This window comes from Lolium perenne, chromosome 1 (assembly GCF_019359855.2).
Source record: "Lolium perenne isolate Kyuss_39 chromosome 1, Kyuss_2.0, whole genome shotgun sequence".
Lineage (NCBI taxonomy): Eukaryota > Viridiplantae > Streptophyta > Magnoliopsida > Poales > Poaceae > Lolium > Lolium perenne.
In genome coordinates this window covers 84,389,440-84,533,618 of record NC_067244.2, presented here as the reverse complement: position 1 = coordinate 84,533,618, position 144,179 = coordinate 84,389,440, and the positions used below count along the sequence as shown (strand labels likewise).

Genomic DNA, 144,179 nt, shown 5'->3' with positions numbered 1-144,179 from the left:
TGAACGCGCACCCAATAAGAATTGAGGACTCGAAGATTTCAGAAGATCCAGGATCACGCCCGGGGACTTGATTCTGAGTGGAGTAACATTGTCTTGCCGTCGGCAGTTAACCAGCATCGATTTATCGAGTAAAACTGGGCACGTCTACTCAAATCCCTTACGTACTGTCAATTGGCGTGACTTTATGATGACGCGTGAAGCACACGTTCGTTGGGAACCCCAAGTGGAAGGTGTGATGCGTACAGCAACAAGTTTCCCTCGGTAAGAAACCAAGGTTATCGAACCAGTAGGAGATGAAGGCCACGTGAAGGTTGTTGGTGAAGGAGTGTAGTGCGGCGCAACACCAGGGATTCCGGCGCCAACGTGGAACCTGCACAACTCAATCAAAATACTTTGCCCCAACTTAACAGTGTGGTTGTCAATCTCACCGGCTTGCAGTAAACAAAGGATTAAATGTATGGTGTGGAGAATGATGTTTGTTTGCAAAGAACAGCAGAGAACAATGATTGCAGTAGATTGTATTCAGATGTAAAAGAATGGACCGGGGTCCACAGTTCACTAGTGGTGTCTCTCCAATAAGAAATAGCATGTTGGGTGAAAAATTGCAGTTGGGCAATTGACAAATAGGGCATAACAATGCACATACATATCATGATGACTAATATGAGATTTACTTAGGGCATTACGACAAATAACATAGACCGCTATCCAGCATGCATCTATGCCTAAAAAGTCCACCTTCGGGTTAGCATCCGCACCCCTTCCAGTATTAAGTTGCAAACAACAGACAATTGCAATAAGTATGGTGTGTAATGTAATCAACACAAATATCCTTAGACAAAGCATTGATGTTTTATCCCTAGTGGCAACAGCACATCCACAACCTTAGAACTTTCTGTCACTCTCCGAGATTCAATGGAGGCATGAACCCACTATCGAGCATAAATACTCCCTCTTGGAGTTACAAGTATCAACTTGGCCAGAGCCTCTACTAGCAACGGAGAGCATGCAAGATCATAAACAACACATATATGATAGATTGATAATCAACCTGACATAGTATTCCATATTCATCGGATCCCAACAAAGACAACATGTAGCATTACAAATAGATGATCTTGATCATGATAGGTGATACGTCCCCGACGTATCCATAATTTCTGTTGTTCCATGCTTGTTTTATGACAATACTTACATGTTTTGCTTGCACTTTATGATGATTTCATGCGTTTTCCGGAACTAACCTATTAACAAGATGCCACAGTGCCAGTTCTGTTTCTGCTGTTTTGGTTCAGAAAGGCTGTTCGGGCAATATTCTCGGAATTGGACGAAATCAACGCCAAACCTCCTATTTTTCCCGGAAGGCTCCGAACACCGAAGAAGAGTCGGAGAGGGGCCGGGGCCACCAGACCATAGGGCGGCGCGGCCTGGCACGGGGCCCGCGCCACCCTATGGTGTGGCGCCCTGTGTGCCCCCTGCGCCGCCTCTTCGCCTATAAAATCCCTTTCGACCTAAAAACACCGTACCAATTGACGAAACTCCAGAAAGACTCCAGGGGCGCCGCCGCCATCGCGAAACTCCAATTCGGGGGACAGAACTCTGTTCCGGCACCCTGCCGGAACGGGGAAGTGCCCCCGGAAGCCATCTCCATCAACGCCACCGCCTCCATCATGCTCCGTGAGTAGTTCCCCCATGGACTACGGGTTCTAGCAGTAGCTATGTCGGTATACTCTCCCCCATGTACTTCAATACAATGGTCTCATGAGCTGCCTTACATGATTGAGATTCATCTGATGTAATCGGTGTTGTGTTTGTTGGGATCCGATGGATGATACATTATGATTAGTCTATCTATAAAGTTTGTGAAGTTATTGTTGCTGCAATCTTGTTATGCTTAATGCTTGTCACTAGGGCCCGAGTGGCATGATCTTAGATTTAAGCTCTATATTGTTGCTTAGATTGTATCTACAAGTTGTATGCACATGTCACTGTCCGGAACCAATGGCCCCGAAGTGACAGAAATCGGGACAACCGGAGGGGATGGTAGTGATGTGAGGATCACATGTTTTCACGGTGTGTTAATGCTTTGCTCCGGCGCTCTATTAAAAGGAGTACCTTAATATCCAGTAGTTTCCCTTGAGGCCCGGCTGCCACCGGCTGGTAGGACAAAAGATGTTGTGCAAGTTTCTCATTGCGAGCACGTACGACTATATACGGAAAACATGCCTACATAATTAATAAGCCTGATGTTCTATCTTAATGCTTTGATTCCTATCAATTGCCCAACTGTAATTTGTTCACCCAACACTTGTCACTTATTGGAGAGTTACCACTAGTGTAGATCGCTGGGAACCCCGGTCCATCTCTCATCATAATATACCTGTTCTACATGTCATTGGAAGTAGTATCAACTATCTTCTCGTGCCATCGCTCTCATATTGCTATTACTGCTGCTGTGTTACTGTTACTACTGCTCTCATATTACTGTTACTTTCACATCACCCCTGTTGCTAGTGCTTTTCCAGGTGCAGCTGAATTGACAACTTAGTTGTTAAGGCTTATAAGTATTCTTTACCTCCCCTTGTGTCGAATCAATAAATTTGGGTTATACTACCCTCGAAGACTATCGCGATCCCCTATACTTGTGGGTTATCAAGACTGTTTTACGGCGCCGTTGCCGGGAGGCATAGCTCTACTCATAAGTTCACCGGGGAGTACACTCTACCTCTCTCTCTGTTTTATTTTATTTTGTTTTGCTTAGTTTACTTTTGTCTAGTTTATTTTTGCTTAGTTTATTTCTGTCTAGTATTAGTTTGCGTAGTTTACTTTTGCTTAGTTTATTTTTGTCTTGTTTTATTTGTCTCATATACCCAAAAATCCATAAAAATTTGAAAAACCAAAAAATTAAAAACTACTGTTATGGGAGAACCAACAACCTACTTGGAGCTCATAGAATGTTATAATAATTATAGGAAATCAAGAGCTGGTGAAATAATGAGTGCTATGATAGAAAAGTGGATACAATTGCTAAAATCTTGCTTAAATGCCATGATATAAACTGTTGCTCTCAACAGGATACTAAACATCTTAAATTTCAATGTGGCTTTAGTGAGGAATTTTTAATTAAGAACTATAATCGAAATTGCTATATTCATTATGGGTTCGAAGAGGTAGAACAATTTGTCGTGTTTATGGGAGCCTCTGAGATCGAATCCTTCATGGTTGAGAATTATGAAACTTGTGTTGTTTGTAAGGACCTTAAAGATTATGTCTCTTCTATCCTTAATTGTTGCATAGAATGCTTCGGTAATAATCCTTATATCATTGATTATAAAGAGAGACACATTAATGCACAAGAATGCATTCACAATTTGCAGGAACCGGTGGAAGAAGAAATTGATGAACCTGAAAGCTCATTGGATGAAAAAGAGGAGGAAATTGATGAACCTGAAAGCTCATTGGATGAAAAAGAAGAGGAGAGCGACGAACAAAAGGGGGAAGAATGGATTAGCTACCCATGCCAACCTTCTAATGAGAGTAACTCTTTATCTCTTACACTATTTGATTGTCCTCCATGCTTACCAAAAGAGGTTGAATGTTATGTTCCTGTGGATTCTCTTGAAATAGTACCTATGAGTAAAACTTGTGAGAATAATTATGCTACTGTTATATATGATAATCCATGCTACTTTGATAAATCTTATGATAATGCTTTGTTTGTGCCTGATGTCGAAATGCATGGTACTAAAGAATTTTGCTTGGCAAATGTTTATGATAAATCTCTAGATGATGGTCCTATGTTACTTGATAATATTAATTGTGCTACTAATGAAAATGGGATTGGAGAGTTCTTGACTTATTCTATGAGTCCCATATCTCTTGAGAATGATCAACTACCTTGTTATATTATTAATAAAAGTAAGTTTGAAAGCATTAAATCCACTATTCTTGAACTTGATAAAAATTATATGTTTGTGGATCATGAAAAGTATGCTGCATGTGATAGCTATATTGTTGAGTTTGTTCATGAAGCTACTGAAAATTATTATGAGAGAGGAAAACATGGTTGTAGAAATTTGCATAGTACTAATACGCCTCTCTATATGCTTAAAATTTTGAAGTTATACTTATTCTATCTTCCTATGCTTGTTACTTTGCTTTTCATGAACTTGTTTATTTACAAGATTCCTTTGCATAGGAAGAATGTTAGGCTTAAATGTGTTTTGGATTTGCCTATTGATGCTCTCTTTTGCTTCAAATACTATTTCTTGCGAGTGCATCATTAAAACTGCTGAGCCCATCTTAATGGCTATAAAGAAAGCAACTTCTTGGGAGATAACCCATGTGTTATTTTGCTACAGTACTTTGTTTTATATTTGTGTCTTGGAAGTTGTTTACTACTGTAGCAACCTCTCCTTATCTTAGTTTTGTGTTTTGTTGTGCCAAGTGAAGCCTTTAATCGAAGGTTGATACTAGATTTGGATTTCTGCGCAGAAACAGATTTCTATCTGTCACGAATCTGGGCTGTTTTCCCTGTATAAAAATCAGAAAAATATGCCAATTTACGTGCGTGTTCCTCAGATATGTACGCAACTTTCATTAGTTTTGAGTTTTCTGATTTGAGCAACGGAAGTATTTTATTAAAATTCGTCTTTACTGGCTGTTCTGTTTTGGCAGATTCTGTCTCTGTTTTTTTGCATTGTCTCTTGCGGACTTTAAGCGAGCTTTTCTAGACGTAGAGAGCTGTAGCTAATGTTTTATTGAGTTCTTGCAATGTGCCACTACAGGACCAAGGTGGATTCAAATTTTTTGAGTACTAACCCCTCTAATGAAGTTTATGAGAAGTTTGTTGTGAAGGAAGTTTTCAAGGGTCAAGAGAGGAGGATGATATATGATCAAGAAGAGTGAAAAGTCTAAGCTTGGGGATGCCCCGTGGTTCATCCCTGCATATTTCAAGAAGACTCAAGCGTCTAAGCTTGGGGATGCCCAAGGCATCCCCTTCTTCATCAACTTATCAGGTTCCTCCCCTGAAACTATATTTTTATTCGGTCACATCATATGTGCTTTACTTGGAGCGTCTGTGTGTTTATTTTCGTTTTGTTTTGTTTGAATAAGATCGGATCCTAGCTATCCTTGTTTGGGAGAGAGACACGCTCCGCTTTTTCATATGAACACTTGTTCTTCGTTTTACTTTTAATGTTCAATGATAAAAGTTGGAAGCTACAATACTTATCTTTATTTGGTTGGAAAAGGAAAATGCCTCATATGTCTTGGATAATTTGATACTTGGCAATTGTTTTGAGCTCTCAACTAGATCATAAGTTTTTGCATGTAGTTTAAACCTATTAGTGGAGAACTACCGTAAAGCTTGTTAAAATTGGTTTGCATAATTGATCTCTCTTAAGGTCTAGATATTTTCTGGTAAAAGTGTTTGAGCAACAAGGAAGACAGGTGTAGAGTATTATAATGCTTGCGATATGTTCTTATGTAAGTTTTCTTTGTACCGGTTCATACTTGTGTTTGCTTCAAACAACCTTGCTAGCCTAAGCCTTGTATCGAGAGGGAATACTTCTCATGCATCCAAAATCCTTGAGCCAACCACTATGCCAATTGTGTCCACCATACCTACCTACTATGTGGTATTTCTGCCATTCCAAAGTAAATTGCTTGAGTGCTACCTTTAAACAATTCAAAATTTATCACCTCTGATTTGTGTCAATGTTTTATAGCTCATGAGGAAGTATGTGGTGTTTAGCTTTCAACCTTGTCATTTACTTTTGACGGACTCTCATATGGACTAGTGGCACATCCGCTTATCCAATAATTTTGCAAAAAGAGCTGGCAATGGGATTCCCAGTCCCAAATTAATCAAACTAAATAGACACTCCTCCATGGTATGTGATTGTTGGACGGCACCCGAAGGATTCGGTTAGCCATGGCTTGTGTAAGCAAAGGTTGGGAGGAGTGTCATCATAATAAAACTAAAATAAAAAGGCACTCCTTCATGGTATGAGATTGTTGGCAGGCACCCGAGGATTCGGTTAGCCATGGTTTGTGAAAGAAAGGTTGGAAGGAGTGCCACACAAAAATTAAATAAAATGGGAGCCGCTCTTGAAAGTCCGGTTGGCGAGGTAGTTAGTGTACCCATTACCATTCGTTGACAACAACAAACACCTCTCAAAATTTTACTTTTATGCTCTCTATATGTTTTCAAAACCAAAGCTCTAGCACAAATATAGCAATCGATGCTTTCCTCTTTGAAGGACCATTCTTTTACTTTTATGTTGAGTCAGTTACCTACTTCCTCCCACCTTAGAAGCAAACACTTGTGTTAACTGTGCATTGATTCTTACATACTTGCATATTTGCATTCATCATATTACTTTATGTTGACAATATCCATGAGATATGCATGTTGAAAGTTGAAAGCAACCGCTGAAACTTATATCTTCCTTTGTGTTGCTTCGATGCCTTTACTTTGAATCTATTGCTTTATGAGTTAACTCTTGTGCAATCTTTTGATGCTTGTCTTGAAAGTACTATTCATGAAAAGTTTTGCTATATGTTATCTACTTGTTAGCAACTATAGATTATTGCCTTGAGTCACTTCATTCATTTCATATGCTTTGTAATAGTATGATCAAGGTTATGTAAGTAGCATGTCACTACAGAAATTATTCTTTTTATCGTTTACTCGCTCGGACGAGCAGGAACTAAGCTTTGGGGATGCTGATACGTCCCGACGTATCCATAATTTCTGTTGTTCCATGCTTGTTTTATGACAATACTTACATGTTTTGCTTGCACTTTATGATGATTTCATGCGTTTTCCTAACTAACCTATTAACAAGATGCCACGGTGCAGTTCTGTTTCTGCTGTTTTTGGTTCCAGAAAGGCTGTTCGGGCAATATTCTCGGAATTGGACGAAATCAACGCCAAACCTCCTATTTTTCCCGGAAGGCTCGAACACCGAAGAAGAGTCGGAGAGGGGCCGTGGGGCCACCAGACCATAGGGCGGCGCGGCCTGGCCTGGGGCCCGCGCCACCCTATGGTGTGGCGCCCTGTGTGCCCCCTGCGCCGCCTCTTCGCCTATAAAATCCCTTTCGACCTAAAAACACCGTACCAATTGACGAAACTCCAGAAAGACTCCGGGCGCTGCCGCCATCGCGAAACTCCAATTCGGGGACAGAACTCTGTTCCGGCACCTGCCGGAACGGGGAAGTGCCCCGGAAGCCATCTCCATCAACGCCACCGCCTCCATCATGCTCCGTGAGTAGTTCCCCCATGGACTACGGGTTCTAGCGATAGCTATGTCGGTATACTCTCCCCCATGTACTTCAATACAATGGTCTCATGAGCTGCCTTACATGATTGAGATTCATCTGATGTAATCGGTGTTGTGTTTGTTGGGATCCGATGGATGATACATTATGATTAGTCTATCTATAAAGTTTGTGAAGTTATTGTTGCTGCAATCTTGTTATGCTTAATGCTTGTCACTAGGGCCCGAGTGGCATGATCTTAGATTTAAGCTCTATATTGTTGCTTAGATTGTATCTACAAGTTGTATGCACATGTCATCGTCTGGAACCAATGGCCCGAAGTGACGTAAATCGGGACAACCGGAGGGGATGGTAGTGATGTGATGATCACATGTTTTCACGGTGTGTTAATGCTTTGCTCCGGTGCTCTATTAAAAGGAGTACCTTAATATCCAGTAGTTTCCCTTGAGGCCCGGCTGCCACCGGCTGGTAGGACAAAAGATGTTGTGCAAGTTTCTCATTGCGAGCACGTACGACTATATACGGAAAACATGCCTACATAATTAATAAGCCTGATGTTCTATCTTAATGCTTTGATTCCTATCAATTGCCCAACTGTAATTTGTTCACCCAACACTTGTCACTTATTGGAGAGTTACCACTAGTGTAGATCGCTGGGAACCCCGGTCCATCTCTCATCATAATATACCTGTTCTACATGTCATTGGAAGTAGTATCAACTATCTTCTCGTGCCATCGCTCTCATATTGCTATTACTGCTGTTGTGTTACTGTTACTACTGCTCTCATATTACTGTTACTTTCACATCACCCCTGTTGCTAGTGCTTTTCCAGGTGCAGCTGAATTGACAACTTAGTTGTTAAGGCTTATAAGTATTCTTTACCTCCCCTTGTGTCGAATCAATAAATTTGGGTTATACTACCCTCGAAGACTATCGCGATCCCCTATACTTGTGGGTTATCAATAGGCAGCTCACAAGATCTAAACATGATAGCACAAGAGGAGAAGACAACCATCTAGCTACTGCTATGGACCCATAGTCCAAGGATGAACTACTCACACATCAGTCCGGAGGCGATCATGGTGATGTAGAGTCCTCCAGGTGATGATTCCCCTCTCCGGCAGGGTGCCGGAGGCGATCTCCTGAATCCCCCGAGATGGGATTGGCAGCGGCGGCGTCTCTGGAACTTTTTCCTTATTGGGGCTCTCGGTCCTAGGGTTTTCGCGACGGAGAGTTTAAGTAGGCAGAAGGGCAGAGTCGGGGGAGGCACGAGGGGCCCGAGGCGGCTTCCGAGGAAACAGTGGAGGAAATCATCGGGGTGATTATCAGAGAGGCAGCGAGCAGCGCAATGATCATAGAGATGCGCCAAGCTCCAGTAGACAAAATAATCAACCAAGGTTCCAAAGGCCATACAATATATCACCCAAAGATCTTCTGAATGGGCCATGCCAGATGCACTTTTACCTCGACAGCGAAGGGAAAAGACAGTCAGGCCACCTTCAGAAAGACTGCCGAACATTCCAAGCTCTGCACGGATATGCGAAGCATACAAATGCACAAGCAGCAAACATGGGGCACGTACAGGGGCCAAGGAGCGAAGTTCATCTGCCACCACCACCCGCAATCACTAGCGAAAATCAACATCAGTTGCAGTTGGTGGCAGCTCCATTCAACAATGGTCCTTACATTGACACAGCAGGAGCAGTGTCGATGATTCAGAAAGGGCGACCCTCGAATAGGACACAAAAGGTAATTTCGCGACAGGTCTACATGGCAGAGAAGATGCCTCCACCAACCATCGAGTACCTAAATTGGTCGGCACAGGGCATAGTATTCACTCAAGTGGATCACCCACCTCAAGTTCCACGACTGGGACAATCAGCTATGATTTTATCGGTAGTGATTACAGGATTTGAGGTCTCGCGCACATTCATCAACGGAGGAAGCAGTTTGAACCTCATGTACGCGGACACATTGAGGAAGATGAATATCTCCTTGGCAAACTTGACACCAACAGACACACGTTTCCAAGGCATCACACCAGAGAAGCCGAACTATCCTTTGGGAAAGATAAACCTCGACGTACAATTTGGAACTCGAGAAGATTTTAGGAGAGAGAAGCTAGAGTTTGAAGTTATCGACTTCCCATCACAGTATCATGCCATATTGGGACGACCCGCATATGCCAGATTCATGGTTGTGTCACACTATACATACCTGTTATGGAGGATTCCTGGTCCTAATGGCCCAATCAAAGTGAAAGGAAGTTTTGCAATGGCAGATAAGTGCGACAAGGATTTTCATAGGCTTTCCAAAACTTTCGGGATGCAGGCTGAGTATGAAGATTCTAATCTTACCACCAACTATGACGTGCTACCCGACGGAGGAAGGCCACTCAAGGAGCAAACCTTCGACACCTCAAAGAATTCCAAGGAAGTGCAGATTCACCCGACGGATCCTAAGAAGACGACAACTATCGCAACAAAAATGGATAGCGCATAGGAAAGCGCGCTCGTCGAGTTCCTCCGTGAGCATTGGGAAATCTTTGCATGGTGTCCAGCTGACATGCCAGGAGTACCCAGGGAACTCGCCGAGCACCCCCTTAATCTAGATCCAAGAGCCAAGCCAATCCCACAACCTTTGCGGCGTTTCTTCGAGCCAAACCGCAAAGCTATGCTATCAGACATTAATCGTCTTCGAGAATAAAATTTCATCAAAGAACTACACACCGAGGCCACATGGGTCGCTAACCCAGTTTTGGCCCCAAAGAAAAACACCGATGTCCTTAGCATGTGCGTCGACTTCACGTGTCTCAATAAACATTATCCAAAGGATCACTTTCCCCTCCCGAGGATCGATCAAATTATTGACTCCACAGCGGGATGCGAACGTCTTTCCTTCCTGGATGCGTATTCTGGTTACAACCAGATCCACTTAAATGAAGAAGATGATGTCAAAACAACTTTTATAACCCCTTATGGTGTGTTTTGCTACAAAACAATGCCCAAAGGTTTCTTTATAGAATTATCAGCAAAAGGAATCTTCATTCTCAAAAGGATCAAAAGGAATCTTCATTCTCTTTCTAGGGAAGTGTTCCATACCTTTCTTAAGAGGGAATTGATATTTAATATTTCCTTCTTTCATATCAATAATAGCACCAACGGTTTGAAGAAAGGGTCTTCCCAAAACAATAGGACAAGATGCATTGCATTCAATATCCAAAACAACAAAATCAACGGGGACAAGGTTATTGTTAACCGTAATGTGAACATTGTCAATTCTCCCCAAAGGTTTCTTTATAGAATTATCAGCAAGATTAACATCCAAATAACAACATTCCAAAGGTGTCAAGTCAAGCATATCATAAAGTTTCTTAGGCATAACAGAAATACTTGCACCAAGATCGCATAAAGCATTACAATCAAAATCATTGACCTTCATTTTAATGATGGGCTCCCAACCATCTTCCAACTCCCTAGGGATAGAAGCTTCAAGTTTTAATTCCTCTTCCCTAGCTTTAATGAGAGCATTTGTAATATGTTTTGTAAAGATCAAGTTTATAGCACTAGTATTAGGACTTCTAGAAAGTTTTTGCAAGAACTTAATAACTTCATAAATATGACAATTATCAAAATCAAAACCATTATGATCTAAAGCAATGGGACCATTGTCCCCAACACTTTGAAAAATTTCAGCACTTTTATCACAAACAGTTTCAGTAGTTTCAGGCAATTTTGCACGCTTTGTAGTAGAAGTAGAAACATTGCCAACACCAATTATTTTACCATTGATAGTAGGAGGTTTAGCAACATGTGAAGCATCAACATTACTAGTGGTGGTAATAGTCCAAACTCTAGCTATATTATTCTCTTTAGCAAGTTTTTCTTCTCTTTCCCACCTAGCATGCAATTTAGCCATCATCCTAATATTGTCATCAATTCGAACTTGGATAGCATTTGCTGTAGCAAATGACTTAGTATCTTTAACTTCATTAGGCATAACTTTCAGTTTTAAAAGATCAACATCAAGAGCAAGACTATCAACCTTAGAAGCAAGAATATCAATTTTACCAAACTTTTCCTCAACAGGTTTGTTAAAAGCAGTTTGTGTATTAATAAATTCTTTAAGGATGACTTCAAGATCAGAGGGTACACTCCTACTATTGTTGTAAGAATTACCATAAGAATTACCATAACCACTACCACTATTAGAAGGATATGGCCTATAGTTGTTGTTACCAAAATTATTCCTATAAGCATTGTTGTTGAAATTATTATTTTTAATGAAGTTCACATCAAGATGCTCTTCTTGAGCAACCAATGAAGCTAAAGGAACATTATTAGGATCAACATGAGATTTACCATTAACAATTATAGACATAATAACATCAATCTTATCACTCAAGGAAGAGGTTTCTTCAACAGAATTTACCTTCTTACCTTGAGGAGTCCTTTCAGTATGCCATTCAGAGTAGCTGATCATCATATCATCAAGAAGCTTTGTTGCAGCACCCAAAGTGATGGACATAAAAGTACCTCCAGCAGCTGAATCCAATAGGTTCCTTGGAGAAAAATTTAATCCTGCATAAAAGGTTTGGATGATCATCCAAGTAGTTAGTCCATGGGTAGGGCAATTCTTTACCAAAGATTTCATTCTCTCCCATGCTTGGGCAACATGTTCATTATCCAATTGCTTAAAATTCATAATGCTACTTCTCAAAGATATAATTTTAGCAGGAGGATAATATTTTCCAATGAAAGCATCTTTACATTTAGTCCATGAACTAATACTATTTTTAGGCAAAGATAGCAACCAATCTTTAGCTCTTCCTCTCAAGGAGAAAGGAAAAAAAATCAGTTTTATAATATCCCCATCTATATCCTTATACTTTTGCATTTCACAAAGTTCAACAAAATTATTAAGATGAGCAGCATCATCATCAGTACTAACACCAGAAAATTGCTCTCTCATAACAAGATTTAGTAAAACAGGTTTAATTTCATAAAATTCTGCTGTAGAAGCAGGTGGAGCAATAGGAGTGCATATGAAATCATTATTATTTGTGCTAGTGAAGTCACACAACTTAGTGTTCTCAGGAGTACTCATTTTAGCAATAATAAAAATAAATAAAGCAAAACCGAATTAAATAAAGTAAAACAAGTAACTAATTTTTTTTGTGTTTTTGATATAAAGAAAGCAAACAAGACAGAAAATAAAATAAAGCAAGACAATAAACAAAGTAAAGAGATTGGGTGTGAGAGACTCCCCTTGCAGCGTGTCTTGATCTCCCAAACTGCAAGCGCCCTTTAAAATTAGTTGCTTGTGACGGTAAAGCACACGTCCGTTGGGAACCCCAAGAGGAAGGTATGATGAGTACAACAGCGAGTTTTCCCTCAGTAAGAAACCAAGGTTATCGAACCAGTAGGAGATGAAGATCACGTGAAGGTTGTTGGTGAAGGAGTGTAGTACGACGCAACACCAGGGATTCCGATGCCAACGTGGAACCTGCACAACACAATCAAACTACTTTGCCCCAACTTAACAGCGAGGTTGTCAATCTCACCGGCTTGCTGAAAACAAAGGATTAAACGTATGGTGTGGAAAATGATATTTTCTTGCAGAAAACAAAAGAGAACAATGATTGCAGTAGGTTGTATTTTAGATGTAAAAGAATGGACCGGGGTCCACAGTTCACTAGTGGTGTCTCTCCAATAAGATAAATAACATGTTGGGTAAACAAATTACAGTTGGGCAATTGACAAATAGAGAGGGCATAACAATGCACATACATATCATGATGACTACTATGAGAATTACTTATGGCATTACGACAAAGAACATAGACCGCCATCCAGCATGCATCTATGCCTAAAAAGTCCACCTTCAGGTTAGCATCCGCACCCCTTCCAGTATTAAGTTGCAAGCAACAGACAATTGCATTAAGTACTGTGCGTAATGTAAACAATACAAATATCCTTAGAGAAAACATTGATGTTTTATCCCTAGTGGTAACAGCACATCCACAACCTTAGGGGTTGCTGTCACTCCCCCAGATTCAATGGAGACATGAACCCACTATCTAGCATAAATACCCCCTCTTGGAGTTACAAGTATCAACTTGGCCAGAGCCTCTACTAGCAACAGAGAGCATGCAAGATCATAAACAACACATATAAGATAGATCAATAATCAACTTGACATAGTATTCCATATTCATCGGATCCCAACAAACGCAACATGTAGCATTACAAATAGATGATCTTGATCATGATAGGTAGCTCACAAGATCTAAACATGATAGCACAATAGAAGAAGGCAACCATCTAGCTACTACTATGGACCCGTAGTCCAAGGATGAACTACTCACGCAGTAGTCCGGAGGCGGGCATGGTGATGTAGAGCCCTCCGGTGATGATTCCCCTCTCCGGCAGGGTGCCGGAGGAGATCTTCTGAACCCCCGAGTTAGGGTTGACGGCGGCGGCGTCTCTGGAACTATTCTGGTATTTTGGCTCTCGGTACTAGGGTTTTTGGGGACGAAGGAATAAATAGGCGAAGGGGCAGCGTCGGGGGAGCAGGGGGCTCCCTCCCCATGTCACAGCGTGGCTGCGGGCCCCCCCACGCCGCCATATGGGGAGGGCCCCCTGCTGGCCTTCCTCGACTCCTCTTTGGTCTTCTGGAATACTCCGTGGAAAATAGGGCCGTGGGCTTTTGTTTCGTCCAATTCCGAGAATATTTGTAAAACAACTTTTCTGAAATAAAAAACAGCAGAAAACAGGAACTGGCACTGTGGCATCTTGTTAATAGGTTAGTCCGAGAAAATGCATAAAAACATTATAAAGTGTGAATAAAACATGTAGGTATTGTCATAAAACTAGCATGGAACATAATAAATTATAGATACGTTGGAGACGTATCAGAGCCATGGCGGAGAGCTTTGGCGTGGGTGAAAAATCTCGGGGCTACTGACATAGGCATCCCAAATGGGCCTGCCGAATAAGGTACCCGAAAATAATCAAAGGCCCACAACCCAAAGATTATGAAGCTCGAAAGCCCATTAAGCATCGATATGGGAAGTAGAGATAGATTAGGAATAAGAGACTTGTATCAATACGGGAAAGACTCGAATAAGTCTCCCCAATTTTGTAACTTGTACGATACGTAAGCCTCGGCTCCACCTCCTATATAAAGGGGAGCCGAGGGAGAAAGAAAGGATCGAATCATTGTCAACATACACCCTAATTTTTCATAGTCGAGCACCTTTTTCTGTTGAAACCTTCGAGATCTACTTGCCCTCTACTTTCCGCGAAACCCTAGTCTACAACTTGTAGGCATTGACAAGTTGATACCTTGTCAATATGGTATCACACTTATACTTGCTCCAATATCACAAAGACCATGATAACATGAAGTTCCAATAGCACAATATATAATAGGTTTACCAATTCTAGTAGTCTTACCTTGAATTACTTTAGTGGAATCTTCGCACAGATAAACATCGCAAGGAGTTTCTTCATTTAATTCCTTCATGGCCAAAATTTGAGGCTTCAGAGAAATTTGTTCATAAGGCTCATGACATCTTTTATCACTCTTGTTTGCAACAACGGTGAGTAAGTTTTCTTTCATCCTATTCGGATATATATATATATATATATATATATATATTATAACTTCCTCTTCACATGATCATGAGGAACATCCGTCAATTTAAATAAAGAGCAAAGATCTTGAATAGCATGAAGATGTCCCATAGCAGTTTTACTTCTATCACCTGTGAAGGTTAGTTTCATAGCTTGTTTGGTGATAGCAACAGTAATTTGAAACGCCACCTTAACCTCAAGTGGTTTCTCTTCATTTTCTCTCAAAGCTTGAATATATGCATAATCATATAAAATCAAACCAACTCACGGCTAGTATCCATGAAGAGATAAATATCAAATAGTAAAAGCAATAAAAGCTTCCTTACCATTCACTTACCAATAGCGCTACGCTCCCCGGCAACGGCGCCAGAAAAGTGTCTTGATGGCTCCCAGGTGTAGGAGGTCAGTTTTAGTACTTTTCAGTAAAGAAAGGTTGTCGAACCCATGAGGAGCTGAAGGTATTGTTTAGCAATGTAATAAGACAACAGTAATAGTAAAGTAACGGTTTTTGTGTTTTGGGTATATAGTTTGCAATAAAAATAAAGTGTGGAAAGTAAATGGAAAATAAGTAAATGCTCTCAATGAGAGAAAAGCCCAATCATCTATGCAGCAAGAGGACAAGCTAAAGTGTGTGTGCTTATATGAGACAAAGGTTCCCGAGGGCGGCATGGATTCACTAGCATATGAGTTCTAAACAAAATGGTAAATATCTTGTCAGGTTTTATTCAATTAGGGGCGGAGCCTTGATCAGGTGCAGCCATAAGCATGTGCAAATACACCCCTTATGATGGGTCCTAGAGCCATTTTTATGTGCATAAAGGAATTATTAAGACATAAATGCCCCATCATAGCAATAAGATTTAGAGTCCCCGACATAAACCCCTCTAATGCAACCCATATTGTTGGAAGACGGTTTCTGTCATTCCGACCCCTCCGACACTAATGCATTACATCAAAGTGCATCCCTAAGAGCCCATATATGTGAAGTAATATGCAGTCGACGTTCGCATAAAACCATCATAGAACAACATAAAAGATATAAAACTTGGCCAAATACTCATTGCACATCATATAGAATCATAGCTAGATCATCATATGCCCTCAGGAACGTGGGGAACTACTCACAAGTGACAAACATAATATGGACTAGAGGCGTAATGGTTCCAACACAGTCTAAATATATAATCTCCCCACCAGACAAAGTACCAATCACAAACATGCAACAACACTAATAACAATATCCAGGGTTCAATTCAACATAAACTATGAGGGGGATGACGTCGATCTCGTAGATCGCGATGGTGATGATGATGGTGCCGGTGGAGATGTTGATGGAGATGCCTCCTCCCAAGCCAAAGAGGAGTGGGGATGTTGATGGCGTTTCTTTCCCCTTCACCGAAGGCACCCTTGCAGTAGGATCTGCCCTCTCTCGAAGTAGGAGAGGACTTTCGCCTCCGCCTCCACGTCAATAAATCTCGGGAAAATATGGCTTAGGTTTTTGGGCGAAACAGAGCGTATAGGACAAAAGGGGGGCCTAAACGATTCCCGGGGTGCGAACGGACCTAAGTGGTGCGGCCAGGAGGTTGGGTCGCGCCACCTGGTGCCATTTGCACCTCGTGGCCCCTCTCGCTTGTTTCTTTTGCTCACGACATTCCTTCGGGTGAAAAACTGACCAGGTAATTTTTATCTAATTTTTGCGATTCAGAAAGTCCTGAAACAAATAAATACAAAAAAAGAGGTTTTCTGCCTCCCAGGAATTAAATACCAATGAAGGGGACTTTGTAGGAAAGTCCCGGAAATCATCTAAAAATGCATAAATAACAATGTATGAAGGCAAATAACAATGAAAACTAACTCAATATGTAGCAGTAATGATGATACAAAATGCACGTATCAGCATATCGTGCCATATGTAGTCCATGGAGTCAAGTTGCATGCCTTTGCCCTTGTTCCGCTGAGTGAGGATAAGAAGATCTACCAAGAAGTCATGAACTTCATCATGATTGCCCTTCTTGATGTTGACGGTGTTACGGTAGATGCGGTTGAGGATGTCATAGGTTGGAAGGAGGTCATAGGCACTCCCGCAACAAGATCTCTTGGCGATGTAGAGCTCAACCATCTTTCTCTTGGCCATTGGCTTGTGAAGAACATGAACACGGAACACATTGGGGGTGTTTGGTGGAACCGTGTATCCAAGGCCTTGGTCAAATTCCTTCCAAGAGGCACGCATAACATACTCCTTGGTCATCCAAGTGAGGGAGCAAAACTCATTCTCGTCTTGCTCAAAGTTGACCGTGGAGTAGAATTGGCAAATGATCTCATCGTTGAAGGAGAGGTTGAAGTTCATCCATTGCACAATGCCAAACTCCTCACAAATACTCTTGGCTTCCCCAAAGTACTCAAGATCGTCATTCATCTTCTCCAAGTTGGTTGACCATTGGGGGCAACAAGCGAAGTTCTTTACCTTGTAGATCTCATTAAAGATCCGCTCTTGGTTCTTTGAGTAGAAATAGGGATTGGGGCACAAGCGGGTGTTCTCCTCCACCACATAGGGGTTCACATTGCGGATCTCAAGAAATTGCCTTAGGTTGATCTCCTTCATGGACTTGACTAGCCCGGAGGTGGTCTTATTAGCAGCCATGGCTCACTGCCGCTTGGTGGTCCGAGGAGTGTCTGATGGGCGTAGAGTGTATACGTAGTTGAGCTCCAGGTGCATAGTTTGTAGATGTGGAAGACGTGTTTTCCCCGCGAGTGTGACTCGAGGGTAATATCGAACTCTCGGGGAACTGTGTGTCAAGGTTTTATCTTCTTATCCTTCTCTTATGAGACCTACAAAACAAAGCAAAATGTTTTGTGCCCTCAACCTCACCAAGTTGTTGTCAAGCACAAGGTGTGAGAAAAGATGTGAAAAGATAACAAATGCAAACAAGAAATAAATATGCAATGATATGGATGGTAATGCAATGGTGCTAGAAAACAGTGTGATGTGTGGAACTAGTGGGATAGACCTCTCTACTTGCACAGCTCCAGAAAACAACTTGATATGCAAATGATGGTAAATAAATATGCAAGGATGGTCGAAACAATAATGGATGATATTTTTGGGTTTTATATGGTGAATGCAATAAATAAAAGTGTTTTTGGATTTTTAAATGTCTGAAAATAAAAAGTGTGTATAAAGTGTTAGAAAGGTGTTTCTTATGATTAAAAATGGACTGGGGTTCATGGTTTCACAAATGCACTTTCTCTTTTATAATGTGGTAAACAGTGGAACACTAGAATTGACATATATGATTGCAACATAAAGGTTTCATGAAAAGTTACTAGTTATATGGGCATCGCATCCTAACATAGAGATATTTTGTGTATTAATCTCTCTTATACTCCACCAAGATGCGAACTAAATCATAACACCCTAGTAATTAAGATAAATCAGAGTATAACATTAAGTTCTATGACATGAAGTTAAAATAATAACATGCTAGATCTAGTCATGCAGAAGTGGCAAGGTCACACCACATCCCTGGTAGCATGGTATTCTCTTTATCCCTAATGAGGTAACAAAGTAAGGTAAACACCTGAGTGGATCGCGGAATTTCAGTCACTTTCACTGCACTAGCCACCCCCCGTTAATGCATCTAATGCATATGTTCCCCCTCGCACGCCCTCATACCCAAGTTTGATCAGAACAAGTAAACAAGAACGGGGTACATAATATGCATCTACTTTCATAACTGAAACAAAACTATTGCAATCTTAAACATATATTAACTCATAAAAAGATCCACCACAAAGGTATTACATAGATGACCGTAATCATGTTCAACATCTCATACAGTGCTAATTAGTGAATCTCAACGAGAGGAGAGATACATAAGTTACTTCCACAAACCCATAGTCCAGGGGTGGACTACTCCCTCTTCATCATGGAGACGATGGTGGAGTCGTTGGAGGAGGTGGAGACCACGCTGGCAGCGCCCCGCCAAAGTTTTCCCCATCCAATTTGTAGCTCCAGGTCTCTGTTTTCGTGTTTCTGTGTTTCTGCGACGCTCCCTTCCGAAAGGCATCGAGTGAATATTTTTATAGACATTTTTAGGTCAATACGGAGGCACGAAGATAAAAACGGACGGCATTGGAGGATCGAGGGCTAGGATGGGGCACCCCATGCGGCCAAGGAATCTGGCCGCGTGGGCCTACCCCTTTTGGTCCTCGGAATTCCTTTTTTGCGCTTCCTTGGCTCATACTCCTTCTTCCCTCCAAAAACTGATCCTCATAAATTCTAGGGTGATTTGGACGTCGTTTGAGTCCCTAAAACATGAAAATATAGAAAAGGGAGTTTTCTGAGAGTGCAGGGTTAATTCCAGAAAAATAGGGAAACTGTGAAATATCCCCAAAATCAATATAAAACAATGATATAACCCTTATATGATGCAAATATGATTGAAATATAAGTAATACAATGCAAAGTTCATGTATGCATTTTACATGCATCAACATCCCCAAGCTTAACCTATACTCGTCCTCGATTATGAAGGTGATAAAACTAACATGGACTTTGCATTTTAATATAATAAATGGATATTAAAGATGATTACTGTTGATACATAAAGTCAAATGATTCGATCTCAAAGGAGTAGCAATATACAAGATAGTTTATGAAGTGATATCAAATATTCAATGTAAGGATGTTCAATGATAATTCACAATGTGTGACATTGAAGAAAGTAATATGGACCAAATGAATGCATAATGAAAAGTAAAAGAAATCCTATAATGGTCATAGAGTATTCTTATAGAAATATGAATATAAAAGGTGGACACTTCAGAAAGGTAGATAACTAAGCAGAGGTAAAACATGAATAAGTCTCATCTAGCCTCCACATGCTTCAACTTAAGTTAATGTTTGCAATGTGGTATTCATTGGTGTGGAGCTCTCATTACCCCTATCATAACATCTTGAATTGTTAAGTTGAAAGTCAAAGCAAATATGAGTAATGTGCCTGACAAAAAGTATAGGTTGAATGCCTCATGCCCCGTGAAAACAAATACCTCTCAAACAGGCTACTCAACTCGGGCCACAAAGCAAGTTCAATATAAAGTCATTGCAAGTAATAATAGAGTCATCAAGAGCATCAACTTGGGTACCTCTTGTCCCAGGACATGGAACAAGCCCATGTCAAAATGACAAGACAAACAAACACAATGAACAATCTCAACACTGTTTTTTATTTACCAAGGGTATAGCTTTTTATTGTAAAGTGCATCACTAAGGGTCCACTATTGTGTGTAAGTAAATTTCCACCATGCATCTCGCATGGCTTGGGTTAGCCGCCCAGGCGTCTCTCTAGCCATTTATACTCACTCCTCAAAACTTACCAAGTTTCCACAATTATTTCACTCAATTTTAGGCATCCATAGACAAAAGTAAATGATATCAACTAAATATAATTAAGAGCAATGTTGAAAGCTTGCCAAGTGACAACACATATGAGATAACTCCCAACAAACATTCTTTTCAGGCACACAACTACATAATTTTAATCACAATGGTTCAAGTTTATTAAGTGCGAAGAAAAGTAAAGTGTGCATCAAGTTCGTGAGAGCTTTTTTAACCAACTATTCCCATAACAAGCAATAACATAAGCGTTTTAATTCAGAAGCATAGATAATACAATATAACATGATAAACATACTTGGAATATCATAAAGCTAATAGGTTGATATGTTGGACTCACTGGAAAAACTTTGGTTGAAGGTGTTGGAAAAAAAGTTTTTACTTGTTGCAATTTTTGGGCTAGCAAGAGGGAGAAAATTGACCGTCTAAATGTATGCATAACTGTCCATATAACTAATCAATCCATGTTAAACAAATTAAAGTAACATTCAGCATAAAAACATGAATAAGAAATAGCTCTTGATAAAACACTTGCGAATTGATATTCATTAAAAAGCACATGAATCATGCAACTATATGTATCTTTTTGAATCAACTCAAACATCCTCTTCCCAATCTTTATTATAGCATTCAAATTAATTCAACCCAAACATCCAGTAGCTCTCCCATAATATAAATGAAAAGTGGTGGTCGCAAAAAATAAAAACCAAACCAAATAGAAAGAACAAAAAGACGCCCCAAGTTTATGCGATAAAGTGCATTGATCGAAAAACAAAAGTTAGAGGTGTGCAAACCGAGAGTGTGTTGGTCCAGTGGGGTTGTCTTCACATCCCCAAGCTTATGGTCTTCCCCTCTGATAGCTCTTGGTGCATCTCCTCTAATTCATGTGGAAAAAAACTTCAAAACACTGTTTCTCCCATTTCTTTTATGTGGGGTGACATTAGTAGGCACAAAACAATTGAATTGCTCGTTGTATGATATCCTTAAACAAAAGCAAGAAACATGTACAAAAAGTGTATAATGTTGTGTTCCTTCTCATAAATTTAATTGTATAAAAAAGATTCAACTTAAAAGTTCAAAGAATGCATAAAACAAAATGGGACAGAATCTATCCAGAAAAACAACAGCAGCAAAATGATTTTTTTTACCCCACTTATATATGTTCTAAAATCACGAAACAATTCACGCATATAGAGGATGAAATTTGCAACTACAGTTCCAATATCAGCTCATTCGGAGTTACAGAATAGGAACTAAAAATCATACCATGCACATATTCGTGCTGGAATAAAATCTCCGAATGCAAATAGCAACGTTTTCAAACCAAAATGGGTAAAAAAATTGGCACTTCATAAAAAATTCCAGAATTAAAACTAAAAACTAAGTCTATTGTTACAACAAGAGGACACAAAGAAAATAAAAAATAAAAACAACCGGGTTGCCTCCCGTAAAGCGCTTTCTTTATAGCCATGTAGCTAGGCTTACTTACTTGATATTTATGATGGATGAAGCTCACGAGGGAGCTTGAACTCTGGTGTGTACCTCTTCCTTGGGAAGTGTTCCATGCATTATACCAGGATCCCATGGTACACTCAAGCCAATCAAAATAATAGAGAAGTTGAAACCTTGTAGAGAGAAAAACAAAACACAAAAGTAATAACAACGAAGTCTAACTTTATTTCTATGCATTGGCATTTTGTATATAAGTGAATAGCAATAAATAGGAAGTTTCCAATGCATATTATCGTTATGTACTTGTAGCATATAATTAATAGTAACATAAAGAGGGTTCTGTGGGGACCCCGGACTAGCTGTCCGAAATACCCGTTATGTATACAGTTCACGATCCCATGATCACTGCGCCGTGAACACATAACCGAACTGATATCATAGTTACATCATCCATTACAAAATGGAATGATAATATGACAAATATTTCACATGACCAATACTTACATAATAGCCTCGAAAGGCCTAACTTAACACCAGAGTAGCGGAATCACTTCAATAGCGTAGAGCCTAAGTCATCTGCCATAACGCTACATGCAACTGGTTCGGAGAACATTCCTAGCTCGCATAGACGTTGTCAAATCCTTCTTCATTTGTCGAAATCCTCCAAGTCTGGCCAAGTAAATAGCCAGGGACAAAGCCGTGAGTACATTTGGAATTGTACTCGCAAACCATCAAGAGAGATTAAGGGAATGCATATTTGGCAGTAGCAAGGGAATAGGCGCTATTCTAAGGCAACAAAGTGAGAGATAGTTTCTCTCGTGGATATAGCATCTCCAGATCTTTGTTGAAGAAGATACTTCGAAAGAAGTTTGAACTTAAAACCACTAGGATGGGGTAACCCTATTTTCCTTTCACCAGTCATCACCATATGACCCAAAACCTTTCCAATTTCCTTTGTACCCTTCCGGTACACCGAAAACAACTTCCTCTTTTCCTTTGTAAACCATTTCTAAAATAAAACTCATCAAGCTAAGCAATGGTCATTCCAACCATCCATGATCGCGGACGCGGCTATGTCCTCACTTTCCCCTCTCCCTCCCTCTGTTCCGCGCTAGGGCCGAAACCCTAGCCACGGTCACCACCCCGCCCCCGCTGTTCCAGACCTCCCCAAGCTCCGGCAGCTAGCTCAGCAGCTACGCCTCGGCGCGCTGCCCCTCCTCATCGACGCGCGCGTCCTGGGAAGGATCGAGGGGACCAAATCGACCCTTTTTTTCTCCGCAACAGGCCACCGCCTCAGGCAAAGCTCGCCGCCGTTCCCGAGCTTCTCCAGCTGCGCCGTCTCCAGCAACGCAACCAGGGTGAGCATGTGAACCCGCCGGTGCACTCCGCCCTCTCTCTCTCGTCCTGTAACACCCTCCACGATGTGCACCTCCGAGCTCCGCCGCTGGACATCGCTGCTGGCCAAGCTCCGGTGGCCTATTTCTGGCGGCGCCACCACCATGTGGTCGCCCACGTCGGCGCGGTCCCAACGCGCTAGGCCGCACATCCAGGGGTGCCCTGGAATGGCTGCGCCATTCCCCACAGCCGTCAGTCCGCCTTGGTCAACCATCGGCGGTTGACTCCGGACTTGGCCGTCAGTCGTTTTTATTTTATTTTTGTTTTTGTTTTTTGTAAAAGAAAAATTCATGACATGTGGGCCCCGTCGTCAGAAATTTATTCATTTTCATAAATGTTTAATGAAATAGTAAAACCCTGATAGTGGGTCTAGCTTGTCAGAGTTTTATTATTTTCCAGGAATTTGCATAAATGATTTAAAATGAATAAAACTTGTAAAATTCATAACTTATTCATTTTAAATCATAAAATATGTATAATATATCGAAATTTTCATAAAAATGAGATCTAAAATTTGGTTAAAAAATCATGCATTGATAAACAACTCTGAACCCTAGTTGTTTTAGAAGAACTAATTGTACCCCTTTGAGGTCTCCAGAACTGCTACCCCTAATTCCGTCGAACCTCAGTTAAATTGATGATCATGTCTTAGGGTTAGTTCAATACCTTTAACATGTCATATCATCATTCTTGTATGTGCATTGCATCGATGCCATGTGTTGATTGTTCTTTTACCTTTCCCGTATTTGCCTCTTCGCGTTCAATAGAGCATGTGCCGAGATGATGAAGATCAACAACACCGAAGGTAAATAATTGTCCATCGATGAATAAGTCAAGCATGGCATCTCCAAAGATTCATATTGGTTTGTCAGGGACAAAGGCAAGCCCTAACCTGGTTCGTATATGGTTTCAAAATGCTTTTATTCTGGTTCCTATATATTGCATACGATTCAAATATGTTTTATCAGCAGGTATAGTTATCATATGTGTTACATTTACCATCCTTGTAGCCTAAAATACTCTGATCCACTGCTCCCATCAAGACTAGGTTTGAGCTCGTGTGCATCGCTAGAGCCGTTGTATCAAATATGCTTAGCCATGCTTAGTTGACGAATTCTGATCCATCCGGTTGATGAATCAGAGCTAAGATTGTACCAAGTCGCATGGTGACTTCTCTTTAGAAGTCGTTTGGAAGGCAGGCTTTCATTTGATTTGTAGAATTTTGAAATGAATACATTTACATTGTAATTCCAGAAATAGACACTTGTTTGGTTGCCACAGGAATTGCAAATGACAGCTGAATTCAATATTGAATTTGTAAATGGCTTCCATAGAGAAACGCAAATGACATGTCTCAGCTCGGAATCGTGTTTAACCATGGCATCATTTTGCTGGATTTAATAAATGAAATGATGGTCCAATTCTCTAGCAACCAAACAGCCCACCTATGGAATTTCAAAATGAATTCCAGGATTCCGGGCCCAAATGATGGATACCAAACGACTTCTTCAAGTGAAGTCACTGGATCTCAGTCCGTGGTGGAATATGCAATTCCCTCGCCTATATATATACAAGTCGGAGACTACGACCCTCTATCCCTATCTCCTTCCCATCCTCTAAATTCATATTCCCATTTAGAATCGTTGGGCATGGAGGTTCCCCCTGGTAGCTTTAGAGCTTTTGTCGACGATGCTAAATTGAGAAGACTGCTCACCTGCGGTTTGTGCTCCCAATCCGCACAACCTCCATTTTGGCGGGTTAGTACTTTCTTCACTAGGTTCATCCAGATATATTTTAATTTGGGCTAATAGTCGTTTTAATTTCCTTATATTAAGCAGTGATGTTTGTGCAAGAAGGTTGCATGCGACAGCTGCGCTAGGAACCTGCCCGGTGGCGCGTGCCCGGGATGCCAGGGCGTCTTCCAACGTGAAAGTCCTGCATCTGAAAGCATGGACTTTTTCCGTGAATGTGTTATGGAAAAGAATGTGGTGAGAAGAACGTTCATCTGCGGTTTGTGCTCTCAAATCGCACGACGTCCACTATACTGGGTTAGTACTTTCTTCACTAGGTTCCACGAAGCTGTATTTTTTTTTGGCCAACAGTCATGTTAATTTCATTGTATTAAGCAGTGCATTCGCATGGGGGAGGGAGGGCACATTGCATGCGAAAGCTGCTTAACAAACCTGCCCAGTCTCGTGTGCCCGAACTGCGCGCGATGGCATCTACGAAGAGGAAGAGGATTTAAATAGATTTGCCTCCTTGTTTAAGGTGGATTGCAGAAATGATGGTTGCGACATGAGCGGCGACTTGCTCGAATAATTTCAACACGAGGCGATGTCCCGCATGTGCCAACGAGACGTAGGTGGTTGATCTTGCCAGTCTCGATGGAGAAGATGATCGCGCTTTGAGGCTAATCTGAGCTCGGTGGAGAAGGACTGGATGGAGTTTCCTTTTCTAGAACTAGGGTTCTTTTTGTACTTTTGGATGTCTTGTATGTAGTTTACTTTTACTTGGAGGGTCCTCCTTGCAGTTTGTAATCCCACCATCATCATAATATAAAAGCAGTGTCGCCAGGTCCTTCGGGACTTCTCTGTGTTCAAAAATGTATGATTTTAGACATGTCGTCTATTTATGTGTGTGATGTTGTATCGTCTATTACCGTGATTAGTTTGAGCGTGTCCATGTCCTAGAACAAAACTTCGGCATGATGTACTTGTATGTTTAATTGAATTCAACCAAGTATAATGTGGAACCGGTCATTGCGAGCATATGGAGATTGCGAACCGGTAATTGACAGGTGGTACATGCTCCTATCTTAATCTTGTTTATCTAATGGTAATTGCGATTTGCGGTACTGAATTAATTAGTTTTAGTTATAAACAGGGACTCTTCGAACGGGGGATCCTTTTCGAACTAGATCGGGGAGATCTATGAAGTGCTAGAAGGGAACAAATTACTACATGAGTGTTTTCCGTGAAATGGTTAAAATTTGTAGGGGCAGATTGCCGCCAATGCAATTTTTTCACGTGGTTGATATGGTAGGGTGGACATTTCCAAGATTTCACGAATTATTTAGGTTTGTGACCATATATTAAATTAGTTTTGGGCTCATTTCCATTTAATTTGAAATTTCAACGCGAAGTACACGAAGTACAATTAAAAAAGGGAAAACTATATATACGTGATGTGCACTAAAGGTGTGGTACCCCAAAAAATGACCAAACATATGCGTTGCATCCAAGTACGTAACACCCATATGGCGGGTGCCAATAATTTGACCTAAATTTGAAATTAACCTGAAGGTGGTTGAAAAATCATAAATGGAAAACAAAAGCATTGAGTAGTTGTTTGTGATGTAAGTAATCTACATATATATCAAAAATACCAAACATGGCACACCAAAATATTTTTTAGAAGAACTTACCAGATTTTGGCACCATGCATGTTGGAGTTTTTTTTTAACACAATCCATCTTGGAGTTCGCATGGATCTCTTCCGAAGTGAGAGGTGAGTTGGTTAATGCTAGAACCATGGCAAACTTCCGAATGTTAGTAATTTAGCATGGACTCATTATTTGTGATGAACTACCTAGGAACAATGCCAAACATGACATATCTATGTTCTTGAAAATATTCTCTTTCACCGATTTTGGCACCATGTGTGTTTTTAAGTACGTTTGCATGCCTACTTGATTGGATATTGAAATACCATGTCAAACTGTCGATACATGAAAAATTTCTTTGCTACAATAAAATAAACTTCGGGCTCCTTTGATTCAAAGGAATATGGAGGGTGTAGGAATATGAAAGGTGCATGATTGGAATGTTATGCCAAGTTGAATCCTATAGGAACATGATGTGTCTTTAATTGTGACAAAGGAACTTTTCCATGAGGTATGAGCTAATGTTTTTTTCCTATGGGATTTGCTATACAAGATTCCTATATGAATAGTTCCTATGAATCAAATGACTTGTATAAGAAATTTCCCCATAAGAACCAAATCCAACATAATTCCTATGTCAATCCTATGAATCAAAGGAGCCCGATTCCCATAGGAATAGGATTCAAGTATACATGACATCCCAATTCAATGATTTTCCTTTTCCTATACTTTCCATTTCCTATGAACCAAAGGAAGCCTAACTACTTGGCCATACTGAAACAATTGCCAAATAAATGCCCTACATCCTATGGCCCCCGTGAGTTTGACCTAAATTTGAAATTGCGTTAAAAGGTGCTTAAAATAGGAAAACAAAAGCATGGAGTCGACTTTTTTTTATGTACTACCTAGGGAAAATACCAAACATGCCATATTGCAAACTGTGTTTTAGAGAGAAGCCCTTCAAAAAAGTTGGCATCCACTTGTTGATTTTGCTATCGACATGACAAAATAACTGATTAGATGACCAAGTGGTGAAATTTGCAACATATTAGACCACCACATGGTGGAAACTACTAAAAATCATGAAAGCTGCAAAGAAAAAGTTAAAGTGGTGGTTTGTGCAGCATATGGAGGATTGAGTAGTACAAGTTGGATGTGGACATCCGTGGGCCCGTGGTATTGTTCGCCTATTATGATGATGGCAAGAAAAAATGATCTTTTCTCTGCTGAAACTGTCCTGAGCTGATTTGATGAGACAGAATACAGCTACACGGCGTGCAAGGGACAGCTATACAGTACATTAGCTTCTTCTGGGGTCACACGCCTGCACCACAGGTGTAGTAAGTGCAGCAGAGACCAGAGAGAGAAGGAATGCCTATAGTATATTTGATTTCAATTCACATTGTTTTTTTCCTTGCCTCTCCGTCTTCTTCACCTCTATCTTATCGGTGTTTTCAAGAGTGATTATCAAGTGGAGAGACAATTGAAGGAGATATGCCCTAGAGGCAATAATAAAGTGGTTATTATTTATATCTTTATGTTTATGATAAATGTTTATATATCATGCTATAATTGTATTAACCGAAACATTAGTACATGTGTGATATGTAGACAACAAGAAGTCCCTAGTATGCCTCTTAAACTAGCTTGTTGATTAATGGATGATTAGTTTCATAATCATGAACATTGGATGTTGTTAATAACAAGGTTATATCATTATATGAATGATGTAATGGACACACCCAATTAAGCGTAGCATAAGATCTCGTCATTAAGTTATTTGCTATAAGCTTTCGATACATAGTTACCTAGTCCTTATGACCATGAGATCATGTAAATCACTTATACCGGAAAGGTACTTTGATTACATCAAACGCCACTGCGTAAATGGGTGGTTATAAAGGTGGGATTAAGTATCCGGAAAGTATGAGTTGAGGCATATGGATCAACAGTGGGATTTGTCCATCCCGATGACGGATAGATATACTCTGGGCCCTCTCGGTGGAATGTCATCTAATGTCTTGCAAGCATATGAATAAGTTCATAAGAGACTACATACCACGGTACGAGTAAAGAGTACTTGTCAGGAGACGAGGTTGAACAAGGTATAGAGTGATACCGATGATCAAACCTCGGACAAGTAAAATATCGCGTGACAAAGGGAATTGGTATCGTATGTGAATGGTTCATTCGATCACTGAAGTCATCGTTGAATATGTGGGAGCCATTATGGATCTCCAGATCCCGCTATTGGTTATTGGTCGGAGTGAGTACTCAACCATGTCCGCATAGTTCACGAACCGTAGGGTGACACACTTAAAGTTGGATGTTGAAATGGTAGATCTTGAATATGGAATGGAGTTCGAATATTTGTTCGGAGTCCCGGATGAGATCCCGGACATCACGAGGAGTTCCGGAATGGTCCGAAGAATAAGATTCATATATAGGAAGTCATATTCCAAGTTTGGAAATGATCCGGTGCATTTATGGCAGGTTCTAGAAGGTTCTAGAAAAGTCCGGAAGAAATCACCATGGAAAGTAGAGTCCTGGAGGGACTCCACCTTGCATGGCCAGCCAACCCTAAAGGGGAGGAGTCCAAGGTGGACTCCCCTAGGGTGGCCGGCCAACCCCCCTCATGGAAGGGGGGGAATCCCACCCCAAGTGGGATTCCCACCTTGGGTAGGTTTCCCTACATATGGGAGGTTTCATTGTTGGGGTCTTATTCGAAGACTTGGATACCAACACTTGGGGATTTCCACCTATATAATGAGGAGGAGAGGGAGGGGACTGCCCACTCTTGGCCGCACCACCTAGGGCTGCCCTTGGCCGGTGCCCTAGCCTCCCCCTCTCTCTCCAAACCCTAGTGGTCTCTCTCCTCCACCACATCCCGCACGCTTAAGCGAAGCTCCGCCGGATTTCTCCACCACCACCGACACCACGCCGTCGTGCTGTTGGATTCAAGAGGAGCTACTACTTCCGCTGCCCGCTGGAACGGGGAGGTGGACGTCGTCTTCATCAACAACCGAATGTGTGACCGAGTAGGAAGGTGCTGCCCGTTCGTGGCGCCGGAAGCGATCGTGATCAAGATCTTCTACGCGCTTTTGCAAGCGGCAAGTGAATGTCTACCGCAGCAACAAGAGCCTCATCTTGTAGGCTTTGGAATCTCTTCAAGGGTGAGACTCGATACCCCCTCGTTGCTACCATCTTCTAGATTGCATCTTGGCTTGGATTGCGTGTTCGCGGTAGGAAATTTTTTGTTTTCTATGCAACGTTATCCTACAGTGGTATCAGAGCCGTGTCTATGCATAGATGGTTGCACGAGTAGAACACAATGGTTTGTGGGCGTTGATGCTCTTGTTATCTTTAGTTTGAGTACTTTGCATCTTTGTGGCATAGTGGGATGAAGCGGCCCGGACTAACTTTACATGACCGCGTTCATGAGACTTGTTCCTCGTTCGACATGCAACTTGTATTGCATAAGAGGCTTTGCGGGTGTCTGTCTCTCCTACTATAGTGAAGATTCAATTTACTCTTCTATTGACAACACTAGTATCACCGTTGTGGTTCATGTTCGTAGGTAGATTAGATCTTACTCGAAAACCCTAAACCACGTAAAATATGCAAACCAAATTAGAGACGTCTAACTTGTTTTTGCAGGGTTTGGTGATGTGATATGGCCATAATGTGATGATGTATATGTATGAGATGATCATTATTGTATTGTGGCAACCGGCAGGAGCCTTATGGTTGTCTTTAATTTTCATGTTGAGTAGTATTTCAAAGTAGTTGTAATAGTTGCTACATGAGGTGAACAACCATGAAGACGGCGTCATGAACCTTGACGCTACGCCGACCATGATGGAGATCATGCCCGCTGATGATGGAGATCATGTCCGTGCTTTAGAGATGAAGATCGACGGCGCAAAGACAAAAGGGCCATATCATATCACATATGAACTGCATGTGATGTTAATCCTTTTATGCATCTTATTTTGCTTAGAACGCGACGGTAGCATTATAAGATGATCCCTCACATTAATATCAAGATAATAAAGTGTTCTCCCCTCGTATGCACCGTTGTAACAGTTCGTCGTTTCAAAGCATCTCGTGATGATCGGATGTGATAGATTCAACGATTCACATACAACGGGTGTAAGCCATGTTGCACACGCGGAATACTTGGGTTTGCTTGACGAGCCTAGCATGTACAGACATGGCCTCGGGACAACAGAAACCGAAAGGTTGAACACGAGTCATATGGATGATATGATCAACATGTTGATGTTCACCATTGAAGCTACATCATCTCACGTGATGATCGGTTTTTGGTGTAGTGAATTTGGATCGTGTACCACTTAACAACTATGAGGGATGTTGTATTAAGTGGGAGTTCATTAGTAATTAGATTAAAACATGAACTAATTATCATAAACATAGTCTGAGTAGTATTTTGAATTAATTTTGTAGTATTAGCATCCGTTTTCTACTATGCGCTAGTCTTGTTATTGAGATAGAAATACTGTTAAAATCTGACAAGAAACTTTACGGATTGGTACCGTATTGTTAAAGAATCAAGAATTGATTAAGTCCTATTGCAAACTTTTAGTAAACCTCACATTATTAATTCAAAGAGCTAAGGTTTCAATTAGTACCTAAAGTTATCTTGTCTCCGTCAAACTTGAAGTTCAAATTTGTTTGAAAAGTAAGGAGCTGAAAATTTAGTTTTCAGAAATAATCAAGGTATGAGATATATGTGATATCTAAGACCTTATTGCAAGATGATAGAATATATTTTGGTGAGACTACATAAACTCATAAGTTTTATGGGAATGTATGAAGGTTGAAGACGCCAGGCGTCACAATCCTCCAACTATTGGGGCACTAACGATATTCGCATATCCATGAAGTTATCATCCTTAGTATGCACCGTTGCTAAGACTCGTCGTATCGAAGCATCACGTGATGATCGGGTGTTATAGATTCTGCGTGTGCTTACAACGGGTGCAAGCCAGATTTGCACATGCGAATACTAAGGTTAAACTTTATGAGCCTAGCATGTACAGACATGGTCTCAAAAAGTTGTCATGAATTGATGGATAAAATTATAAGTGAAATTGTTCATCATAGTTACTAATAAGTGAAATCTAGAACACTTGTCATATGATGATCAACTTCAAAATAAGAACCTCAAGGTTATTGGTATTAGACCAACAAACCTAGAAGTTATTAATGTTGAAGTGTTTTTCTGAATAATGAGGAAAGCTAAAAGAGAAACTGCAAAAGATATTTTGGCAGAAAGAAAGAAAAAACTAGAAAGTCTAGCTCAGGTGTATATAAATGATATACATGTTATGGTTGTATTCCTAGTTAGGTCACACTATGAAATTCTTGGATATTATTACTATATTGGTTGGTATGAAGTGTCATACAAAACAACGCAATACAAGAATACAATGGCCTATGTGACTGACAAGGAATATGATAGAAATGTACGTCTGGAACAAAATAAAGTGTTATTATGTTCATCGTTGGCATTCTATCTAGCCCTTAGAATTTATAATAAAGAACTTAATAATTGTTATTTTGCTCTGGTCAAATGAAAACAATGAGTTGTTCAAATTATGACATTACTCCATATACGATGGATAAGTTATTATAAATCTTAATGGTGAAACACACATACATAACACTGACGCTAAAATGCCATAAGGCAAATGATTTGAATTCCACTTATTTGTGGAACCGCCATTTAGGTCATGTTAGAAAGGATCGCATGAAGGAACTCCATGCAAATGGATTTTTGGAGTCATTCGATTTGTTGAATCGTTTGGCACTTGCAAAATCTTTTCTAAAAGGTAATGACTGAAATACCGTTCATAGGCCGAAGAATTTAACGGGCAACTAACTTAGTGAAAACATGCATAATGATATATGTGGTTCACTGGGCATAGTTGTGTGCGGAAGATTCTTCTACTTCATGAAAACTTTCAAACAATGAATTGAGTATATATGTGGATATATTCAATAAGGAAAAGTTTGAAACATTTGAATAGGATTCAAATAAATTTCAGCATGAAGTGGAAATCATCGTAATAGAAAAGTCAAATATCTATGATTGGATCATGGAGGAAATATTTGAATTACGAGTTTTAGCGAACATCTAAGAGAGTTATGAAATTGTTCTACAACTCACGTTTCTTGGAGTATCATAGTGATGAAGAAGTATCCAAGAGATGTATCCAATACTTGTTGGGTCAATGATGAGATAAAATATTGATGTCATTATATTTTTGTGGATTATGCTTTAGTGACTACCGCTTTTACACTGAATAGAGCATCATCATGATCCGATGAAATGACACCATACAAGTTATGGCATGGGTATAAACCCTAATAGTCCTTTCTTTAAATTTTGGTCTAAGAGTTTACAACCAAAATCGGATGAATGTCTTTGTTGGTTATCCCAGAGAATTGATTGGGAATTCTTCCCACGAGACAAAGACAAAAGTGTTTGTCAATGTTTCTTATTTCCGAGAAATTGTTTCTAGTGAAGTATTTGAGTGGGAGGACAATATAATTTGATAAGGTTTATGAACCTGAGCATAATGATCAGAGTAGCGCAGCATCGAAATTGGTTTCGGAAGCGGCCACAACGATCATGGCTCCCATGACTACAAAGTGTTTTAGTCATGGAGATCGAAGTACATATTGAACCTTGTAGGTATGGTTTACTTTGTGATCAAATAAATGATTTGTGGACAAAGGATTGATTTTGAACAATGATAAACCAACTACAAACAAAGAAGTTATGATGGGTCCTGACTCCGTTAAAATGGCCATACGCCATGAAATCCATAATAGATGAATACTTTTTGAAAGTAAATGGATCTATAGACTTGGATGAAATATCCTTAAAGAAGCTCGACTTGTCGAAAAATTGTTTACGACAAAGTTCAAAGAGTTGACTACGATAAGATTAGATCTTCCGTAGCAATGCTTATAGTCTATGTGGATTATTCTAGTAATCACTACATATTTCTTTTATGAGATATGCTAGTAGGATGGCAAAATACACTACTTAACAGAAGTATGTATACAAGATACAACCAATTGTTTTGCTAGTCCGTAGAATACTAGATAGGTATACGAACTTCAATTGGATGAAGTGAGTATCACGAAGTTGGAATCTTCACCAAGATGAAATAGTCAAAGAGTTTTTGATTTCATCAGAGACGATGAAGAGGTTTGCATTTGCAAGAAATTAAGTGGGAGCACTGAGACATATTTATAATACTTATGTAGATGACATATAGTTGGTTATAAATGATGTAATTATATACTTGATTAAAAGGTTTCATTGAAAATTAAACTTCAATGAAAGGATATGGACTGAAACATATTTAGTGTCAAAATCTATGAAGATAGATTGAAACACATAATAATTTTAAGTCAAAGTACATAGAATGGATATTGAAGTAGTTCAATATAGAAATGTTAAGAAAATGTTCTTGTCATATGAAGGTTTAACAAGACTTGAGTGTATCTGACACTCAATGAGTAAAAACACATGAGTGATTATAGATCACGAATAATATGTACACAATCAGATATCATGTGCTATAAAGTGTTATGAGCATATACCAGAATGATTCATATGATGATCATTGGACGACAGTAAGAATATCCTTGAGTACTTTAGAAGAACTAAGGATATATATATATTTTTTTTTGTATGAAGAAATGACAAACAAATCGCTGTAAGGTGTTACACCGATATTGGTTTTGTCACATATAAAATATAATTTCAATCTCAAATTAGACTAAGTGTTGTTTAAAAGGTAGCACAATGAGCTAGAAGTTGTCTATGCTAGATTTAGAAGAGTTCTAAATATTGTGACGGAATCTACAAAAGAAGGCAGAGTATGTCATTGTTTTGACAATGACAAAGGATGTTAAGTCAAGAGGTTCTTTGAGAACTTGGTGTATTTCCGACGTAGTCGAACTTTGAAGCTATATTGTGTGTGACAATATTAGTGACATATTTCAGACCGCGGAATTAAGGTTCCACCAGAAGACCAAACATATTTAATGCCGACTCATTTGGAAATGAGTGATGCGTTGAGACGCAAATGAATTACAAAATACATACGGTTCTGAGCATGTCAGATCCGTTGACTAAAACCTCTCTCGTGAGCGAAACATGATAAAGCACCAGAAGGCCAAGGTGTTATATCTTTACAAATGTAAACTAGATTATTGACTCTAGTGCAAGTGGGAGACTGAAGGACATATGCCCTAGAGGCAATAATAAAGTGGTTATTATTTATATCTTTATGTTTATGATAAATGTTTATATATCATGCTATAATTGTATTAACCGAAACATTAGTACATGTGTGATATGTAGACAACAAGAAGTCCCTAGTATGCCTCTTAAACTAGCTTGTTGATTAATGGATGATTAGTTTCATAATCATGAACATTGGATGTTGTTAATAACAAGGTTATATCATTATATGAATGATGTAATGGACACACCCAATTAAGCGTAGCATAAGATCTCGTCATTAAGTTATTTGCTATAAGCTTTCGATACATAGTTACCTAGTCCTTATGACCATGAGATCATGTAAATCACTTATACCGGAAAGGTACTTTGATTACATCAAACGCCACTGCGTAAATGGGTGGTTATAAAGGTGGGATTAAGTATCCGAAAAGTATGAGTTGAGGCATATGGATCAACAGTGGGATTTGTCCATCCCGATGACGGATAGATATACTCTGGGCCCTCTCGGTGGAATGTCGTCTAATGTCTTGCAAGCATATGAATAAGTTCATAAGAGACCACATACCACGGTACGAGTAAAGAGTACTTGTCAGGAGACGAGGTTGAACAAGGTATAGAGTGATACCGATGATCAAACCTCGGACAAGTAAAATATCGCGTGACAAAGGGAATTGGTATCGTATGTGAATGGTTCATTCGATCACTGAAGTCATCGTTGAATATGTGGGAGCCATTATGGATCTCCAGATCCCGCTATTGGTTATTGGTCGGAGTGAGTACTCAACCATGTCCGCATAGTTCACGAACCGTAGGGTGACACACTTAAAGTTGGATGTTGAAATGGTAGATCTTGAATATGGAATGGAGTTCGAATATTTGTTCGGAGTCCCGGATGAGATCCCGGACATCACGAGGAGTTCCGGAATGGTCCGGAGAATAAGATTCATATATAGGAAGTCATATTCCAAGTTTGGAAATGATCCGGTGCATTTATGGCAGGTTCTAGAAGGTTCTAGAAAAGTCCGGAAGAAATCACCATGGAAAGTAGAGTCCCGGAGGGACTCCACCTTGCATGGCCAGCCAACCCTAAAGGGGAGGAGTCCAAGGTGGACTCCCCTAGGGTGGCCGGCCAACCCCCCTCATGGAAGGGGGGGAATCCCACCCCAAGTGGGATTCCCACCTTGGGTAGGTTTCCCTACATATGGGAGGTTTCATTGTTGGGGTCTTATTCGAAGACTTGGATACCAACACTTGGGGATTTCCACCTATATAATGAGGAGGAGAGGGAGGGGGCTGCCCACTCTTGGCCGCACCACCTAGGGCTGCCCTTGGCCGGCGCCCTAGCCTCCCCCTCTCTCCCCAAACCCTAGCGGTCTCTCTCCTCCACCACATCCCGCACGCTTAAGCGAAGCTCCGCCGGATTTCTCCACCACCACCGACACCACGTCGTCGTGCTGTCGGATTCAAGAGGAGCTACTACTTTCGCTGCCCACTGGAACGGGGAGGTGGACGTCGTCTTCATCAACAACCGAACGTGTGACCGAGTACGGAGGTGCTGCCCGTTCGTGGCGCCGGAAGCGATCGTGATCAAGATCTTCTACGCGCTTTTGCAAGCGGCAAGTGAACGTCTACCGGAGCAACAAGAGCCTCATCTTGTAGGCTTTGGAATCTCTTCAAGGGTGAGACTCGATACCCCCTCGTTGCTACCGTCTTCTAGATTGCATCTTGGCTTGGATTGCGTGTTCGCGGTAGGAAAATTTTTGTTTTCTATGCAACGTTATCCTACAACAATTGCATTGGGAAAGTCTCTCCACTTGATAATCTCTGTTGAAAAACTCGCACGTCTTGTGAAGGCTGCACGCGTGGGGAAGGGAGACGGAAACGCCGCACCGCATCATTAGTAGTAGTATACCTTTCTCTCCTCACCCCGGCTGGCCGCCCGCCGCAAACGTTCCTTCCATAGCGCTTGCCGTCTCCTCCAAAATCTCCCAGCGCACTTGCATCCGCCATCCACCTAAATCCACCGCCGAGTACCTTTCTGTCCTCACCACCACTGCTGCGCCTATTCCCCTGTCCAGCAGATATGCTCCGCTACTTGCTACACACTTCGAGCAGACGACTGCGGCGTTGTGTGTGTCGCTGCCATGTCAGATGGAGGTGGAGCCGCTCAACTCCATAAGGCGGGTCGAGCCAGATTGGGAAGAGCCTCCGTCGAGCCTCGACCTCATTAGCCGCCTCCCCGATGAGATGCTGCACATCATCATCTCCCTCCTGCCCATGATATCCTCTATAAGGACAACCTTGCTCTCCAAACGGTGGCGCCACCTCTGGCACTCGGTCCCACTTAACCTCCTCGTCGACGACAACGACCTCATCTGCCGCCTGATGACCCACAAGTATAGGGGATCGCAACAGTCTTCGAGGGAAGTAAAACCCAATTTATTGATTCGACACAAGGGGAGCCAAAGAATATTTGTAAGCCTTAACAATGGAGTTGTCAATTCAGTTGCACCTGGAAACAATTTTATAGCAGTAGCAGTAGTGAAATATCAGCAGCAGTGTAACAAAGATAGCAGTAGTGATTATAGTAAACAGCAAGATTAAAATACTGTAGGCACAGGGATGGATGAACGGGCGTTGCATGGATGAGAGAAACTCATGTAACAATAAAGGTAGGGCATTTGCAGATAGTAATAAAACAGTATCCAAGTACTAAGCAATGAGAAACTTGCACAACATCTTTTGTCCTACCAGCCGGTGGCGGCCGGGCCTCTAGGGAATCTACTGGAAATTAAGGTACTCCTTTTAATAGAGCACCGGAGCAAAGCATTAACACTCCATGAACACATGTGATCCTCATATCACCGCCTTCCCTTCCGGTTGTCCCAATTTTTGTCACTTTGGCGCCTCGGGTTCCGGACAGCAATACGTGTATACAACTTGCAGGTAAGATCATAAAGCAATGAATATCATCATGAATTGATAACATGTTCAGATCTGAGATCATGGCACTCGGGCCCTAGTGACAAGCATTAAGCATAACAAGTTGCAACAATATCATAAAAGTACCAATTACGGACACTAGGCACTATGCCCTAACAATCTTATGCTATTACGTGTCCTTCAGCCTACAGTGGGGGAATTACTCACACATGGATGGGGAAAACATGGCTGGTCGATGGAGAGGCATCGGTGGTGATGATGGCCATGATCTCCTCCAATTCCCCGTCCCGGCGGAGTGCCAGAACGGAGTTTCTGGTCCCGAGACCGAGTTTCGCGATGGCGGCGGTGTTCTGGATGTCTTATGGCGATTTCGTCTAACCCCCGTGCGTTTTTAGGTCGAAACCCTTAAGTAGTCCAGAGGGGAGGTACCTGGGGCTGCCCGAGGCGCTGCCACCATAGGCCGGCGTGGCCCAGGGGCCTGCCGCGCCGCCTGGTGGGGTGGCTGCCTCGTGGCCCCCCTCCTTCTGGTCTTCTAGCTCCGTTATTCTTCTGTGAAAATAGGCCCATTGGAATTAATCCCGGGGATTTTCCTGAAAGTTGAGTTTCTGCACAAAAACGAGACACCAGGGCAGTTCTGCTGAAAACAGCGTTAGTCCGTGTTAGTTGTATCCAAAATACAAAAATTAGAGGCAAAACAATAGCAAAAGTGTTCGGGAAGTAGATACGTTTTGGACGTATCAACTCCCCCCAAGCTTAGCTTATTGCTTGTCCTCAAGCAATTCAGTTAACAACTGAGTGCAATAAAAGAACTTTCATGAACACATTTGTTCATATGATGTAAATATTCTCATGATATGGACAAGTACTTAAGCAATTCATAATAAGATACATGCAAATAAAGTCATCTAATAGCTATGTCAATCATGGAAAAGGTACCAACGAAGTAATAATAAGCATCATGAATCATGTCTATCAGTAGGATTGCAATGTTCATAAAAGGATATGATAAAGTGGTATCTCGCTTGCCCGTATTTGTACATCAAAACATAAATGCCCGGGCACCTTTGAAGTTCATGGAAAGACTAGAAGTAAAGATTATCAAAGATAAAAGCATCAAAGCTATACCACAATTAATCATATTACGGGACAAGCATATTATACTAAGAATGACAGTTGTGCTCTCAAGAAAGTGCTCAAAGAAAGGATGGTGACTCAATGTAAAAGTAAAAGATTGACCCTTCGTAGAGGGAAGCAGGGATTAACATGCGCTAGAGCTTTTCATTTTTAAAACAGAAGCAAAATTATTTTGAGAGGTGTTTGTTGTTGTCAACGAATGTTAGTGGGCACTCCAACTACCTTGTCAACCAGACTTTCAAGAGCGGCTCCCATGAAGGACGTTATCTCTACCAGCAAGGTAAATCATCCCTCTTCTCTTTGTTTACACACGTACTTTTAGTTTTATTATGGATGACACTCCCCCCAACCTTTGCTTACACAAGCCATGGCTAACCGAATCCTCGGGTGCCTTCCAACATTCTCATACCATGGAGGAGTGTCTGTTGCGAATTAAGTTGCTTACTGATAAATCAGGGCAAAACATGTGAAGAGAATTATTGATGAAAGTTAATTAATTGAGGCTGGGAACCCCGTTGCCAGCTCTTTTTGCAAAATTATTGGATAAGTGGATGTGCCACTAGTCCATTGATGAAAGTCTGTCAGGAGTAAATGACAAGGTTGAAAGATAAACACCACATACTTCCTCATGAGCTATAAAACATCGACACAAATTGAGAAGTATTTTGAAGGTTTAAAGGTAGCGCATGAGAATTTACTTGGAATGGTTTGAAATGCCATGCATAGGTATTTATGGTGGACACTCTGGAATAACTTGGTTTTCAGGGGTTTGGAAGTACGAGCAGCGTTCCCGCTCAGTACAAGTGAAGGCTAGCAATAGACTGGGAAGCGACAATCAAGAGAGCAGTAACCATCATAATCATGCTTGCGGCAAAATAAATTAACGGAGGCATAAAAGTGATACAAGAACTGTGAGGCAAAGTAAATCATCGAGGCTTAATTGACTTTTGTTCAGTCATATGCATGCGTGAGCATGTGCCAAGTCAATTCGAGTGAATTATTCAGAGGAGGATACCACAATGTCACACATATTTATGAATAAAACAATGCAAGCAAATAGCTATGACATGCTACTCATATTAATAAGCTGGAGCTAAACATGAGAGATCATGAACTACTAGACTTTCTTAAATGACATATACCTCACATGAACCAACTAAGCATGCTCACATGGATGAGTATATGTACAAAATGAAAACAAATAGAGTTCATACCAGCCTCTGACCACAGTCGAATTGTCGTAGATCGTCATTATTGACTTTCACTTGTGTAGCTTGAATAATATGGAACGAAACCAAGCTCCAGCCACCGTAGACTGCTGAACTCCATAATGAACTTTACAAAACAAAAGAAGAACAACAAATATTTTTGGTGTTTTCGAATTGAAAACAAGAACAAAAAGGAAACAAGCAAGCAAAGCAAAATCTTTTTGGATTTTCTCATAGCAAACCAACGATAGCAAATAAAGAAAAATAAGAAAAGAAACCAAAATAAACAAATGGTAAAGAGAAACAACAGAAATATTTTTGGTATTTTTGTGTTTTAGGAAAGAAACAAAGCAAAAACAAGAAAATGAAAACTAATAGAGTCACATGAACACAAAGCAGCAGAAATTCGTCAAACTTGACAGCAGTACAGTAATCGATTTTTACGAAAATCTTCCGCTGCTCAACTCGAAAAGTGCCCAACTAATGAAAGTTAGATAATAACCTGGGGAACATGCACAAAAATTGGCTTCGCAAAATAACGTTCTGGCTCTTTTGGGGAATTTTTTTGGTATCAGTCCAGAATCTGTTTTCAAACAGCACTTCCCCAAATATCATCTCCCTCTTATTAGAAACCACTTTAAGAAGCTAAACAAGTATGTACAAGTATCCAGCAATTGAAATATGCAATGAATGAGTGATGCCGGCATACCTCCCCCCAAGCTTAGGCTTTTGGCCTAAGTGGAGTTCAATCTCATGGTGCCCACGAAGTGGCACCTCCGTAGTATGACGAAGAAGGATCCTGTTATGGGTATGTACTGGAAGACGCACCAGGATACGTGACGGTGTACCCGTAGGAGGGCTCGGCGTCCTCGGAGTCATGCTGTTGGTGGAACCCATGTATCCTCAGCTGCTCATCCACCTCCTCCTTAGAGCGCGACCACGGTCTCCTGTGAACACTGAACAAATCAGTCTGCGGCAAAGAGATTTTCCTCTCATCCCCGTCAATAAACAACATTCTATAGACAATATTATCTAAACTAGAGTCAGTTGTAACAAATTGGTGACTCTTCATAGCAGCAATATCAAGCTTTATAGGAGTTAATTTCTCATCGGTAGGGTCAAGAGGAAGATCTAGATATGTAATAATACGTAAGGCGACAATTCCCCCAAAAATAGGCCTCTTATTGGATAAACGACGAGCAACAAGAGCACCAAGATGATAAGGTGTCTTTCCAGTAAGTGCAGCAACTAGGAAAGCAAGATGATAACTAGAAATATTGCTAGTGTTCTCCCTACCAAGAATGCTAGTAGCAAGATAGTAAGCGAAATATCTAATGGCAGGGAGTTGAATGTTTCTTATCTTGCCACGCTGAATGGTGCGGCTATCATCATTGGTAACTTCTCGATAGAGCTCCGTCAAAGCCTTCGGATTTTTCTCGATCTTCTTCGCTGTACCTACAGGGGCAATATCCAATGCAGCACAAAAATCCTTCAACTTCATAGTAATAGGCCTATCATAAATCCTGAATGTAACCGATGGTTGGTAGTGTGTGTTGTTGAACTGAAAGCTTTCAACAAAGATTTTAGTTAGCATGTAGTATTGACTCCTCTCATCTTCCATATAGGTAGATAAGCCCACATTATTGATGAGGAATAAGAAGTCATCGAGCAGCCCTGCATTACGCAAAAAGTCATAACATGGAAAGGATGAAGCATTAGGAACTCCATTATCCTCTTCAACTTCGAAGCTCGGTGCGATGACATCCTCATTATAGGATCGTCTAATTCGAGTGGCTGCCCTTGAGGGCCTCCCCGTGCTTGTCGTCTCTCTTTCGAACATTTCTCCAAAGGTATGGTTATCCATCTTCCTTTTCTGAAATTTTTCAACAAACATTATAAAAGTTGATTTGGAGATATATAATTGAGGGAAACTACTATAGGAACTTGGTAGAGTACTAAACATGCATCAAAACTAATTTTTACAACTTAGAACAAGCATGCAAGCTCACTTAACATGTTACCTACAGCAGCAAAATATTCAAGATATACTCAACCAAACAAAATTCTAATTGGATAATCGAAGGAGTCACATACCGGAGAGCAAATGTGCCAAATTTCAGACAGGAATCTGGGTTGAGCAAAGAGATCGAAGAATCCCGAGCTCTTGAGCAAAAATGCGAGTGAGAGAAAGTTGGTACGAGTTTTTTCGGGAGAGAGAGTAGAATGGGAGGAAGAGATGAATAAGTGGGGCAAGGAGGGGCCCACACCACAGGGTGGCGCGCCCCCCTCCTTGGCCGCGCCGGCACATGGGGGGCAGCCCTGGGGTGCCCCACTGGTCAGCCCCAGGTGCTCCCAGGTAGCTCTTCGAAAAATAAGACCAACAATATAATTTTTGTAAATTTTTGAAAACTTTGAAAAATGCACATTTCTGGGTGTTAAAATTATTATTACAGGGCAGAAAAAGATTTTCAAACCTCTAAACAATTAAAGAACCTTGCAAAACAAGTAGTGCTACAGCAAGTAAAACAAGTGGAGAAAGAAAGAAATGTTGTTTAGTTCCTCTATGCATATAAAATGTACTTGTTAACAAGGTTGATCAAGTCTTGCCACCAAATAAATTTTACATGATATAAGAAGAAATAAGCCTCAAATCAATCATATTACCTTGTATTGTATTGATATGGATCCAATCATAATATTTTGATATCCTTCTTTAGGCTCATATATAGGACAATCAATAACCCCCACTTTGATAGTTCTCACATTAGAAATTATATTAACTCCACGTACTTTATCAATCCTCTTGGGAAAATAAACAGTATGCTCCTTGTCATCAACATTGAAAGTAACTTTTCCTTTATTGCAATCAATAACAGCCCCTGCGGTGTTAAGAAAAGGTCTTCCAAGAATAATAGACATATTATCATCTTCAGGCATTTCCAACACAACAAAATCAGTTAATATTAAGCAATTATTAGTAACTTGAACAGGAACATCCTCACATATACCAACAGGAATAGTAGTAGATTTATCAGCCATTTGCAAAGATATATCAGTTGGTATCAACTTATCTAAATAAAGTCTCTTATAAAGAGAAAAAGGCATAACACTAACACCTGCTCCCAAATCACATAGAGCAGTTCAAACATAATTATTCTTGATGGAACAAGGAATAGTCGGTATACCTAGGTCGCCCAGCTTCTTTGGAACTTTGCCATTGAAAGAGTAATTAGCAAGCATAGTGGAAATCTCCTCATTAGGAATTTTCCTTTTGTTAGAGACAATATCTTTCATATACTTTGAATAAGGAGGCAATTTAATAGCATCACTCAAAGGGATTTGCAAGAACAAAGGTTTCATCCAATCACAAAATTTATTATAGTGTTCTTCTTCCTTTGATTTTAGTTTCTTAGCAGGAAAAGGCATTTGCTTTTGAACCCAAGGTTCCCTTTCATTACCATGTTTCTTAGCAGTAAAATCTTCTTTAGTATACTTTTATTTTTAGCATGCTTTTCAGGTTGATCTTCAACCTCTTCTTTATCAGAAGCATCATTCTTATCATTATCTTTATCATGTTCATTACCACTTTCAGTTTCAGCATCAGAAATAGAAATACTATTAGGATCATTAACAGGCTCAGAGGATTCTACAACAGTTTTATGTTTCTTCTTCTTTTTCTTACAAGGAGCACTAGGTTCAATTCGTTGAGAATCTTGTTCAACTCTTTTGGGATGCCCCTCAGGATATAGAGGATCCTGAGTAGAAACACCGCCTCTAGTTGTTACTTCATAAGCATGTTTTTCTTTGGAAATATTTTTTAACAAGTCACTTTGCACTTTAGTGAGTTGATCAATTTGAGTTTGAACCATATGAAAATGTTTAATAAGCATCTTAACATCATTGGAGGTTCTCTCCACAATATCATGCAATTCACTAATAGCTCGAGAATTTTCCATTAAATGATTCTCTACTCTCATATTAATTATCTTGCTTAACAACATAATTATCAAACATTCAAACTCATCTAAGCATTGAGCAGGAGGTTTTGAATAAGGAATGTCTTCCCTAGTAAAGCGTTGAAGAGAGTGTACCTCAATCATGGATGAAGGGGGAGTTATCTTACATAAATCTTCTATGGGAGGTAAATTCTTCACATCTTCAGATTTAATACCTTTCTCCTTAAGAGATTTCTTGGCTTCCCTCATATCTTCATCATTTAATTTAATCAAACCCCTCTTCTTCAATATTGGCGTTGGGGTTGGTTCAGGTGTAGTCCAATCATCATGATTTCGGCCTATTCTAGCCAATAATTCTTCAGCTTCGTCCGGAGTTCTTTTCCTGAAAACACAACCAGCACAACTATCCAGGTATGCCCTAGACTCAATAGTTAGTCCACTATAAAATATATCAAGTAAATCATGCTTTTCTAAATCATGTACAGGTCGAGCTCTGATAAGAGAGCAAAACCTTGCCCAAGCTTCAGGCAATTTATCTCCATCTTCCTGATCAAAGCTATAAATTTTCTGCAAAGCAATGTGTTGAGCACTAGCAGGAAAGTATTTCCGAAAGAAAACATCAAGCAAACCACTTGGACTATCAATAGAATCAGGAGGCAAACTATTATACCAAGTTTTAGCATCATCCTTTAATGAGAAAGGAAAAAATTTAGCAACAAAATAAGTACGCTTCTTGATATCATCAGAAAACAAGCTACTCAGAGTAGACAGCTCAATCATGTGTTCTACATCACTTTCTTTTTCAGTACCACAAAAAGGTGTTTTCTCAACAATAGATATATGAGATAAATCAAGAGAAAAATCATAATCCTTATCCTTAATGTTTATAGGAGATGTGGAAAATTTAGGATCAGGAGACAGCTTATGTCTAACAGTATGTTGTGCAAGAAGCTTTTTAATTTTACTTCCATCAGTAGTAGTATTGCACTTAACAATAAAATCATCATCAAGTTCCACATAATCTTCATCAAGATCATCACTAGAGTATTCAGACTCAGGTGAATTAACAGGTGTAACAGTATTTTCATTAGGAGTTTCAGTATTTTCAATTTGTCTAGACCTAGCAATTGTAGCATCTAGAAAAGATCCTAACGAACCACTATCATCAAGCACAACAGAAGCATCATTAAAATTATAAGAATTTTCAGATTCAGCAGAAGTACCAGCATGTGAAGCTTGTGGTGGTGAAACAAGTTGACTTATCACAGATGGTGAATCAAGAGCAGCAGAGGTACTTAGAGTTGTACCTTGTCTTGTAGTGGATGGTAATATGGCGACTTTAGTATCGCGAGGTTTACCCATGATGAAGAATTTGCAGCGAACAATATCAATCCAAGTGAACTTGCAAATAAAGCTATGCTCCCCGACAACGGCGCCAGAAAATAGTCTAGATGACCCACAAGTATAGGGGGTCGCAACAGTCTTCGAGGGAAGTAAAACCCAATTTATTGATTCGACACAAGGGGAGCCAAAGAATATTTGTAAGCCTTAACAGCGGAGTTGTCAATTCAGTTGCACCTGGAAACAGACTTGCTCGCAAGAGTTTATTAGTAGCAACAGTTTTATAGCAGTAGCAGTAGTGAAATATCAGTAGCAGTGTAACAAAGACAGCAGTAGTGATTATAGTAAACAACAGGATTAAAATATTGTAGGCACAGGGATGGATGAACGGGCGTTGCATGGATGAGAGAAACTCATGTAACAATCAAGGTAGGGCATTTGCAGATAGTAATAAAACAGTATCCAAGTACTAAATAATCCATAGGCATGTGCTCCGTATATAGTCGTTCGTGCTCGCAATGAGAAACTTGCACAACATCGTTTGTCCTACCAGCCGGTGGCAGCCGGACCTCTAGGGAATCTACTGGAAATTAAGGTACTCCTTTTAATAGAGCACCGGAGCAAAGCATTAACACTCCGTGAACACATGTGTTCCTCATATCACCGCCTTCCCCTCCGGTTGTCCCAATTTATGTCACTTTGGGGCCTCGGGTTCCGGACAGCAATACGTGTATACAACTTGCAGGTAAGATCATAAAGCAATGAATATCATCATGAATTGATAACATGTTCAGATCTGAGATCATGGCACTCGGGCCCTAGTGACAAGCATTAAGCATAACAAGTTGCAACAATATCATAAAAGTACCAATTACGGACACTAGGCACTATGCCCTAACAATCTTATGCTATTACATGACCAATCTCATCCAATCCCTACCATCCCCTTCAGCCTACAGCGGGGGAATTACTCACACATGGATGGGGGAAACATGGCTGGTCGATGGAGAGGCGTCAGTGGTGATGATGGCGATGATCTCCTCTAATTCCCCGTCCCGGCAGAGTGCCAGAACGGAGTTTCTGGTCCCGAGACGGAGTTTCGCGATGGCGGTGGTGTTCTGGATGTCTTTTGGCGATTTCTTCTAACCCCCGTGCGTTTTTAGGTCGAAACCCTTAAGTAGTCCAGAGGGGGGTACCTGGGGCTGCCCGAGGCACCGCCACCATAGGCCGGCACGGCCCAGGGGCCTGCCGCGCCGCCTGGTGGGGTGGCTGCCTCGTGGCCCCCCTCCTTCTGGTCTTCTGGCTTCGTTATTCTTCTATGAAAATAGGCCCATTGGAATTAATCCCGGGGATTTTCCTGAAAGTTGAGTTTCTGCACAAAAACAAGACACCAGGGCAATTCTGCTGAAAACAGCGTTAGTCCGTGTTAGTTGTATCCAAAATACACAAATTAGAGGCAAAACAATAGCAAAAGTGTTCGAGAAAGTAGATATGTTTTGGACGTATCACCGCCTCCCCGACCAGATTCTCCAAATCAGCATCTCCCACTTGCCCACTAAATCTGTTGTAAGCACAACCTTGGTCTCCAAACGGTAGCCACCTCTGGCACTCCGTCCCACTTAACCTCGAGATCGACGACCAACTCGTCAAGCAAAACCACAAACGCATCGCCGCGGTCTCCGGTATTCTCGCCGCTCACCCTGGCCCCGCCAGAAGCATATCCATCGACCCCTTCAGAAACACTTGCAAGGTTGACACCACGCTCGACAGACGGTTCCGGTCCAGCACCCTATCTTGCGTCGAGAACCTCAGATTCGAAGGTGGAACAGTGATGCGCTCGTTCCCGCTATCCGCGCTCTGCTGCGCGCCCACGCTGCGCATTGTCAGCATTTTTACTTGCTATTTTCCCGAGATTTGTGCCAACTCCATGCTTCTTTTCTCCCAACTCAAGAAGCTCATGCTCTATGACGTCTACATCTGTAAGGCGACGAACATCGACCACCTGTTCACCCGCTGTATTGTGCTCGAGGCACTTCACCTTGAGGGGGTCCACGGGTTCACCCACCTCAACATTCACATGCCAAATCTTCGTACAATTAGTGTGGCTAGCTATTGGAAACGCAACACCACCGAACTTATTCAGTTAGACACGGTGCAAATTATGGATGCATCTTGCCTCGAGAGATTGGTCATATGTGTTCATGATGTTCCACTACTAATCCAGGTCGCCAACGCACCAAAGTTGACGGTGTTGGGCTTTGCGTCGTACCCTGGCTGCCAACTTGTTATTGGACGCATAAACTTTTTGGTAGAACAGCCTTCTTCTTGTTGAATTAACTCACATTTTTGTTATTTTTTGACATATGTACCATTGTCCTATAGAGGATGATGCCCATAAGCTTGGAACATTCTCTGTGCACAGTGAAGAACTTGGTTCTAAAATCTGACGACCCTCGTCTGGATCAACTACTTGCATTTCTTAGATGCTTTCCCTGCACGGAGAAGCTATATAGCGAGGTAAATTCGTTGTTGTTAACTGTTTACCACTATGAGCAAAAAGTGTAGAGTTACATGGAGTTAACCTGTTATTAGCCTAGATCAGTTGAACAATATTTTGTACTAGAAGAACATCCACAATGGAGTTATATTATGTTGGTTCAAAACTAAACTTCTTGTCATACAATGTGTTGTATCTTGTGCATCTGTGAAGTTTCATATAAACACATGATAATATGTGATCTGTGTAAAAAAGAGAAGACATATGTAAATAGTGTGACTTACTATTTACACATCATTTGTTCTTTTTTTGTGTAGATCACATATTATCATATTTTTGGATGAAACTTCACAGACGCACATGATAGAACACAATGTATGTCCAGACTTTTAGTTTACATTTTTTTGGAAACTTGGAAGTGTCAAAAGAAAAATGGGGTGCACCCGTAACTAGTTGCGGATTGGAGTTTCCCATGTTGGTAACCTTTCCCCAACTTTACAATGACAATAACAGATGTAAAAAAAGCGCATCTATCAAATTGGAACGTGTCAGGGGATTATGTTGTTCCACGGTCCTCAATTAACACATGATTCAACTCACCTGAGATATTCATTAGTTCATAGCTATGAAGTACTTTGTTATTGTACTGACTACTTAATTTGACTTCTTTGCAGTTTTATAGAACCGGCGATAAGGTTCATGTGCTGCATAATGAGCCAGCCTGTCCCATTGAATGCCTTGATCTCCACGTCAAAGAAATTTCAATTTTTGACTAGCGAGGAAGGAGAAATGATGTTATTGTCTCCAAGTTCTTTATGCAGAACACTAGAATGCTCAAAGTAATGAATTTTAGTGTAACAAATTATCACAACAAGATCTGGTGGGATACCCAGTTCAAGCGCCTAGACCTGAAGAACACCGCTTCTAGTGATGTTGATTTTCAGTTTGGATATTTACCATCCTTAGAAAAGTTCAGCCCGGACGGTGTTCGTAGTTAGTTGATACATGACTTGTCAGTGGCTGATCCCTTTGCTAGAGAGATATATGCAAGATATGGGCCAATTTATGTATAGTGTTACTTTAACTCCCTATATTTTGTACTGGTCTGAACAATATACTTTATCACTCAGTTAATGTACTTCAGACTTGATGTTATTCTTGTGAACATGGTCTAATATTCTAATGCTTTCGGGATGTATGTCTACTAGTGATATATATAGAAGCTAGCAAATGGTTGACAGAATCTACTAAAAAAAGCCACTAACGGGTGTTCACATTCAGTTCATCAATGCTATATCATGTATACTTGATGAAGGCGATAATAGAACCACCGCATAACACCGACTGAAAAAAATGAACGATGAACAATGCTTCTGTTAAAATATGTTTGCCAGTAACACCCTATTTGTCCATTTCTAATGTTGCAGCAAACCTGAAGTTGCCGTTTGTAATCCCGCCACCGGTGGTGGATTATCAGCCTTACGAGTGGTTCCTCGCTCGATCTGCTGATGGCAAGCGCTTGATGATCATCCTTACAGTAAACCACATTGTGATTGCCCATGGTGAAGTACCTCCTGACATTCCCTATGCTGCTAATGGCAGGGCTTCAGCTACGGCAGTATCCTCCTATTACCACCTACGTCTTTGAGCGGGATCCCATATATACTGCACCTCCAGGGGACTTAGTTTCCAGGCAGCTTAACAGCCTCGGCGACCACTCTCTGTTCCTCAGACTCAATTACCCTATCATGGACAACCTGAAGAAACGTGAAACCAATGCTCCTGATGGCACATTGGTTAAATTCATGAGGAAAAACTGCGGATATACAACATACAGGAGGTTTCTTTGTAATCAATACCCTAACATTTTGCGCTGCAACCGGTAGCCAGATGGAGGTGAGACTGTGGGAGTCATCAGCCTTCCAGGAGATGGTTGGGCTAGTGTCCCACAAGCGTCTATGTGGTTTAAGCCTGGTTTAGACTTTGCCCATTCCGTGTTACCTTTAAAAAAGACCGACACACATTTTTCTTGTGCTTGAAGTGTTGAGAAGTAGTACACAGTTTTTAGTATGTACTATATTGAATCAGTTTATTTGAACATTGTCCTGCTTTTGTATTTCGTGTTGCCTTTAGATTATAACCCATGTATGGCTGTTTAATGTTTGACTTTATTTCAGCACTATAATTACAATGTGTGTACATCCTTTATAATATAGCAATCTCCTGTTGATCATACTTTGAGAGGACCACCCCTATTTTTTTGCTTAGATAAGCGAACGTACATCCCTGCGGGCAGCTGTTCTTGCTGCTGCCACGAAATGTGCCTCAACTGGTCCTGATTGATCGAGGTCTATACCCCAAACCAGTCCGAGTCGGGGCAAGGAAGTAGATGTGCGACCTAGGTGACTGTGCGGACCCCACATGTGAACCATACATAATTTTCCAAAAAAAAACATGTCACTCAGGCTCAGTTTGGCATCTAAGTTTTTCTAAAATCAAAGTTGTAAAATTTTAGTATTTTCTATCTAGGAAACAGATACTTCTAATTAGAAAAAGAGGTCAAGATCTTGTTTTTATACTGCAAAATTAGTGTAGTTTTGGGAAACACGATGTATAGAAAAATTAAGTTTATGTTGAAACCGAACACCTGAAACGAAACATCTTCATAGTTTCAGGTAATGAATTTGGTACTGACTCAGATCTCTTATATGTGAAACGAAGCAATCATGCTCTTATTTGGTCATCCAATATGCCGTGATGTGCTAGTGTACAACTAGTTGTTAACTGTGTGACCTGGATGCGCTAAATCTGTTAAATAGTTCATCTTAATTTGTATGCTGAGGCCCAAGGACTCTGATCCAGCAGATTGAACTCATGATTTATTCAGATTTTTCGATCAAGACGTGATTTATATAGAATTATAGATACAAAGAGTTCGCCGGATATAATCTGGAGGCACACCATGCCACACACTAGACAAAGAAAACTCACTAGAATGGGCTAACAAATGCGCCGCCGCATTCAGCTCGCGGCGAACATGAACAACAAAACATGTTGAGAATGTAGCAATAAGGTGCTTGATATCCTGGACAACTGGTCCACAAATCGAACGATCCATCTCACCGGCGTTGATGCGCTGAACCATGGAGAGGCAGTCAGTAGCTAGAGACACGTGATCGAGGTTCTCATCCTTAGCAAAGATTAAAGACCTCCTCATCGCCATGGCTTCAGCTAGTTCATGAATGGTAATCTTCTGGTAAGAGTCGCTGCAAGCAGCAACACAAACTCCATTATGGTCCCGGATCACCACTCCCGCTCCCATGCGGCGAGAAGAAGCAAAAAGAGGAGCATCAACATTGATCAAAACCATTCCAATCGGCGGCGGAACCCAACAATAAAGTGAAGAGGGTTCACGGCTGTGACTAGGATTGGTTCTGAATAAGTGCTCAACAATAATGTCAACATAAGCTTTGATCTTTGCGGCTACGCTTGTGGGAGACACCATCGTATGTTCTTCTCTTAGCTTATTACGGGCATCCCAAATATGCCAACATGTCACCGCCAGGACTGTAGCTTCAAGGTCACCACATCTATCCAGATAATCAAAGATCCACATCTTAGGAGAGGCAAAAGTCTTACGGTTTAGGTGATTACCATAGAAGCCTTTAACTTCATACCACACCTCACGTGCAGCAGCGTCCTCTTAGTTTCAAATGCGGCGGGGGATCGAAAAAATGCAAATAGCTAGTAATTACTAGAGGTGGCATTTTGGCTCATAGGAGCAAATGCTCCCATTATACAAAATAATTAAAAAAATAATTTTAAAAATGTCAAAAAATATGACATAATTTTTTTTGGTGTACATCCTGACATTCTATGTTAGTGCACAAGTTTTTGTGGAGAAACAACATATTATGTGGCGTGTACAAAAAAGACAAAAAAAATATCCTGTATGTAGTCGTGTTATAGCATCAAAACTTGTCTTTTTTACGGGAGCCACAATTTTTTTAGTTTTTTTTTTTGAAAATTTGTGTACGAACATAAAATGTGTAGATGTACATGGAAAATTTTATTTTAGAATTTTTTGACACTTTGAAATGTAGATTCACACAATGGGAAAAAATGCTCGTATGAGCCAAAATGGATATCCCTTAATTACTGTCAAAAATAATTCCATGAAACGAGTTTTTTTATTATTCATAGAGGCTGACATGTGGGATCCATGAGCCAGCAACGTCTCAAGGTTTCAAAGGCGCCATGCGATCGAAAGAAAATGGCAAATAGCCAAAAATTATTGGTCAAAAATAAATCCAACAAAGGAAACGTTTATTATTTAAAGAGGCTGACATGTGGGACCCATGAGCCAGCAGCGTCCTCGACGTTTTAAAGGTGGAATGAGATCGAAAGAAAAAATAAGCCAAAAATCAGTCGGTAAAAAAAACAAGAAAAAACACATTTATCGTTTTGAGAGGATGACATGCGGGACCCATGAGGCTGCAGCATCCTCAACGTTTCCAAGGCGGCATGGGATCCCCAAAAAAGGCAAATAGCCAGAAATTAGGGGTCAAAAATAAATCAAAGAAAGGAAACTTTATTGTTCACAGAGGCTGACATGTGGGACCCATGAGCCAGCAGAGTCCTCAACGTTTCAAAGGCGGCAGGGGATCAAAAAAAAAGGAAGTAGCCACAAATTAGGGGTCAACAATAACTCCAAGAAAGGAAACTTTTTTTGTAAATAGAGGACGACATGCGGGTCCCATTTTGCAGCAGTGGTCTCAGCGTTTCAAAGGTGGCACGGGATTGAAAGAAAAAGGCAAGTGAGAAAATATCACGAGCCAAAAATAACTCCAAGAAAAGAAACTTTACTATACATAGAGGATGACATGCGGGTCCCATTTTGTAGCAGCGGTCTCAACGTTTCCAAGGTGGCACGGGATCAAAAGAAAAAAGAAGTAACCAGAAATTAGGGGTAAAAAATAATAAATCCAAGAAAGGAAACTTTTATTTTACATAGAGGATGACTTGCGGGACCCACGAGACAGCAGCTTCCTCAACGTTTCAGATGCAGCATGAGATCGAAAGAAAAAGGCAAGTGACTAAATATCAGGTGCAAAAAATAATCCAAAAAAACTTTTATTGTACATAGAGGATGACATGCGGGTCCCATTTTGAAGCAGCGGTCTCAACACAAAGTTGACATGAGATCGAAAGAAAAAGCAAGTGACAAATATCAGGAGCCAAAAATAATCCACGAAAAGAAACTTTTATTGTCCATAGAGGATGACATGTGGGTCCCATTTTGCAGCAGCGGTCTCAATGTTTCCAATGCGGCACGGGATCAAAAGAAAAAAGAAGTAGCCAGAAATTAGGGGTAAAAAATAATTCCAAGACAGGAAACTTTTATTCTACATAGAGGATGACTTGCGGGACCCACGAGCCAGTAGCTTCCTCAACGTTTCAGATGCGGCATGAGATCGAAAGAAAAAGGCAAGTGACTAAATATCAGGTGCCAAAAATAATCCAAGAAAAAACTTTTATTATACATAGAGGATGACATGCGGGTCCCATTTTGCAGCAACGGTCTCAACATTTCAAAGTTGGAATCATATTGAAAGAAAAAGGCAAGTGACAAATATCAGGAGCCAATAATAATCCACGAAAAGAAAATTTTATTGTACATAGAGGATGACATGTGGGTCCCATTTTGCAATAGCGGTCTCATAGTTTCCAAGGCGGCACAAGACCAAAAGAAAAAGGAAGTAGCCAGAAATCAGAGGGTCAAAAAAATCCAAGAAAAGAAATATTTCAATTGGGCTGCATCTGGACATCTGGGCCTTCGAACTATCCCGTTGGAAGCCTTTTGACTCGTACAATTTCAGCTCACTCCAAAACAGTAAAGTCCTATGCTTGACAAAAACAAAAAACAAGGAGATTCAACATATAAGTTTGTTATCTAAAACCAAAGATTTAATTTATCTCTTTGCAATAGCTCAGAGTGAAATACACTGTTTATTGTCTTCAAAATAATCAAGATATCACATGTTTCTTGTACGGGGAGGCTGACATCGGGGACCCATGAGCCAGCAGCATCGTCAACATTTTAAAGGCGGCAGAGGATCGAAATAAAAAATAAACAAAAAATCAGTTGGTAAAAAATCCAAGAAAAGAAACATTTATCGTTCTAAGAGGATGACATGCGAGTCCCTTGAGGCAGCAGCATCCTCAACGTTTCCAAGGCGGCACGGGATAAAAAAGGCGAAATAGCCAGAAATTAGGGGTCAAAATAACTCCAAGAAAGGAAAGGTTTATTGTTCATATAGGCTGACATGTGGGACCCATGAGCCAGCAGGTTCCCCAACGTTTCAAAGGTGGCATGAGATCAAAAGAAAAAGGCAAGTGACCAAATATCAGGACCCGAAAATAATCCAAGAAAAGAAACTTTTATTGTACATAGAGGATGACATGCGGCTCCCATTTTGCAGCAGCGGTCTCAATGTTTCCAAGGCGGCACGGGATCAAAAGAATAAAGAAGTAGCAGGAAATCAGGGGGTCAAAAAATCCAAGAAAAGAAATATTTCAATTGGGCTGCATCTGGCCATCTGGGCCTTCGAACTATCCTGCTGGACTCCTTTTGACTCGTCCAATTTTAGCCCACTCCAAAATAGGAAAGTCCTATGTTTCGCAAAAACAAAAAACAAGGAGATTCAACATATATGTTTGTTTATGTAAAAATAAAGATTTAATTTATCCGTTTGCAAAGCTCAGAGCGGAATACACTGTTTGTTGTCTGCAAAATAATCAAGATATCACACGTTTCTTATTCGGGGAGGCTAACATCGGGGACCCATGAGCTAGCAGCGTCGTCAACGTTTTAAAGGCAGCTGGGGATGGAAAGAAATAATAAACCAAAAATCAGTTGGTAAAAAATCCAAGAAAATAAACATTTATCGTTCTGAGAGGATGACATGCGGGACCCATGAGGCAGCATCATCCTCAACGTTTCCAAGACGGCACAGGATTAAAAAAAAGGCAAAATAGCCAGAAATTAGAGGTCAAAATAAGTCCAAGAAAGGAAAGGGGCTGACATGTGGGACCCATGAGCCAGCAGAATCCTCAACGTTTCAAAGGCGGCAGGGGATCAAAAGAAAAAGGAAGTAACCAGAAATTAGGGGTCAAAAATAACTCCAAGAAAGGAAACTTTTATTGTTCGTAGAGGATGACATGCGGGACCCATGAGCCAGCAGCTTACTCAACGTTTCAAAGGCGGCATGAGATCGAAAGAAAAAGGCAAGTGACCAAATATCAGGAGCCAAAAATAATCCAAGAAAAGAAACTTTATTGTACATAGAGGATGACATGCGGGTCCCATTTTGCAGCAGCGGTCTCAATGTTTCAAATGCAGCTTGAGATCAAAAGAAAAAGAAAGTAGCCAGAAATTAGGAGGTCAAAAAAACTCGAAAAATAGAAAGTTTATTGTACATAGAGGATGACATGCGGGTCCTATGAGTCAGCAGCTTACTCAACGTTTTCAAGGCGGCAGGGGATCGAAAGAAAAAGGAAACTAGCCAAAAATCAGAGGGTGAAAAAATCCAAGAAAATAAACTTTTATAGTACATAGAGGATGACATGCGGGTCCCATGAGCCAGCAGGTTGCTCAACGTTTTCAAAGGCGGCATGAGATCGAAAGAAAAAGGCAAGTGACCAAAAATTAGAGGGTGAAAAATAATCCAAGAAAAGAAACTTTTATTGTACATAGAGGATGACATGCGGGTCCCATTTTGCAGCAGCGGTCCCAATGTTTCAAATGCGGCTTGAGATCAAAAGAAAATAAACTTTTATAGTACATAGAGGATGACATGCGGGTCCCATGAGCCAGCAGGTTCCTCAACGTTTCAAACGTGGCATGAGATCGAAAGAAAAAGGCAAGTGACCAAATATCAGAAGCCAAAAATAATCCAAGAAAAGAAACTTGATTGTACATAGAGGATGATATGCGGGTCCCATTTAGCAGCAGCAGTATCACCGTTTTAGAGGCGGCACGGGATCGAAAGAAAAAGGCAAGTGACCAAATATCAGGTGCCAAAAAAATCCAAGAAAAGAAAGTTTATAGTACATAGAGGATGACATGCGGGTCCCATTTTGCAGTAGCGGTATCACCGTTTGAGAGGCGGCACGGGATCAAAAGAAAAAAGGCAAGTGACCAAATATGAGGTGCCAAAAAAACTCCAAGAAAAGAAACTTGATTGCACATAGAGGATGACATGCGGGTCCCATTTTGCAGCAGCGGTATCACCGTTTGAGAGGCGGCACGGGATCAAAAGAAAAAAAGGCAACTGACCAAATATGAGGTGCCAAAAAAAACTCCAAGAAAAGAAACCTGATTGCACATAGAGGATGACATGCGGGTCCCATTTTGCAGCAGCGGTATCACCGTTTGAGAGGCGGCACGCGATCAAAAGAAAAAGGCAAGTGACCAAATATCAGGTGCCAAAAATAACTCCAAGAAAAGAAAGTTGATTATACTTAGAGGATGACATGCGGGTCCCATTTAGTAGCAGCGGTATCACCGTTTGAGATGCGGCACGGGATCGAAAGAAAAAGGCAAGTAACCAAATATCAGGTGCCAAAAAAATCCAATAAAAGAAACTTTTATAGTACATAGATGATGATATGCGGGTGTTGCGGTCAAAACCCACCGGCGGGCAGCGACGGGCAACACAGTAGAGCCGGGAACAACCTAGGGCTGCGGCTGGCCCTGGTCCCTCTGAGCGACGGCCCGCAAAGCCTCTGGTACACACGTCCGATGCTGATGCAAGGGCGTGCCACCTGACCTATACCTGGTCAGGAAGGTGATGGAGATGCCTCGCTTAGTTTCCTGCATGGCATACACGTAAACATTAATACGAGCCTCGATCGGCTCTCAGGTTATCCTGTGAATCGGCTCAAAGAGCCGATCCACCCATGATTCGTACGGGGTGCACGAATATATGGTGGTCCTGCTTGATCAAGATAAAGCTAAAGCGATCTACGACGATTTAGGGTTTTCACCGCATAATCGGATCATCCTACTCACGATTGGGCCTCGCGGCCACGCACGGTGATCGTAAGCCGATCCTAGATAGGGCCTAAAAACCAACACGAGGTTGATCCCCGGAACATCCTGTCTAGGACTAGCAAACGACACCCTACGTGCCGCTGGATCCTCCAACCCTTTGTAAGGCCTAACTATTGTAGATATTAAACTAATCCTTGATGAACAAGGAGCAACCGTAACGGATCGGATCTACTAAATAATGATCAAGCGGGGTGCCGCCCCCACACCTAAGATAGGTGTGAGGGCGGCTAGATATGCAAGGGTTGCACTACGATAGCATATGATACGAAGAACAATGCTAACCCTAACATATCTAAGATAACTACGTTGCTCGCCATCAAAAAGGCTTCAGTACGAGCAACGCATGAACAACATGAAGCTTATGCTGCCTAGATCGCAAGATGCGATCTAGGCAGCATGATGCTTACCGGTAGAAACCCTCGAGACGAAGGAGTTGGCGATGCGCCGAGATTGATTTGTTGGTTGAACGTTGGTTGTTGTTTATTCCATAAACCCTAGATACATATTTATAGTCCAGGGGACTTTCTAATTCAGGCGTGCACCTAACCGTGCACGGGTCAAACTCTATCTTCTAATCTAAGATGCAATCTACTATATTAAGATACAAGGGCAAACTAGCCCAAACTTTGCGCACAAGGCCGATTCATGTATATTCTTCCATGTATAATCTTCAAGTCCATCTTGATCGCGGCCCACCTCTGACCCGGTCAAATCCTGATGATAACACATGCCCCCCTGGTTTTGGTAATGATAATTTCAAAACCACTCTGTTTTTTCCTCCGAAGGGTCATGTCGTGGCAGAGCAGAACCGTTGCAGTATCCTTCATCATTATGCCCTGTCTTCTCAGCTTCTCTGCAAAATTCGATAGCTTTGGCATCACCTCCTCGGAAACTGCAATGGCATTAAATCTCCACCAGGCTCCTCATTATTTAACTGCGCTGATCGATTAGCCCTCTTCATCACCTTCCTCTGTTCCAGCTATCGGCAACAAAAACCCTCTTCCCCTGTAGCAATGCCTTCCTCTTCCCCTGTCTCCTCCGGCCTCTCCCTCCAATCATTCTCTTCAAGCGAGCCGGAGTGGAACTCCGATCACGCGCCAGAGGGCGACCTGCCTCTAACCGATGGGGAAGAGGACCTCAAGTTCCTCATCGATGGGGAGCTGATAAGCGAAAGTGAAGATGACCTCCATCCCTGGGCGAAACCCACCTCCCCCGACGGGAAGGGGAAAGAAGTAGAGGGAGAGGAAGAAAAAGAGGAGGGCGGCCCCTCTTCCTCCGCTAAGCTTCTGCCGGCCAAGCGATTCCGCGCTTGGGCGGACAGCGAAGACGATGATGATGACGAGGAGGAAGAGGAGGAGGATGAATCCTCCTCCTCCATCGGGTATCCGCCGACCAAGCGCTTCCGCTCCTGGGCGGACAGCGAGGATGATGATGATGCCGAGGAAGACGAAGCTCCGGCCAAGGGCTGGGGTAGCAGCGACGAGGAGCTTCCTGGGAGCAGCGCCGACGACATCGACGATGGCGACGATGAGGACAGCGATGACTAGTAGAGTAGGACTAGTAGTAGCAGTGCACTAGGCACCAGATCCCTCTTTTGAGAGCCATCGGCTCTTTCTTGTAAAGCCGCTCCTTTGAATTAATGAAAATTGTTCTTTCAATTCATCTTCCAATTAATCCAATCTCACTCCTTCCGCTTGTCATACCAAGACCGATAGCAACGTATCGGATTCCTTTTCCTTTGGACGCCCGTGAAGCCGGACTCAAATGTCGATTAGACCACCAGTCAAGCACTTCTCAAATTCAAGCTGCGATTTGATATCTGACCATAATTTTTCGCAATCACTTAGCCGATGACTACTCATCGGCTATTTTGAGAATCCAGTCCCTTTCCTTTTCTTGCAGCAACAGGACGGTCCAAAACCTGTAAAGCCGACGGCCTCCTTTTCCGGTTCCTCTCCGTAGCTTTAGCAGTTTTCTTTTGCAACACCTGAACTGCTTTCAGAGAAGATCACGATACAGGGTCAGTCGATGCAACTCCAATCGGCTCCCAAAACAGAACATCTACCAAGTTAGCTGCCCCCCGAGCCTTAATCAAGGCGAGAATACCGGCGAGTGCACAGGTCATTGATCAGCTTCCTTCTACTGAACGCCGATGTTGTAAATGGACACCAAACTGAAAACCATCTTGGCGGAAATGTGAACCTTGAGCACATAGCCAGTAGGTCTTGGTCTTATGTAACTGTACTAGAGTCGATGGCTGCGCATCGGCTTCGTTTCTTAGTTCTAAAGTCGATGCCCTAGCATCGGCTGTATGTTATGAATTTTTTTTTTACTGGCCGATTTTTCCTAATCGGCCCATAATGTTTCACTGCACACATGTTTACACATGTTTATCTGCACATGCTCATCTGACTATATGCCCCCCGAGCCGAATCTGTCAGGTGACTGCAGATATCGGCTTTGTGGTTAGCCAAGGCACTGTACTTGCACGTCGGCTCCGCGAGGATTCGTGTTGACTTTCATCCGCCGACGTGGCCGCTGCCCAGTAGATCGATGTTGAACACAAGCAGAACATGTGGTGAGGATAATTTTGGCTGATTGCTGGAATCGGCCTCCATATCGATTGAAGCGCTGACTGAAGGTTCTGTAATGCCCCTTCATAATTTTTGGGGCTGATCACAAGGATCAGCCTCGCCCCGTTTGCTCATCGGTTTGTTCTTGCTACTCGGTCAGGCTGGTGGATAAAACCAGCCCAACCTCTGACTTTATCATGTTGATGCGCTTGCTGTCGTCCACCTTGAATGCATCGTGTAATCGTGGAGCACTAAGCTCCGTCGGAAGGACGAGCACCATGTTTGTACCAGCCGATGTTTCATCGTCGGCTTTCCTTTGCTTGGGACGCCACTCCATTTTCCGTGGACGACCCTCTTCGTCCAGGGTTCGCTGAACTTTCGCAGCCAGATCAGGTCGTGCCTTCCTCAGCGTATGCAAGTACAACCTTTCAGCTTCCTCCAGGCCGCGCAATCGCTGAACCCTGCGCTTTTGTGAACGGCTGAGTCCATCAGGGCACCACCTTGGACGGTGGTACCTGTCTTCTTCTTCTTCTCCCTCGTCTTCTGAATCCTCGAGATCTTCCAAACGAGGGGACTCAACGCGTTTGCTTTGTGGTGGGAGAGGCCCTAGACGTTTGAACACGGACACGTTGGCTGCCTCCTTCTTCTTCTGGTTGCATTCTGGGCAATTGCCGATTGTGGGCAATCGGCTCATTTCTGAATCCCAGCAGTGTCTGAAGAAGGGGAAGTCCCAGTGCCTGTCGTTGTCGTCTTGCTCCCCTGACTTTTCCTTGGCACGGCGCTCGTACTTCTCCTCATCGCGATCATGCCGACGATGTCTTCTGGCTTCTCTAGCCAGACGATCTCTTTCATCATCATCGCTGGATCGTCGGCGTTGGTCATACTGACTCACATACTTGTTGAGGAGGTGATCAGAGAGGGGTCGCTGATATCTCATGTTCTTCACTTCTCCCTCTATGACGTAGTGCTTGCCATCATGATGGAGCCGATCGCGTGGAGCGGCCTCCTCTGTGTCCTTGCTACGAGAGCAGCTGCCCTCGTCTCCATCTTTGCCAGAGTGGTGTCCAGGTCCTACCATGTGGATGCTGAACGAGGATCCTGGCTGGCAACCTTCAGGGTAAGTGCACCCCACCATGTTAACGGCGGGGAAGGGTTGGGTGTCGACCTTCATGGCGTACTGGTTGAAAATCAGACGTCCTTTTTCTATCGCCATTTGGATCTGCTGACGCCACACCCTGCAGTCGTTGGTGGCATGGGAGAGCGAGTTATGCCATTTGCAGTATGGCTTTCCGTTCAACTCTTGTACCGTGGGGAATTTGAGACCTTCGGGAATCGTCAACTGCTTCTCCTTGAGCAGGAGGTCGAAGATTTGCTCAGTTTTGGTCACGTCAAAATCAAACCCCCTGGGCGGGCCTGGTGGCTTTACCCATTTGCAGGACACGGGGTTTGCCCCCCGAGTCCATTCAGCCACTGCTACCTCTTGATCTCCCGCAGAAACTTCGTCTTCCTGCCCTCGACCAGGACTACTGCACGCTTGAATTTGTCCTGGTACAAGTCCGGGTGGCGCTGTTCATATGCCGACAGTTTCTGAACCATGTGCGCCAGTGAGGGGTAGTCTGCTTGGGAGGCCATGTCCTTGAGCGGTGTTGCAAGGCCCGCTACTGCCAACTCGACTGCTTCTTTTTCAGTCACACGAACCGAATAACATCGGTTCCTAAGATTCCTGAAGCGCTGGATGTATTCTGTCACAGTTTCTCCACGCTTCTGACGTATCTGTGCTAGATCGGCAAGGCCAGACTCGGAAACCTCTGAGTGGTACTGCATATGGAACTGTTCTTCCAACTGCTTCCAAGTCCGGATCGAGTCTGGTGGCAACGAGGTGTACCACCCGAAAGCCGATCCCGTGAGGGACTGTGAGAAGAACCTCACGCGTAGTGGATCCGACACTGAGGCCGGTCCTAGCTGTGCCAAATATCGGCCTACATGTTCGATGGAGCTGGAACCATCTGATCCACTGAATTTGGAGAAATCAGGGAGCCGATATTTAGGTGGTAGCGGGATCAACTCGTACTCGTCGGGGTACGGCTTGGAATAGCCGATTGCCCTCCTTTTCGGCACCATGCCGAACTGGTCTCTCGGTATGGTACTGATCTGATCCGTCATTGTCTTGGCTGCAGGAGTTGAACTACGAAGATTCGCCGGGGTGGCGTACTTAGCCAACCATGTTTGCTTTTCCAGCTCGAGCCAACTGCAGGAGCTGAGCTGCGGAGGTTCGTCGGGGTGGCGTACTTAGTTAGCCACGTACGCTTCTCAAGATCTGTCGCTGACGTCCCTCCTGTTTTCCCAGAAGTCCCTGATGTTGTGGCCTGGTTTGTGAGCGCCCAGTTACCGCAATCTGGCACATACGTGCACGTGTACCCGTGAGGGATCTCCTTAGGCGCCTCAGGCAAGAACTGGTAGTCACTAGGGTCACCACCGATCTTGTAGACGACGAATGCCGGTGAAGTCGGCACTTCTGGTGCTGCCAATGCAAATGGCAGCGGTGGACGGGACTGGAGTGGCAACTCTCCTTGATGCGTCCCGAGAGCTGGTCCTGACGGCGAGTATTGGTGCCTCATGATCTCCTGGATCACGCGAAGAGCGACACGCTCCAACGTGTTTACCAGGTTCTCAGAGTGGCGGTGTAGCGAGTGAGCCACCAAGTAGTTGATCTCCTGCCGCAGGGACCTGGTGCGTTCTTCCGACGGGGCAGAGAGGTCTATCCCATCGAGTGCACCATTAGGCGAGAACCCCTTCCACCTGATGCCATGTGAACGGGTACTGTGGAAAGAGCCGATGAGGTCGGCTTCGAGGATGACTTTGACCTCGTCATACTTCTTCTTGAGCTCGTCGGTCAGATCCTCGTACGTGACTGGCGTGCCGTCCGCCATCTCAGATGTAGATAGCGATGTGGTTGATGTAGACGCTTGTCCCACCGGGCGTGCCAGAATGTGTTGCGGTCAAAACCCACCGGCGGGCAGCGACGGGCAACACAGTAGAGCCGGGAACAACCTAGGGCTGCGGCTGGCTCTGGTCCCTCTGAGCGACGGCCCGCAAAGCCTCTGGTACACACGTCCGATGCTGATGCAAGGGCGTGCCACCTGACCTATACCTGGTCAGGAAGGTGATGGAGATGCCTCGCTTAGTTTCCTGCATGGCATACACGTAAACATTAAATACGAGCCTCGATCGGCTCTCAGGTTATCCTGTGAATCGGCTCAAAGAGCCGATCCACCCATGATTCGTACGGGGTGCACGAATATATGGTGGTCCTGCTTGATCAAGATAAAGCTAAAGCGATCTACGACGATTTAGGGTTTTCACCGCATAATCGGATCATCCTACTCACGATTGGGCCTCGCGGCCACGCACGGTGATCGTAAGCCGATCCTAGATAGGGCCTAAAAACCAACACGAGGTTGATCCCCGGAACATCCTGTCTAGGACTAGCAAACGACACCCTACGTACCGCTGGATCCTCCAACCCTTTGTAAGGCCTAACTATTGCAGATATTAAACTAATCCTTGATGAACAAGGAGCAACCGTAACGGATCGGATCTACTAAATAATGATCAAGCGGGGTGCCGCCCCCACACCTAAGATAGGTGTGAGGGCGGCTAGATATGCAAGGGTTGCACTACGATAGCATATGATACGAAGAACAATGCTAACCCTAACATATCTAAGATAACTACGTTGCTCGCCATCAAAAAGGCTTCAGTACGAGCAACGCATGAACAACATGAAGCTTATGCTGCCTAGATCGCAAGATGCGATCTAGGCAGCATGATGCTTACCGGTAGAAACCCTCGAGACGAAGGAGTTGGCGATGCGCCGAGATTGATTTGTTGGTTGAACGTTGGTTGTTGTTTATTCCATAAACCCTAGATACATATTTATAGTCCAGGGGACTTTCTAATTCAGGCGTGCACCTAACCGTGCACGGGTCAAACTCTATCTTCTAATCTAAGATGCAATCTACTATATTAAGATACAAGGGCAAACTAGCCCAAACTTTGCGCACAAGGCCGATTTATGTATATTCTTCCATGTATAATCTTCAAGTCCATCTTGATCGCGGCCCACCTCTGACCCGGTCAAATCCTGGTGATAACAGCGGGTCCCATTTAGCAGCAGCGGTATCACCGTTTGACAGGCGGCACGGAATCGAAAGAAAAAGGCAAGTGACCAAATATGAGGTGCAAAAAATAACTCCAAGAAAAGAAACTTGATTGCACATAGAGGATGACATGCGGGTCCCATTTAGCAGCAGCGGTCTCAACGTTTCCAAAGCGGCACAGGATCAAAAGAAAAATGAAGTAGCCAGAAATCAGGGGTTAAAAAATCCAAGAAAAGAAAGAATTTTCGTTCATAGAGGATGACATGCGGGATCCATGATCCTGCATCGTAAACGGCTCGATCTGAGAGCGTTGAATGAGATGGGGCGATCGAGAAAAAAACAATGCTAGAGAGGCTGTCATCTGGGCCCTACATCCCTAGGCGGTGCGGATTTGCGTTGACTCGATCGGCGAATCCGAGAATTCGTGATGCAGCACGTCTCGGGCCACCATACGCGACGTTTTGGACGTTTTCATCGGGCTAGGTGGCCTCAAAAACGAGAAAAAAAATTGACATGCACCACGGAGAGACGAAAAATCGTCGGCCATGGTGCAGCAACAACCACAACACGACTTCAACTTCGTCGACTATGGCAACTTTATTTGTAGTGTACGATTCTCAAGATATCTTTACTATTATATTCGAGTTGGTACGTCGTCAAAAATGTTTGATGTCAAAGATTGAAGACATCTTGACCGTCCAATCGATAAAACATCTCCCGCTTGATATCTAGCCATTCGTGGCCACAACGTCACGACCTCAGTTCACTTCCCAAAAATATGTGGACACGAGCTTCAATCACGGGATCTTAGCAATCATGAAGAAATCACAGTTATAGATCACACCCACATCCGTGGGATGTGCGGGGAGCATGGATGGGAGCAAAGTGCGGGAGCAGGCAAGCCCCGTCCGACTCATCAGTCCACTCGCGCACAACTAGCGGCGTCCGTCATGCAAGCTTGGTCGCACTTGGTGTCCTCTGCCGTTGATCTTGATGCCTCCCCGCTTGTTCTCCCGTGCTGCTACCATGGATCTCATCAAGGTACATGCCGCTGTATCTCTTTCCCCTAGATCTTCATGTGTTACGTTTCATTGAGAAAAAATTTAGACTCCAAAATGATGATTGGTTAGTTTGTCAACAGGTTTGCATTGTTATCCAATCCTTTGTGCCTATGGTTGCCCTCAACGTGTGCTACCTGTTTGCCTGGACTTGAAACAAGTACAAGATAACATCTCTACGGGTAAGAAAACAAAAGAGACTGAAACCTCATGATCTAATTTTCTAGCATTTTCTTTGTGGTGGGAGTTTCTAAGATGGCATCTTAATTTAAAATATGTCAGCATAGCACATGCATTATCAAATTAGTAGCTGGCAAAATTGTCAATAATCTGCAGACTGAAAGAAGTGGTAACAATATATGATATGAACATGTTGTCGGATGAAGCCATCAGACAAAAACTACCCTGGCTTCTTCAGCAAGTTCGAATGATTTATTTTCCACTCTGGCTTACTGCTCAAAAATCAAGGAATGCATATGTCCAAATTGGAGGATAACCACCAGAATTCAACAACCCTAGGAGATCACCTACAAGTAATATGAAGCATCAACATAATTTTTAACCCCAAAAAGCTCGGTAAGTGAAGATGTATATAAGAGAATAAAAGTAGAAAAGTGTGCCCTTGATAGAGGAACTAAATTGATGGCCAGAGCCGGGCCCCATTGCTGCCGGGCTTCCTGCCATCTACAAATAATAAAGAACATGCAGATTACTTGAACAGATAATAGAAAAAGGGAGTCATGATAAGCCATCAGAGCTTCTGCTATTGTCTCTGGAATTTCTGATCCGGATACTAAAGAAAACCCTAGCTTGTCGAGAAGCTCTGGCATTGGCAGAAGATTTGGGCCTCCATAGTCTATGTTGCATTGGATTGCACGGCAGTGGTCAGCAATATTGCTGAAGCAACCATGAAGGTATGTAGCAATAATTGAAGAAATTAAGTTCGGTCATATTTGAAGGCTGGGCTTCTAATTCTGAAGCTCACAACCTAACTAGATTTATTGCTTCTTTAGGAGCTGGCCGCCATTTGTGGTTTCGTACTCCATATTCTATTAATATCTTTGTAAACATTCTCGTTGATGAATACAATTTAGCAGGTTGTCTAAAAAAAGATAATCTAAGCATCCATGGATATCTTCAGATATGATTTATACAGCATATATAACAATACGAAGGTTCTGCTGGCCGAAAAAAAATGTACATGCTAAAAAGTACATCATGGTTGGTAGGTATATGCTTCAATCTCCATTTAAATAACGTGAAGATCTCCAGTATGTGTGCATTCATCTTTGAAAGAACTATATTTGATACGCTTTGAAAAGCTGAATTTATATGCAAATGCAAGAACTATAATTATGCATAAGAAATGAAGTTGTCAATTTTAATTGGTTCAAATTGCCTTTTCCTGGTGCCGATGATGCAACAACAACGCCCCAGATTAAGTCAGTAGCTGAAATATGGCACTCAGAAAGTGGCGGTTGGTATAAGTCAGGCTAAGGTTTTTTTTTTCATCTTCCTCACATCATATACATTGTATTGTTTCACATTACCGTATCATCCGTTGTGAGGAATTTAGACAGATTATTGGCCTTAAAAGTACTACAATATATGCAAACTTGGTTGTATACACATCGTATGTAAGCTCTTTGAATATATCCATGAATTTAAATCTTAGCCTTAAAAGCGAACAAATGTGAGGAATATGGAGGTCCCGGGGGATTAGAAAATGTCGGTGCGGCATGGAAGAGCAAACCGTGGACAAAAATATTTTTATTCGTGTAAATAAGTGAGCATCCCCTGGCGTGTATCTTGGTCCGTCTAATGGCAAAACGATTTTAGGTGAGCCTACAATCGAAGTTGTTTTCTTTGTTAGGGCTTCTTGTTGTTCAATTAGTGTCTTATATGGAATTAGTGTAGAACCACTAAGAGTTTCGCCGACCAAAAGTGATAGGTTACCCTTTGCGTTAGTTCTCCTAAATCAGGTTCTTTAGATGGCCACTTCCTTAGGTGATCAACTTTGTCTTCATTTAATTGGTCAGTTGGGCTCATGTCGCGTGCACATTTGTTACTCCTCACATATAACTTTTTGAAGTAAAAAATATGAATTTATTTTTTAGAAATAAATGTCTACATGTAGCTCAACCTCTATTTTTTTAATTTACTATATTTATTATTAATGTATACAAGAGTTAGTTTTTAACGCTTCCAATCTAATAAGCAGTCAGTGTCGTAATTTGCCGGTCAACAAATATTCTATATTTTAATTATTCTAGGTATACAAAAAGGTCCAGCTCCTATTTTTCATTTTAATATATGACTTTTAGGTTATATTCACTTATGAAGATAATAGGCCACGACATGATGATGCCGGATGGAAACAAAAAAAAACACCAAATTCTCCAATATCAAAAGAGGTGCAGTGGGAGAATTTTCCTCTTTATTTGTATGCATGTTTTATATTACCTTATTTAGTCATGTATTTCCGCTTTAACAGATCATGGACGAGACATAGATATTGTCGACGCTCTGAAAGAACAGGCTAACATCACACCCGATGTGATGTTTTTGGAAGAGAACACATACACGTAAAGTTTTAAATAACAAAAGAAGTGCATACTAAGGATTGCAATTTTGATATGCATGTATGCATGTTCCATCTGACCATATTTTGATATAAATTTTTATTTTGTAGCTCATGACCATGATATAAATAGATTTTATTGTTGTTTGAAAAAGACCCACCAGCGATTGGCACGGAGATGGCTGGAAGGGACTCTAAACTTGCCATGCTTTAGAACAAGTAAATGAGGTGCATATGTGATGTTTATATATGTAAATATTTACATTATTACATATAAAAATATTTTATAAAAAATAGAGACCGTAGCAACGCACGGGCATTCAACTAGTTTTATCTAAAAAACGAATCCAAAATATAAAGGAAAAAACTGTCCTCTCTATCCTTCTCTTCTTTTCTATTACCACCTTATTTCCCCTGCGACACGTTAGTGGTGAGCAAGGGAAACACTTTGGACTAATTTTCTGACACCACATCATATCACTTACTTGACACGCGTGACGGCTTTTTTTTAGAGAGTTGCATGCTGAAGGATTGGAGTGTTTACAGCCGGTTATAGCCTAGCGTTGGCCTTTTGAATTTTCATGCTAAAAAACTAATACTGTATTAAATACTACCCCCGTTTTAAAAAAAGATTCAGAAGGTTCTGGGAGTTGTCGCGCACTCATGCTCGCCATGTTCCGCAACAAGGTCCTCGTGCGCGCCGGCCCCTCCTCCTCCTCCACACCACCGCCGCCGTTCCTCCTCCGCCAGGTGTCCTTCTCCACCGACGCTCCATCCGTCGACATCGAAATCCTCTGCTGCAGGCTGTCCCGCCGCCACCGTCTCGCGTGCCTACCCCAGCCCCCAGCCGACGCCCTCCTAGTCTACCAGGTCTCGCTCCACTGCTTAGCGTTAGCGTTCGTTCGGTTCCTGACCAAGAAACGTAACCTGTGGGGTTTCCGATCGATGCAGAGATGCCAGTCTGCTGCGGCCGCGGAGGCGGCCTCCGAAATCGCGGCAGCCTTCCTGGACGCGTCAGTGAGCGCCTCGCTCCCCCCTGTGCCCTTCACCTGCTCGACGCTTTGCTGCTACGGGTGTATTTGCAGGCTAATTTCGCGTCCTCTGTTGCAAGGTTGGTGAGGAGGAGGAGGTGGTGTGTTCGGGCGCACTGGTTGCAAAAGCAGTTGAGTGTGGACTGCGATGTTTGATGCTCGAGCGTGGATGGAGGTTTGTTGGGGGGAGCATATTCGTCGACTCCACATTTGCTGCGAGCGAGGAGAGGACTGATCTGCGCGCGTTGAATGTGGTATGCTATTTTACACCCTGTTCACGTAGTGCCAAGTTGCTGCATGCTGGTGTATAAACAAATGACACGCCTTGTCTCCAAAATGCCAACATGAGTGCACACCGTGTTGGAATGATCAGTTCGGTTCGGGCCTGACCCAGCAATGGGTGTTCAAAACTAAAGCCCATGCAGCAGTAATCACTGTTTTGTTCGGACAGAAGCCAACTCATTGCCTTAGCTTGGTTTGATGCGGTTCAAATAAATCATTTTCTGTTGCAAGACCAACCTGTAGATTTATCGAAACAGGAATTATCAGTAAACTACACAATCTAGGTGCCGTATTTGCAACTCAACAGTTCACCCCTGTATAATATATATATATCATGTTTCCATTATGTTACCGTGACGTACTTGTTTCAACCATTACTGATTGAGCATCAGTATGCGATTGCACTGATATGCTTCTATTATTCGAGCATTAGCCTGCCATGGTTCATACAAAACATAAGCAATGTTTGGCTTTCGGCTTCCAAAGATGGTGAAATAGTCAATCCCAGTCAACAACACAAGTATATGAATGTAAAAAAAACACAGAATGCATTTAGATAGACTACTTTTTGTAGAGTAATATAAATAGTTCTACCTCGAAGTTGTTTTCTTTTGTTTGGTGCAAATGAGCAATTACATGATTTGGCTACACTGTTTCTCATGATTTGTCCTTTTCTTTCTCAATATTGTGGTTTTACCATCTTTTGGTTGTCAAATTGCTACAGGAAGTCAGATCTGGACTAAATGATGATTACGAGTTTGTTGTCTCACCTGATGCATTTCGGTTTACTGCACTTAAGGTATTAATTGTTATTCATTGGGCACCTTAGAGCAGAAGATAACGCTGTGAACTATTATGCGTTGCTGCTAGATCTCTGATGTTGCTAGCTCCAGTGTGATGGAAACATTCCAACGCACTGAGGAAGTAAGTTTGGATGGTTGTAGCCCCCTGACAGCTTGTGCAATTCTTCCAACATTACAGGAAGGTCATGTGATAGGTAAGCTAGAGTTTAGATGTTACTTGTTAAAAAATAGATCATTCTTCTCAAGATAATGCTCTTTACTTTCTTAGGTTTTAGCAAATTACTTCCTTCAGGGCAGAGCTTGGACAACTTTACGGAGCTTTGCTCAGTTAAGGTGGCATATTTGGCATCTCGTAACACTAGCATTTCATACCATATTAATATTTAGTTTTCATTTGGTATGCTTTTCCTCAAGAGTAGTTCCTGCATGTAACATTTTTCTCACTTCACACGATTTTGTTCTGCAGCATGGTTTAGAGATGAACTATAGTTATCATGCAGCAGTCAAACTGACATGTGGAGTTTCCTGGGAGAAGCAATGGTAACTTTTTATAAATACAAGTTGTACATTCTTTGCTGTGCACAGTTGCTATTGATATGCTGACCATTGTGACATGTCGCTTTCATGTCAACATGCTTCTGATATTTATCCAACTCATGTAGGTTGCCCTCTCCATTAGTCCTCCAAGGTTCAGGGCTTCAACCTGCCCTAAAATCTGTTAGAGCATCAAAGGCAATGTCTTCCTTGCAGTTCTTTGTAGAATTGTTGACAGGTGATTTTTTTCTGTTATGTATCGACTTGGCATTTAAGGATAAAGGACATGATATCTATAGGGGAATCAGAAGTCTGGGATCCTTTAGAATGGGTGTCCAGTTCCTACGTTTGGACTTTGGATGGATCATATTAATATTTATCTTGTAAATGACTCTGTGTAGTAGTTTTTTAATGCGGGAAATAATAACTGTGTTGATTCATATTTAACTTTCGATTTCTGTTTCAGCTTGGAATTTCTTTGGTCAGAATCAATTTGTAGTTAAGGTACTCCTTTTCCTTGACCTTTCAAGTAAATAATGTTCGCTCTTATTCCATTTGTCATATTTTTTTTTCTTTTCTTTCACATCATAGAACTATTAAACAGCCCTTGCAAAAAAAAGTTACTATTACATGGTACAAAAATTCATGTTAATATTTTTTTTTTGCTTTTCCTGTAATGGGGAGGGAGATACTGTTGTTTATGCTAGCACTTCACTTGTATTGATAAAATCGCTGTTACCAATTTTGATTTTAATTTCTCATTTGAACTATGTGAACCTACATTTTTTTCAATATTTAATTATGTGAACTGGGCATAGTATATCTCTGTAACTTTCAAGGTGAGCTTTAATGTCACAGGAACAATTGCTAGTTAGCTGCACGACAATTCTGCCTACTTGGGACAAAGCCATAAGTAAATTGTCAGTGCAGACTGCAAGAACTGACAATTCAGAGGATCTTGGTTTAGTTCATACAAGTTTTATGGCCAAAGACCAATCACTGAATCTAGGTACTATTTTGTATGCAAAAGAACTTTGTTGCTCGTATGGCTCAAAATTTATGTATCAGCTGCTAAATACATACATATTTTTCTACACGACAAGATTTCCGCACCCCAAAACCAGCTGTCTTCTGCTCTTCGAGTGCCAAAGTTCACGAGCTTCCTCGGTGTATGGATGATGATGGCACTAGCAATGGCACCCGTTCCACCAACCATTTTTTTCCATCACAACCTATTGTCCTAACCAGTTCATCCAAGTGTAAGATAGAACTTTCTTTCTTCCTTTTATTTATTGTTACCATCAAAAAATGCAAAAAAATGTAATTTGCCGGGTTAGAAAAACATTTATCATGATCCTGATAGATCAATATACAATTTTTATCTATGGATGTTCTTTAATTATGTCAGTCCTATTTCCCTTCATGGTTCAACTGAGAGTGACCTCAGTTACTTCTGTATTAAAATCTCTTCTACAGCGCAAGTTACATTATTGAAGCCTTCATTCAGCAGAAGTAAACGAGCAAATGAAAACAAAACAAGGTGCTCTTCAGGTAAATACATTAGTAAGTTTTTATATGTTGATGGTACCATTGCCAATTCATTTTCTTAAGTAACACATTCTTTTCACTAGAAAAACAAACTAAAATGTCCCCTTGATGTCTTTTTTGCATCAGAACAATCTTATGCTGACAGTTCAAACAAAACTGGCCTACCAAAACCATCACACAGAAGTTCTCCTAAGGCAAGCCATGCTAACCCTATCAATTCATCAAGTGCAATTCTTGTCAATCAAGTCATTCAGGTATGAACTTACCATAAAGAATGCCCGCACCTCTAATCTTGTGTGCTTGGCTAGCTATTATATGCCAATCGAAGCAGTATTTTCACACACGGGCCCATAGTGTGGTACTATTGTTGGCAGTGGAAAATTAGCTCTTATTCCGACAAAACTCAAAAGGCTTTTCGTCTCATTGTATTGATAGAAAGAAAATGTGCAAGGCTTAGCAAGGTAATCCACGGCAAATAACACAAGTGTGCCTGCTTACTTGCAGCTGTTCGGGATCAAAGAAACACATATTTCCTTTTTTTCATATCAACCATGCGTCAGAATAACTAGCGATGACATTCCTTTCCGCAGAACCTGAACTTTTTACATGTACGTCCAATTACAGTTCAGGTCACTTCTGATTTTTCGAGGGGCATTTGGGACAATGGGTCGTTGATTACAGCAACAATGTGAACATGTCGCTGATAATCAGCAGCTCCTCTGACTTGAATACACAGGAGCGTGTGAGCCAAATGAATCGAAAAATTCATGTTTGATTCGGGAAGAGTTCATAGAAGTTCTAAACTTAATAGCAAGATAATTTACTTCCATTAAAAAAAATATTCCATAAAATGACCCAGCTAAGTCTCACTCATGGGAGCAACCCAACACCATTGATACAATCTCAACATTTCTGGATTCCAAATTCGTGGCCGGGAGGTGCAGCTTAAAATTATTTTCTAGCCAGTTGTTTTTGTTGTACCAAGGTTCAATCCTATTAATTCTCTATGTCCTCTCATGATATATTTTCCGATTAAATGTCATTCCTTCTGAAAAATAATTATATCATAGTAATTTTTTTCTAATTTCAATGTAAGCCTGATTCGATGGATTGGTACTGGTGCGCATGAGTGTTTTCGGAAACACGAATTTCAGCATAGCCCCATTGTCCTTGCAGGTTTCTGTGCATCCTAAAAGAAAGCGCGCCGAGTTTCTGGAGAACAGTGATAAAGGAGAAACTGCAAAAGGTACTACTGTATCAAACTATCAATCAGAAGACTGTTCCACGCATCTCAATTGTAGCAACACGGTTGGGATCTAATCATCCATATTTCCTGCGCAGTGCACCAAAAAGATTGTTGCGAAAGGAGGAACTTGGACACAATAAAGATATGTCCTTTACATTTTCTATACTTATTTGCTATGTGAGAGAATGCTGAAGATTCCGATTAAGTTTATAAAAGTATCATTGTTTTTCTAAAGCAAAATACTGTTTGCATAAGTAAATTTGGATCCTGTGAAAACTATATGGGCATTTGAAAATGGTCAATGGGGGAAGGGACACAGCCACTGATTCCGTGCTCTACTACTGTTCTTGTTTTATTTTGTGTCTGACGCTGTGAGTAGCTTATTTATTACTATGCGGTAAAAGCTAGGTAGCATACATGTAACACAGTTGCACAATTGAGTTTTTTTGCGAGTAAGTAAATGTAGATGCTGCAAAAAGAAAGATAGAATATCCAAACATGGATCGAGGAAGGAGAATAATTATTTGCATCAGTTTTACAGCGTACCATCCGAATAGAAGCTGTTATCGTAAGAATTTAAGGAATTTGTGGTACTTTGTGCCTGGCACTGCACATGCCATAGCTTGTGAACAGTAAGCCTACGGAATATTTGTACAGAGTAGCTGAATCTGCACACATTTTGGTCTCAGTCGCCAGTTGCTGGTTCAGTAGCTAACTCGGATATTGTTATGTTCACAGTAAAGACTATACAACAGATGTCCCACATGACACAAAATTAATGCTGGATATCAAGGATGTGCTTAGCGCAAAAACAATAGAGACAAAATCAAAGACTATGGTTGGCAAGGATGAGATAAACTTCATGACAAAATCAAAAAGAAAGCCAGCAGTTGTCAAAGAGGAGTTAACTAAAAAGGTTAAGTTACCTTTTTTTTCTTTTTATGTATGATATTCTCTGGATATCATTCAATTTTATATGAGGTGATTTAAACAATGTAGTTGTGCTCTCGGATTAAATTCCTACAGGTGATAGATCATCAGAAGGATGTTACTCAAAAGGTGGCAAAGGCAAAGACAGTGCTTGCTAAGGATGAGCTAACTTTAACAGCGAAGACAAAAACAAAACCCGATGTTAACAAGAACGAGTCAGCTGAAAAGGCGATAGATCATCAGAAGGATGTTACTCAAAAGGTGGCAAAGGCAAAGACAAAACCTGATGTTAACAAAAATGAGTCAGCTGAAAAGGTGACTGTAATTTCATATTATTTTGGCAGAGGACAAGTATACATGCTGTTCTTTTAGATATTCATTAAGTTAATAGCTTGACATCAAATACTTTCAGGTCATAGATCATCATAAGCGAGGTGAGATGCGTCTTCTTACAGTTGCTGAGCTGAAGTGCTTCCTCAGTATAAAAAAAGCAAAAGTTGGAGGTACAAAGGAAGTGCTTATCCAAAGAGCAAATGAACTCCTTTCTTGAGATAGCCTTAAATGTGCAGTAATGCGTCGCAACATGGTGTGCCTGTAGATTCAGGCTGCTTCTCTACTGTGTGTTTATATTATATGGGGTCAACATGATATTGGAAGTACTCTCAGCAAACATGATATTAGATCATTAAGAGGTATTTACTTATGTAATCGGTAGAATTGTTGATATCAAGCTGCTGTGTATAATATTTTGGGAAAACAGAACACTTTTGCCTCTGGATACATCGATAGACAACCCTTCCAGAAGTCACCTACTCCCTCCAGTCAGATTAAATGGACACAAGTGAGTACCGCTTTAGGCAAGCATCCTTCAGAAACACGGTATGTATCCCGTCGATTAAAAAAGCCCAGAGGTAGTATTTCCGAGTTCAGAAGTTGCTGCTGCTCAGTGTCAGGCTCAAATGGCAGCAAGATCTTGGGTCACCAAACCTGTTCATCTATTTATAATGTCATCAGGGGAGCTGAGTACCTCCACAACTGATGTAATACATCCACAAATGGTGGCACATGATCACCCAGACGCAGGATTGGTTTATGCCTGTATCAGCCGGACTGACTTCAGATGGCCAGTTAGTGCTAAGCTGATCAAGTAGTCACTAGCAACAAAGCACTTGTACAACAACCAAGCAGAAATTTCAACTATTACACATTCCATAGACACCAGCAGCTGGCAAAACCTTTGACCTTCCGATTATAGCACGGCTTCACTATAGGCACATGATTTATAGTCTAGAACAAATCAACAGCCCATGATAGAGTAAAGATACTACGTGCCTACGTGTACCAAACATAAACACCAAGTACATCCTTACTGATAGTAGGAAGTCCATACATCATTTCATTACTAGACATACATTGTCTGATATGCCCGCCAAATGGGAAAAGAGTCATTGCAAATTGTTTAAGATGCTGGAAACAAAATGTGGCTTAATTTCACAGCACAAGCAAACGCTATTTAAGAACTCTGCAGGAGGCAAAGGTAATCCGATAGTAACATAAGTTTAACGGTAGCGGCGAAGGGAAACGGTTTGGTTGCGCTTCCAGGTCGCTCTCCTTGATGGCCTGTTCTTGTGGTGCCGGGTACCCTTGCCACGCAGGCCACGGAACTTCTTGCCAGCAGATGTGAGACCACGAAGCTCACGGTGCTTGTGCACAGGGTTGCAGAGCCAGTTGATCCTTGGGTCGTTGCGGACAGCATTGTGAGCAACATCCACGAGTATCACCTCAAAGTACTTGTAGGTCGAGTCCTGTGTTAAGAGAGAAAAAGTTAAGTATGGCCACGGTAGCGTAGTGAAAAGGTGGACCATGGTACGATCTTTAGACATATATCTGTAAGAATTATGTACCTCATTCACCCAGTAGGAGTTGAGCACCCTCAGGCCACCCAACCTACGTCCAGCTCTCTCCTCAGCAACAGACCTCTTGTTTCTCTGGAACTTGAGCTGGGTGATACCCTGGTGCTTGGGCTTGCCATAAACAATACCCTTGGGCACAGGTCTCTTCCTGCCACCACGCCTGACACGGATCCGGTAAACTACATACCCCTAGAAGACAAACAGAGAATATTATTATTCCTCAGATGTGAAGCAAATTCGCCTCGTGTTTCAAGCAAAACCCAGAAAGAAGTGTACAGGAAAGGATGGCGCATCACATGGACAAATCAGCCAACTGCATAACCAGTACCAATAATATAAGAAAATACAATTGATTACTGACAGACAAACTTCCGCCATTGAAGAAGGCCTAAGGAGCAGCCAACAATAGAAGCAAACAACTAACACTAGCTAAATGGAACAGAAACTCACTTGTAATTTGTAACTGCACTGGTTATCAAATCAGCAGAGCCAATACCAAGTGCTAGATAACACACATAACCCAGTAAAATTGTTTTTAACTGTAGCCAGTCACATCAATAATGAAATCTTTGAAGAATGCTACTGAAATACTACATCCAAACTATTACTGTAGCTAACAAGCAAGCTCCCCCGAGCAAGTTCAATTAATCCAATGACTAATAAAAAAAACTATGAATGAGGGCCTGTTTGGTTCCCAGCCAGGCAGCCACACTTTGCCAAGCCAAACTTTGGCAAGTGTGGCTTGGATTTTGGAAGCCACAAAGTGTGGCAAAAGTTGGCAATAAATACACTCTGACAGGTGCGCCATATGAATAGTAAGGTGTGGCAGCTGCAAAGTGTGGTAAGAACCAAACACATGCCAAATTGCCAAACTTTGGCTTGGCAAAATGTGGCTAGGAACCAAACAGCCCCTGAGTCTGCAAGATTTTAGCCCATGGTAACATCTAATAAAGTAATACTCTACATTAAGTGCCAAAACTCATAAACTAATTAGCATTGAGAGCAAACCAGCAACAAACTTATTGCTACTCAGCAACTAATTGAAATAGACTAACTGAGAAAAGTAGCATAGTCACTGAATCAGCAAAAACCACAACCACACATGCACAAATCTAGAAAGTAACCATCTGAATTCAAGCACTGGCAGACAGTATAAAATTGCTTTGTACCCTGCTGCGTGCAAACGGCAAGTTCCTAATGCAAAGTAACAACCTCCATTTCTTTCCAGCATAAGTTTGGCAAATTTTTAAGAAATCCCTGGTTTACCATAAGAACGAAACAATTCATCCATGGAGACTTCGAAGTAACTAAACAAACTGAGAAACGAGAACAAACCGTTCCATACATCTGATGCTAGCTACTCCCTCCGTCCTCAAATAAGTGTACTTCTAGGTTCAGAATTTGTCCTAAAACAAGTGTACATCTACACTACCAATGCAGTAAATTAATGCAATTAGCTCCTCGTAATCACTCCCCAACTCCATCCTCCAATCGTCATTCCTCTCCTCTACCTCAACCACCAATCATCATTTCCCTCCTTCAATTAATAGAGTAAAAACTCCTCCACCTCAACCACCAATCATCATTTCTCTCCTTCAAATAATAGAGTGAAAACTCATAAAATATGAGAGAGAGAGCTAAGTTGTCTCCTATTTCCTAGATGTACACTGAGAGAGTAAGTGGTAAGCAATTCCCTTCAACAACACGCGCATAAATAAGATCCTCACGCACATGAGGTAGGAATTATATGCAGATCCATATGCACAATATTTGGCAAGAACACGCAGGTAAATGACGGAGGTGCGGACAGATCCAAAGAGAAGGGTTACCTGCTTGGCCTTGAAGCCGAGGCGTCGCGCCCTGTCGGGACGGGTGGGCCTGGTGATGCGCACGATGGCCGGCTGCTGCCTGTACTCCCAGCACCGCACGCGCTGCACGAACCTCATCACGTCGGACTGCTTCCTCCTCCATAGCTCCGAGACGAACTTGTACGCCCCTGCAAACAATCCATCAAAACGCGGAGGGTAAGACTCCTACGAGAAATTCGAAATACGATGGGCGAAGAGGAAGGGGCGAGAGCTCACCCATGGCTGTGCGTTTGTGCGGCGGCCGGCAGGGGAAGAGTATTTGGTGTTAGGGTTTGGGTCTACGGGGAGATGGCGAGTTTGTATTGAGGAGGAGATGGGCGCGCGGTGGACTGTCCGATGGGCTAGGGTTTTAGAAATGGGCCGAAGAATGCAGGGCTCCAGGGGCATTCAAAAACCGTAAATGGGCCATAATTTGTGTCTTTTTTTTGGTTTTGGATTAATTTTTGTTTTTGTCATGGAAAACATTTCACCCCCAAATCCAACTGAAATGTGCCCCCTTGTATAAAAGCCTCATGTTCTCCACCCCTTGGGTCTGAAAAAAACTACCCAAAAATGTAATGATGTGTTTGGATGCAAAAAAAAAAGGTATGGAATTAAATTGGATTAAGGATTCCAAATCCAAGATGGCAAGAAAAATGGCTTCCAATTTGAATATTGTTGTTTGTGTGTGTTTGGAATTTGTTGTTGGAATCAAAGGGAATGTGATGCAGCCCGACCTTCAATCTTCATCACATCATGTGCGTCAACGCTGACTCATCACGCAAAGGTAAATCTTCTATTTTATGCATGCCTACAATTGCCTATGTGAAATGGTATGCTACTTCATCCTCCGTCATATGACCACCGATAGGAATACATCGCCAAGTACGGAGGAAGTGAAGGACACCATGGATGCTCGAGGACTCAAGGCCGAGGTCGTGGAGCATGGAAGAGGATATGGAAAAAAACTCCAGGCGCAGCTACACCGGAGTCTTCGGTCTCGTCAGCTCACAGCGGAGTCTCTGACCCATGAAGATTAAGAACGGATTCTCCGGCCTACATACACCAAACTCTATGGGCTAAGTGAGGCGCTTGCCACAAGTTAATGCAGGCCAAGACCCATTTACCCCCTTGTATGCCTAAACTATCCCTCCTTAGTGGCTCTCTATATATAGGCTCCCACCTCCCCTTCATCATTAGATAGAGTTGAATTGAGAACTAGGCTCATGCCTCCACCATCCCTAGTGGATTAGGAAACCCCCTCCTCTCTTAGACACAAATATATGAGTTGTATCAAAGGTCCTTTTTATATGATCGATCTCTCACTTGTGTGATTGTACTTCGGTCTCTCATACTAATGTTCTATCGATTGCATACCGATCTCTTGCTCGGGGATTCTACCTCGTATCTTTCCCTTAATGGGCTGTTTGGTTGTCACAGAATTGGGTCATCATTTCATTTAGGAAATCCAGCAAAATGACACCATGGGTAAACACAATTCCGAGCTGAGACCTGTCATTTGCAATTCTTGTGGAAGCCATTTACAAATTCAATATTGAATTATGTTGTCATTTGCAATTCCTGTGACAACCAAACAAGTGTCCATTTCTGGAATTACAATGTAAATGAAATGAATGCATGTATTCATTTCAAAATGGTACAAATGAAATGAAAGCCTGGCTTCCAAACGACTCCTAAGTGATTCTATTAGGATGGTGGTTCGGGCCGTTGAGAGCAAACCGGATTGTATCGGGGTGTGTTGCGTGTGTTCATCGTGTTCTTCGCCGTTCTTCGTCATCATCCTTCACCCCCTCCATTTCTAAGTGTAAGGGTACATTGCCCCTATGTGTGGTTTTGGTAATTAATGACAACCCCTATGGACTAATGTTTTCATTTAGTTTATATGAAGGAATATTCCATAGGTATTACTTGCAGTCCATGTGTTGGGTTCAAGTATGGATGCCATGAAGATAAAGATATACCTTGTGTATTGGCATCAAGATCATCGATCAAGATAGTATGATAGAGCATGAGAAGATACAAGGTTGACCAATACAAAGAGTGAAGAATAGATTCAAGTTTGGTCAACACATGGAGCATGAAGAATGTGCCACGTAAAGTCACGTGGTATGCCCATGAGAGGATGACGTCAAGTGATGAACGTCATCCAGGTTGAGTTGGCAAGTTCAAGTTGAGCATTGATGACCCACAAGTATAGGGGGTGTATCGTAGTATTTTCGATAAATAAGAGTGTCGAACCCAACGAGGAGCAGAAGGTGTTGACAAGCAGTTTCGATGAAGGATTCACTGTAAATGCTCACAGACAAGTATTCAGGGGGTTTTGATATAGCAGATAAATAAAGTACGAGTGAGTAAAATGCGAGAGTAATAATTGCAGCGAGTTTCCCAATCCTTTTTAGCACAAAGGACAAGCCGGTTTGTTTACTTATAATGACCAAACGTTCTTGAGGACACACGGGAATTTAGTCTAGTGCTTTCGCTTCATATAGCTGATTAATCTTCATTGTTTTGATAAGTGTTGTGTGGGTGAACCTATGCTAATGCACCGCCCTTCCTAGGACTAATACATACTTGTGATTATACCCCTTGCAAGCATCCGCAACTACAAGAAAGTAATTAAGATAAATCTAACCACAACCTTAAACTCTGAGATCCTGCTATCCCTCCTGCATCGATATACCAACGGGGGTTTAGGTTTCTGTCACTCCGGCAACCCCGCAATTAGCAAACGAATACAAGATGTATTCCCCTAGGCCCATTGAAAGGATCGTATGCCGCACCTAGAGGGGGGGGTGAATAGGTGCTAACCAATTTTTAGTTCTTTTTCAAATTAGGCTTGACACAAATGGTAAATTCTCTAGATATGCAACTAAGTGAATTTCCCTATATGACAAGGCTACCAACTAAGCAAGATATATCTAAGCAATATAGAGAGAATAGGATAGAGGTAACCGAGAGTGGAGCACGCGATGACACGGAGATGATTCCCGTAGTTCCCTTCCTTTGCAAGAAGGTACGTCTACGTTTGGAGGAGTGTGGTTGCTACGCAAGCCAAACCAACAGCCACGAAGGCTTCACTCAGATCTCCTGTGAGCAACGCCACGAAGGCCTAGCCCACTTCCACTAAGGGATTTCCTCGAGGCGGAAACCGGGCCTTTACAAAGTTCTTGGGGCACACATCCACAACCAAATTGGAGGCTCCCAAATCTGTAACAACACAACAAATCAACAAGCATACATCAACAACCAACAACTAGGGATCCAAAGAGGAACACTAGCAAGGGGGCCCTCAAGCATAAGAGGGGGAAATGAAGAACGCTTCGGTGAGGATGTAGATCGGGGTCTTCTCCTTCGATTCTCCAAAGCACAAGTGATTTGGGTGGTTGAGGGAGGAGATCCGCGATTTTGGAGTTCTTGGTGGCTCGGCAATGGCAGATGGAGTTCTTAGGGTTTGAGCAACCTTCCAAGGTAAGTGAAGGGGGGTATATATACCCCACCTACTTTTCGCCCGTTGGAGAAGAAGCGCCGCAGATCTTGCCAGGATCCGCCGGCAGTGCCGGCAGAATATCAGCGACTAACGAGGCTGGCCGCGATCTGCCGGGCCAGGAACGCCGGCGATGCCGGCTGGGCACACCGGCAGTGCCGGCTTTGGGCTCGCCGGCGGCGCCGGTTTCGGCACGATCGGCACTGGAGTTGCTGCAGTCTGCGGCCTGGACCAGACTTCGAGGTTCCTCCTTCTTTTTCTTCCTTTTTGAGTGAGTCTTGATTTCCTGTGATATCTTTTCCTAAACTGTAAACCACTTAGCACACGGTTAAATTATCACCGGTGTTGTTAACAAACACACAAAACTCAGAGATCATGAAATGTTCTTTCAATCTCCCCCTTTTTGGTGTTTGATGACAATACCGGGATTTTGCAAAGAATAGAGCAAGACTATATATATGTTTGGCGGCAGAGAGAAACTCCCCTAGATGTGTGCATGCAAGAAATTTAGTGCAAGAATATATATATGCACACATTAGGTATAGAGCAACTTCTACTAACAAGATAGTAAGCACAATGCTCATAGGACATAAAGCATAAGATGTATGGGAAAAGATAAAAGATGACAAGTTAAGATCATACCTTTTCATATTGACATCCTTAAAATTTTAATACAATAGCCTCAAAATCATGAACAAGAATCCCATAATCACATCAAGTATCAATATGAGATAGATCATAGACAATACTCTCAACCATGTAGAATACCGAAACCATAGCAATAGTTCACCACACACAGCATAATATAAGGTTCAACATAATATAGAAGATAAAAGGAGGACACAAGCTTTAACGGAATGATAAAAAGCAAATGCTTGTGCCCTCAAACCTCCCTAGCAAATCCCGTGCAAGTCCTACTAGACCTTCTTCTCCCCCTTTGGCATCAAAGACACCGAAAAGGAGAAAAGAAGCGATGCTACAACGTCCCATGAGAGCTCACTCACTCTCCGTCTCTTCATTGTCCTCCGACTCTTCATCTTCTTCAGACTCGGCGGGCTCAACATCATCACTAGGAGGGCGCCGACGGCGAGAGGGACCGGGAAGACCAAGCTGTTCGAACTCAGTCACATTGCCATGCTTGGAGAGCCATTCTTCTTCAGGAGTGATGACCTCCTCAGATCCACTATCAACAGGAATATCCAACTTGCGCATGATGAGCTTTGTGTTCCTCCTGTCCATTTTCCGCTCCCTATGAGCCTGATACTGACGCCTGTTGATGTCAGACTTGAGGCAGAACATCTTGGCCAACTTGGCCTCTATGCGAGCCAACCAGCCACTTGTCGGCGGGAGGGGCAAGCTCAAAATCGAGTCTTCTTCTTCAGCAGAATCCTCATCATTTGGAAGACGAGGAGGATTGGCATGAGTCTTGACCTTGAGATCCTTAGCCTTGTGAGGTAGAAGGTTAACCTCATCAGTGAGCTTGCCAAAACCAGCACTGTCCCAACGAGAGCATATGAAGAACATGAAGTAGGGAGCAAACACAGGGGCCTTGCGAGCCATAATGCAAGCCCAAAACTCATGCCACGAGAAAATCCATCACATCAAGCCGCATACCGGTGTCACGGTCTTTGGTGAGAAAGGAGCAACAAGTTCCCAAGGTATCCATAGATCTGATCAACGCAGCCAACCTTGGGATTAAGGACCTCTCGGTAAATGCGGAGAAGAATGTCATACACCGGGCGGAGGAATTTCTGAGAACCATATACCACTTCTCCTTCAAGATAAAGATCAGCAAGGAGAGCCTTCTCAACGGGCTTGGGAGAGTTGTGGGCTCTAAAGTATCCATCTTCATTGCCAGTGAGCACAGGATAACCAAGACAAGGCCGCAAATTGGTCCCAAGTGCCATGCAACATGCGACCTTCTGTCATCCAAGTCATAGTCTTGGCATCATCATTGTCAACATAAATCGTGGCATAGAATTGCCCAATCACCTCCACACGGTAAGGGTCTTTGAAACTCCATCGGAGGAATAAGACCAAACCGCTCACAAATATTGCGAGCTTCAAAGAAAGTAGTTGGCGTGTTTATCCATGTGAGCAAAGTTGATGTGATGCATAGGAGCGACTTTATAAGTGGCATTTGCATAGAGATCATCAAAAGTCTTCTCTTGATACTTAGTCCGTAACGGAGCGAGCAATTGGTGCCCTTGGGAGTGATGTAGGCGTTGGACTGACGCAACCGAGCATACTCATTGTCAGGCCACTTCCCAATAGGCAAGCCTCTCAACCTCCGGAGAACGTTAGCACGAGGTTCAGCCGGAGCGGAATCCCTCTCCCGACGAGATGACTTCTTCAGAGATGGAATTTCGGCGTCAAAGTCACTAGGAAACGCCCGTTTGCCCGAACTTGAGCGATGAGAACCACCTGCACCTGTGAGAGCAAAGGATAGGAATAGCATATGATAAGGTACACTAAAACACAGCAAATTATGATAATCAAAGCATGGTGAATGAAGTGTTTAAGATTCAACAAGAAAAAGGCTAGAGATGATCTCGGGCACGACTTCACCGGCAGTCTTGGGAGGAACGGCGGCGAAGCAGCGGCCCGACCGGCGATGCTTGGTGAGACAAGCGGCTGCCGGCCACACCGGCGATCTTGGGTGGGGAGGCGACGGCAGTGCGGTCAACAGGAGAAAAGGCCAGATCTGCTCTAGACTCCAACATTGTTCCTCAAACTTTCACACAACCATGCTCAAGGTTATCTACCTCTATGGCAAAACTTAGGAAAGAATCGTCCACCCATCTTTCTTCTAGAGAGGTCTACCCAATCTAGAGAGGGAGAGAGAGGAGGAAGACTAACCTGGAGGAGGAAGCCATGGAGGGAGGGGGGGGGCCCTGCCGGAGGAACCACCCGAGAGGAGGGAGGAGAGCCGAGGCGGCGGCCGGAGGCGAGGCGGCGGCGGCGGCGGGCGGAGTCGGATGGGAGGAGGAGCCACGCGTCAGGAAGAAGAGGGCAGTTGCCCTAACCCCCTGGCGGGTCCACTACTTAACCCACCACGACACCGGCAGGCCGCCCAGCCGAGGCGGCGAGCTGCCGGCACCACCGGCCGATCTTGCAGGTGTGGGCACGCCGGCATGCGCCGACCACTTGCCCAAAAACCCTCAAAAAACTGAGTTTTGGAGTATGGAGATAGATATGGTTTCTTTAGGGAAGATGAGGCTTAGGATAGATACGCCAAACTGTGAGATGGTACATGATCACTCATTTTTGCAAATAAATCAAATGAGGGCCAAAAATGAGTGACTTCCCATAAACAAGGAGATGTCAAAAAGATCCAATGAAAAACCAAACAACTCCAACTCTTCACAAAGAAGAGTGTGGTGGCCTAGGCCACCATATATGAGTGATGTGACATGGCACCGCGAAGATATATCTTGGGTCCAAGTCACTACTCATCATTGAAGCTCACATATCAACATATGATATTAAGAGAATGATTTCTTAATGTTGGCATTATGGGGGGAGGGATAGCTCAATAATTTAAACCGCACTCCCCCTATTTCCATGCCCACATCTAAACCAAATAAAGTTTTGAGACGAAGGTGTGTTTGCAAGATGGTCAAGCTATACTCCTTGAATCGATGATATTTAGCTCATTCCTCAAATAAGTGAACCTTGCTTCATCAAGAGGCTTCGTGAATATATCGGCAAGTTGATCTTTGGTAGGAACATAGATAAGCTCAATATCACCACGGGCAACATGATCCCTAATGAAATGATTCCGGATCTCAATATGCTTCGTTCTTGAATGTTGCACCGGATTATAAGCAATCTTGATGGCACTTTCATTGTCACATAATAGAGGCACTTTGTCACAAATGACACCGTATTCCTTTAAAGTTTGCCTCATCCATAACAATTGAGTGCATCCACTTGCGGCGGCAACATATTCGGCTTCGGCGGTGGAGAGAGATATGCAATTTTGCTTCTTAGAAGACCAACACACCAAGGACCTACCAAGGAATTGGCAAGCCCGGAAGTTGATTTCCTATCATCCTTGTCACCCGCCCAATCCGCATCGGTGTACCCATTGAGAATAAAACTTGAGCCTTTGGGGTACCAAACACCATATCTTGGGGTATCAACCAAATATCGAAAGATCCTCTTGAGAGCTATCATGTGGCTCTCCTTAGGAGAAGCTTGATACCTTGCACACACACCTACACTCAACACTATGTCCGGTCTAGATGCACAAAGGTAAAGCAAGGATCCAATCATGGAGCGATATACCTTTTGATCCACCTCTTTACCATGGGGATCAAGTGCAAGATGACATTTGGTAACCATAGGAGTGGCAACACCCTTCATCTCGGTCATCTTGAACCTCTTGAGCATGTCTTGGAGATATTTTGCTTGATTGATGAAGGTTCCTTCTCTTAATTGCTTGATCTCAAAACCAAGGAAAAACTTCATCTCTCCCATCATAGACATCTCAAACCTAGCGGTCATAAGCTTTGAGAATTCATCATTGAAAGCTTTGTTAGTAGAGCCAAATATAATATCATCAACATATAATTGGCACACGAAAAGCTCCCCATTGACCCTCTTAGTAAAAAGAGTGGGGTCGATTAGCCCAACATCAAATCCACGGTCTACCAACAATTCCTTAAGGTGCTCATACCAAGCTCTAGGAGCTTGTTTGAGACCATAAAGTGCTTTATCAAGCTTGTAGACATGGTTAGGAAAGTTGAGATCCTCGAACCCCGGGGTTGCTTAACATACACCTCTTCATGCAAAGGACCATTAAGAAAAGCACTTTTCACATCCATTTGTTGTAGCTTAAAGTTATGATGCGATGCATAAGCAAGAAGGATACGGATGGACTCAAGACGAGCCACGGGAGCATAGGTCTCTCCAAAGTCAATCCCTTCAACTTGAGAGAAACCTTGAGCCACCAATCTTGCCTTGTTCCTCACAATATTTCCAAACTCATCTTGCTTGTTCTTGAATATCCATTTAGTGCCTATAACATTGCGGCACTCCTTTGGCTTCTCTACCAAGGTCCACACTTTGTTGCGCTTGAAGTTGTTGAGTTCCTCATGCATAGCTTCCACCCAATCCGAATCTTCAAGAGCTTCAAACACTTTCTTGGGTTCCACTACGGAGATATAGGCATGATGATTGCTAAAGTTAGCCAATTGCCTTCTTGTGGAGACTTTTGCTCGAACATCACCTAGGACCTTATCATGAGTGTGTCCACGAATTTCAAGGGTCCTTTCTCTTCTTGCCAAACGACGGGCCTCGATCTCCTCCTTGGTTCTTCTTGGCCTTGGAGGTGTCACTTGATCAACTTGATCATTTGGGTCCCCGTCTTGACCTTCAACTTGAGCAACTACAATCTCTTGTGGGTGCTCAACATCATGTGCTTGATCTTGGACATCATTTGGTGCGGAGCAAATATCAAATGGATACTCGTCGGAACCATCATGAATTCTTGGTAGATCATGTTCTTGATCTTGTCCTTGATCTTGCACACACGGGGGAGGGTTTTGTTCTTGTTCTTGGGTTGGTGCATCATTTGCTTCACTTGATGGGGTTTGTTGATGTTGAGAAGATGAGGGCTCCACCGTGGTAGAGCATAGTCCTTCCCGAGACGCCACACCGTGTCCCTCAATGGGGCGGAAAAATCCCACACCCATTCTTACTATGGCATCTTGAGGTATTTCATCACCTGCACAAACATCAACTTGCCCCACTTGGGAGCCATCATTTTCTTCGAACTTCACACTACAAGATTCAATGATAATCCCGGAGGATACATCAAAGATTCTATAAGTGTGAGATTCGGCACCGTAACCAACAAATATACCCTCCAAAGCTTTAGGAGCAAATTTAGACAAACGAACTCCTTTGATTTTGTAGAAACACTTACACCCGAACACCTTGAAGTATGAGATATTAGGCTTGTTCCCGGTGAGTATTTCATATGGAGTCTTGTTCAAGCCCTTGCGGAGATAGAGCCGGTTGGAGGAGTGACAAGCGGTGGAGATGGCTTCGGCCCAAAAGTTATAGCGGGATTTATACTCCGCCATCATAGACCTTGCCATATCCATAAGAGTCCGGTTCTTCCTCTCCGCAACACCATTTTGTTGAGGGGTGTAAGCAGCGGAATATTGATGGCGAATCCCCTCATCACTAAGAAAATCATTGAGTGTGTAGTTCTTGAACTCGGAGCCGTTGTCACTTCTTATTGCCATAATGAGGAGGTTGTGTTGGCGTTGCACCTCGGTAGCAAAGTCAATGAATGTTTGTTGAGTCTCATCTTTCGTCTTGAGAAAGTAGACCCAAGTGTATCTTGAGTAGTCATCGACAATCACCAAGCAATGTTTCTTCGCACCAAGACTTGCATGAGTAACGGGACCAAAAAGATCCACATGAAGGAGCTCCAAGATCCTCTTGGAAGAGATGATGGTCTTGCTTGGATGCGGAGAGTCATGCATTTTGCCTTCAACACAAGCCCTACAAACACGATCTTTGGCAAAAGACACATTTTCCATTAGTCCCACAATATGGTTCCCTTTGTGAAGACTTTGCAAAGTTCTCATGTTGACATGGGCTAGGCGGCGATGCCACAACCAACCCACATCCGCCTTTCCGAATAGGCACATCGCACTTGACGTGGTGGTCCCCGAAAAGTCCACCACATACAAGTTGTGTTCGCGATACCCAACGAATGCGACTTTTAGAGTCTTGCTCCACAAGAGGACCACAATATCATTATCAATAAAGACGGCGAAACCCATCTTGCCAAGGGCGGAAACGGAAAGCAAATTGTAACCAAGGGTTTTGACAAGCATGACATCCACAAGAGTAATGTTGTGTGCAACCACAACCTTGCCAAAACCCAATACCTCGGATGTAGAATTATCGCCAAAGGAGACGGTGATATCATTTACATTAGGCCTCAACTCCTTGACGAGGTTCTTGCCGCCGGTCATATGACTTGTACATCCACTATCAAGTACCCATTTTGAACCTCCGTGGCATAGTCCTACATGAGATCAATTCTTGGATTTAGGTACCCATTTTTCAATGGGTCCTCTTTTGTTAGCAACAAGGGTCTTTGGGACCCAAATAGACCAAGCAACATAACCATCATATGGACCAACATACTTAGCATAAACATCACCATAATAATCTTTAAAGAGAACATAGTGAGGATTGTCTATTCCCGCACCATCATCATTAATGGTGTTGCCCTTTCGGGGTTCACCATTAGCTTTCTCATGTGCGGGCTTGGTCTTTTTCTTGTTTGCCTTTTTAGCCTTGGAATTAAAACCAAGTCCCTCCTTCCCATTGTTTGATCTTTGCTTACTCAAAAGATCATCCAACGAAAGTTTACTTTGGGGAGAGGAGGTCCTAGCAAGTTCATCTTTCAACCTAGCATTTTCCTCAATAACATTTGCATGATCACATGAAGGAGTAGAGGAGCTAGGCACATCAAATGAGGCAAGCCTAATTTGAAGTTGCTCATAAGACTTGGATAAGAGAGTGTATTCACTCTTCAAAGCTTTGTGAGCTTTGTCTAGTTCATCTAGATCTTTCACAAGTTTCTCATGATCAACCTCAAATTGGGCCTTTTCCTTTTTAAGCACTTTAAACTTAGCCCTAGCAAGATCTCTAGCTTTAGTGAGCTTGTTAATTTTATCTTGAGGCTCTTCAAGAGTTTCTAGCCTCTCCTCAAGAGAAGCTATAGTTTCTTGACTTTCCTCAAGAGCATTTTTAAGAGCATGGATTTCAAGAGAGTCTTCTCTCTCTATTTGACCCTTTTTCTCAAGCATATCACTTTGTTGAGCTAAACGAACCATGAGGCTAGAAACATGCTTCTTAGTGTTACCTTGTAGGTTAAGAATGAAATCATCAAAATCTAGCATTTCTTGTTTCACTTTTAGACTAGCATCATCAACCCCTAGATCGCTAGATAAGTTAGGCATAGAGGGGTTAGGGGATGATACCTCGGAGGATTTAGCCATAAGGCAACTTTCTTCCTCCACAAGAATGACCTCATTGGGGGATTCACTTGGTGATGAAGAGTTGGTGGAAAGGGATGCAAGAGCGACCAATCCATTAGAGGTGGCATCTTCTTCATCATCAACATCATCATCTCCGGAGGTATACTCTTCTTGAGTAGATAGCACAATAGGTGTGTCCAAGGAGGACCTTGCCATGAAGCAATGTGCATTCTTGATTTGAGGGTTCTCATTGGGAGATTCAAAGAGAGATGAAGAGGGTGTGTTGGTGGTGGCGATGGCGGCCAATTCCTTTGAGCTTTCTTCATCTTCATCGCCACTAGAACTTTCAACTTCATCGGTAGAATATTCTTCCCTTGTTACTAACACAACTCTTGAGGGCCTCTTGCCCTTCTTGGTCTTGTTGTTGTAGAACTTCTTGTTGGGTGGCTTTGAATATTTGCCCTTTGAGTCTTTGCTCTTGTCCTTGGGAATGAGCCTCCCATTGTGAAGCTCTCTATTCTCATAGGGGCATTCGGCAATGAAGTGGCGCTTGTCATCACAATTGTAGCATGATCTTGTCTTTGGACCAAAGCTTGTGAACCCATTTTTGTTGTTCCTCTTGATGTTGTCTTCCTTGGCCTTGGAGGGATCAACCCAAAAGGATTTTGCATGGAAGGCCATGTGATCATGGTAGTGGCATTGCAAATCTTCCGGATAGGACATACTCCAAGATGCCCTATAAGATTCTTGAGGAATCACTTCTTCACCGGAGTTGACCACCAAGGCAAGATTGGAACCTTTTGCCATTCCAAGAGCACGATTGCGAGAATCATGAGAGGTTTCTTCAAGCAACTTGAGAGCTTGCATCTCGTGCACGACTTGTTGAGAGGTGAGAGAGGAAAAGCATTCCCTTCCCACAAGAGTCTTGACATCAATGGGAGCAAATGGCATCATGCATTCAATGTACTTCTCCTTGATCCAAGAGTCATTGATGTGGGTGGCACCAATAAGCCGGAAGGCATCGGCAACCGTGACAAGTCTTCCATACATGAGTTGATGATCTTCATCCGGAAGCCTCAAGAATCCTTCGGCTTTATTCTTAAGAGCATTATACTTGTTCCTCCTTGTGCTCTCACTTCCAATGCAACTCGCAGTTAAACCATCCCAAGCTTCCTTGGCGGTGGTGTAGTTCCGAACACGATGCAATTCCTTTGTCCCCACACTTGATTGAATCATGTGCAAGGCGGTGACGTTGAGTTGACTATCAATGGCTTCCCTTCTAGTCAAATTGTCGGGGTTGTATGGCTTGAAGCCCACCTTGATGATTCTCCATAATTCATTGGAGGCACTACAAACATGAGAGCGGAACTCAAATTGCCAAGTATCGAAATCCTCAATAGAAAACTTAGGTGGGTCTCCCCTAATGTTCAAATGAGGCATGGGAACCGGTATATCGGGTGATTGGAAAGGTGGAGGTACACGATTGTAGCTCTCACTTCCACTAGTTCCCTTGGGAGATGCAATGGGGGATTTGATAGAGTTTAAGTTATCACCTTCCACGGGTTTGGTAGATGAGGGTAAGTCCGAAGCCTCTCCCTCATGTAACACACCCGTGTCTTTAACCTCTACACTAGGAGCCTTGGGAAGGGCCGGAGCCAAAAGCTCGGCAATCATCTTTTTCATGCTTTCCATTTGGGCTTCCATGGAGGACTTCAACGAATTGAAGTCTTCCACGGAGACCATCTTGGCGGCCCCTTCCGAGGACTCCTCGTCCGGCATACTCTTAGGCGGTTAAGCCCGAAATAAGAGCCGAGGCTCTGATACCAATTGAAAGGATCGTATGCCGCACCTAGAGGGGGGGGGGTGAATAGGTGCTAACCAATTTTTAGTTCTTTTTCAAATTAGGCTTGACACAAATGGTAAATTCTCTAGATATGCAACTAAGTGAATTTCCCTATATGACAAGGCTACCAACTAAGCAAGATATATCTAAGCAATATAGAGAGAATAGGATAGAGGTAACCGAGAGTGGAGCACGCGATGACACGGAGATGATTCCCGTAGTTCCCTTCCTTTGCAAGAAGGTACGTCTACGTTTGGAGGAGTGTGGTTGCTACGCAAGCCAAACCAACAGCCACGAAGGCTTCACTCAGATCTCCTGTGAGCAACGCCACGAAGGCCTAGCCCACTTCCACTAAGGGATTTCCTCGAGGCGGAAACCGGGCCTTTACAAAGTTCTTGGGGCACACATCCACAACCAAATTGGAGGCTCCCAAATCTGTAACAACACAACAAATCAACAAGCATACATCAACAACCAACAACTAGGGATCCAAAGAGGAACACTAGCAAGGGGGCCCTCAAGCATAAGAGGGGGAAATGAAGAACGCTTCGGTGAGGATGTAGATCGGGGTCTTCTCCTTCGATTCTCCAAAGCACAAGTGATTTGGGTGGTTGAGGGAGGAGATCTGGCGATTTTGGAGTTCTTGGTGGCTCAGCAATGGCAGATGGAGTTCTTAGGGTTTGAGCAACCTTCCAAGGTAAGTGAAGGGGGTATATATACCCCACCTACTTTCTGCCCGTTGGAGAAGAAGCGCCAGCGATGCTGAATATCGAAACAGCTAACAGGCTGCCGGCGAAGGCCAGGAACGCCGGCAGTGCCGGGCACACCGGCAGTGCCGGCTCAGCTCGCCAGCTGCCCGGACACGCCGGCGATCTTCGCCTGGAGTGCCGGCCTGGACCAGACTTCAGGTTCCTCCTTCTTTTTCTTCCTTTTTGAGTGAGTCTTGATTTCCTGTGATATCTTTTCCTAAACTGTAAACCACTTAGCACACGGTTAAATTATCACCGGTGTTGTTAACAAACACACAAAACTCAGAGATCATGAAATGTTCTTTCACCCATAAAGGTGAAGTATCATGTAGTCGACGTTCACATGACACCACTAGAAGAATAACACCACAACTTAAATATCATAACATTTAATATTACCCAACACTACTAACATTTAGACTTCACCCATGTCCTCAAGAACTAAACGAACTACTCACGAGACATCATATGGAACATGATCAGAGGTGATATGATGATGAATAACAATCTGAATATAAACCTTGGTTCAATGGTTTCACTCAATAGCATCAATAACAAGTAGAAATCAATACCGGGGGAGTTTCCCCTATCAAACAATCAAGATCCAACCCTAATTGTTACATCTGTGACGATGTGCAGTGGTGGAGATGGCGGTGATGATGATGGAGATGATGGTGATGATGATGGAGATGATGTCCAGCTCGATGATGGTGAGGATGGCGTCGATTTCCCCCTCCGGGAGGGAATTTCCCCGACAGATTTCAGCCTGCCGGAGAGCTCTTTTCTCTCTGGTGTTTTCCGCCCCGCAGAGGCGGCTGTGACTCTTCGCGACTATCCTCTGGAGCTTAGGTTTTCGGGACGAAGAAGTACGCGAAGGAGAGGAGGCCAGAGGGGGTTGTGGGCCCCCTCCCCACAAGGCGGCGCGGCCAGGCCTGGGCCCGCGCCGGCCTATGGGGGGGCCCATGGCGGCCCTCCTCGGCTCCTCCTTTTGGCTATCTTCGTCTTCTGGAAAAATAGGATTTTCAGTGTAATTTCCGTCAATTGTTGATCTTCCGAAATATTGCATTCTGACGGTGCTTTTTCCAGCAGAATCCTGACTCCGGTGCGCGATTCTCCAGTAATCATAAAACATGCAAAATAGATGAAATAACATAAGTATCATCTCCAAATATGAAATATATCAATGAATAACAGTAAATTATGATATAAAATAGTGATGCAAAATGGACGTATCAAGCATCTCAAGAGGATCATATACTTGAAGCTTGCCGTCCATTTGATGATAATGGACATGCGGAGATGTGCATCAATGGAGCTTTCCCATCATGGTGTATGGGAGAGCATTTGTGAGTCTTCACGAAGTAACAATGATCAAGTGAGGCATTCCGGCTTGAGTGGAGCTTGAAGAGTTATCATCAAGATCAAGCGGGATGCGCAAGGCAAAGGTATGGTCTTGCTAGGCTTTCCTTTTACCGGTCTCAAGGTGGTTGATGGGAGACCGGATTATATGATAGATAGCCGCACTATCAAGAGGGGCTTTCAGTTGGGTAACTTGATCACATCGTCTTAGGGAGTTCAATCCTTTGCATACTTTGCATATCCCTATTTGCTTCTTGGTGTTTCTATCTAAGAGGTTCTTGAGCTTGTTGCTAGCTTTACAACAAGCCCAAGTTCATCGAAAACGGAATCCGCGTGCATCTTCTATTGCGTTTTCGAGTTAGGACGTCTTCACCGTTTCTTGACGGTGGAAGACTCCCTCTCTAAAATCATCTAAAATGTTATGTTAGGAGTCTCCATATTGGTTTCATGTCAATCGGGGTCCGGACACAAAAGTTATCACAGTTTTTGTATAACATGTTTTCCTGCTCACCCGGTCAAGGACCAGGTCATACCGCCCCTGCGCCGGCCGGTTCTGGTCTGCCGCCCGGTCGACCGGGTGCACGGCCGGGTGCCCCGGCGCCAACCAGCTCCTACACTGATGCAATCCGGGAGGACTATTGCGCGACAATTCCCAGTTCTGGTCTCGGTCCGGCCCCTGCCCCGGTTTGGACCGGCTGGTCCGGTCCCTAGCCCGGTCGACCGGTCTGTGGACCGGATGGCCCGGTTGGTGGTCCTATCTGACCGGTTCCTGAACCGGATGGCCCGGTCCCAGGCCCGGTTGATCGGCCTCCTCGATGGTTGACTCAGCCCAACTTTTCTCCAACGGTTATATTTGCTCTTGGGCTATAAATAGCCCTTCTTCCACCTTGGGCTGAGTTAGTTCTTCCCCTTCTTCACCTTCATTGTTGCTATTTGAAGAACTTGCTTCCCCTCTTGATTCCTCCCATGATTCTTGCCCATTCTTGAGGATTTGAGAGAGGAGATCTAGATCTACATTCCCCACCAATCAATTTTTCCTCTAAGTGAGGGGAACCCTTTGGATCTAGATCTTGAAGTCTTTTGTTGACTTTCCCCATTGTTCTTCCTCTCTAATCTCATCATAGCGTTTGTTGCTTGGGTGGGATTTGAGTGTGAAGGACTCGAACACCTCTAGTGTTCTTGCTTTGCATCATTGCATATTGTTGAGCTCTCCACCACGATTAGTTCGAGTGAGAGAGCGTGAGATTGTTACTCTTGGAGGGAGACCTCCTAGTTGGCTTGGCGGTTGGTGCTCCGGTGATCTCTTCAAGGAAGATTGTGAAGAGGCCCGGGCTTCTCCTTCGTGGAGCTTGTGAAGTGGTTGTGGAGCTTGCCATCTCCGGAGTGGAGGAAAAGCTAATCATAAGGAAAATATCATTATCCTTCGTGGGTGTGGCTCGGAGAATAGGGTGAGCCTTCGTGGCGTTGGGGAATCCTTCGTGGGACCTCCACTCCTCCAAACGTGACGTACCGTCTTGCAAAGGAAGGGAACACGGGAATACATCCTTGTCTCCGCGCGCCTCGGTTATTTCTATACCCGAGCTCTCTTTCCTTGTGATAGCCATCATGCTTGAAGTACATATATCTTGCTATCACTTGTACTACATATATCTTGTGCCTATCTTGCTTAGCTATAGTTGTTATTGTTACACTTAATTGAGCTTAGCATATTTAGGGTTTGTGTTTATAATCTAAATGTTAGTTTAATTCCGCATTCTTACAAGACAAATCCGTAAGAGTTTTTAATTGCCTATTCACCCCCTCCCCTCTAGGCGACATCTCGATCTTTCACTAAGACAATTCATGAGATCGGGCCACACAATCGAGGCTTAGCCCACATCATATGGTACCTAATTCAATTTTATTTTTAGATGCAGGAACCATGAAATTGGATGATTTGTTGAGTTTGGACAATATAAGCTTGTGCTTGGAATTTGCAGTTGCTCCTGATTTTTGTTGGTATTCCGTGGGTGAAAATTATGGAATATTCACGCACCAACAATTTTGAGAAATATTCCTCCATTGAGAGGGTGAAATCTTAATTTTTGCCACTACTTTCTTTGGTCTTCTACGATTTACCCTCATTTACATTAGATTACATTTTTTTGCCCCAACTTTCTTTGCACCTTTACTATTTTCCCTCACTCAAACATGACCCACACCCAAAGACAAGAATGCCATGCTTGGTCCGGTTCCAAGGAAGCACTGAGATGACATGGTTGTGTTGTATACGCCATCGTGCTCGTCTTGTTGAAGCGGAGGCACATGATTCGCCGCCGCCGACATTGATGGTCAACCTCCCTCTCGGCCGACCTACCTCTCTCTTGCTTTCTTGGAGGTGCAGTGGTGCGACTAGGCAGCAGCGACAAAAGTGCAGTCCATATCAAATTGGAGAAAGATTGGGGAGGGGGTGTTTGGTCTTTCACGTCGCCTCAGTTCTAAAAAATACAGTGCCGAGGGGCAAATGATAAAGGTGCAAAGAAAGTTGGGGCAAAAAATCTAATCGAATGTAAACTATGGCAAATCATAAGAAGATCAAAGAAAGTAGTGGCAAATAAAATAAAATTCCACATTGAGAGGAACAAAGAGAAAACGTTGCTAGCTTCATGTCTTATCCTAACCGTTGGTTTCGATCAAACGCCCCCAACGCTCGAGATGGAACCCTTTTGCTTGGCGGCGAGCGACCAGCCGTCGGCGTAAAATCCAAGCAGTCCCGAGAATCACATTCTTCTCGCGTCAGATCCACGCGGTAGGATAGAGGCGGCGGAGCAGAGGAAATCGAAATCGACAGAGCGAGGAGGAGCAGATCCCATGGAGGGCTGGGACAAGGGCACGAAGAGCGTGGTGGGCGAGATCCCGCTGCTGTCGACGCGGGCGGGTCCTCGCGACGGCGATGCGTGGCGGCAGCGGCTCAAGGAGGAGTACCGCGCCCTCATCGCCTACACCTCGGTGAACAAGTCCAAGGACAACGACTGGTTCCGCATCTCCGCCGCCAACCCGGAGGGCACCCGCTGGGAGGGCACCTGCTGGTACGTCCACAACCTCCGCCGCTACGAGTTCCCCCTCCAGTTCGACATCCCCGTCACCTACCCTCAGGTCGCCCCCGAGATCGAGCTCCCCACCCTCGATGGCAAGACACACAAGGTTCCTTATCATCATGCTTGCCCGCCTCTACCTAGATTGCGTGTTTTTTTTCTTCTCTTTTATTACGGGGTTCCTGATTGTTGTTGTCGATGGAAATACAGATGTACCGCGGGGGCAAGATCTGCCTCACCGTGCACTTCAAGCCGCTGTGGGCCAAGAACTGCCCAAGGTTTGGGCTCGCGCACGCTCTCTGCCTCGGGCTCGCGCCGTGGCTCGCGGCGGAGGTGCCCATCCTGGTGGATTCGGGCATGGTGAAGCACAAGGACGACGAGGCAGCTCCTGCAGACGCCGCGGCTGCGTCTGGCTCTGCTGCTGCTTCTTCTTAGCTCTAAAATAATGCAGTTACATTGTGGATGTTGTCAAGGGGATTGGAGGATTGAAATTACACTGATCGGTTGTGAACTAATAAGAGCAATTCCTATACTCTAGTTATCATCTGCTACTTGCGGTTCCATATTTTGCTGATGCATTGATTTCTGATCAGAACTGTAGTTGATTTGTTGACTGGTTTGGTACACATACACCTACAGTACTATATTTGCATCCAACACTCTGATTGCACAACAACTTTTGAGCAAATCAATAGTAAGTCTCCTGCTAGCTGCTGGATAGCAATGTGTGAGCTTAGGTAGATGCTGTTTATTTAGGATGGGACCAGATGCTTATGTTGGCCTGTTGGGTATAACAAAACACTGTTTTCAGTCTCAACAAAGGACATCAGCATGACTGGGTGCCCAAGTATTGTTTCGAAAGTCTTTTGCCTTACCAATACCATCCCAGAAAACATGAAATTACTTGAAATAAGAATCTGAGCAAATAGTTTGTTTTATTTGTTTATCTACTCGAGTTGTCAGTTTTGCATGCTTTACGGTGTATTTTGCTTTGACTAGTTAACTTTGGGTGTCTGTTTGTAGCGTTGCTGCCATTGTGTTTTTGATTGAGTTTGTTAGCTTTTATACTGGCTTGATTTTTCATGTTTAGAAGGGTAGAATTGACTTAAGGTGGTGGCATCAGTTCATTAAATTTATCATTACTATGTGCTATAGGACCAAGACTAAACGGGTTTATACTGGTTGCCAACAAGGTGATAGTTGAACCAAGGTAGAGTTCATCTATCGTTTAATGTGAGATGCATAGCTCTCCCGTGGCAACTTATCAGATGTGTGTTATTCCTGATTTTCTCATACTGTATGTCAAGTTTGATTCATAGTTATATCGAGAAAATACTGCACATACTGTTGTAATTATGTGTTTTAGTTTAGGTATCTGTACTTTTTTCTCTGCTCTTGTAATTATGCATGTATATTATTTCTTTTGGTGAGTAAGGAATTGGGCTGTGGGGCTTCTGCATTGCAGTAACTAGTAAAAACACTATTGCACTTACTGTATTTATAAGGTGAACCAAACTGAGGACTGCGCTTTAGTTTCACTATGGTTCTGCGATGAAAAATGTAACAATTTGCATTTTTCTTAAGAATAGTTTGAATTCTGCCAGCATGAGGTAGTAATATTTTGAATTTAATTTGTCACTTTTGACGATTCCTCCTTTGATGAGGAGTACGAGTATGACATAGAGGAAGATTGGGACAATTCTATGATTTTGTTGTTGCACAAGAGCAAGAGGCCAAAGCATGGTGGTTCAGTCTTTAGCCGTGAGAGGATTTGAAGGCGGCAAGTTGATGCAGACAACAAACTATTGCTCAACTACTTTGTTTCTAATCAAGTGTATCTCGAGCGATATTTTTTATGTTGATTTAGGATGTCAACCGATTTGTTCAAACTCATTGCAGAGAGGAGTTTCGTCGGACAAACATCCGAAAGGTGGCTGACGCCTTGCGCGTAATGTCATGTGGTATTCTGGTACCGGTGGGTGGTGGTTGAAGGGTTTTGGCCTGAGTAGTTGAGAGTAGTGGCAGACGCAGGAAAAAGTTGGAGGGTGGGCACACCTCAATTTTTTTTTTTGCGGCTTTCCTAAATGTGATAAACTTTGCTAAATGAGTAACATATATAGACAATAGATTGTCAATATTGAAGTTCATTACATATATACGTATATAAAATGTGTGCAAAATTATAATATATACAAATAGTTTAAAACATGAAGAAAGTCTTACATGATGGATAGCATAAATAGAAAATGATTATAATACTAGGCAAAAAAAATATTGCCAAAGGCAACATAGAGCCAGAGAGCGCGGGCGACCGGTCACGGACAGGTCTATCCAACTCCAACCTGCAGGAGGGCCGTGGGCGGAGGCGGCGAGCAGCTCGACCAGGAGAGAGGAGATCGGCGAGGGCCCGAGAGGAGGTGGGCGGCAGGGAGATCGACCGCCGCCGCGCGAGCCGGCGTCCCGGCGAGGAGAAGGGGCGGGGATCGACCTGACCGCGCGAGCCGGCGAGGAGAAGGGGCAGAGATCGACCGCCGTCGCCCTTCGGTCGTTCGCCGGCAGCGAGATCGACCGCCGCGCCGTCTCTAGAGCCTAGAGGAGTGGTCGAGCGGAGAAGGGGATTGACCACGAGTTCGTTATGGTCTTTCTCGATGCTTTCTCCGTTTGTGTGGGTCAGAAATTTAGGGTAGTAAAACAAATTCACAAAATTTGGGGTGAGCCACGGCCCACCCGGCCCACCCTGTAGGTCCGCCCATGGTTGAGAGCACCCAATGCTAATACACGGCGTGGCTTGTGGAGATGAACAAATGACGTGGGTTCCAGATATGCTCAGCTCAATTGACTGGATGCATTAGAGGTGGAAGAATTATCCGTAACATAAGCCATGGCCGACATTCAGTGGAAACCGCTGGATCATAATTGTGCGAACAAAATCAACTCTGCAACTGATCCACATATTTTGCATACATATGCCCGTTTCATGGCTCTCATTTTACACAAAACCCCTCGATATTTCTCCCCATACGTTACAAGGTCCTTAAAAAGTGGCAGTACAGCATCCTCACATGTATCTTGCGGAAAGATGGCATAGAGGTACAAATGCAGAAGGTAAAGTTACCAAAATTGACATCAGAAGTTAGCAGAATCTTGCATATAAGATGTAAAAAATAGGTGCAAGTTTCCATTTGTATGTTGTATGTACACCCAATCCACAAGGGTCCCCTAGTTAACTTTCTCTGACTCTGCCTAAAGAACCACTTTCCCACCCTAATCTTTCATTTTCACACTCTATGGGCTCGCTGGCGTATAGTTCGCTAAAATCGCAAGTGCGAAGCATGTTGTGTTACGGTGGCTTGACGATATACATTCATCCTTTTGGCTGATGGCTGAAGGTTATCTGCTTTAGAAAAATGAAATATTAGTTACTAATACAGTTATAGCACCCCAATCGTCAGAAATGGGATACGTAGTAAACTGATGAAGCAATTTGGAAACATGAAGGGAACTATAAAACGACTGAGATGAACTACACGCAAATGGACCATGCTGACTGAAACAATTATCATTTTAGTATCAAATCTTTGCTAGAACTATCTGCACTTGTCTGCAAACTATTTGTTCATACACATTCTTTCTTTCTTACATAGATCGGAATGGGCATCAGAATGATAGCTAAACTACACAATATTAACATACAAGATGACATTTCCATAAAGCTGAGAGCTGTTTTAGGTTCTAGATTAAAACCCGCTGATAAGCTATTTAAACAATCATGTTTCATACCTGCAATGTAAACAAGGAGCTACAGTCGTGTACTTCCTTCTTGGTTCAGAGGAATAACAACATCCAGGTTTTCCGTGATTTGCCAACCCTTTGGATATAAAAGATCTCTGTCTTCCATATGAAGATGAAAGTTCATGATTTTTGAACAGCCAGCTGGTATGCCCTCCATATGAGTTTCATCTTCCACAAGTTGTTCTATAAATGTCGTCACCTGTAAGAATTTTCATTTTCAAAGCTATCAGATCAGTAAACAGTATTTTTTTTTCTTCTTCGAAAAGACGTAATCCTAGGCCTCTGCATCGGTTGATGCACACAACCATTTTAATTGATGAGTTCAGTTTGTACAAGCAAACTAAATAAACACGAAAGGGTCATATAATCCAACAAAAAAATGTAAAATGACTAAAAGCATAAAGTTACTCATGTGACATCACATCAGCTTCCGTCACCAAGAGGTTGCATTCATAAACCAAATCAGAGATCAGTAAACAGCATATAAGCATGTTCCAGAATAAAAATACAAAGGGACGACACTGTTTAAACATATGTACAAAGGGAAGACAACGAATTGTCACCTTGTGTAAGTTTCAACTGTGCAGTATTGGATAAAATCTTCTACATGGGCAACATTTTATGAGCAGGACCAGTCTTAATGGAAGAAATGAAGGCAAATGTATATGATTGCATTTAGCTAGAAAAAAAAAATGTGCAAAAGTGTGGCATGCACAACAGACTGTCCGACAGATAGTCAGCTTCCAGATAAACTAGACAAATCAAAGATGTGAACACACGCAAGGTGTGTTCAATCTCCTCATTGTGTAATAGGAGATAGTTTGCACTTAATTATGTCTGGAATGCACTTCCACATGCACAGTTGTAGTCCAGTAATGCTTCAAACTTAGCCAATTGCAAATATAAGGTCATGGTAAAAATAATTGCAAATGTAAGGGCATCTCCAAGGGTGTTCCCTCAACCATCTGTCCACTTCTTTCTCCGTATGGACAAGATTTAGGGAAGGTTTAGGAAACACCCTTGGAGATGTGCTTAGTAGCTGCTACTCGATGAGTTTTACAGCAACAGGAAGGTTATGGACAGGGTCAAAACTCAAAAATACTATAAGATTTACATAAATGCAAGAGATGCACTTTTACGGTTGAAAAAAACCCGCATGTTCCCTTGCACGGAGTATATTGTATAACAACAAAAAACTATGCAACAGCTTGGCATGAGATGAATGCAACGTGATGAGATCAGGGCAATGAACGGGGGGGCAGGAGCAGCTTACTTGAAACCCCAGCTTGACCGTGTCCAGCAGCCGGATGTAGTTCCAGGCCTGATGAGCCCTCTTCTTGGTGTCCCACAGCATAGTGCTGCTGAAAGCAAAGCCTGACATGTCGACATGGAACCTACGCAGCCTCCTGCTCTTCTCGGCCGTATGCCACCCCACCACTCGGCTCCCGTTACACACCGGCCCTGCCAGTATCGTCTTGCTCTTCCCCGGGGCAAGCATTGCGACAGGCCAGGTGCCGAAACTCCTGAACAGCGCGCACAATAAGATTGCTCGTCAATTGGCATCACTGATGAGTTCCGGATTTCCAATGATTATTGTAGGCATCTAAATTGACTAGTAGTAGAACATTTTAAGGGGAATTGACAAGAATTTCAATCTGGAACCACGATGAATGCTAATTGTGGGAACTGTGGTAGTATGATTGATGTATTACCTTATCTGGCGAAGGTGGTGGAAGAGGTCAAGGGAGTAGACGTTGGTCTCGTCGGCGAAGTATACGATGCCGTGCAGGCGGTGGTGCTCGATATGGTCGAGCGCCGCGTTCCGGCGGCGCGCGCGGCTGTCCACGGGGAGGTCCTGCCTCCGGCGGCGGGGCTCCTGGGGCGGCTCGGGGGCGGGGGAGGATAGGTGGCGATACATGACCCCGCAGCCGCGGAGCAGAGCGGCCGTCTCGCCCGTGGCGGCGCCATCCTCGACGACGAGCCAGAGCAGCGGGGACGGCGCGAGGCGGAGCGCGTGCGCGAGCCGGCGCAGGTAGTAGGCCTGGAGCGGGCGGGCGCGGGTCGGCGTGACGACCAGGAGCAGCTTCGGCTGTAGAGGCGGCGGCGGCGGCGGCGGGTGAGGGTGAGGGTGGCGGGACGGGTCCGTGACGGCCTCTGTAGCGGAGGGCAGCGGGAGCTGGTGGTCGAGGTGGAGGTGGCGGTGCGCGAAGAAGAAGAGGCCGGCGACGAAGCCGAGGAGGAAGCAGATGAGGAAGCACGGCGCCGAGATGGGGCGCCGCGGCGAGCAGGGCGGCGCCATGTTTGTGCGCGCGCGAGGCTGTTTGGTTTTCTAAGCAGCGGCAGGCGCCGTGGCCATGGTTTTGGGGGAAGCGGGCGGAGGTGGACTGGACTTGGTCGCGTTGGCGTGGCCGCGTGAGCGTGGGTAGACGACGGGGTCGGACGCGCAGCCGGAATGGGCCTCCCGAGCGGATGTCTGGGGCATGTCAGTACATCACCATGTCGGCCCGGTTGGCGTCGGCCCCGACGAACTAGACACGACGATGATTTTGTTTCTCTCCCTAAAAAAAGTACATGAGTCGAGGCGATTTGCACAAAAATAACCAAAGTTAAAGAAAAGCATAGACTGAACCTCCGGCGAAACTATTTCACCTATCTAACCCTTTTGTGTGGCGCCCCTCCCATCGGCGCCACACGTGATAGTGTGGCGCCCCTCCTGCCGGCGCCACCCTCCCAGCCGACGTGGCGCCCTCGACGCTGAGCTGGTCTGCCGATCCAATGTGGCAGCACGTGTGGCGCCCCTCCCATCGGCGCCACACATCCCAACTTATATCAGGTTTTCGGTCGAAAACATCCAGGGGCTCCGGAACGTCTGGGACTTAGCCGTTTTGGCGAGCCTCTACGTGTGGCACCGATGCCACGGGCGCCACAGTAGCTGAACTTCGTGGTAATGGATTCTCTCACTAACTAGTACATCATTTAGATTGCCATGTGCTCGCTTCAATTGTGTATGCTATGTTTGTCACAGCGGGAGGAGATCCAAAAAACAGCTCACGAGTGCGAGATTATGTGGGAGCAGAGCGGGACAGATGAAAAGCCTGTCGGACCGTTGCGGCATTTCATTAAGGTATGATCACCAACTTTGAATGTACGCTATTATGTTGTGGTGTCTTTGTAACCATGAGTTCCATGATGCAGAACACTGCACGAAAGATGCGGCGGTTAGCCAGCTTGCTAGGTTGTCGCGAAGGCGAAATCGCTACATCTTCCTCTTCAGAAGAGCGGGAGGTATGGACTATTTTGTTGCTGTCAAACATGTTCTTACTAATTTCAACTTTTGTAATCTCATGTGTTCATGTTTGTGAAGATTCCTGAGGACGAGCTAATTCTGAGTCAAAGCATACCTCCAAAGCATACCTCCAAGCAAGCCCCACGGTCAGCTTACCAGTTGAAGCCAAGGGGCAAGGCTCCAAACCGGTACACTCCGGAAGGTTATGTCAACCGAGGAAAGAAGGTTGTCACTGAGGAGGATGAGGGGCCGCCGCGGAGATCATCTTTGTCGAGGATGAGGAACGACGAGCCGTTCTCTTCAGAGGAGGAGGAGCAGGAGGAGCAGCAGGCGCAGCAGCAACAAGAGCCACGGCAGCGAACAAAGAGGATGGCCGTCCGGAAGCAGCCTGCGAGGACGGCACGTCGAGGACTACACTAGGATGTGCTACGTGTTGTTGTGAACTCTTCATAATTATCGAGTTGTGAACCCTATGTCATTTCGAACAATGTCTGTAATGGTACTTGTTGTTTGAATTTAATTGCTACGATGTAGACTACATCTTCTGAGATTGCTACTTGTTGTGTATATTCTGAGATTGCTACTTGTTCTGAGATTGCTACTTGTTGTTGTTGTTTGAAAACTGTTGGAGTTTAGTAGGATTTTCCATGTTTTTAACACAAGTCAATGTGTGGCGCCCTTCACACTGACGCCACACTGCACTGTGTGGCGCCCGTGGCATCGGCGCCACACGTGCCAACTTATATCAACTATGGGGTCGAAAACATCCAGGGGCTTCGGACGATAAGTTCTTAGCCGTTCTGGCGACCCTCTTTGTGTGGCGCCCGTGGCATCGGCGCCACACATGCTAGTGTGGCGCCCGTGGCATCGGCGCCACACAAACAGGCTCGCAAAACGGCTAAGTCCCAGACGAATTGTCTCACAGTATGTTTTGGGCAATTATAAGTGCATGTGTGGCGCCGATGGGAGGGGCGCCACACATGCTGCCACGTCGGATCGGCATACCAGCTCAGCGTCGAGGGCGCCACGTCGGCTGGGAGAGTGGCGCCGGCAGGAGGGGCGCCACACTGGCACGTGTGGCGCCGATGGGAGGGGCGCCACACAAAAGGGTTAGATTGGTGAAATAGTTTCGCCGGAAGGTCTTCTTTAACTTTTGGATTATTTTTGTGCAAATCGCCATGATTCGACGCCAACAAGAAAAGTAAAAAAAAATAACAGAAAAGCAACATTTTTTCGAAATTTCACCGGTCTATTTATAATCATCAACAACAGTAGTATAAAGAGGCTCAAAAGTAATGAAAGATGCAAATAAGTAATTGGACCACCTATCGACAACTACGTCGTCCTCACCCCGCCATTACCGGAATCAATGCAAAATGTGTCGTAGTAGAACTTGTTGTAGTAGAGAGACAGGAAGTTGTCGTGCTAAGGCTCGAAAAGGACAATCGCATAGAGTGGGGAGAACCTTATTTTAACTTTACACTAATTGCGAAAAGGCTATAGGGGCGGGTCCACCCGGGCTCGCTATTTTTAGCAGCGGGCCGCATGATGGCACGCGACTAGTAAGACCGTAGTGGTAGTGTACCGTCTGGTAAGGCATGCGACTAGTAAATGGAGACCACCTATAGAGAAGAATAGAAATTTTCTACAACGGGCACAAATAGTGGCACGCAACAGGTATGAAGATAGTGGTAGTGCGCTGGAATTTGGCACGCGCCTGGTATGCGGTGTCCGTATCTAACCAACGCATTATCTTCTCCTTTTCCTCCACGACGATATAAAGCTTTGCGAGTGCATACGATGCATCAATGGTTGTACTATGTGCGTACGATGCATCGTACATGGCTCGCTCACCACATCCCTATGATTTTTGGGTCCAATATAAATATGGGTGCCGACGAACTGGACACGAGGATGATTTTGTTTCTCTCCCTAAGAAAAGTCCATGATTCGACGCCAACAATAAAAGTAAAAAAAAAATAGCAAAGTAATTTTTTCTCCAAATTCCACCAATCTATTTATAATCAACAACAGTAGTACAAAAAGCTCAAGTAATGAAAATTACAAATAAGTAATTGGACCACCTATGACAACTACGATGTCCTCGTCCCTCCATCATCGGAGTCCAGGCAAAATTTATCGTAGTGGAGCTTGTGTAGTAGAGAGACAGGAAGTCATCGTGCTAAGGCTCCAAAGGACAATCGCATCAGAGCAAGGATAGAGTGTGGAGAACCTTATTTTAACTTTACACTAATTGCGAAAAGGCTATAGGGACACGAATAATAGAAGCGGGCTCCACCCGGGCTCGCTATTTTTAGCAGCGGGCCGCATGATGGCACACGACTAGTAAGACCGTAGTGGCAGTGTACCGTCTGGTAAGGCACACGACTAGTAAGTGGGGACCACCTGTACAGATGAATAGAAAATTTCTACAACGGCTACAAATAGTGGCACACGACACGTATGCAGATAGTGGTAGTGCGTCGGGATTTGGCACACGACTGGTATGCCGCATTATCTTCTCCTTTTCCTCCGAGACGATATAAAGCTTTGCGAGTGTGTACGATGCGTCAATGATTGTACTGTATGAGACGATAAGCATAGTGCACGCGCACCAATTTAGGGGCTATATATATATATTCTCGAACCCTTTCTGAACTTCCGGGTGTTTCCTAGTGAATTTCTCGACGGAATACCAGAATTGCATGTTCGTGCGGACAGTATTTTCACGATGATTTTCAAACCGCTTATCGGATTGATGCGTATAATATACCGTTGGATTCGCACATAAATTTCGCAACTTTTTCGTGTTCATCGTTTTCCCAAATTCTCTACTGTTTAGAAATAATTTTAAATATACGAAACAACGTTTTCGCGGATTTCTCAATTTCCGTGCAGTTTTGGGGGTCTAATTTTCGAACCATTTATTTGATTGATGTGTATATATGCCGTTGGAAAGCTGATGACTAGGCGCATCTTTTTCATGAATATAACTTTTCCAAATTCTTTACAGTTTAAGAGCAGATTTGAAAATACTTGATTCAGCGTTTTGAATTTCTCGGTTTTTCGTACTTTTTTGGGGGGTTTATTTCCGGACCACGTTGGAATGTTCCAAATGATATTGAGTTGAAAAGATATTGATTAGGCGCATCATTTTCATGTTGAATGTTTTTCCAAATTCTAAAAGATTTAAGTTTAATTTTAGAAATACGCAAAGCCGAAGATAACGCTAGAACATTTCGAATTGGCTCATCTAGATTGATTAGGTGTGGTATTATGGTGTGTTGGGGTATTACTAGAGTTATATTAGTGTTAATTGTATGTGGATTTGATCGATTTTCGTAATCGATGGTCGTACGAAAGATTTCTATGCGTATGATTTCCGCCCAGGAAAAGACGGAGTGCGTGAGCAGCTCGAATATGAAAGTGAACTTCCCGATAGCTGTTAGTGAACTTCCGGTCGCGGGAAAAAAGTGAACATGTTGGAGGTGAACTTCCGCATAGTACAAAGTGAACTTTCCATCGTGGTCAAAATTACATCCCACAAAATGGTAAACTTCCTGTAGGTTTGCACAAACTTCCAGTGATTTTAAGGTAAACTTCTGCATAGTGAAAAATGAAATTCCGTTGTGGTCAAACTGAAGTCCTAGAAGAGATAAATTTCTGGCTTGTGCGAGGTGAATTTTCTGACATATTTTGAACTGAACATCCAGATGGTGCAAAGTGAACTTCGCACCATTCCCAAAGTGAATGCCCACAAAAAGTAAGTTTCCCATTGAACATCAAGCACATTCAAATTGCCAGTACTTTACTTTACATATTCTAATATTTAATCTGTTTTGTGCACTGCACAAAAATCATTTTTTGGCTGCAACAGTACAAACGTAGCTGGTAAAGGCACAAAACTACAAAAAAAAAGTAGCAAAGCTGGAGCAGTTTAGAAGCACCAACATACAAGTTGAAAGCTACTCCCGTGAGAGGATCTGCTTCATTCAGAAAAAAGGAGCATCAATTTGAAAGCTACTCCTGTGAGACGGTGAGAGGATCTGCTTCATTCAAAAAAAAGGAGCATCACTGATTAGCACGTATGGCAACAGCTGCTCCACCCGCGTGGATTGACGTCCGGAAATTGATGGCTGCCGCCGCCGCCTTGCTCCGCTCACGCTCGCCGCCTTGCTAGTTGACCCGCGCAACCTTATCTCATGCAAGTGACAACGCCAGATTCTGCACAATAGTATTTAGAGAAGTATTCATGAATAATCCATCCATCTGGTAGTATTTAGGCAAGTAAAAACATCTATCACATTCATTGCTATCTGAACTTCATGGCTGACACAGATTGAACTACACATTGCTATCGTCTAAATTCAGGTTGAGATAGTTCAACTACCTGTTCTCGGTACCAATAGAAGGCTATACGACGGAGAGGTAGGTCCTCCTCCAGCCGCTGATGTATGTCGCAAAGTGCCGCCTGTGTGCTTTAAACTGTAATAGTCAGACAGACTAAACGAACTCCCCAAATATAGGAAGTGAACTGGCCCTGATAATAATGTAAATTACCATTTTTCATACTAGTCGGAGGCATCTCATAATAATGTGAACTACTATTTTTCATACTAGCCAGAAGCGGACTCCTCCCACTGACGCAGTGGATTCCCCCGAAAAGAAAAGTTAACTTCCAAGAAGTTTTAAATTCTTATGCAGACGAATTGAACTTGTCTGATATATTGAACTTATCAGACATGATTAAATGGACTTCTATGTTTAATACCCAGCAAGCACACAATAAGTAAAATTAATCAGACCTGCATGCATGGTGTTGCCTAATTGATTTGTTGCTTACAGATAGCAAGCAATATGACCCCAAAGCACGAGAGCTAAACAAATGGGAATTATGGGAATGGGATTGAGATTGGTGATTTATGGGCAGTCAATAAAATACCACTCTTGCAACTTGCAAGTGTACTCGGGGGTGGGGAAAGCAGAAAGTTTATACTATGTTAAATGTGAATCAGGCAATTCAACGCATGCACAGACCGAAATGCAGTGTGTCAAAGCATGGCGAAATTATATTCTATATGCTATATGCTTAAGTGGAGGTGGTTGAGGTGTACTGGGTTGCTCTGGTGGTTAACCAGACGACGCGCTGCAGAGGATATATAACTCGCAACCTGTAGAGCATGCAAATCAACTACCTACAGTACTAGCATCCAACATCCCCACACGTAAGATCATAATACTACTAGTACTGTCTTGGCAGACAACACAACCTAGTTCCTAAACATGCCACTAACTGAAACAAAATGTAAGACTTGGTACGGAACTGAAACACTCTATAGAGTTAACTGACAACATAAGATAAAAGTTCAGAACTAAAAGGAATTTCAGAAACTGAATATAGTGAACTCCTACTTTGGTTTAACACATCAAACTCTACAAAACGAAAAGTGAACTTTAATTGTTTTACACATCAAACTCAAAAGTTTTTTTTATTAAAGCTAGCGTTGTGGAACCATTTTTGGAACCCGAACTTCCAGAATCTCATGATTTGGAACCATTTTTTCGAGTGAATTGCAAGAAAAATGAACCTCCCGCGTGGCCGAAGCAAACTTCTAGTTGAGTTTCAGCGAACATGAACTCGTTTAAAAAGGATATAGACTTCCACGGAACTGAACTTCAAGACTAACAAATATTATTCTCGGGATACACGTGCACTTCTCAGATCCAAGAAATGAGCTTCTCAAAATAAAAAAGTGAGCTTCCAAATAATAATCTAGTATTAACAATTTACTCACAGCCATTGTACACTAAAAATGGAAGTAGTATTAACATTTTTTCAAATGATCTCCAATGAACATATCATTTATACATTAATCATCAAGGTGATTGTTTCTGCTGAAGACAATCATCCTCTATTCATGTACTGTAAAAAATATTTCATCATAAGATATAACTATTGAATAAACAAGAATCATCGCAGTCATAAACTTCACAAATATTCTATCTAGATGTGAACTTCGTGAATTAAGAGAAGTGAGCTTCACAGATTAGGAGAAGTGAGCTTCACGGATTAGAAGAAGTAAAGTTATTGAATACCATAGTTGTATGAAGTGCACATACAACATAAAAGTGATATTTAATCATGGACTTACTGAACTTCCTCGTAAAAATGAGATTTCTGTGCGAAAGGGGTGAATTTTATGTTAACTTAAGTAGTATTGAACAAAAAAAATACTTCTGTCACGTCAAGAGCTTACGGACTGAACTTTTAGTGCCCAAGATCTGAACAATGCCAAAAACTAAACTGAACTAAAACCAGATACGCGCTAAAAAGATACAACGTAATAGCCGCAAGAATCAAGTTCAGTACATACAGATAAGAGTGAACCTCTATTTTTCATGTATTGAACCGGTTTTAGACTAAAGAGTGAACCTCTTTAGCTGTTGCAAGAACAACTTCTTTTAAATTATAGGATTGTCATCAGAGAGACAAATTCTTGTGGAAATTATTCTAGAAACATAGTTCTTATTTTTAGAGGAACCTAGGGCACAAAATCTACTCACCTTTACAGGAACAGAAGGTCGCTTGAGTATTGCACGAACCTGGTGCTCAAGGGAATCCGTAGCGATGCTTGCCAGAGTTCGCACCGGTGCTCGTGGAAGTCCTCGCTGCTGCTTCTTGCGGCAGTCTCGGTGCGAGTCCAGCAGCAATAGCATGGGCAGTTCACAATATCATTTCATAACAACATAAATAGGAGGTAAGAAGTGAACTACCCGCACCCAAGTGGATTCCCCAACAAAGAAAAGTTAACTTCCAACAGATGCAAATTCCTTGTGAACAAATTGAACTTGTTTGACATAATAAATTGAGTGCACACAGTAGCATAATAAATGGGTTCACGTTTTGTACAGAGAGAAGATAAAAAACTGAACTTCCAATGTTTTATATAAGGCATAAATTTATGTTTGTACAGAGAGCAGCAGCATAAATCGAGTGCACACAGCAGCAGAATAAATCGAGTGCACAAATTCAAGTAAGGTAAGTACCACATTATCAAGCACATTAAAAAAGTTGGTAGTGCATAGAGAAAATAATCAACACAAGAGAGAGAAGCTAGATGATTATGACTGTCAAACTAGCCCCTGGAAGTGGTTCAAAATCACCTTGGCTGCATGCATCTTCTGTTACAATAAATTAATAACTAGCTCATTACTAAATAGCTTGCTGATTATGAAATGAATTGTTACGCTACAAAAACTGAACTTTTGCCTTCGTACCAAGTGAACTCCCCTGGAAGAAAAGTAAAACTAAATTTCCCAGTGACACCCACATCATATATATGTAAGTGAGAATCACTGAAATGCTGCACTTGGTTCCGTAAAAAAAAATTGTTTCAACAATATCGGAGTTCAGAGGAGGCAGCATACTAGTGACAAACAGCAACAAAAAGAAGCTGTAGTACTTTCGGAGAAGCAAAAACTGAACTACACGAAAAATAGAAAACTAACTTCTACGACAAACGAAGTACAATCCTGATAATTAAGAATAAAATTATTACTATTTTCGTTGGATAAAAGTGAACTTCACATGTGTACGAAGTGAACGTCCTAACTAGAAATTCTGAAGTACTGGCACATCAATCAAGAAAGTGTAGTTCAGTTTTTCATCCTGAAGTGTTGGATAATTAAGGGCTAAACAACAGCAAGATCAATCAGCAAGTACCAACACATCGTTCAGACTTTTGACCTGCCCTCAATACATAAGTGTACCACCAGAACTTTATTTTGTGAACTATGAAGGCATATATAAGTTGCATCTCTGAAAGCTAATTCTTTTGCAATACACAATTGATAATATGCAGAAGACCATGATGGCATAATTAAAAATAGGTGAACTTCCCCTCATAGGCGAAGTGAACTTTTACCCAATAAAATAGTGAATTTCAGAAGATAACTAGGCAATCATCGAGTGGAACAAGCTGACCTAGGTCTCAATTACCTTTTTGGAGATTGGGTTCCTATATCTGAACTTCTCACGAATTCTGAGCAAGGTGGTTGAGGTGCATCGGCAGTCGGCACTACATAGTAGCAGTATTGAGGAGCACTATCTGAACTTCTCCTTTTGAACAACATAAGAATTTCATCGATGGTATCCAAGCGCTGCCCAATTTCTCACATCGACTGAACTTCACAAGTTCATCATCTGAATTTCATGCTTTTAAGACAGTAAACTACAGAGTTCATTTGGTAAGAGGGGTAAAGGAAGGGGCGGTGTGCTGGTTACCAGGGCAGCGAACAAATATATGCGAGGAGTTTGAGATGTGACCGGCAGCAGCATGCCGGAGAGGTCGCCGCCGGCAGCTTTCATGCCTATATCTAAACTACACATTTTTCCATTTGTGAACTTCAAAATTCAGTTAACAAAATAATTCAAAATTGGAAAAACTAATTGCAGGAGATGTGAACTTCACCAAATAGGAAGCGGCGCCGTTGGCCTGAGACGGTCGAGATGCAGGGCAGGGGTCGGGCGTCCCCTACGCCAGCCGGCCGTGCAACAGGGAAAGGGAGCGGCGCCTCCGACAGGTGGTGGGAGCAGCGGCGGCCATGCGCGCGACAGGGGGTGAGAGCGGCGGCGGCCGTGCCGCGGCAGGGGGTGAACTTCAAGGTTTAAAAATGTGCTTATCGAAAAAGACCCAAAGTACATTTTGTGTTCCTGATTATAAAGAATGGACTACTCTGAAACTATTAGTAAACTTCCTAAATACAGACGCCTCGTGTAGTTTATTTACTAGTGCAGGGAAACCTGACCCTTTTTTTTTTCTTGGCGTGGCTGATTCACTTAAAAAGAGCTGGATCTCCATCAACATTAAGTCATCATTACTACAGACAATGGTTATGCACAAATAGCTGACGAGAAATACAAGAAGAAATAGTTCAATTCGAGCAGTTCAGAGAACCTAAAATGGAGAATCACAAAATGAGGTTCAGAGAGATGTGACTCTTACCGACCAACCTGCGGACTCCCTGCGGTTGCACGCGGTGGACTCCCCGACCTCCCGCATCGACTTCCCAGAAGACGCGATTGTGCTGCGAGCGGCACGGCTTCCTGGTGGCGTGGGTGAATTTCCGGCGGAGCAGCAGATGGACTCCCAGATTCCCCGTTGATTCCTGGCGTGGATTTCCAGACTGACATCTGTAGACTCCCGGAGGATCTAGATCCAAGCGGCAGGGGCGTCTCGGGTAACTAGAGGAGACCATCGACGGCGTAGCAAGATGCTAGTGGATGATGGAACATGGGGATGCCGCTTGGGGGTGGTAGGTGCATGCGTTCATGGATTCATGCCGGCGGCGTATATGGTGGAGGTAGACCGGCGATTTGTGATGTGGAAGTAGGCTGGCGGTACGCTCCATGGATGCAGGCCCGCGTCGCGCGATGTGGATGCCGTCAGGGGGCGCGCATGAGATTGGCGGCAGTCCAATCGGGTGTCTTCGCCAGCCCACCCGCAGGGATCCGAGCAGGTGGCCGCCGGCGAAGCAAGGGGTGGAGATGGGCCGCGTAGGGGTTGCAGCCAAGCGGTGGGTTGGGGTGCGCCCAGATCGGAGCTGCTCGGTGGAGTTGGGGAGCGCCCGGATCAGAGCTGCGCGGAGGAGATCTCGGTCGGAGGCGCCCGGCTGGAGCACACGGCGGTGGGAAGCAGGCATGGAAGAAGATCTTCCTGCTGGGGAATCTCGTCGGGCTAGGTGTTGAGCTTCCACGAACCTGCTCTCGCTTTCCCATGCCGACGCGAAAGAAGGTCTTCTGGTTGGGAAGTTCGCCGGACTCCGTCGCCGGCTCCCTCACGTCGGCTACCGCCGCCGCTCGCTCGCCGGCGCCGACCTGGTAGGAGGCACGGTTGGATTGGGGAGTGCTGTCTCGGCTAGAGGATGTGCACGATAGAGGAGATGTGAGAGGGGTTCACTTGCGTGGAGTTGGGGTTCAGTTCGAGGCTACTGGTTTTTTCAGGCGGGTCGGGTCGGGTCGGGATTAGATGGTGGTTAGAGGGGGTTCGAGAATAGCTATGAACCCCTCTTAAGGGGGGTTCGAGAATAGTTGGGCTCTATATATATATATATAGTGTGCAGAAAAATGAAGGGGTCAAGATTCCTATGGATTACAATGGAATTAACTAACCGGATTGTGGTGAGACGTTTGAAGCCGTTTGCATGATGGACTGATTTGATAGTTGTATTCTACATTGTAGAATCTGAGCAAATGTTAATGCAACATCGACTGTAATGCAAAATAATATACGTTTTAGAATACAGTCTGCATTACGTTTTGATAGTTGTATTCTACATTGTAGAATCTGAGCAAATGTTAATGCAACATTGACTGTACTGCAAAATAATCTACGTTTTAGAATACACCTGCTGTGTTGCTATTGCTATTGGATTACAGTCTGCGTTGCGTTTGAAATTTAAGTTCTCCAGTACGCGTTGGTTTGGGCATGCTGGTGTTGGTTTTGGCATGCTGAAACTGGCGCTGGTTTTGCATGCTGAAACTGCTTCCTACCATTCCTTGTACCGCGCATGTTACGGATGAGAACGTTCACCAGTTCTCTCCCTACCTATTAAAACGACCAAACGTCTTGCTACGTTGCGTTTGAAACTACCATGCTAAACCTGGCATTCGTTTTGGCAAAACGGTATTGCCATGCTAAACCTGCCCATATTACAGATGAAACTCTCACCATTTCTCAAGAGTGAATTATCTGATTAACTGTGTCAAAAGAGACGCATACAAGATGGACAGAGGTGGAGATGGGATTCCTTTTTCACGTTTGCTTTGCCGCCATTTTGAGCCATTGGCCATTTGCTAGCTGGAACAAAGAAATGGACATAGTAACGAGCATGAGCAAGTACCGCTGAAAATACGTCTGAATCGTCCGTTCAACCTGACATTTATTTGAAACTGCGTCAAATGAAAGGAACAGGATTAATAACAACTTAAAGGTGAAACTGCGTCTGGATCGACCGTTGAAATTGTGTCTGAAATTGCTCACTAGGTTGGATCAACCAATGAAATAGACAAAATACTGATCCATGCATATGGACCATGCAAATTGCAACTGAACAGGGCATTTTACTGGACATTTCACCTGCCAATGAAATAGGAAAAATAGTGATCATGCATATGGACCATGCAAATTGCAACTGGAATAACTCTTAAACTGGATGATTCACCATAAACTAGGCTCATTGGTTTGTCTGTGGTAGATATGTCGTCACTTCGCACTATTCTTCCATGGATTTTGCCTTCACATTTGCCGTGCATATTCACCACCTCATACAAATAAAGCCACCAAGCATGTTCTCTGCAATTGTTACAAACAAAGCAAAACGCTATTTAGTGGATGGCACAAAGCAATTCTGCAATGCTTATATCCACGATTCCACTACCTAGAGGTGAATACTATGCATATGATTCAACTTGACCTTGGTAAGCCAGTTAATAAGATGAAGAAAACAAAAAAGATACACATGGAGCATGATACTCCACATTATTAACAGCTCCAACTATTCGTAAGCTGATTAGAGATTTGCACTGCTACATTCAGATAAATGAACATATTCACTGGTGAAGGCCATGGATTGCAGTGGGCAGATGGTGCTGGCCAGAAGGAGCCGGAGGCCATGGATGGTTCCGCACAGTCCGACCAGCGCGTAGCCCCTAGTTTCTCCGGCAGGGCAGTTGGTCGGCGACCGTGTGGTGAAGGTGCGGGCGCGGATGATGAGATGAGCTGGCTGGAGACCGCGCGGTTTAGCGCCGGAATCCAAACACCACAGATAATTGCATGGCAACATTAGATAGTCTTGTATTTCTTCCACGAATAAGAACTGGCAATCAAAGCATTAGAAAGTCTACCGCAGTTTTTACACTATGTGAAGTGTGACAAATAGAGAGAAGTATCTTATTCATTGCTAAGCCTGGATATGCTATGTTTGATGCCTAATTAGAGGACAAATAGTATGGGTGGAATAGGTACAGAGATAAGAGGTATATGAAGTATCTTATTCATTGCTAAGGCTGGATATGCTACGTTTGATGCCAAATTAGAGGACAAATAGTATGCGCAAAATAGGTACAAAGATAAAGAGGTATGAATTAATGGAGGTGACAACTATGTTCTCAACTTGTGCAAGTATTACCTTGCAAAATGAATTGCCATTAACAGCCTTCAGATCCAAGCCTGAAAATGTGAATGCCTGCATCGTCCGTTAATACAGAGTTATCTGTACATGAAGAGAACCACAAGTACCAAGCAAACAGAGCAATAGTTCAGAAAGAATTATAGGAAGAGAAGCACATCTGCACATGAAGCTGACAAAATCAAACAGTATGATTAGCAATCATAAGTGTCTCTTCTAACACATTGAACATTTGAACTACTGAAGATAATATGTAGCTAGCTCAAAGCACGACAAAAAGACTGGAGTCTGATCAAATCTTCTGAGGAAGAAAATATAAACTCATAGATGAAAACCGAAGTGTTTATTTCCGGGAAGAACATCTGTATACCTGAGTAAAAAATCAAAACCGACAGAGATTTACGGTGGTTGTGCATCCAAAAATTGAGCAATATGGAGAAACATCGCACAGAGGGGCATCAATCTTAAACATCAAGTACAACCTCAACTCTTATTCCCGTCTAACACTACAAAAATGGTCAACAGGCAGATCCAGATCAGCATTTTTCTGGTTCTCTAAATACAACACGAAAGATGAGAGGGAAATAAAAATAATCAAGATATGGACTACAACAAACAGATCACTACAAAAATCAAATGGAAAAATCAATGGCAGCCTTCACGTGGTCTCGTGCCCCTAGTCGCTCCCTCGTGCAAAGCCACACCCAGCATCGCGCATCGGCACGCCCCCAGTGGCCAGCACGGACCTGGGCTCACCTAGCAAGGCCGCCACTGCCGACGCGGATGCTGAGCCACATCCCCTCCAGGATTCTCATCTCGGACTGAGAGAGCAGGATCCCTGCCGGTCGGCAGGTACCATGGGCGACAGAGCGGATGCTCACCCGCTACGCCTTGATGGACTGGGTCAATTCGCCCAGCCGTTCCTACGCCGCTCTGAGCTCCCCGCCCGCTCCAACCAGCCAGGGAGACACCGGAGGCAGGGCTCGCGGATCCATCCGCCGCCTGGCCGGAGGAGCTGAGGCCGTCGGCCTCAATAACGCCCCAGTTTTTCCTTGCAGGGGTGGTGGTCAAGACGGATGCGAGAGTACCGGCGGCCGAACGGTAGAAAGGGCGTTAGCCAACTCCGCGGCGGCGCTTGTTTCGGATCCGGTGGGGCAGCGAGGAAGTTGTTGGCCGTGGCTTACCGCCGTCGGCCTACCTGGTGTCGACGGAGGACAGGTCGCCGATGAAAGATCTCCGGCAGTGTCGGTCGACCGGTTGCCGGTGACTCGTGGGATTTGGCCCGGTGGTGATGAGTCGGGGAGGTGGGGAACTGGGGATTAGAGCATCCCCACTCGTTGGCGCTCCCCACGCCCAAATCCGGCGAAATTTTCGTCCGGATTGGATGAAGATTTGGCGTGGGGAGCGCCGAAGTTCCAGCCGTCCCCTCGGCAGGAAACCCCCAACCTCGACCATTTGACATATTTCAAACAAATTCAACATAAAATTTAACAAGTTGGGCAAACAAGAGGACGAAAATTGCTGAAACAAATTCGGCGATAACAGTACAATGTTTAACAAGTGCTGAAACAAATGAAGCACACAAATTTCACAATTTTTCAAACAAATTAAGACAGACTAGTTGGCGTCGGCGTTGGCGTTGCCTCGGAGCCTCCATATGTGCTCCACCAGATCATCTTGCAATGGTGCATTGTAGAGTCTCGAATCTCCTGGCGCATAGCAATGAAGGCGGCCCATGATGGAGGCACCTGGTGATTAGGCTGTGCAAGAGGACCCTCTCTCTCATATGGTGCTTGTTGCTCAGCCAGAGGAACCGGATGCTTTCGCTCATCTTCAATAATCATGTTGTGTAGGCACACACAGCAGTTCATCACCTCCCACATCTGATCTTTGGACCAAGTCATAGCGGGGAACCGGACGATAGCAAATCTCTGCTGTAGGACACCAAATGCTCGCTCGACGTCTTTTCGGCAAGCTTCTTGTTTCTTGACAAACTCGCAAAGTTTGGGGGTGCTAGGGTTGGAGATCGTCTTCACAAATGTTGCCCACTTTGGATAGATACCGTCTGCAAGGTAGTATCCTTTGTTGTAGTGCCGACCATTGATCACATAGTCCACCGGGGGAGCATGACCCTCAACAAGCTTGGAAAAGACCGGGGAGCAGTCCGGCGTACATGCTTGCCAAGCAACCAAGGATCATCATGTGCTCGTCGTCTTGGGCGGCTGCTGCCATCTCTTCTTGCATAAGCTCGACGAACATCTGCTCCTCCTCTTCGTCCGAGTCCATGGCCGGCGAGGCAAATGGACGAACACCTGACGGGCGTGGTCGAGGCAACCCGAGCCGCGAGCGACGACGAGCAAGTGCCGGAAAACAAAGCCGGCGGAAGAGCGGCAGATAGGCCGTCGTCCAAACACGGCGGAATATAGGCAGTGGGGAAGGAGTGGCGGCGCAACTGGGCAACAAGCCGGCGGGGTGGTGCCGGCGGCGAGAGAGATACGAGGGGTGGGGAGATTTTGAGCGACGTGGCGGTGGGGTTCGTGCGTCGAGTCACCGACGAGATCGGGCCCTTCCCCGCTTTTCACTCGTCCGGAGTCCCCGAGAGCTCCCGGGGCCGGGGGCGTGGGATCGCCGGATGAATTTAGGCCCAAATCCGGACGAAAACGAGGAACCGGGGGCGCGACTGGGCCGAATTTCGCCGTCCGGATGGAAAAAACGCTCGCCGGGGGCCTCCTCGGGGGGACGAGTGGAGATGCTCTTAGAGACGAGGCTTGAGGATTTTCCTGCGTTGGTGGGATAGAGGATGTTTGGTATATACACGCAATTGATTGGGACGTTGCCATCCACCATGCTCTCGGTTTAACGGTGTTTCTCTTTTCCGTTAGAATCATGTGCTCTCGTTACGTGGATTCATGGTCTCTATAGGAGATTCAACGGATAGATGGGCATGCGTTGCTAGCCACCATGGTAGGCCACTATTTTGGATATATATATATATATAAAAACTAGGATTCAGTGCAAATCTGAAAACTAACGTCTTCGATCGTCGGATAGCTGATGGATGGCGCAGATCAGAGCTGGACTCCCCCACCAGCCACCTAAACACACTTATATTCACTTAACCCCCATGAATTACCCACGATCTGGAAATCCTTAACACCTCCGTGATCATCTCCTTTGATCACGCGCAGTCGCGTACGTGAACATGTTGCCGCCTGCCGTCATCCATAGCTCTCCGCCAGATGGGACGGGGAATCTCCGTTCACACCCGTCGGCGCCAGACCTAAGACTTGACGGCCTTGCCGAGCCATCCCGTCCCATGCCCCTGCCTCACACTTCAGACCATGTGTCACCACCTTGCCGTCGTGCTCGACGTGCTTGCCACTGCATCCGCTCTAATGCAAATCTGCAGGTTTTGTTGAAGCTACAAAATATTTCTCTGTTCAGTACAATTCTTCAAGATCGAATCATTGTTTTCGTGCAGTCCAAAGAGTTCATGGTTTCAATACTAAAGATGAATACTGAAGATCTGATCTGTATTTTCTGAATATTGTAACTCAGAGCAGTTTAGTCTAGTTGTTTGGTTGTCAAACTATTTAGTATTGTACGGAGTACTCCAGAATGTCTTTGTGAAACTTAGTATGGAGCTTCTTTTTTCGTTCTGCTTTCTCCATGAATCATCTTTTTTTGACGATGAAACATGAAATCATCTTATTTTAACAAGCCGAAGCTGTCAAACAGTGCGGTAAGATGTCTTGTACATCATCAGGAGAAGGGCTCAATCACATATTACATTACAGTATTTCACACAACTGATTCAATCAAATTCCACTTTAAGTCTTGGGAGATACATCATCATAATAGATTCACATAATACAATAAAATCTGCCTACACGAGATTCTTTATGGCAGCAAAATTGCAGCATTTATCAGAAGAACGAACAACCTACAGAAACCAAGCTTAAATGTCAGGCTACAGAAATAAGATGGCGCAGCCGCACGCGTGCGCGTTGGAGAGCGCGTCCTCCGGTCTCCGAGGGCAGCATCGAGGACGCCGAGCCGCCGTCCTCTGCGCAGCGCTGCGGCCGCCGTCGCGACAGCACAGATCACCGTCGAGCCGAGTCTCCTTCATGTGCGGTCTGCGCCACGGCGGCCGAGTCACCGTCGCCGTAGCGTGGTGGCCGGGGCGACCTGAGTCTCCATCTCATCGTGCTGATTAGAACCGGGCGGCGTTGGATTGGAGAAGATAACTCCCCAAAAAAATCAGCTAACTTTAGAGACATACGGGGTTAAGTGAATACTAGCAAAAATACCCGTGCGTTGCACCGGGAGAAAAAATAAGAACGCTTCAGTGAATCATCCAAGATGACATCTTTTCTCTATGTCATCTTCAACGAATATCACATTTTCCCCTAATTCTAAACTGACATATGCTAGATCATGAAGTGATCGATTAGAGGTGTTGAAAAAAAGCAGGATGACATGTGGAGGCAGTGGAGCACCGAAACAGAAGGAGCATGATCAATCCACAAAAAAATTGAGAACATGCACCAAAAGAAGCAGATCTATTCGAATCTGAGTCATGTAACCGTAACTCATAGCTAGAAAGATTTTCATTTGTCCTAGTCGTCCTAATCGGTTCATCGATGTCTTGTTGGTCTCTTGTGTGTTGCTATGGGACTTAGTTATCCATCCAAGCCAAAAACATGAGCATATAATACTCCCTCCGTCCCACGAAACATGTCGAATGTTTGTCAAAAGTAAATGACATATACTCTGCGAGACATAAAACCATTTACCCCCATATAAGAATACCACTTGTTCTTTCATGTGCCTAAAATAACCATTACAAACATCTTAAATTTCACGTACATTTTTATTCCATACCATTTGAATTATCTTTGGTTTCACGCAATTATAGCCGCCTAGTCAGACATGTTTCACCATATGTTAACCTCTGAAAAAGAAACCGAGCAAATACAAAAGGTAGTTAAATAAAAACTATGTTGTTAGATTCACTGAAATTTATATATGTACCTTAAATGTTGATATTCTGGAAAGCAGAAGAAAAACATAGCATCTTTTAACAGATTTTTCTTTTTTCCTTCCATCGCGAGAGACAAAACGGCAAATAACAAAAATGGGGCACGGAAGAGCAAACAACAGAAGTATCCGGTGAAAACCAGAACATGCGACTTCAAGTTTATCTCAAAGTCTATCCAATATTCCAATCATTGAATTAAGTATCTTCCTCATTGTTAAACCATCACATCATTTGAATATAGAAATAGAAAACCAAGCTAAAAGCATTGACCAACTAAAGCCAAGACGAACAGATCGGTTATAAAGCTGCTTTTTTCCATTAGTTACCTATATGGAGTATAGATTAAAAAATGGGTGTGCCTATGTCTAAGTTGACTGAGATTTTCTTAAGTCTCAGTCAACTCAGAAAAGTGCAACTACAGTTTAAAAAAAAGTGCAACTCGGTTCAGTTGCACATTTCTGTCAGAAAAGTGCAATTGCACTTTTTTAACAGAAAAGTGCAACTCAAAGCAGATTTTTGTAATTGACTTAGACTTAAGAAAATCTCAGTTAACTGAGACATAGCAAAACCGTTAAAAAATTGTACTAAAATAAAAGAAACAAATATCTGTGAAACACTCATATGTGGCTATGCACTTCCGAGCTTAAATCGGTCACGGACCATGGACCAAACAACTAACTAACCACGAGCAATCACACCCCATCCTGCCTGATCAAGATCCTGGCAATATTAGCTGGACATTTGATTCTCTGTTGCATGCAGCACGGCGTATAGGGTGGTCTGAATCAGGGCAGCCTGCACGGCGACTGACTCGTCTCTCTGGTTTATAGGGCCGATGGACCCTAGCGATATGGAGTAGGATTCCTCTCTCTAGTTGACTTGAATGTGAAATTGTTGAAAAAGCGTCAGAGTTGCATGTTGAATAAGGAGATGGACCGTGGGATAGACGAAGAAATCTTGCCTGAGCTTGTATATTCTTCGATCCAATTCCATAAAATTTCATAAAATGAAGCCGACAACAAAATTTATGTGCCTGTCCGGATTGAGAAATAAATCCTCTTTCAAAATCAAAAGCCACAACTCATGCTGCAGATTAATTATCAGATCAGCCATCACGAACTAATCATGTTCCTTGGCACGAATTATAGTGATAGTTCTAGCAGATCGGCACGGTGGCAGTACTTCATTATTTGGGACGCCGGCACGCTGCGGCTGCTTTATTTTTGCGGACGTGCTCATCCATTGAAACCAGGGCGGCGGACGGCCAGATGGGACAAAGGCCTGAACTGATTGTGGGACGTACGCGTTTCATTGACTTGAATTTCCTTGCGTGGTTACTCTAGGGGGCGCACGAGAGCATCAATATCCATGGCGTCTTTAGATTGCACGTCACTGCACGAAAGATTGTCCACCCACCGTGTCCTAGACCTCACGAACTGCTGCAGGCTGCAGCGGCAATAAACGAAGGGAGGTCAAGAAATTGTGGGCACGGTGGCAGGACACAGTCAAGAACTACAAAACATCTCGTTCACTTCTCATAAGAATTCCTGTAGATCACGACCGAAGAATAGACACGGCCGGTCGGGAACCTCAGACAACGTACTCCCTGGCTGGTGTTTGATCGAGTGATGTGCGTTCATTGCTGGCTTGTGGTTGGACATGTCTGCAAGCAGCTCCGCGTTGTCCTGTCCCCGTCCGGCTCAGATCGCACACCTCATCCTCGTAGGTATGTTGGCAGGATGCAATCAAGATCCAGTCACACGAAAGAGCTCGTTCACTTTCGATAAAAAATTCAAGTGGATCACGACGGAAGAACAGCCACACCCGGCCAGGAAACTCACGCAACGGACTCCTGGCCGGTGTTAGATCGAGCGCGTTCCTCATCGACTTGCGTCGGCTCCAGTCCCACTTTGAACGGGTCAAGTAGTAGTTATAGAACTCAGTTGTTGCTGGTCATGTTGAGCCGCTGCCGCCGGGGTGGCCTCCTCAAGCAACCCATCGTCGTCCTCGTGCAGCTCCAATCCCACCTCGCCCTCGTAGTAGTCGCAGCACTTGTTGTCGTTGGCCATGGCAAGCTGGCACCGCTGGCCGGCTGCTCGATCGATCGAGCATGAGATTTTAAGGATCGCTTTGACGCCGTCGAGAGGCGGCCGGCCTACACTGGCTAATCAGCACCACATGAACTCCGATCGAAATCCCCCATGACATAATTCTGATCGAGATCTCCCACGACAAATTCTGATCGAGATAGAGGGATAGAGAGAAAGGAAACAGAACGCAGGAAACCGATCCGCGAGGTCGCGTATATAAATACAGCTGGGGTTGCGTGCGGCGGGGGCGTATTGAGTCGGTTTGGAGCCTTGATGGCGTGGTCTCAGCAAACCTCTGTTCGACAAGGAAAGGATTTGACTCGAGTTTGAGCTGGACTCTACGCCCGTACGTACCCGTCGGACAAACCGCTGGCTGGACGAAGGAAAAACATGACGGACGAAACGGACCATACCACGGAAACCTTAGCTCCTTTATTATTAGGTATAGATAAGTGCGTTTAAGTGGCCGATGGGGGAGTCCACCTCTGATCTGCGCCATCCATCAGCTATCCGACGACCGAAGACGTTAGTTTTCAGATTTGCACTGAATCCTGGTTTGCACTGGATACTTTGCCTATATATATATATATATATGCATGCTTCTGGCACACTCTCTCAAAACACATAATTTTGCAAAGACTGTCATCGATCGATCGTGGGAAGCTCCTATGGCAGAGCTTCTCAAAGATGTCATATGCTTATAGCTATATAGCTACCACTTATAAGACATCACCGAGGAGCTCGTCTTAGGGTCAGATCTACACAGCATAGAGACTATAGGGGCAAGCTTATTGGCAGCATGCCATGTCCGAAGCACGCGGCTAATAATACCCGCAGCGCACCCCCTAGTAGCACGCGGCTGCTAGGTTTTAGCTGCATCGTGCTTCCTCCGTCACACGCGACTACTAACTTATTCACAGCATGCTCCCACTACCGCACGCTTCTATTATGTCCCGTAAAGTGGTCTTACTAATAACCTCCCTCCACTTTTTCCTTATTCTAAATTCCCAAATCCGCCTGAGCGAACCCTAGCTAGCTGACCGCCAGAGCCGCCACCACCTTCCCCGACGCGTCGCCGCCGAACGCCTGCATCGCTGCCTTCCTTGACCAGTCACCATCGCCACCTTCCCCCCACCGTGCGTCTACCCGATTTGTATGTTATATATATTTGTATGCTATGTTTGTATGCTATAGATTTGCTGCTAATAATGCTATAGATAATTCATAGTCATTGTCACATGGCTGATGATTTGCTGCTAATAATGCTATATATTTGTATGCTATATTTGTAATGGCTGATGATTAGAATTTTTTGGCATCGATCCTAGGGTGGTGTGAGCGAGCCATATCATATGCACAAATACAAATCTTGTGCATTGTACTTGGCTCGCTCACCACATTTGATTTTTAGGTCCAATATAAATATGAGGCCTTATTTAAAGTTCATTATAAATCCCTAATTGTTAACATAAACCAACCATTATGCATCAAATGAATTTTATGAATCCTTGCACAAACTGTGGACAATATAGGCATATGGATAAAAAAATTGTCATACTGTTCAAAGAGGAAAATAAAACCATGTAGGTATGTTTTAGTCCAATTAGTTAGTTTTTCATATATATAGTTGCATTGACTTGTATATTTGATCTAATTGTTGTTTCTTTAGTAATTGTGTTTAGGCTATCCCATATAGCGCAAGATGTGATTTCATGGAGCATGTACATAGACACATTAACCAACTAAGAATGTTTGAAGTCGTCCTCCAACAGGATACACTGATCATAGGGGAGAGGACCTCCATTGTTGAAGTCATCAATGAGGCAAACCCAACCTATCTTCACGGGTTCGTTGGATAGAGATGATAGAGTGCTACGGGATGGAGCCAAGACTAAGTGTTATTTCTACTTGGATAATTTATATGGGGAGACCTTCTTCTACTAAAAACAACGGGCCGCCTCTTCATCATATGATGGTGAGTACCACGACCCAAGAGATTCTGACGGGATCGTTGTTCCTTACCGACCCGCGGAGTCGGAGGCGGAGGATCCACCCCCAGGTGTGTAGTGTAGATCTTGTCCATTACATATCATGTAGGTCTTGACCATTACCAATTGTAGTATATGCAATGCAATGATTTGGTCACTTGGCTATTGTGCTCAATGCAATGTAATGACTTGGTCACTTACTTGGCTTTGTAATGTAATGATTTGGTCATTTAGCTAATTATGTGTATCTACATGTGCATTGATGTTATATATGTCTACATATTATAGATGTATAAATGAGGGGGAAAGGCAAGAAGAATATGTACTGGTAGCAAGTGGGGTACTAGTCGCGTGCCGCTGGGTGCGCTACTAGTAAACTTAGTGGCATCATGCCAGGGAAGCACAAGACCGGTACACACATACCACTAGCGAGGTACTAGTCGCGGGGCTCCACCCGCGACTGATAGCCAAATTTGACACGCTAGGAGTAGACTTTTTCCTACCAGTGTTACTATGTAACCGCTGCATCAACATTTCGAAGAAGACACTAAAAATAAACTAAACAAAGAACTCAAACATGCCCGCCGGCAAAGAGGTCATGGTCCACTAAGCCTCCAAGGCCCTAAGGCCACCGGAGGTCGAGCGAACCAGCAGTGTCGCCAGCAGGAGGGACGAAGCCCTAGAAGGAATTTTAGATTCTTAGTCGCTCTTACTTTTCTAAATGTTTTGATTTACATCGCAACATCGATGTACGGAGGTGGCACACTTATTCGCGGAAGGAGGGGATATTAGTTAACGGAGAAGCCAAACATATTTAGTGATAGGGCAAAGGTGTCCGATCTTTCGATGAGATGGGGATAAATCGATTTGTTGGTGGAGTTTGTGCTTGACGATTGATGACCCACAAGTATAGGGGGTGTATCGTAGTACTTTCGATAAATAAGAGTGTCGAACCCAACGAGGAGCAGAAGGTGTTGACAAGCAGTTTCGATGAAGGATTCACTGTAAATGCTCACGGACAAGTATTCAGGGGGTTTTGATATAGCAGATAAATAAAATACAAGTAAGTAAAATGCGAGAGTAATAATTGCAGCGAGTGGCCCAATCCTTTTTAGCACAAAAGACAAGCCGGTTTGTTTACTTATGATGACCAAACATTCTTGAGGACACACGGGAATTTAGTCTAGTGCTTTCGCTTCATATAGTTGATTAATCTTCATTGTTTTGATAAGTGTTGTGTGGGTGAACCTATGCTAATGCACCGCCCTTCGTAGGACTAATACATACTTGTGATTAAACCCCTTGCAAGCATCCACAAATACAAGAAAGTAATTAAGATAAATCTAACCATAGCCTTAAACTCTGAGATCCTGCTATCTCTCCTGCATCGATATACCAACGGGGGTTCAGGTTGCTGTCACTCCGGCAACCCCACAATTAGCAAACGAATACAAGATGCATTCCCCTAGGCCCATAAAGGTGAAGTATCATGTAGTCGACGTTCACATGACACCACTAGAAGAATAACACCACAACTTAAATATCAAACCATTAAATATTACTCAACATAGTTCACTAATAACATTTAGACTTCACCCATGTCCTCAAGAACTAAACGAACTACTCACAAGACATCATATTGAACATGATCAGAGGTGATATGATGATGAATAACAATCTGAACATAAACCTTGGTTCAATGGTTTCACTCAATAGCATCAATAACAAGGAGTAATCAACACCAGGAGAGTTTCCCCTATGAAAAAATCAAGATTCAACCCTAGATGTTATAGCGGAGACGAGGTGCAGCGGTGGAGACGACGGTGACGGTGGTGGAGATGATGATGATGATGATCCCAATGAAGTCCAGCTCAATGACGGTGACGATGGCGACAATTTCTCGCTCCGGGAGGGAATTTCCCCGGCGGATTTCAGCCTGCCGGAGATGTCGACGGTACTCCTCGCCAATGCCCTCCGATAGGGGCTTAGGGTTGATGGAATCCTATAGGCTGACACGAGACATCGGTTCACAGACAAGTGGGGAGAGTGATTTACCCAGGTTCGGGGCCCTCGATGAGGTAAAACCCTTACGTCCTGCCTGTCTGTTCTTTTATTATGAAGACAATGGGTTACAATGGGGTGCCGAATAGTTCGGCTGAGATCTAGGCGAGATTGTTGTTGCTAGGGTTACCTAGCTCTAGGCTTTTCCTGGCTAAGATTGCTAAGATTGTTCGTGTCCTTCGGCAGCCCCTCTCCTGGCCTTTATATAGGAGGCCAGGTCTCAAGAGGTCTAACCGAATACGACTAGATTTACAGTAGTTTAGATCCAATCTTTCCTTGTTTGTTCACTTCATTGTCTTGCCCGTCAAGGAATCTTCTGGTGCACCGACCTAGTGGCCCATCTAGCCTTCGGGTGTCTTCATGGGCCTCCAGTGGGTCAATACAGGATAGGGCAACATCGGTTACTCGAAGGGTAATGCCCACGTCAGTAGCCCCCGAGTGTCTAGCCGAAGATAATTCGGGTAGAGACTAATGCATGTCCTCTCATGATATTCTTCTCCTTCATTATTCTTGTTCATCTTGATTTTGCTTCATCTTTTTTTTATCGGGTGCGCGTCAGCGCTCCCGATGGGAGTAGCCCCCGAGTCTAAGTACGGATGCTTGCACTCCGTGCGTAGACTCAAGTTGTACTACTCGAATACTTTCCTATGCCGAGTTTTCGCAAGTCTTCATAGGTCAACCGATATATTTTCTTTACGCAAAGGATGATGAGCAACGTGCCCAACTTTTGTTGGTTAACTGCCGATGGCAAAACAACGTTACTCTACACAGAATCAAGTCCCCGGGCATGATCCTGGAGTGTAAAAAACTTTTATTGGATGTACATCATGCGCTCCGGATGGGAGTGTCTAGGTGTAACCGCTTGTAACCGAGAGCAGACTCAGTCCTCTTTCCTTCGACTGCTTATTCTATCGAGTCTTCCTTTTTATCGGGTGCGCGTCAGCGCTCCCGATGGGAGTAGCCCCCGAGTCCAGGTTCGGATGCTTGCAATCCGTGCGTGGACTCAAATTCTTCATCCGATAACTTTTTATGTTTCCTTCGAATGCCTCTAGTTTTTTTTCATGACGTCATAGTTGTGGGCCGATTGAAGGGATTTGACTTGACGTGTAACCACTATGGGCCAACTGATAGGACTTGACCTGATGGGCCCACCCTAGTCCTGCGCAGGCAGTTTTTAGGTTTTAACTAATGCACGCGCGGCGATCGAGGCGCCTCCTCATTTTTCGCGCGACATGGGAATAATGGGCCGCCGGTTCCACTCCTTCTTCTAGCGCCACGTGTATAGTCAGATCTGCTTCTCTCCCCACGATGCTTTGTGGAGTTATGGCCACGTCTGGGCTCAAATTCTTACGGGATAAATAGGGAGCCTCCTTTCTTTTTACCTTTTACCCCGTTCACTGCTCATCTTCTTCCTCAAGCCTCCTGTTCTTCTGCCTCTTCATCAGAAGCTTCGTTCGCCATGGGCAAGAAGAAGAGTGGCAGCACATCGGAGGCGGTCAAAGTTAGCCGCGACTGGAGCGCCTCTGCCATTACCAATCGCGACATCAACAAACTTCGCTCCCTCGGCTTCATCTCTGCATCTGAGGATGACGTTCGTCTCCCAGGTCAGGTTTCTCGCCCGAGTCCCCCAAAGGGCTTCACCGTCATGTTCGTCGCTTTTCTGTTCCGTGGCCTTTCTCTTCCGGCGCACGAGTTCCTTCGCTCCCTTCTTTTCTTCTATGGGATTCAGCTCTGGCAGCTGACCCCAAATTCCATCCTCCACCTTTCCATTTTTGTCACCGTTTGTGAAGCTTTCCTCGGCATTGAGCCCCACTGGGGCCTTTGGAGGAAGATCTTTTATGTGAAGCGTCACAATGATAGCAACGACCCCCCCCCCCCCCCGTTGTCGGCGGCGTCGGCTTTGTTGTCAGGAAGGAGGTCGATTACTTCGACTATCCGATGAAGGAATCCGTCCAGGGCTGGCGCAACAAATGGTTCTACCTTCGGGACCCTGTCGTTCCTGGGCGGCGTTCAAATCTCCCCTTTTTTGACGATGTCTTGGTGGCTCACAAGAAGAAGTCTTGGAACAACGCCCTTTCTCCCGAAGAAAAGGCGACAGCCGATGAGCTATTCAAGCAAATTGTCATTCTGAAGAATTCAGGAGGCATGACGATGCGTGGTACTGAAGTAGTTTCAGTGTTCCTGCAACGTCGAGTGCAGCCGCTGATGTCTCGCCCTCACCAGCTGTGGCTTTTCGCTGGCAAAAACGATAAGTCAAGGGTCAACTCTGCCGACCTTTCGGCAGGTGAGCTCCTGAACGAAGTTCGTCGCCTAACATGCCTCAGCACCAAGGATACCATCGTCTTGACATCGGCGCGCCCTCCTTATGATTCCAAGCATCCTCCGTCCGAGGTCACCTTTTCGTCCTTCGTTTACCGTCATTACTCCTTCTTTTTGTTTGTGCCTTACACGTTTTGCTACCTTTCTGCAGGTTCCCGCTGTCGCCCAATGTTATCCTCCCTCACCCGAGAGCGGAGCGGTGTTAGAGGATGACGATGACGATTCTGAAGGAACCGAGGATACCCAGCACGCCCTTGAGGACAGCGATGTCCAAGAGGAGGAAACTGCTGAAGATGACGCCTTTCTCAAGAGCAGACATCGCAAGCAGGTACATGATGATCTTATCTCTTCGGCTGAATCAAGTCCTAAAGGAGGAGATAATGATGCCGACGAAGCTGCTTCGCCTCCTCCTGCTAAGAAGGGTTCAACCAGTTTCTTCCTGGACGAAGACGACCTAGACTTGCGAGCATTTATACCCTTGTTACTTTCATTTCTTGTTACCTTGTATGCTAACTGCACGCTGTACTTAAACAGCTCTGCCGATGATGATGACGATGTTCCTCTCGCAAAGAGGGCTAAACTAGCTTCTGAGAGAGCAGCATCGGCTAAAGAATCAAACCCTTCTCCTGCCAAGTCGACACCTCCATCCCGAACGGGTGTAGAGAAGGTCCCAGTGTCGAGAGTTATTCCTTCCGATGATGCTCCCACCCCGCCGGCTGGCCGCGATCACGTAAGTACTTTAATCTATCAAGCTTTGCTGAATTCCCATCACCTGACTCCTCTTGACTTTTTTCTGGCTGCAGCCAATTTATGCTACAGTCGATGCTGTAGCGGACTTTGCGGAACAATTTACTCGCCTCGAAGCCGAAAACTCCCAACTTCGGAAGGCCGTCAAATCTTCGGCTGATCAGGTGGTCGAAGCCAACAGGCTTGCTGCCGATGCCAAAAGTGAGAATGCCTTGTTGAAGGAAGAAGTAAATCGGCTGAAGCGTCAAATGAAGGATGACCAAGATGCCAGGCGTGCAGCGGCGGCTGCGATTGATGAGAAGGAGGGTGTCCTCCGTGAATCCATCAAGGATTTATTAGGTAAAAATCCTTACGGTGCTCCGCCCCTTTCTTGATGCTTTCTCCATTGATTACTAATACTCTCTTTTTCAGAGGCCGCCAATTTAACTGTCAGCCGACGCCATCAGCTTCGGGAGGATTCTATGGCCGACGCCTTGTCACTTGCTGCTGAGTCAAATGTCCAGATCCTCATATTACTGCAGAAGTCCAAGGGAGCGCTGTCGAAGTTATACTCGATGATCTTCCCTAAGGCGAAGCTGGACAAGACTCTCAACGAGATGGCAGAAGCTTTCCTTGTTGATCCCTCCGAACCTGTAGAGGTACTGAAACGTCGCAGCCGCTTGATTGGTGCAGTTCTTACTTTCCAATTGCTTATGGGCCACGGGATGGGGTCGGAATTGGAAGATTTCTCTAAGGCGCTGCCTGTTGATGATGAAAATCATCTAGTCAACCTTGAGCCTTTCAAGAGATCGGCAATAACTTGCGCCAACCAGCTTCTGAAGTTGGTGGATGAAGCACAAGCCGAACCTGCTCCTGAGTCAGCCCCTGGTTCAACGTCGGTGACATGGGCATACCCTTCGGGTACCCATTATTAGTATACCTGGCTCGGCCCAATATGGAGAAAACCAAATATGGAGAAGGCCCAACAAGGCAACCCGAAGAAGTAGTCGACTAGGACTCTTGTAAAACCCTAGGCTGGTTGCATATATAAAGCTAGCCAGGGCACCCGAAATAAAGAGGTCAACAGATAGACAGAATATAGACAACATAGCTCCGCTACGGCGGCACCCTGTAAACACATCTATGATCATATACTGGATTGCTAGCAGCACGTAGGGATCCTCCACCGAGGGGACCCGAAGCTGGGTACGTCGTGTGCCTAATCTCGTCCCCGGAATCTCCATCGTCGCTCTCCCGAAACCCTAGTCTACAATACGTAGGCATTGCCGAGGTGATCCCTCGTCAATTGGCGCCGTCTGTGGGAATCGCGACGACTGGATTTTGTTATCCAGGCGAGATCCTTAATCTACATGGGCAGTTAGATCGCATCTGGAGAATTCATCTACGATCAACTTCGGCAGCTCCGTGATGGCGGTCGAGTCGATGATCTCGGCGACAAATCTCAAGGCGTGTGCATGCGCCTATATGCAGTTTCCTTCACGCGCGGATCTTCACCGGAGGGGTGCATGGGCCGGATCACGTGAAAGTCGCGTGCGATCAAGACACTTTGATGGACCAGCTTACCAGGACGCGATCCACACCCGACACAGCTTCCGGCGGTGCCTAGAGCGTATTTGGCAGGTGCTAGGAGCATCGACTCCAGATGTTCCGTCGAGATGCTGCGCTAAGTTGCCGAACCCGATAAAAAGTCAAGTTGCACTTTTCAAGCCATTGCGCGTCGTGACCCTGCCGATCTAGTGTGCAGGACATGAAGAGCACCTCACGTGCATGGAATTAGCGGCCGGAGCACTAATCAGAAAATTGCTTCAAGGTCTACTTCACGTGCATGGAATTAGTGTGCAGGACAAACCAATCAATCAAGGGCTTCACGTAAAGACAAAGAAAAGGAAATGCGGCAGTCGATCAAGGCACTGGCAAAATTGCTAACCTATACATATTTCAACTTTGCCTCGACATCTTCGTCTTCGAGACGGTCACCAACGACTTCAAATGGGAGCATCTCCACTATCATTGACTTCGGAGGAACCAGCATCTGTCATTGCCGCGATTCCGTCGACTCCATATGACGTCGCGGCCCATTACATTGATTGAATCACCGGATCAAACTTCAACAATGATCATAAATTCATGGACCGATCGGTAACCCGTTCCTTTTACGTATTATTTAATTCATATATGCAATGACTTGATCGATATAGTATTCAAGTACCTAACCGTCAAATGCATCAACACATCTTTTTTCCTTATCAAAATATTTCAACAATAATTTGTTTTGATGCTAATCTCTTACTATAATTCATCTCCGTAATTTTTTTTCTGCCACAAAAGAATTTATTGGTTACAATAGACATTGGCGATTTACTTTGGCTACAATTATGGTATTGAAAAATTTGTGCACATATGCGATGAGGTAAAGCACAACTAAGCGTGAGGGCAACAATCATTGCAATTGTTTACATGGATTTTGCAGCAAGTTATATAATATTGTCCCGATGCACTTCCGGGTCAGTGAATTTATTTTCTTTAGGTCAGTCGATTTATTTTCTTCGGGTCAGTGGATTTATCTACCAGTGTATTATTGGTTTTTCTCTTATATAATACTACCCGATGTATTTCCGGGTCAGTGGACTCATCTATATGGCTATTGTTGGTTTTCTCCTCTACAATATTACCCGATGCATTTCCGAGTCAGTGGATTCATATATACATATTGTTATCATTGGTTATTATTAATGGATTTATCTTATATAGTTAGCGTTAGATTCATCTTCTATGGTTATTAATGGGTTTGCCATATATGATTATATAAATACTGACCCGATGTACTTCTGGGTCTGTGGATTCATCTTATGTGATCTTTAGTGGATTCATCATCAAATGCTTCATCTCTAATGGCGTAACCTTCAATGGTCTAATCTTCAAATGGCTTAATTTATGGTGGTTTCATCTTCGGCGTCTCATCTTTAATGGCTTAATCTCTAGTGGATTCATCTTCAATGGATTAATCTTCGGTGGATTCATCTTTAATGATTCATTTTAATGGCTCAATCTTTGATGGTTTAATTTTCAACGGATTCATCTTTAATGGCTTAATTTCCGGCTTAATATTAAAAGGGATTTATCTTTAGTGGATTTCACCTTCAATTGCTTCATCTTCAACGGCTTCATCTTATATAATCGTTGGCCTGATGCACCTCTGGGAGCCAACAACTTCATCAACGATAACGGCGAGGGAAACAACACTTGACCGCATCTGAGAGCTTGACGACTTCTTCATTAATAATATCAGCGACCTTTTCAATAGAACCAGGTGTTATTCATCCAATTGAGTATTTTGTCTTGTAAATTTAATTATTCCATCGAATTTTCTACACTTGGTATTACTTTTTGTACACAGGATCACTTATCCATGGTGCCAAAAACCACTACATTGAGAAGGTGCCCAGTCACCGAGTCATCTTCTTCAACACGCCAACTCCGTCACGGTGCCCAGGGGCTCTACATCAGCGTTGCCTTCGATCAATAATGCAGAAGAAATTAATTTCCAGTGGTTCCCCGTTTTCACCACGGGTGGGTCGCTGGTGTTATCTGGCATTCAAGAGAAGAAGCAATACCCCATCCACGCGTATACATCAAAATGAAGCTATACGTACGGGTGATCCTGGATGTAGTGGTTTTTGGATATGGCTGAGAAGATGACACAGTTTTTGCTACAGTACGGGTGAACTTATCGTCCAAGTGCCAAAACGGCAATCATGGCGTGCCAACTGAAGCCAATCAATCTACCAAAGACTATTTAGTTTGGGCCAATGAGGACAAGAGCAGTCACGCACTTTGTTGGAAACTTCTGGCCATTTTATACGGGAGAAAGCCACAAGCAAGGTTTTGTTCTTGATTGGAGTTTCTAGCTGAAAAAGTCAAGTGATCTGTACTCAATATGTCACTCCATGTGCAAAATACTAGTACAAGGAACTTGAGGAAAGAAGGGAAAGTTAAGCAAAAGCAATCCTCGCCAGCATTACACACTTTTCAGCCAAATCAGAGATGGACAGAAAATAAATACATGCATGCCAGACTGGCGAAGGTGCGGACGCGCCGAGCCATACTCATCGGCAGCTGACTGTGGAGTTGGATCAGGTCCCGAGGCATCACATGCACACTCAATTGCATATGGCCATACCCTGATGATAGCCAGGTTATAGAGAGACAGTCAGTCGCGGATGATGCAACATACGGAGCAAATTCGTATATCGTACTCTCTGCACGCGGCCGCATGGACACCTATATCACCGCCATGGGCATCGCCGGCCTCAGAGTAGCCATGACTCAGCTCACTGCATCAACTCATGACTACATCAACACTTTCACCTGCACTTGACCCTGAGCCGCATGACCAGGTCGACATCAACGCACTCGGCATATGGCCACATCTTCATCAATCTTGTGGCGGTGCAAAACCAACGCTCGGGGGCTTGATAGCAACTTCGCCCCTAACCATGATGACAACATGGCGTTCAGGCGATTATAACGAAGAATACATGTGGCCTACTCGCATATATATCTGGAGCGCTCGGGGGCTTGGTGTTTCTTCGATGACTTGACGGCCTTGACATCGGTTACTCAACAGCTTCTATTTCAACTCGACTTCTTCGCTGCATTCGCCGGCCCAATCATCGACTCCGTTGCATCCAAACAGTTGACAAAAAAGAACTGCGCCAAGGAAAAACTACATCAACGAAGAACTCGATTGAAAATTTTGCAAGGAACCCGAAGAATTGTCCTCAGGGATGACCCGAAGAATTGTCCTCAGGGAGGTCTCGAAAAATTATCTTCAAGAAGGTCTCGAAGAATTGTCCTCAAGGAGGACCCGAAGAAATTTTCCTGAGAGAGGAACTCGACGAAATTTTCATCAAGGAGAAACCAAAAAAAAAAAAAAAAAAAAAAAAGGAGGAGAAAAAAAAAAGAGGATGGACAAATCTTCGGGTCCATTGACTCGTCATATTATTCCGAGCAAGAGCATCGGTGATGTATCCAACAATATAGAAGAACCAATATATTCGGCTGTCTCATCAAGCCCGAGAGAAAAATAGAAGAACCCGCAAAATGGGTCATTGCGTCAGCCGAACAAAGCACTCGACAATATATTCTCAGAACGCCAAAGTTGCGATCAATTTCTGAATGCCGCAAATTTGCGAAGGTAAGACCCCAGATCCGTTCTGCTGGGCGTGGCATCGCCGAAGACTGCGCTCTGCTACTTTTATCCGTATCAACAGACACGAAGAAAAATCCTAACGGACGCGTTAGGTACCCGATAAATTTTACTGGGACTCGACAGAATGGTAAGACCTTAAGCGGCACCTGTCGAAGTTCGCACCAGTATCCCGAGATCATGTCCAGGGACGTGATCTTGAAGTAGGTTTTTGCGGATTGCCACTAGAGCAGTTAACTAGTACCTGATCCGTCAGATGAACTAGCCCCAATTACCATTATCCCTGTACAATATAGATATGGATGTCAAATAAAATTAGCAACGGCCTGGAGTCGATAAAAAGAGGGGCTGCGCCAAGTTGTTTATCGAGTAGTACAACTTGAGCCTATGCCTAGGTGCAAGCACCTGCTCATAGGCTCGGGGGCTACTCTCATCGAGAGTATTGTTCACCCTCCCGATAAGAAAGAGGAAAAATTGTGGAGTCAATTACAAGCAAGTTGAGCCTACACCCAAGTGCAAACACTTGGCTGTAGCCTCGGGGGCTACTCCCATCGGGAGCGCTGGTCGCGCACCCGATAGAAAAATAACTTCGACAACATCTACGACAATCAAGGTTTGTAGACTCAACTCAAGTCTGCGACTCGAGTGGAGCCTACTCCCATCGGGAGCACATGGATTTCATCAAGTTCTCCGGAAATATAGTTAAGTTCTTCATCGAGTAGTACAACTTGAGTCTATGCCCAAGTGCAAGCACTTGCCCATAGACTCGGGGGGCTACTCCCATCGGGAGCGCTGCCGCGCACCCGATAATTTCAAGAATCATCGACATCATCTACGCTACACATGATCTGCGACATGGACCTCGCCTTGTATTTTATTCGACTCCGGAGATGGTTATGCTTGGAGTTTCTATGCAAGTCTTCGACTTCCCTATAAACTCGGGGGCTACTGACATGGGCATACCCTTCGGGTACCCATTATTAGTATACCTGGCTCGGCCCAATATGGAGAAAACCAAATATGGAGAAGGCCCAACAAGGCAACCCGAAGAAGTAGTCGACTAGGACTCTTGTAAAACCCTAGGCTGGTTGCATATATAAAGCTAGCCAGGGCACCCGAAATAAAGAGGTCAACAGATAGACAGAATATAGACAACATAGCTCCGCTACGGCGGCACCCTGTAAACACATCTATGATCATATACTGGATTGCTAGCAGCACGTAGGGATCCTCCACCGAGGGGACCCGAAGCTGGGTACGTCGTGTGCCTAATCTCGTCCCCGGAATCTCCATCGTCGCTCTCCCGAAACCCTAGTCTACAATACGTAGGCATTGCCGAGGTGATCCCTCGTCAGTCGGCTAATCCTTGAACTGTTATTTGATTTGTTGTACATAATATTTTCGCGATACTTTTAAATTCGGCTCTGTTGCCAAACATCCTTTTGCATGTATGATGTGCACTCAACGCTCCCGATGGGAGTTTTTATATTAATGCTTGGTCTGAAGTGAGGACGTGCTGCAGATTCCTTCATCTTCTTCCCGTGCCGAGCTTTTTCCGAATTCTTCGGGTAACGATGAATCAGGCCTTGTTCGTCAGTTACGTGACCAGGTGTCTAGTCTAAATAAAGACATGACTTCCCTTCGTGCGATGGCTGCCTTGGTGAAGAAGAAGGGAGAAATAGCGACTGCCATTGAACAATACGCTCTTGATGGTCTTCATGTTGCTACCGAAAGTTTGAACTGTGAGTATTAGCCTGCCTTCTGATTTCAGGTATAGCTTGAATGTTCTAACATTCGTTCCTTTTCCAGTCGTGGCTTCGGATGCAGCTGAAGAGGACAGGAAGATTCATGAAGAGGTTGAGGCGATGACCGACGTTGCGCACCCAACACATGGTTTATGGCAGCATCGTCCGAAGGCCGTCATCATGACGAAGTTCAAGTACCGGGTGATGAAGGCACATTACTATTTTGACAAATACTATGCCCTTCTCACGATGGTTTGGCACACCTTGTTTCCTCTGGATCAGACACCCGAAACTTTGTCTGGCTTGTTCACCCGATTCAAGTCTCCAGAAAGGATTCGGCTGCTAGTGCGGAAAGAACTTCTAGCTGGTGCTGAGCTTGCTTTTGCTTCCATATTGACATGCCATCCATCTTTAGATTTAAGAGCCGTGGCGAATACTGAAAGGGATTTAGGCCAGTACTATGATGTTGCTAGAGGTCCTGCTCACACCATCGTTTCTCGGATGGAATCATGCCTCGAAAAGGAACTGAAGGCCCACTGGAACCGGGGATCCCGAGTATGAATGTAATAGCCTTGTATTTCGTATAAGACTGTTTGCTGCGTACGTTGTACGCTTATGCTAATTTAATTGATATTTTATTGTCGAGTGCGGCTGAGTGATCAGTTCAACCTGCTTACTCGATGACTTCGTTGTATTTTATGCAATGTTATTGCGAAGTCGATATGTAATTTGTGTGAAAGTTCGGCTTCGTCACACGGTGCACCTATTTGAGCCTTATCTTAATGTAACCATCGACTGCAGCACTCGCGTATTTTTCGAGGCTTGGATTGGTTGTTTTTGTATGTCATTAATCTTAGCTCTCGCTGAGAGTATTTAATTAATGTCATCGTGTAAACACGTTTTTTCTGGGCCAATGCTCCCGATGGGAGTTAGAGCCGATGGTTCCGAACGTTTCGTTCGGGTACCAAAGCCTGGAAAAAAGGGTAACAGAAATCTGATTAGATCTTTATTCATAATGCAAAGCAACCTTGTAGGCCGTTGAATGAAAAAAAAAACAACTGTATCCTATGTATAAAACCGTCGCAATTGCGCGATGTTCCATGGATTCTCGACATCTTTTCCTGAGGCTGGATTTTTGAGCCGATAGGCTCCTCCTGGTATCACTTCGGTGATGATGTATGGTCCTTCCCATGGGGATTCCAGCTTCAAGGGTCTTTTCTGCTTCAGCCGAAGTACCATATCACCAACACTGAAATTTCGACTGCGTATTCGTCGACTGTGATAATTTCTCAGTGCTTGTTGGTAGACCGTTGTTCTTGCTAAGGCAATATCTCGTGCTTCATCAAGGAGGTCGACAGCATCCTGTAGCGCGATATTGGAGGAGGACTCTGTGTACGCTGTTACTCGAGGCGCTTCAAATCGGACATCGGCTGGCAGGACTGCTTCGGCTCCGTACACCAAGAAGAATGGAGTGTACTGAGTCGACCTGTTGGGGGTGGTACGCAAACTCCATAGCACAGATGGTAATTCTTCAACCCAGGCTCCGGCTGCGCCTTTAAGGCGTTTCTTTAAACCATCCCCTATTAAACCATTGATCCTTTCCACCTGGCCGTTGGTCTGGGGGTGAGAGACTGATGTGAATTTCAATTTGATTCCTCCATCATCGCAAAATTTCCTGAACTCCTCAGAATCAAAGTTGGAGCCATTGTCTGTGACGATGCTGTGGGGCATACCGAATCGACAGGTTATTCCTTTAAAGAATTGGACCGCCGTTTCAGCCTTTTGGTTTCTCACTGGTACTGCCTCGATCCACTTAGTGAATTTGTCGACTGCAACCAGTAAGTACGTGTGTCCTCCGGGTGACGATCTTGGCAACGGTCCAACTTGATCGAGTCCCCATTGAGCGAACGGCCATGCCAAGGGTATTGTCATTAAATCCATTGCAGGAGCGTGTGGTTTCGACGAGAAACGTTGGCACGCATCGCACTTCATGACTAGATCCCTAGCATCCGAAGCTGCCGTTGGCCAATAAAATCCTGCCCTAAAGGCTTTTGCCACAAGGGCTCTGCTCCCTGCATGATGCCCACAGGTTCCTTCATGTATCTCACGTAACAGTGCTTTTCCATCGTCAATGGCGATGCACCTTTGGAAGATCCCTGAGATGCTACGCTTGTAAAGCTCACCATTTATCACTGTGAAGGCCTTCGATCGTCTGACGATTCGCTTAGCTTCCACAGAGTCTTCTGGCAGCTCTTGTTTCGACAGGTACGCTAGGAATGGTTCGGTCCATAGAGGCTCGAGGAGGAGAACTTGTTCGGAAGAAAGGACTGGAGATTCTTCAGTCGAAGGTTTTTGCAGTGAGCTTTTTTCCAATTCTTCACCCGACGATTTTGCAGACGGCTTTTCTTTAATTGATCTTTGAGCGATCACTTCATAAAAAACTCCATCTGGGATGGGGGAGCATGTGGACCCGATGTTTGCCAAAGTGTCGGCTTCCTCGTTACTGGCTCTGCCGATGTGCTTAAGCTCGCATCCTTCGAATTTAGCCTCCATGTTCTGATACAGCTGCCGATAAGCAACCATGTTATCACTGACTGCATCGCACAGGTTCATTGACTGCTGGACCACCAAGTTCGAATCTCCGTAGATCTCTAGGCGCGTAGCGCCACACGCCTTCGCCATTTTCATTCCGTGCAGCAGTGCTTCGTATTCTGCTTCGTTGTTTGTCGGCAGGGAGAAATTCATACGCAGTATATACTTCATTTTATCTCCCTGTGGTGATATCAGCACTACTCCTGCCCCTACTCCTGTACTCCGTTTTGACCCATCAAAGTACATCACCCATGACCCTGACATGTCGGGTGTCGCTGGTGTCTGTGATTGGATCCAATCTGCCACAAAATCTGGGAGGATTTGGGATTTTACCGCCGTTCGGTTGACGTAAGTTATGTCGTGTGGTGCTAACTCGATGGCCCATTGAGACACTCGACCTGTGGCTTCTGGATTGGTCATTATGCTCTTCAGGGGTGCTTCGCTCACAACTTTGATCGGGTGCTCCGTGAAGTAGTGCCTCAGCTTGCGAGCCGACCTCCATACTGCATATGCCAACTTCTGGTGATGAGGGTACCTCTGTCTTGCGGGGGTAAGTACTTCACTGAGGTAGTAAACAGGCCTCTGCACACCATGAACTCTTCCTGCTTCTTCTCGTTCGACAACCAAAACGCTACTGAAGACTTGAGCTGTAGCGGCTATGTACATCAGCAGTGTCTCCTTTTCGCGCGGAGTCACGAGCACCGGGGAGGTCGATAGGATTTTCTTCAAGTTGTCGAAGGAGTCTTGTGCTTCCTTTGTCCACTCGAACTTTTCTGACTTTTTCATCAAGTTGTAGAAGGGCAAAGCTTTCTCTCCTAGCTTCGCGATGAACCTGCTAAGCGCTGCTAATCGGCCTGCCAACTGCTGCACTTGGTGCAGATTCTTTGGCGGCTCCATGTCGAGAATAGCTTTGATCTTCAAGGGATTAGCCTCGATTCCTCTGGCTGATATGAAGTACCCGAGTACTTGTCCTCCGGGCACCCCGAAGAAACATTTCTTCGGATTCAACTTAATTCTGTATCTGTCCAGATTGTCAAAGGTCTCCCGCAAGTCATCGATGAGCGTGGCTGCGTGCTTTGTTTTCACCACGATATCGTCGATGTAGACTTCAATGTTCCTTCCAATCTGCTCCGCGAGGCAGGCTTGCATGCAGCGTTGATAGGTAGCTCCTGCATTTTTTAACCCGAAGGTCATGACGTTGTAACAGAAAACGCCGTGTGGAGTGATGAATGCGGTTAACTCCTGGTCCTCCTTCTTTAGTTTGATCTGGTTGTACCCGGAGTACGCATCGAGGAAAGAAAGACGATCGCACCCGGCTGTAGAGTCGACTATCTGATCTATTCGAGGCAGTGGAAAATGATCTTTCGGGCAATGCTTGTTGAGGCTAGTGTAATCGATGCACATGCGAAGGGCGGTTGTGTCCTTCTTCGGCACCATGACTGGATTAGCCACCCATTCGGATTCCTTAAGCTCTCGGATGAATCCCGCCTTGCGGAGCCGATTAACTTCCTCACCGATTGCTCTTCTTTTGGGTTCAGAGAATCGCCGCATCGATCGTCAGATCGGCTTGGCTGTCGGGTCAACATTTAGGGCGTGCTCAGCGAGTTCCCTGGGGATACCTGGCATGTCGGATGGCTCCCATGCAAATATCTCCCAGCGCTCACGGAGGAACTCGATGAGCGTGCTTTCCTATGCGACATCTAGGTCAGCCGAGGTGTTGACCGTTTTCTTCGGATCAGTAGGTGATGTCTACTTCCCCCTCCTTTTCCTGTAGACAGTGTTGGGCCTCCAAGAGCAGAGGTTTGTAGAACAGCAGCAAGTTTTCCCTTAAGTGGATCACCCAAGGTTTATCGAACTCAGGGAGGAAGAGGTCAAAGATATCCCTCTCATGCAACCCTGCAACCACAAAGCAAGAAGTCTCTTGTGTCCCCAACACACCAAATAGGTGCACTAGTTCGGCGAAGAGATAGTGAAATACATGTGGTATAAATAAGTATGAGCAGTAGCAACGGTGCCAGAAAATAGCTTGCTGGCGTGTAGTTGATGGTGGTAGTATTGCAGCAGTAGTAACACAGTAAAACAGTAAACAAGCAGCGATAGCAGTATTTAGGAACAAGGCCTAGGGATTACACTTTCACTAGTGGACACTCTCAACATTGATCACATAACAGAATAGATAAATGCATACTCTACACTTTTGTTGGATGATGAACACATTGCGTAGGATTACACGAACCCTCAATGCCGGAGTTAACAAGCTCCACAATAATGCTCATATTTTAGTAACCTTTAGTGTAAGATAGATCAAAAGACTAAACCAAGTACTAGCATAGCATGCACACTGTCACCTTCATGCATATGTAGGAGGAATAGATCACATCAATATTATCATAGCAATAGTTAACTTCGCAATCTACAAGAGATCATGATCATAGCATAAACCAAGTACTAACACGGTGCACACACTGTCACATTTACACACGTGCAGGAGGAATATAACTACTTTAATAACATTGCTAGAGTAGCACATAGATGAATAGTGATACAAAACTCATATGAATCTCAATCATGTAAAGCAGCTCATGAGATTATTGTATTGAGGTACATGGGAGAGATGAACCACATAGCTACCGGTACAGCCCCGAGCCTCGATGGAGAACTACTCCCTCCTCATGGGAGTAGCAGCGGTGATGAAGATGGCGGTGGAGATGGCAGCGGTGTCGATGGAGAAGCCTTCCGGGGGCACTTCCCCGTTCCGGCAGGGTGCCGGAACAGAGACTCCTGTCCCCCAGATCTTGGCTTCGCGATGGCGGCGGCTCTGGAAGGTTTCTGTGGGTTTCGTCGAACGTATCAGGGTTTTCGATCCAGGGGCTTTTTATAGGCGAAGAGGCGGCGTCGGAGGGCTGAAGGGGTGGCCACACCATAGGGGGGCGCGGGCCCCCCCTAGGCCGCGCCAGGGTATGGTGTGGTGGGCCTGTGCCCCCCCTCTGGTCCCTCTCGTGTGTTCTGGATGCTTCCGGGGATTCTAAGATCTTTGGCGTTGATTTCGTCCGATTCCGAGAATATTTCGTTACTAGGATTTCTGAAACCAAAAACAGCAGAAAACAGGAACTGGCACTTCGGCATCTTGTTAATAGGTTAGTTCCGGAAAATGCATGAATATGACATAAAGTGTGAACAAAACATGTTGGTATTGTCATAAAACAAGCATGGAACATCGGAAATTATAGATACGTTGGAGACGTATCAGCATCCCCAAGCTTAGTTCCTACTCGTCCTCGAGTAGGTAAACGATAAAAGATAATTTCTGAGGTGACATGCTACCAACATAATCTTAATCATACCATTGTAAAGCATATGAGATGAATGCAGCGATTCGAAACAATGTAAATGCAATGAGTAAACAAGTGAATCATATAGCAAAGACTTTTCATGAATAGTACTTTCGAGACAAGCATCAATAAGTCTTGCATAAGAGTTACTCATAAAGCAATAAATTCATAGTAGAGACATTGAAGCAACACAATGGAAGATTAAGTTTCAGCGGTTGCTTTCAACTTGTAACATGTATATCTCATGGATAGTTGTCAATGCAAAGCAATATAACAAATGCAATATGCAAATATGTAGGAATCAATGCACAATTCACACAAGTGTTTGCTTCTTGAGGTGGAGAGAAATAGGTGAACTGACTCAACAATGAAAGTAAAAGAATGGTCCTCCATAGAGGAAAAGCATCGATTGCTATGTTTGTGCTAGAGCTTTGATTTTGAAAACATGAAACAATTTTGTCAACGGTAGTAATAAAGCATATGTATCATGTAAATTATATCTTATAAGTTGCAAGCCTCATGCATAGTATACTAATAGTGCCCGCACCTTGTCCTAATTATCTTGGACTACCGGATCATCACAATGCACATGTTTTAACCAAGTGTCACAAAGGGGTACCTCTATGCCGCCTGTACAAAGGTCTAAGGAGAAAGCTCGCATTGGATTTCTCGCTATTGATTATTCTCAACTTAGACATCCATACTGGGACAACATAGACAACAGATAATGGACTCCTCTTTTATGCATAAGCATGTAACAACAATTAATAATTTTCTCATATGAGATTGAGGATATTGTCCAAAACTGAAACTTCCACCATGGATCATGGCTTTAGTTAGCGGCCCAATGTTCTTCTCTAACAATATGCATGCTTAACCATAAGGTGGTAGATCTCTCTTACTTCAGACAAGACGAACATGCATAGCAACTCACATGAAATTCAACAATGAATAGTTGATGGCGTCCCCAGTGAACATGGTTATCGCACAACAAGCAACTTAATAAGAGATAAAGTGCATAATTACATATTCAATACCACAATAGTTTTTAAGCTATTTGTCCCATGAGCTATATATTGCAAAGGTGAATGATGGAATTTTAAAGGTAGCACTCAAGCAATTTACTTTGGAATGGCGGAAAATACCATGTAGTAGGTAGGTATGGTGGACACAAATGGCATAGTGGTTGGCTCAAGTATTTTGGATGCATGAGAAGTATTCCCTCTCGATACAAGGTTTAGGCTAGCAAGGCTTATTTGAAACAAACACAAGGATGAACCGGTACAGCAAAACTCACATAAAAGACATATTGAAAACATTATAAGACTCTACACCGTCTTCCTTGTTGTTCAAACTCAATACTAGAAATTATCTAGACCTTAGAGAAACCAAATATGCAAACCAAATTTTAGCATGCTCTATGTATTTCTTCATTAATGGGTGCAAAGCATATGATGCAAGAGCTTAAACATGAGCACAACAATTGCCAAGTATCACATTACCCAAGACATTAATAGCAATTACTACATGTATCATTTTCCAATTCCAACCATATAACAATTTAACGAAGAAGAAACTTCGCCATGAATATTATGAGCTAAGAACACATGTGTTCATACGAACCAGCGGAGCGTGCCTCTCTCCCACACAAGCATTTATTCAAACAAAAACAAAAACAAAAGCAAACAAACAGACGCTCCAAGTAAAGTG

General features: G+C 43.7%; 5 protein-coding genes and 1 long non-coding RNA gene across 13 annotated transcripts; 3 read left to right on the top strand and 3 right to left on the bottom strand.

Moving 5' to 3' along the window:
* Positions 1-46,522: 46,522 nt before the first annotated feature.
* Positions 46,523-47,750, top strand: LOC127333668 (uncharacterized). Its single transcript, XM_051360064.1, has 2 exons — positions 46,523-46,542; positions 47,015-47,750. The coding sequence occupies exons 1-2, from the start codon at positions 46,523-46,525 to the stop codon at positions 47,748-47,750; spliced, it is 756 nt and encodes a 251-aa protein (XP_051216024.1).
* A 16,779-nt stretch (positions 47,751-64,529) lies between these two features.
* On the top strand, positions 64,530-74,556 carry LOC127304025 (uncharacterized). 7 transcript variants are annotated; one of them, XM_051334770.1, is made up of 23 exons: positions 64,666-64,804; positions 64,894-65,003; positions 67,146-67,235; positions 67,316-67,406; positions 67,514-67,630; positions 68,034-68,272; positions 68,354-68,419; positions 68,514-68,687; positions 69,440-69,514; positions 69,586-69,712; positions 69,787-69,851; positions 69,985-70,058; positions 70,181-70,290; positions 70,519-70,556; positions 70,911-71,061; positions 71,156-71,311; positions 71,529-71,603; positions 71,727-71,854; positions 72,777-72,846; positions 72,942-72,989; positions 73,584-73,762; positions 73,873-74,091; positions 74,189-74,556. In XM_051334770.1, the coding sequence occupies exons 6-23, from the start codon at positions 68,066-68,068 to the stop codon at positions 74,324-74,326; spliced, it is 2,100 nt and encodes a 699-aa protein (XP_051190730.1). In that variant the 5' UTR covers positions 64,666-64,804; positions 64,894-65,003; positions 67,146-67,235; positions 67,316-67,406; positions 67,514-67,630; positions 68,034-68,065; the 3' UTR covers positions 74,327-74,556. The 7 variants fall into 7 exon arrangements, with proteins under 7 accessions (XP_051190716.1, XP_071684578.1, XP_051190704.1 ...); XM_051334764.1 differs by having other exon boundaries at positions 67,316-67,630; XM_051334756.2 differs by lacking the exons at positions 67,146-67,235; positions 67,316-67,406; positions 67,514-67,630 and having other exon boundaries at positions 64,530-64,804; positions 64,905-65,003; positions 73,873-73,985; positions 74,073-74,091.
* Positions 74,557-75,124: 568 nt separating this feature from the next.
* LOC127304061 (large ribosomal subunit protein eL15y) lies at positions 75,125-77,905 on the bottom strand. Its single transcript, XM_051334776.2, has 4 exons — positions 77,774-77,905; positions 77,519-77,685; positions 75,681-75,878; positions 75,125-75,581 (listed from the first exon to the last, which is right to left on the bottom strand). The coding sequence occupies exons 1-4, from the start codon at positions 77,775-77,777 to the stop codon at positions 75,336-75,338; spliced, it is 615 nt and encodes a 204-aa protein (XP_051190736.1). The 5' UTR covers positions 77,778-77,905; the 3' UTR covers positions 75,125-75,335.
* A 17,824-nt stretch (positions 77,906-95,729) lies between these two features.
* On the top strand, positions 95,730-96,622 carry LOC127304018 (ubiquitin-fold modifier-conjugating enzyme 1). The gene is made up of 2 exons (XM_051334732.1): positions 95,730-96,187; positions 96,289-96,622. The coding sequence occupies exons 1-2, from the start codon at positions 95,855-95,857 to the stop codon at positions 96,511-96,513; spliced, it is 558 nt and encodes a 185-aa protein (XP_051190692.1). The 5' UTR covers positions 95,730-95,854; the 3' UTR covers positions 96,514-96,622.
* Positions 96,623-99,065: 2,443 nt separating this feature from the next.
* LOC127304007 (probable glucuronosyltransferase Os10g0205300) lies at positions 99,066-102,294 on the bottom strand. Its single transcript, XM_051334723.2, has 4 exons — positions 101,583-102,294; positions 101,144-101,393; positions 99,859-100,069; positions 99,066-99,472 (listed from the first exon to the last, which is right to left on the bottom strand). The coding sequence occupies exons 1-3, from the start codon at positions 102,167-102,169 to the stop codon at positions 99,878-99,880; spliced, it is 1,029 nt and encodes a 342-aa protein (XP_051190683.1). The 5' UTR covers positions 102,170-102,294; the 3' UTR covers positions 99,066-99,472; positions 99,859-99,877.
* An 11,594-nt stretch (positions 102,295-113,888) lies between these two features.
* LOC127303992 (uncharacterized) lies at positions 113,889-116,751 on the bottom strand. 2 transcript variants are annotated; one of them, XR_011756005.1, is made up of 4 exons: positions 115,346-116,750; positions 114,380-114,510; positions 114,199-114,294; positions 113,889-114,107 (listed from the first exon to the last, which is right to left on the bottom strand). It is a non-coding gene; the product is annotated as an uncharacterized lncRNA (long non-coding RNA). The 2 variants fall into 2 exon arrangements; XR_011756004.1 differs by having other exon boundaries at positions 114,199-114,510; positions 115,346-116,751.
* Positions 116,752-144,179: the final 27,428 nt, after the last annotated feature.

Excerpts from the sequence above, each read along its gene's own strand:
- LOC127304025 (XM_051334737.2), top strand. The coding sequence starts at position 64,621 with ATGTGCGGGGAGCATGGATGGGAGCAAAGTGCGGGAGCAGGCAAGCCC. Across the intron at positions 69,713-69,786 it reads ACAGGAAGGTCATGTGATAG|GTTTTAGCAAATTACTTCCT; the intron begins GTAAGCTAGAGT and ends TTACTTTCTTAG. Across the intron at positions 71,312-71,528 it reads CCTAACCAGTTCATCCAAGT|CGCAAGTTACATTATTGAAG; the intron begins GTAAGATAGAAC and ends TCTCTTCTACAG.
- LOC127304018 (XM_051334732.1), top strand. The coding sequence starts at position 95,855 with ATGGAGGGCTGGGACAAGGGCACGAAGAGCGTGGTGGGCGAGATCCCG. Across the intron at positions 96,188-96,288 it reads TCGATGGCAAGACACACAAG|ATGTACCGCGGGGGCAAGAT; the intron begins GTTCCTTATCAT and ends ATGGAAATACAG.
- LOC127304061 (XM_051334776.2), bottom strand. Across the intron at positions 75,879-77,518 it reads TCGGCTTCAAGGCCAAGCAG|GGGTATGTAGTTTACCGGAT; the intron begins GTAACCCTTCTC and ends TTTGTCTTCTAG. Across the intron at positions 75,582-75,680 it reads ACTCCTACTGGGTGAATGAG|GACTCGACCTACAAGTACTT; the intron begins GTACATAATTCT and ends CTCTTAACACAG.
- LOC127333668 (XM_051360064.1), top strand. The coding sequence starts at position 46,523 with ATGGCGGTGGTGTTCTGGAT. Across the intron at positions 46,543-47,014 it reads ATGGCGGTGGTGTTCTGGAT|CCACCTCTGGCACTCCGTCC; the intron begins GTCTTTTGGCGA and ends TCCAAACGGTAG.
- LOC127304007 (XM_051334723.2), bottom strand. The coding sequence starts at position 102,169 with ATGGCGCCGCCCTGCTCGCCGCGGCGCCCCATCTCGGCGCCGTGCTTC. Across the intron at positions 101,394-101,582 it reads CACCACCTTCGCCAGATAAG|GAGTTTCGGCACCTGGCCTG; the intron begins GTAATACATCAA and ends CGCGCTGTTCAG. Across the intron at positions 100,070-101,143 it reads CGGTCAAGCTGGGGTTTCAA|GTGACGACATTTATAGAACA; the intron begins GTAAGCTGCTCC and ends AAATTCTTACAG.